This window comes from Chenopodium album, chromosome 22 (assembly GCF_948465745.1).
Source record: "Chenopodium album chromosome 22, dcCheAlbu1.1, whole genome shotgun sequence".
Lineage (NCBI taxonomy): Eukaryota > Viridiplantae > Streptophyta > Magnoliopsida > Caryophyllales > Amaranthaceae > Chenopodium > Chenopodium album.
The window spans coordinates 10676827-10821005 of record NC_137855.1 but is presented as its reverse complement, the minus strand read 5'-3'; the positions used below and the strand labels follow the sequence as shown (position 1 = coordinate 10821005).

General features: G+C 33.8%; 9 protein-coding genes across 14 annotated transcripts in view; 3 read left to right on the top strand and 6 right to left on the bottom strand.

Annotated features, from left to right (window-relative positions):
• LOC145605001 (uncharacterized) overlaps positions 1-3694 on the top strand; it is a 6100-nt gene extending 2406 nt beyond the window's left edge. Inside the window, exons 3-7 of the mRNA XM_081661006.1 lie at positions 1764-1975; positions 2064-2152; positions 2735-2837; positions 2997-3139; positions 3392-3694. Coding sequence (XP_081517132.1) covers positions 1764-1975; positions 2064-2152; positions 2735-2837; positions 2997-3139; positions 3392-3490 — 646 coding nt within the window. The 3' untranslated portion in view covers positions 3491-3694. The remainder of the gene's footprint in view (positions 1-1763; positions 1976-2063; positions 2153-2734; positions 2838-2996; positions 3140-3391) is intronic.
• Positions 3695-9669: 5975 nt separating this feature from the next.
• Positions 9670-10586, top strand: LOC145605578 (AT-hook motif nuclear-localized protein 20-like). Its single transcript, XM_081661649.1, has one exon. The coding sequence runs from the start codon at positions 9696-9698 to the stop codon at positions 10584-10586; it is 891 nt and encodes a 296-aa protein (XP_081517775.1). The 5' UTR covers positions 9670-9695.
• Positions 10587-34919: 24333 nt separating this feature from the next.
• On the bottom strand, positions 34920-40181 carry LOC145605370 (uncharacterized). The gene is made up of 5 exons (XM_081661414.1): positions 39967-40181; positions 38297-38381; positions 35678-35749; positions 35495-35571; positions 34920-35354 (listed from the first exon to the last, which is right to left on the bottom strand). The coding sequence occupies exons 3-5, from the start codon at positions 35744-35746 to the stop codon at positions 35093-35095; spliced, it is 408 nt and encodes a 135-aa protein (XP_081517540.1). The 5' UTR covers positions 35747-35749; positions 38297-38381; positions 39967-40181; the 3' UTR covers positions 34920-35092.
• Positions 40182-50348: 10167 nt separating this feature from the next.
• LOC145605888 (uncharacterized) lies at positions 50349-56476 on the bottom strand. 2 transcript variants are annotated; one of them, XM_081661954.1, is made up of 5 exons: positions 56262-56476; positions 53052-53124; positions 52781-52829; positions 51745-51868; positions 50349-50733 (listed from the first exon to the last, which is right to left on the bottom strand). In XM_081661954.1, the coding sequence occupies exons 1-5, from the start codon at positions 56265-56267 to the stop codon at positions 50629-50631; spliced, it is 357 nt and encodes a 118-aa protein (XP_081518080.1). In that variant the 5' UTR covers positions 56268-56476; the 3' UTR covers positions 50349-50628. The 2 variants fall into 2 exon arrangements, with proteins under 2 accessions (XP_081518080.1, XP_081518081.1); XM_081661955.1 differs by lacking the exon at positions 56262-56476 and having other exon boundaries at positions 53052-53130.
• Positions 56477-59595: 3119 nt separating this feature from the next.
• LOC145605762 (myosin-9-like) lies at positions 59596-81490 on the bottom strand. Its single transcript, XM_081661826.1, has 38 exons — positions 81056-81490; positions 79136-79264; positions 77817-77960; positions 77188-77333; positions 76957-77113; positions 76814-76872; positions 76283-76442; positions 76027-76176; positions 75810-75946; positions 75578-75724; positions 75368-75469; positions 74471-74528; positions 74289-74390; positions 72475-72512; positions 72164-72290; positions 71900-72082; positions 71678-71809; positions 71462-71571; positions 71251-71311; positions 70829-71006; positions 68401-68606; positions 68160-68279; positions 65524-65622; positions 65163-65384; positions 64800-64939; positions 63504-63615; positions 63115-63156; positions 62770-63021; positions 62166-62321; positions 61836-62042; positions 61599-61742; positions 61316-61386; positions 61132-61231; positions 60993-61049; positions 60819-60875; positions 60652-60732; positions 60461-60543; positions 59596-60097 (listed from the first exon to the last, which is right to left on the bottom strand). Exons 1-38 carry the CDS (start codon positions 81056-81058, stop codon positions 59974-59976), a joined length of 4596 nt encoding a protein of 1531 aa, XP_081517952.1. The 5' UTR covers positions 81059-81490; the 3' UTR covers positions 59596-59973.
• Positions 81491-83794: 2304 nt separating this feature from the next.
• On the bottom strand, positions 83795-89502 carry LOC145605483 (GRF1-interacting factor 1-like). Of its 2 annotated transcripts, none has more exons than XM_081661542.1 (4): positions 89274-89502; positions 85342-85418; positions 84722-84806; positions 83795-84462 (listed from the first exon to the last, which is right to left on the bottom strand). In XM_081661542.1, exons 1-4 carry the CDS (start codon positions 89355-89357, stop codon positions 84091-84093), a joined length of 618 nt encoding a protein of 205 aa, XP_081517668.1. In that variant the 5' UTR covers positions 89358-89502; the 3' UTR covers positions 83795-84090. The 2 variants fall into 2 exon arrangements, with proteins under 2 accessions (XP_081517668.1, XP_081517670.1); XM_081661544.1 differs by having other exon boundaries at positions 83795-84459; positions 89274-89479.
• Positions 89503-115515: 26013 nt separating this feature from the next.
• LOC145605126 (uncharacterized) lies at positions 115516-119619 on the bottom strand. The gene is made up of 2 exons (XM_081661150.1): positions 119254-119619; positions 115516-118125 (listed from the first exon to the last, which is right to left on the bottom strand). The coding sequence occupies exon 2, from the start codon at positions 118021-118023 to the stop codon at positions 115777-115779; it is 2247 nt and encodes a 748-aa protein (XP_081517276.1). The 5' UTR covers positions 118024-118125; positions 119254-119619; the 3' UTR covers positions 115516-115776.
• Positions 119620-123273: 3654 nt separating this feature from the next.
• On the top strand, positions 123274-129066 carry LOC145605082 (myosin-binding protein 1-like). Of its 2 annotated transcripts, none has more exons than XM_081661100.1 (4): positions 123274-123532; positions 124064-125280; positions 126160-127684; positions 128628-129066. In XM_081661100.1, exons 2-4 carry the CDS (start codon positions 124179-124181, stop codon positions 128629-128631), a joined length of 2631 nt encoding a protein of 876 aa, XP_081517226.1. In that variant the 5' UTR covers positions 123274-123532; positions 124064-124178; the 3' UTR covers positions 128632-129066. The 2 variants fall into 2 exon arrangements, with proteins under 2 accessions (XP_081517226.1, XP_081517225.1); XM_081661099.1 differs by having other exon boundaries at positions 123274-123579.
• A 6827-nt stretch (positions 129067-135893) lies between these two features.
• LOC145604630 (flowering locus K homology domain-like) overlaps positions 135894-144179 on the bottom strand; it is a 9958-nt gene continuing 1672 nt past the window's right edge. The window contains exons 3-7 of one of the 3 annotated variants that reach the window (XM_081660531.1): positions 140649-140898; positions 138604-138752; positions 138243-138521; positions 136427-136624; positions 135894-136190 (exon numbers count right to left, since the gene is read on the bottom strand). In XM_081660531.1, the coding sequence (XP_081516657.1) occupies positions 135999-136190; positions 136427-136624; positions 138243-138521; positions 138604-138752; positions 140649-140898 (1068 nt within the window). In that variant the 3' untranslated portion in view covers positions 135894-135998. The remainder of the gene's footprint in view (positions 136191-136426; positions 136625-138242; positions 138522-138603; positions 138753-140648; positions 140899-144179) is intronic. The other 2 variants (XM_081660532.1, XM_081660533.1) reach the window with 2 other exon arrangements.

The following is a 144179-nucleotide window of genomic DNA, read 5'->3' as shown; positions in this document are numbered from 1 at the left end:
GCAGGCTAGCTTTTACATGGAAGTGTTGAATTAACAAGCATTACTTTTTCTAACATTTACTAACATGAAATAAAGGGGTATAAAGCAAATTAATTTAAGTGTGCAGCAGTTGGTAGTTTATTGTTTTCTACTTTTCATACAAGAAAATGTATTTTTCTATTCTTCCCATTAGACTTTGTAATTTGAATGTAGAACATTGACCTTTCCTTATGTTTTCTGCAATTGCATACTCATTTTCTCTCTGAAGATTACATTGCAAGTAGGTAGCTTTTTTTGTGATTCACCTTTTAACATACTACCTTCATTTTAGAATGCTCAAAGCCTCAAATAACTTATCGTAGACTCTTGTTTCTAAGATTTATTTTTGAGAAGAAGGGAAAAAAAAAAAAAAAAAAAAAAAAAAAAAAAAAAAAAAAAAAAAAAAAAAAAAACAGTTGGAGTAAATTGGTAGATAAGGTAAGAGCAAATCAGTTGAAAGTTGTAAATATTTAATGAGTTGAACAAATCAGTTGAAAGTTGTAAATATTTAATGAGTTGAACAAATCAGTTGAAAGTTGTAAATATTTAAAGAGTTGGAGTAAATTGGTAGATAAGGTAAGAACAAATCAGTTGAAAGTTGTTTCTGAGATAAATTGGAGTAAATGAGTGGGTGTAACATGAAATTTGAGTAGAGTAATAGAGATGGAGTAAATTGGTAGATAAGGTAAGAACAAATCAGTTGAAGTTGTAAATATTCAATTATAAGAGTGTTGGGGGGGGGGGGGGGGGGGTTAAGATAATATGAGGTTGCCAAATTAGAATAAATTGAAGGTGACTTGAACTTTCTAAAACACCCCTAAACGAAAAGTGAGTTGAACTTTCTGAATTAGATTATATTAGGAGATTGGAGATATATGCCAGTGAGAAAGATTGTATATTTTGCGATTATTTACTTATTTACAACAAAATTGCAGCAGCTTGAGGTGAAAGATATGAATCTTTATTTGTAACAATGACCTCCAGAATAAAGCTTAAAAGGTTGTGGCTGCACATTGTGTGCTTTATTCTTCAAGAACAAAAATGTAACTTCCCACCCTGATGCTGCAAATTTATATTGTTATAAAACAATACTTTCCTTAAGTTAGCCAAACTTATCATTCTATGAATTGCTATTCTGAGACTATGATTTTGCATATCAGTTAAAGCTTTCTGCAAAGTGTTTAAGTAATTAGTTTGGAATCACCAAAGATAGAAAGTACTTCATAACAGTTGAGTTACAAATTGTTCAAGATTATTATCAGTTTAATCAACTAAATCCTCATATATTTTATGCTCAGCAGGTTAAAGTACACCACTCTAATATTCATAGACTGTTGAAATATTTTTTGAGATTTATTTCACTGTCATTTTTTCCCTCTTCTCTAACAATAAACAAGCTAAACTTTATGTCCGGCTGGTGATTGGGAAGATTAGGAAGATTATCTAGACTTTTATTGCACTTTTGCTATTATTAAAGCTAATCATCTTTCTGGAATTATTTAATAATTTTATCCAGGACTCAATGCTATACATTTGCATGAATATAAGTATGTTACCAAGTTCCCTCCTTCCATACATGTTCAATCCCAAGTTCCCAACTCTTTTATGAGAGGGCTTGTAGTTAGTGGAAAATAAAGATGTTCAGTCCCTGCTAATCTGCTGAAGTCTTGATTTGGTTTAATTTTGCAGCATATTGCTCCCTTTAGTTATCTTAAACTCTTATTTGTATCATTTTTTTTCTGTAGAGTAAAGGAGAGGACCAGTGTTTATGCTTGTGATTGTAGTGCTGAGGCGCTTGAGAGAGCTAAGCAAAATTTAGAATGTTCTGGTATTATTCATGTGATGGAGCGTTTCCATCCTTTCTGCTGTGATTTCTCTACAACTTCGGTTCCAAATTGGTTGGCTTGTGATTCATGTCGGAACAAGCAATTAGAAAAGTTGGTACATCGTGATTCTGGTAGAATAATTGATGACCTTTTTTTTTCCATATATTATATATCATCCATAAACTGTTGTCCATTATGTTACTTTTTTTGATATTACAGAAGTCAATGACAATGACAGAAAACTAACTGATCTGCCTTCCGTGCAAAATAGTAGGTGTTGCCTTGGTGGAGTGGACTTTGTCACATTGGTATGTTTTTTAGCCAAGTTTTTTCGAGGGAATTTGCAAACGTTTCCCAATCTCAGATCTCTCTCTCTCTTGAAAGTACTTTATATCAACGCTTGTTGAAACTATGTCGTTAGTTCAAAACTAAGTGCCTCTCTCAGAAAGATATTAGAAGGTGAGGGAAGCTAATTGTTAGGGCATATTTAAATTTATTCTGGGGGTTAGTGCACTAACCTTTACCATACTAAAAGCTGAATAAAATATTCCTTCAGTTAGGTTTCATAGCAAAAATGTGTAAATGCAAACCAAGGTTAGCACATTGACATATATGATATGCAGCACAGGCAATATATCTGGTGTGTGGAAGATATTTTAGGTAAAATGTCCGTCTAGGTAATGAAAGTAAACCAATCAACTTTCATTTGGATATTTGGTCAAAATTCATGTTTTCTGATGTTGGACTTGTATATACACTATCCTATGATAAATTTAAGGGAATACTAAGGTTGAAGTTTCATTATTTGTGCTCTTATTGTCTTAAAATTTTGTTAGAGTAAGATGGTGCCTCTTGGAATTCCAATGATAGTTTGACTGTATGTTGATCAGATTTTTACATTATCTGCCATTCCACCTGAGAGGATGGCAACAGCAATCATGGAATGCTTTTCTGTCTTAAAGCCAGGTGGCCTGCTCTTCTTCAGGGATTACGGTATTACTCCTTTGTAAGATTTCCATATTTAAATGCTTGCTTATTATTTTACCTGTTTTGAGGTTCTTTCTTTAAGAAATTATTAGGCTTGTTAGCTGTTCTATTATTTCAGAGTTTCTAAAGTTCATGTTATAGCTGATGATAGATGATGGTTTGCAGGACTTTATGACATGACCATGCTTAGGTTTGAACCAGATAAACAAGTGGGTTTTAGGCATTACATGCGTTCTGATGGAACGCTCTCTTATTTCTTTGATCTGGATGGTGCGAGGAATCTTTTTGTTGGTGTTGGCTTTAATGAGGTAGCAACATTTCTTTGGGATTCATTGTATATGTCTCATATTACTACTTTGCTATAGTATAAACTTTTCTTTCTCAATGATAGAAACCGTTGATATGTAAACTTAGCATTCAATATTGTGCTGAAGATAGGTGCAGCAATTTATTTCTTGCTTAGGAGAACTTAGTTGTATAATAAAGCTGTAGCTTATTTGTTCCACCATTGCTTATACTTAAATTTTAATCTTCTAGAGAATTATTCACATGCTTTGCAGCTTGAGCTAGAATATTGTTGTGTGAAGTCGGTTAATCGGCAAAAAGGAAAGAGCATGAGAAGAGTTTGGGTTCATGGGAAATTCCAAAAGCCCTTGTGATTCTGCAACTGAAAGGTCCATCCAAAGGTATTAAACTACATGGAGTAATTGGTCCTAACCAATTGTGCAACAGTAATTTGACATAGATGATAGATATCTTGTAAACTTGGGAATTTCATGCATTTTAATTTTAGTTTTGTTCAGAAATATTCCATAGAATATTATAAATTATATTTATTATATTTAAGGAATGGTTATCACTTATCACACCGTGTACTTTTACTGCTGATATATGGCTTGTCGTACAATATACATAACTATCACAAATTCACAATAACCCTTCTCTGTCATTTTAGCTGTGTAGAAGTAGCGAAGCTAATACTTCTGTTAGCCGTGTAATTGCTGGTGTAAATGCCATAATAGGCGTACAATAGTATAATGTGTGGCTGAGTGACTTGTGAAGGAGAAAGTGTTGTCATTGTGATAGGAATCCATTGACCACACCCAACCTTATTTTCAATCATTAAGGACAATCTCTCAAGACAAAGAACGAAAATATAGGAGGAAAGGGGATCACCTTGCCTAATACCTCTTCAAGGAGTAAAACTTTCCGTAATTTGACCATTCCAAAGAATAGAAATAGGAGTAGTGATACAACTCAAGATTAGGCTGATGAGATTCTCCGGGAAATTGAGACCAAGCAAAGTTTCACGGATAAAACCCCATTCCAAACTATCGTAAGCCTTAGAGATATCAATTTTAAAGGCCATAAGATGTTTTTTGCTAGCTTTTTTTGAAGAGGTGAGCTATTTCCTTGATAACAAGAATGTTTTCATCGATAGACCTTCCTTCAATAAATCTAGATGGAACCGGGTTAATCAAATCACCTAGCAACGGTTTGATCCTATTAGCAATAATTTTATTGATGATTATATAAATAATATTACAAAGGCCAATAGGTCTAAAGTCATTCATAGAGGTAAGATTGTAAGATGCTCAATCTTAGGGATAAGAGAAATGTAAGACTCATTGATGACACTAGGTATCTTATCCTTCCTAAAACAATCAGTAACAAGATGAATAATCGAGTCCCCGACTATATTCCAATCACTAAATTTCCTCCGATCCACTCCGGCGTTTTGAGCCCATTTTATTCTTTCCAATTTTAGCACTTCATTAAGTTCAAGCAGCAAGGTTTTTTCCAAATTAATCAAAAAAGGAGAATAACGTTAAGAGCATTTTGTATGCCATGAATCCTAGCAATTAATCTATTTTTGTTATTGATTCCTTCATTGAGCACCTCTTTACTCCAGATTTTGACTCACTAGTAAAATAATTCCTAGCTCTATCAAAATTTATTATCACCCTTTCCCCACGCAGAAGCAAAGAAATCGGCAAAATTAGGGTTAAAAGTCCACATTTCTTTACATCGAATAGTGATAAGAATGAAAATATAGGAGGATTCCCCCTCCAAAAACATCCCTTTCCAGTTTTGCTAAAATCTTCTTTTAGAATTTTATAATATTATTCAAAATTTTAAATACATATCTTTTCAAATAAATATTTTCCTTTATAGTTATTACTTTTTTTTTTTTTGAATGGACTTTATAGTTATTACTTCGTTTCTCGTATCTTTTAATTATAGGACAATATATCCTAATAAAAAATATTAATTTGTATCCTATATCTTTAACACTTCATGTTTTATTCAAAAAAGTTAAATTATTTTGAATAAATTAATTTTGTAACTATATGTAAAATGATGAATATATTAAATAATTAATTCATACTAAATAAATTTTTAAATATTATTATTATTATTATTATTTAATAATCATGTAAGAAAATCTAACTAAATAAAATTAGATTATTTCTTAATCGTATCTCCAATACTTTCACATATTGTCATTTATTATTAGAAAAAAATGACCAAATACCATTAGGTTGAGGTTATTATTCCTATATATTAGGCGTATGTAATACATAATTTTAAAACACTTATATGGTCGGCTAACATGTATAATGTACTCATTTGTCTAATCATCAACTCTTTTGTTATATTTAATGTTTCATTTCATTATATACGCAAAATAAGAAGATGTTAGATTCATTATAATTGTATTTAATCTATATTAATTTTAATATAATTTTTTCTTTTATTGATTAAATATAGTCGAATTACCGTGTATGGCATGGGTCCTAATCTAGTTTACTATATTCTTCACACTAATCCAAAATCTAGCACGAAATTTTTTCTTTTATTAATTAATTGTAGTCGAATTACCGTGTTTGGCATGGGTCCTAATCTAGTTTACTATATTCTTCACACTAATCCAAAATCTAGCACGAAATATTAGCCAAGACAAATATTTTATTGTGATATCATTTACCAAAACTAATAGTTTACTAGTTATGAAGAGATCTGCCATACTCCCTCCATATTTTTTTTAAGTGTTACATTTTGACCAGCTCATAATTTTAGGCAATTTAAGTAACTAAATAAAATAAGAAGTATGTGGGATAGTTGGAGTTTTAAAAAATTGTAAAAGAAAATAGTGGGGTTAATAGTTTAGTGAAAAGTAGTGAATGCATGTGAGAGGAAAGATATAATAAAACACATAGTATTGGGTTTAGGTGGAGACTATGAGAGTTTTTTGCCAAAATAAAAAGCGTAACACTTATTAAAATACGATCGAATTTGGAAAGTGTAACACTTAAAAAAACACGGAGGGAGTAATATATAACAACTACTTTATCAAACATGTCTTATGTTATTTTCATTAGTAGATTGCTAAATACCACCTTTTTTTATCAAACCGCCAAAAAAATAATAAAGGGACAAAATTACCCTTACTCATCTCACTTTGCTTTCTCTCTCCTAAATGCATCAAGCCTCAAATCAATTGTCGACCACTACAAAATTAAAGCAACCACCATTGGCACCACCTCCCACGCCATCACAGCCACGATCAACACCACCCACCATCACTGCCCACACCCACCCATCATCACTGGCCACAACCACCAATTAAGAGGTAGCAGATTTTTTTTTTTTTTTTTTTTGTGTCGAAATCTCAAAAGAACCAACAACATACAATCAACAACCATCGGCAAAACAACCCACCACCTTCCCTTGTCGACGGAAAGGTGGTGGTTTTCTTTTTAATCTAACAACCAGCACAACCGGCGCACAAACACAGTTACCCAGCACGGTAATCAGTTTTCAGTGTCGGTTGACCATGGTAACCGACGTCCAAAACCGGTTACCGTCCCGGATGACCGGTTTTGCACGCCGATTCACCATGGTTGACCGGGGTCCAAAATCGGTTACCGTGATGTTCGATCGGTTTTGCGTACCGGTGATGAGCGTCGGAAATTATTGAAAAAAGATCGAAGCGAGGTGATAAACTGGTTTTCCCGACCACACGTGATGCCAATTCATCACCCCCAATACTTGCCGCCGCTGCCCTTCCGCCGCCGACGTACGACCGCCACTTCTCTTCGCCTCCGGCTAGCTGTTGTTGTTGATGGTGGTTGGGAAGTGGTGGTTATGGCCCTTATGGGTGATGAGAGAGAAATAAATAAAAGAGAAAGATGAAAATGTGGTGGGGGTATAGTAAGGGTATTGATGTCCGTTCACGGTTCACCTTATGTTGGCAGTTTTGATAAAAATTATTGACGGTTTAACACCCCCTTTCATTATACTTTATTTAATCACAAATGAATTTAATAAAGGAATTAAAATAGAAGCACATAATTAAAATCGTCATTTATCATAATGTACATCTATTAATCATTCATCTATCCTAAACCCAAATACTACATAGGATCAATAATTTCCATGTCTTGATCCAAGGGAAATAAATATATAATGAAATACCCTTAATATACAAATAACAGCCAATCAATCATGAGAACAATTTGTTAGTTATTAAACAAGTACAAAAATCAACTTATAATAATAGCATAATATACTCCGAGTATATATCTATAATATAATCCTATTTCCTATGTTTAATTAGAAAAAGCATAAAATTCTCATTTTGTATTACACCAAAAATTAGGCAATTATCCCCATCCGTTGAGATGTCGGGGTGCGAGACAACGACGTGCGCTCCACCTTCTCACGCGCACGCGACCCTATTCTCAAAATTTTGGTCCACCTTTTTTTTTTTTTTTTTTTTTTTTTTTGGGGTATTTAGGCATTGTATCCTTAGGGCTGGAGCTATCAAACTCAAATCGGGTTTTGTCAGAATAACATATTTATTTACACAGGTTAGGTTTTGGTTGGGTCAACTTTGAATAAGGTTTTCTTACATAGTAGTAATGCATCGATCATATCAAGTTTAAGTCGGTTCAATGTAGATTCTGGTGGACTTGACTAGGTTTTGATTTGGGTTTGTATTATGTTATTTTTAGACTATCAAGTTCAAGTCAATTTTGATTTGGGTCGGAACATTGACTGATCGAGTTAAGTTAGAGTTATTTAAGATTAAGTTATTTAGCTAGTACGGTTCGATCGAGTCATTGTTGTGTGATTAATTGTGATCATCTTATTTCCTCACCATGTAATTTTAATTCACATTGGATCGATATTTTACATTTAAAAGTCGCAAAGCCTATCATGCATTATTTCCTCACTGGATAATTGTAAGATTTGCAACTATTTCATGAACAAGTCATGGGTTTGACAAAACTTGTATGTCTTATATCCCATTTACATATTATAGTATAGAGAATTATATCTTCCTAACAAGAAATATTTTGAGAGGAATGTGAATTTGTATGAAGTCAAGGTTGTCTAGGTTAAATTCGAGCCGAGATGATCAATGCGATTGGTTTATTGACAAACTCCAACTCGAATGAAGTCAGATTGAATTAGGGTTGAGTTAGTATGTAACATGTTAGATGGGTTGAATTCAATTTAGGTTTCGATGAAATACATAAGGTTTGGGTGATTCTGGGGTAATGGTTTGGTTTAATTTAAGTGAATTATTTGCGATTATGTTTGGCTATGATTATCTCTAGATCGGCCCATTCATGTCCGTAAATTTTATATGTTAACTTGAGTCGAGTTGATTTCGGGTTAGTTCGAGATTGGAAGTTGGTAACCAAATTCCCAGCTTCAATCAAGTTGGGTCGTGATCGAGCTTGCATTCATTTTTTTACTACTCTACATAGGCTAGCTACAAATAAGTTTATTACGTAAATGAATTAATATTCTAACCATCTTCGCTACTTTGTACTTTTTAGTTATGTTTTATATTCAACTATAATATATAGATACTTTTTATAAGAAATCAATTTGAAAGCACTTATTTAGTTTCATTTATTGTTTATTGTTTTTTTTTTTTAAAAAAAAAAAAAAAAAAACCCTACATAAATTTTGTATTATTATAGATCAAATAACATTTATTGATATTCAAAGTAAAACCGGGTGCATCGATCGAGCCAGCCACACTCTAGTACATATGTTTAAATTATTATTATTACTTTCTTAACTCCTTATTATTAGTAGTACTTAGGGCTTTATATATCATATTTTTCTACCATTCATATAGATTAAAACAATGTTTTTTTTTTTAATTAGGTGGAGGACATGGCAACAATGCAAAAAAGTCACAGAAAAAAACAAAAACAAATTTGTAACATGGAATGACTTAAATTATTGCCTTCATTTTCTAGGTTTCCCATAACCTTGACATAACAAGCAGCATACTTCTTGCTGCTCTTGCTACTACAACTCAATTATTTATCCATTTTCATTATTAGCGCATATTAGATTATTACAAAATATAATTATTTTTATAACAAAAAAGTAGAGAGAGAGAGAGAGAGAGAAAAAAAAAAGAAAAAAAAAAGAAAAAGAAAAAAACTGAAAAGAAACGCCAAAGTATACTTGTTTCCTCTACCACCTGATAAGCAGGAAGACTTTCTAACTGATCCATCCTATGATATATATGTAGTCATCCTATTAGATTTATTTATATGTTTTGAGGGGGTGGCAACTGGCAATAAACAAAGAAAATAGTTATACCTACATCAAAAGACAAAGAAAGAGAGAGAGAGGAAAGAGCTTGAGAGAGAAAGAAATTGATCGTGTGAGTTTTATCTTGATCTTTTTGATGGATTGAGCTCTATTATTACTACAAGGTAATTTTAAGGAAGATCTAAAAAGTGAGAAAAGGAAGAGAAGTTAGCTTGAGTATTGGAAGGGAAGGAAGCTTAGCTTAGTTGAAGGGCTTTGATTTATTTGGTGAGAAAGATGGCGAATCCGTGGTGGACGGGTCAAGTTGGGTTGCAAGGTTTGGAGTCAACTTCATCTGGGATGAAGGGGAAGCCAGATCTAGGGATTTCTATGGGAGCGGATCATCATCACCACCAGGGCGAGGATGAGGATAGAGAAAACAGTGATGAGCCGAGGGAGGGGGCAGTTGAGGCACCGAATAGACGGCCAAGGGGTCGTCCTCCCGGTTCGAAAAACAAGCCTAAGCCACCGATTTTTGTTACCCGGGATAGCCCGAATGCGCTCCGTTCACATGTTATGGAGGTGGCGGGCGGAGCTGACGTTGCAGAAAGCATCGCTAACTTTGCCCGCCGACGCCAGCGAGGTGTCTGCGTGCTTTCGGCTGCTGGCGCCGTCACTGGCGTCACAATCCGCCAGCCCTCGGCGGGGCCGGGCGGGCCTACGGTAGTTGCCCTACATGGCCGGTTTGAGATCTTGTCTCTCACGGGAGCCTTTTTACCAGGGCCTGCCCCGCCTGGCTCCACGGGGCTTACCGTCTACCTGGCTGGTGGCCAAGGTCAGGTAGTTGGTGGGAGTGTTGTGGGACCACTAATTGCCTCCGGACCTGTCATGGTCATCGCCGCCACGTTCTCCAACGCCACATATGAGCGGCTCCCGTTAGAGGAACAGGAAGACGAGCAACCCGGACAACTTACAGGTGGTGCGTCAGGATCCCCTCCTGCAGGACAACATCAACAACAACAACAACAAGGTATGGGAGGAGATCCATCTTCTGGCTTAGGAATGTACAATTTACCTCCTAATCTACTCCAAAACGGCGGAGGAGCAAGCGGTGGTGGCGGTGGTGATGGTGGGCAACTTAACCATGAAGCCTATGGTTGGACTCATGGCGGTCGCCCTCCCTTTTAACAATAATAATGATATTCATCAAGACATAGATTGGTTTATTTCAGGTAAGCTAGTCATGTCAAAGATACATATATATATATATGAAGCACTACTATGATTTGGTGTTAATTAATAGTGAGAGAAAGATAGAAACGAGGAAATGATGAGGAAAGCAAGCAAAGAATTGAAAGGGTTTATTATGCTCTCTTGGTGATGATGATAGTTTTTAATTTTCTTGTAAATTTTAAATGTTTCTCCATATTCTATAGGCTAGGGTTCAGCTTTTACATGTAATCTCTCAAAACAAAAAACATGTTTGTTTTTTTTAATTTTTTTCTTGAAACCCTCTTACCTTAGTTTCTTTTTGAATTGAATAACAAATTTGATTGAAATATTTGAAATAATTAATTAAAATAATTAAGTGTTACTGGTAGGAATCCTTAGCTTCATTGATAGAAGCAATATTAGTGTGGGAGTGCTCAAAATTCTTAAATGCTTGTCTTGCTGTTTTTTCATTAATTTTAGGAATTTGAAATTTCCTTAAAATCTGTATAATTTTGATGATGCCCATAATAATATTTAATTCTTCTGCACTTAATTTCATGCATTCCTTACTTCCTGGTTAATGTTCTTTGAACCATCTTTTTTCTAATATATACGGAGTATTATTTTTTTAATTTATTATATTTTGCTGCTTCTTTGCCTGATTATTCTTTCTTTTTAAATTTTTTTAATTTACTCAATCATATGTCTTATAGATTTATTACCCTAATACAGTAAGAAGATGGTAATTAAATATTAAAAAATTTAACATTCACAATCTTTCTTACTCTTTGTTTTAAATAATTAACAATGCTATGATAATCTTGATTTTAATATACATGACAAACCTAACTCATTTTGTAATCATTTATTTTTTATATAATTAATCTATAAATAATAGCTCCTTAAACCAGATTTAATATGGATTTTTCTACAATATTAATATTTCATACAAGTATTTAATTTATTCAATATATACAATTATATATTAATATTAATAATATATGGACTAACCAGGTAAGTGTTTTCAGCTTGTTTAGTTTTATATTAGCTAAATGCTGTTTTAAGCAAAAGCATATTATTTTTGTAATACTTGATTATTATTTGTCACTTAACTTTGTTTGCGGTTCCCAATTGATTCCTTTCTTACAAAAAACAAACGTATGTTTGTTGTCCTACATTTTTATATGATCACTAATTTTTCTCATTAAATTAAAATTTCAGGATCATTTGATAGATCACAACTAATAACCTCGAGATTAGTCATTTAAAAAATGCATGGACATCTTGTGCTTTGTAATTTTTTTTATTTTATGTTTGCGTTTAATTTAAGTTTTTTTTTTTGTTGGTAACGTTTAATTCAAGTTGTGACCAATGGCAAAGAGATTTGAGACTTTTATAAGCTTTGTAAATGATTGAGCTTATCCCATATTGCTAAATCCAAACTAGTTCACTTACATGATTAAATTTTAATTTAGCAATGGAATGGGCCAAAACATTGCCCTCCTTAATATGAGATTTGGAAATTTTTTTTTTTTATTATTTATTATTTATTTATTTATTTATTTTGGTGCGAATGAATTGAACCACATGGGTAAACTAACAATAAAAAATGAAAGTAACTATAGATGTACTCTATAGTTGCAAAATGTCACCAATTATAAAACCCATCACATTGTTTGCCTCTTTGTCTTTAAACTGTCATGAGAGCTAGCTGATTAAACAATTTATTGTTTATAATCACTCTGTCCTATGATTAGAAATCTAATTAGCAATTCAACATTTGTTCTCAATTCATTTCAAGACATAAACAATATACACTTTCTAAATCCAACATTATTGTATCTCTAAATAAGTATATATAGTCAACATAGATATATAAAAAGTATAAAGACAAGAATAAAAATATTATCAAAGTACTACTACTCTATAATATACAAATAATTACGAATATATCTACATAGTAAATAAAAAATTCTGAGCAAGGATTTATGTTTTTTGTAAATTCGTAATGGAAAATATAATGCTTCTTCGAGCTTGTTCGGTTCACCCTAAGCTATATGAACTTATTACAGGTGTAATAAGCTCATATAAGTTTAATTAAGTTCAGATAAGTTCAGTTAAAAAAAAAATTCTAATAAAGGTTATCAAAGTACAAATTACAACTAAAATAAGTTTAAATAGGTCTTAAAAACTTATATAAGTTCAAATAAGATATGATAAGTTCAGACAAATGAAAATTAGGTGAATAGAACACACCCTCCTAATAAGTATGGAATTAGACCACAATATGAAGGTTACTTAGGGCCTACTCACATTTACTTAATTTCAATTCAGTTCAGTTCAGCTCAGCTCCAATCAGTTTAGTTTAGTTCAACTCCTAATTTCCTTCTCTCATAAAATATTCATTTCAACTCAATTCAGTTCAGTTTAGTTTAGTTCTAATCAGTTCAGTTTAGTTCTAATCAGTTCAGCTAAGTTCGGTAAATGTGAACAGGCCCTTAGTTAACTCAATAGTTAATATCCATCAAATCTTTCAAAGTTGAACCGTGTCAACGTGAGTTGAGAGGCCATATATGGAATTTAGATTTAATTAAATTGATTCTGTATTTGTTCAATTTCTTCTTCTTCTTTTTTTTTTTTTTTTTTTTTTTTTTTATGTGTGTGTGTAAATGCAGTATGCCTTTTTATTAATATATTGTACCCGTCAAAAAAAAAAATTAATGTATTGTATTTACTATAAATAAAACATAAATAATGGGTATTCTATTAAATGTCTACCAATACAAATTGTATATATTGATTATTATTTTATTTATTCTTTAAAGATATTGTATTTTATTAAAGTGAAATTATCATCGCTTAACGTTCTTATTTTTAGTGAATGAAATTTATTTTTTACTAGATACTATTATTTTAATTATGAAGAAGGCATTGTCCTCTTCATCTTAATTTTATTGAATTTAACTCATGTGTTAGTAAATTGAATTAAATTAGTTATATTGAGCACAAATTTATTTTACTGATAAAACTTATTTTTATCAAACCGGAATTTTAAATGCTAAACATAATCGATTTTAACTTCTATAGAATTAAAATTATGTTTAGTGAATTGGAATAATTTTTATAAAATATTATTATTTTAAGGTGAAGATATCGGGGTCTCACAAATTAAAACTCTAGTCACTTTAAGTTTTCATAAGATCTTTTTCTATTCACATTCTTTAATTTTTCATAATATATTTCAAGATTATTAGGTCATATAAAGATGGAAAAATTGCCCGCAATAATCCCACCTTTGGGCCGTCCGCCCAAAATAATCCCACCTTTGGATTATTTTTTAATAATCCGACCTTTATATCCAATCCGCTCAAAATGGTCCCGGGTGACCGATAACCGGTTGAAAAGGTAATTTTTTTTATTATTATTTTATAATATATACGTGTCCTAAGTTGATTCGTCCAAAATAATTAAAAAAAAATAGTAATAATAAAAGTAAAAGCATATACAAAAAAAAATAATAAAAAAAAACAACCACCTAAGCCACACCACATCCACCACCATCCCCACCACCACCCTAACCCAGACCTTAGAACTACCACCCTACCCAGACTGGAAACCACCGCTCCACCCAGACCCGTATCCACCGCTGCCTAGAAACCGACTAATATCCCAACCCAACCCCAAAACCCTTTCGAAAATCAAAACCCACCACACTAGATGAATTGAGGTCGCGCGGCCTGAATTGAGGTCGGGGAGGACGGCGCGACCGTAGAAAGGACAGGGAACGGGGGCGTGGCCGTAAAGACGGGGAATGGGGAGAGCGTTGGTGGTTTAGGAAAATCTCGCCTAGTCACCTATGCCTGGATTTCGTGGGGAAGGGAGGGTGTTGGTGGTTCAGGAGAGGGGTCGTCGCGACGCCAGGGTGTTGGGATTGGAGGCTGGTGCTTTCGTGATGGAGTTTAGTTTCAAACGTGGCGGGGGAAGAGGGAGGGAGGTCGGAATCGGGACGGGGAATGGTTTTGAAGGTGTTTGGTGGTTTAGGGGGAGGTATACGATGGTCGACGCGTTCAGGGGGAGGGGTACGACGGTCGAGGCCTGGGTTTTCGAAAGCGACGTTGCTTGGTTTGGTGAGGGAGGAGGCAGGTTGGTGCTTCAGGTGAGGGGGTCCAGGCCGACGCCGGGGTCAGTGCTGTCGCTAGGGGTCTTGGTGACCGGAGCTATAGGACAGTGGTGTCAGCGGCAACGGGAAAGGCTTGGGGTGGTGGTGGTTTTATAAATAATTATTAATTTTATTAATTTTTTTCTTTTATTTTTTTAGTTTTTTTAATTTTTTTGACAAATCACAGGCCGACACGTGTCAAGTAACTTGTTATAACAAGTTACATGACCAGTTGGGACCATTTAAAGCGGATTAGGGGGTAAAGGTGGGATCATTTAAAAATAATCCAAATATTATTTTTAGCGAACGGCCTAAAGGTGGGATTATTTCGGGCAATTTTTCCTATAAAGATTAATTATTTCAAATTAGTCAGCTTTATATATATAAAAAAAAAAAAAAAGGCCAGGTTAAAAAAAAGTTCAAAAAAGGTCTAATGAGAATTTTTTATTATTCAATTTATAACTAGGTAAGTTCTTGTAATTTAATTAAATTCATATAAGTTAAGGTAAGTTTAGATATATAAGTTTATTTGAATAAGACCAGGCTAATACAAATAAGTTCAAATGAGTTAAAATCAGATGAATAAAGTGTACGTATACCCTAAATTTAAAATGATTTTCTTGTTAGAAAACACGATATAGCTAGTCTTAGGAATTCATTAACGTTTTATAAAGTTTCGTTTTGGATAAGCTAAGACATGATAGAATGCATGAACTAAAAAGAATCTTGTTCAATAAAACAATTGTTTTGAATAATTTTAAGTATGTTAATAATTTAAAATTTTCCCTATTCACTCTCTTCAAACCTAGCCACCATATTAAAACTTAGGGGCTGTCATCGATTTTGATCGATAGTAAGCCCCAAATTCTTCTTTAATTTAATGTTTTTAGTTAATAAAGATCACCATCAGTATGGTAATTATAGTCAGTCCCTCCATGTAGGGTTTAATCAGTCCCTTCATGTAGGGTTTAATATTGTTTGTTTGTTTGTTTTTAGTTTGTGTAGGGATACAAATTTGGAAGATTCGTCTTGCAAATTTGTAGAATTGGGTGTCGGTTGGTATAGGGGTGCAGATTTAGAAGATTCGTCTTGCAAATTTATAGATCTTGATGACCAATCAAGTTTTTTTTCACTTTTGTGACAATTCATCAATGGAGCTCCGTCAAGAATGATGCAAAGAAATCTAACCGGATGAATAATTTAGAATATGTAACCCTGACTGATTGAGTAATTCCCGAATAAGTAACCTGGAAAAACACATTAACCGACTGAGTAACCCCAAAATAAGTAACTCGTGACCAACTGAGTAACTCCTAAATAAGTAATCCATGAATAAGTAACACCTATTAGTAACCTCAACCACATGGTGTGGCCAACCACATGGTGTGGCCAACCACATGATGTGGCCAGCCACACACAAAACACACCCTATTTTATTTTATCTAAAATAATCTATAATATGAAGTATTATTTTTCTAAAACAAGTTAAAATTAAATGAAACAAATAGAGTCTTTATTCCAAGTTTACAGCACTACAATAATTGAGTGGTTTAAAAGCAAAAAAAATATATGTATATGTATTTGTCCCAAGGCAACAAATTTGAGGTATGATTGCCAAGTATTTAGGACAAATGAAATTTCACAAATTTTTTCTATTGTTTGTAAAGGAGGCTTTATCATTGTTTAATCCTTTTTGTCATTTTTACAAGGACATTTTGTGAAAAACTACCTTATAAAGCACTTTTTTTGCGAGAAACTACCTAATAAAAAAAATGTTGTAAGAAACTACCTTATAAAAGGATAAATGTTGTAAGAGACTACCCTTGGTCGAAAAATCATCGTTGACTTTTGTTTTCCGGCGTTGATCACGTCACGTGCCAATTAAGAAAAAGGGGGGAAAGGGTGAAGTAAAAGTCACGTGATTGACACGTGATGTGGTCAACGCCGGAATTTGAAAGTCAACGGTGACTTTCCGATTGGTAGTCTCTTACAACATTTACCCTTTTATAAGGTAGTTTCTTACAACATTTTTTTTATTAGGTAGTTTCTCGTAAAAAAAGTGTTTTATAAGGTAGTTTTTTACAAAATGTCCTTTTTACAAAGAAAAATAAGTTTTCAATCAACAGTTCTCTTACAAAAAACGTTTCATCTTCACTCTTGTTGCTGTAGCTAAAATTGCATCAAATCTACAAATGGAAACGTTTTTTTAAATTAGATTTATAATTAGGTTTTGTTGGTGTCATGTCACTGACCGAGTTTTAGAGCATACGTTGTACACTTGTACCCTCACTGCCTCACATATTAATCTCATCACTCCATCAAAAATTAATCAATAGCTACTGGTTTTTAGTTTTAAAAATATTTTAGGGTAATGCTATAGGAGTATAGGTAGCCCTAATGGTTAAAAATAAATATTTAATATTTTTTTAATTTAGTTATTAATTTAGGAATGCATGACAAAATCATGTGCAGATTAGGCTCTGTTCTTTTGAACTTTTAAGTAGCGCAAATTTCAACAGAGTAGGTGTCACCAGATTATTAAAACTCAGCAAATCAGAGTAAAGCAGATTTTAACATAGACCATAATTGCTCAAAAGAACGGGACCTTAGTGTAATTAATGTTATATATTCATTTGGTTTTTTTTTTTTCCCCAACTTTTAGCTCGCTCTCTGTCGGTAGCCCTAAGGGTCATGTATAGCATTTTTCAATTTTTTTTTTTTACTGGTTTACAACTTTACAGAGTACATGTTTATGAAGTAATTCCTAAATTTTTAACTCTACTTAACAGCTATTTGAATTATACGTGGGGAGTAATTTAGGATTCCAGAATTATGAGGTGATTACATTGATGACACTTTTAAGCCATTAAGCTATTTTGAATTTTGATGAACTCTTTGTATGTTCCTTTTGTTTCCTTCTTTATGTTGAAGAGAAGCTCATAATCCTCTAATTATGTACTGTAGTAGGTTTAACTGATCGAACCACGTAAATTCATGAATTGTTATTGTTTTCTAATATTGTTCCACATTAAATAAACCTTATACATGATATTTCACAATAGTTATACATCACAAAGGCTAGTTAAAGTAGATTTTATAAATAGTGTCAAAATTCAAAATTGTATGAATTAAAAAAAACGCATGAAGTAGTAAATTAAACAAAACAATTGGTACCAATAACTTGGATACTACTCTTTTTTTATCTGCAAACAGGTATTCCAAGTGTTGAATTATTCTTAACAATTTTTCCTTTTATTTATATGTAACGGTAACGATATATCTACCTTACCAGACAAATAACTTAAGTTAGTACACAATGTACAAGTATATCTCGGGTTCAAAAAAAGAAAAAATGTACAAGTATATCTCAGTGGTAATAATAATTATAAAAAAAAAAAAAAAAAAAAAGTGCATAGCTAGATACTTTGTACTGTTGAGTTTGATTTGATTAGTTAATAAAAGCCTCAACTCAAGTTGGATTTGGGTAGAGCCTTGAATGGTTAGACCTTAACATTAGCTAGGGAACACAATGACCATTTTGTCGATCCATACTTTTTTCCCAACAATTCTCTTAATATGTGTGAATTGGCTTTAGAAAAAGTTTATCAAGCTTAATTTGGAATTTTATGTATTGGACTAGCTAGCGGAATCACAGTGAAACAAATTTATCCAATACTTTTATGTTTTAAATCTGCTTAATTACATTATGAGATTTCATATACAACTCATAAATGAGTGAAAAGTGTAATCTTAAATTGGAAATATAAGAGAATTAAAGTGATTTATAAAGAGAGCGAGTACTTCAAATTATCTTAATTATACTACTTAACTTATTCAAAGTATATGTGAAGTATAAAAGAAAACAATTGCTCCTTACAAAGTAGTATTATTTTTACTATTGTATAACATGCCATGTAACAACTAAACAACAAATTCAACTCAATATAATAGTACATGTCCATTTCAAATTATTAGATTAATATGAGTTTGGAAAATTCTTTTCACATTTTCTGAATGCATAATGAATAATGTAAGTTTGAATTAATTATGGAATGTGTTGGATATGCAAATATGAGTATCAGTGCTGATTATGTTTTGTGGAAAATATGTCACTAATGTCAGTAAGTGAGCTTGTTGTTGAAGCTTACAAACCTTTAAAATGCACTTTCCAGCTAGATTTGGTCAACTAAAACTATTTTGAAGTGGTTATCATTATTTTTAACCTATAAAATAAAGTTTATATGTATCAATTTATGTGAGATTTTTCATCAAATTTGCACTGTATTTAATTATGTCAAATGCAACTTAGTACATATGATATAACATTAACGTACAATCATTGAAAAATAATTAATACTCCATAAGGCAATAACATAAACACTCATAATTTAACGTATTTTAATCTTCAAAAGTAAAGTTTATTACCATTGACAAAATTCAATGAATAGTCTTTATAGTAATAACAATCGAGCTTGCGAAGGAGATCAATAAATTGTATATTCATTATTGCCGAATACTTATTAGTCTATCTATCTGATGTTGTTCACCTAGTTTACTTTGTAGTCCGTACAAGGTTGGTTGATTATTTTGGTGCCTATACGGTTTAACTTCGCACATCCTTATTGACAAATGACTCTTGCTAAACCAAAAACAAATACTCAACTAATTCAAACACTTATTAAAAAGATCAACATCATACCATGTTGGAGCAGCTAATCAACAAAAGAAAGCAGTTTACTAACCATAGGATAAAGTTTCAGCTTAACAAATTTACTACTCCTAATTAATATTAGGTATTCATGCATTAATTAATCACTAATCATTCTTTTTGAATTTGACGATAAACTTTTTAAGGCGCCTCATAATACATCATCATATGCACTAAGTGTCAGCTCATTAATCTGATTTGTCTAATCTTGGGACAAACGCTAAAGTTAATTGATATGGTTTGCAACAAATTATAAATAAATACGTCTCTTTTTTCATAGGATAGTTGAATTAGTAATATAATTAGATGTATTAGTTAGCTTTAATATTATAAATATAATTCTTAATTAAAGTATGAAAACTAATCAAGTGTATAACGATATTTGATTTTATATATATGTAGTGATGATTGTTTAGGCAGATCTTGTACTTTTGAACATCAAATAAACTATAGTTGCCAAGTTGTCAAGACCACATTTTTAAGGCAATTAACTGTTCAAAGTACACTTGTATTTCTCTGCCCTAGGATATTATCTTTTACCAATAAAGGAAAATTTTAGTATTGAAATTGAGGAAAATTTAAATACATTACGTACCATAAAGTACAATAGTTCTTATTGGTTAGTGCCAAGATGATCTTCAAAAAAATAACATCCAATATACCAAACTCAATTAGATATGTTGATTGACCATTTATTCTAAGAGTGATTAATTAAATGAAAGCAAGAATTATAGGCAATGCATGTAATCCTAAGAGTCTTTTATTTTCTATCTATTCCCATGGAAAAACTCAAGTATTTTAACTAAAATATTTAAGCCATAAAGATCCAATAATTTGCAATCAGGACATATAAAGAATTCAAACAATTAATTATCCCTATGTTATGTAGTACGGAGTAATTAATTAAAACATAATTAAGCACACTTGAATTTAATATGAAAAAAATAATCTTATAAAGAGCTAGGGTTTGGAAATGAATGTTATGTCAATCATGCATGACTTTGGTATCACTTAACCCTAGATTAAGAAGAGACTACTGACTTATGACTATATAGATAAAGAAAATAATTGGAATAAATTAAAAAATAATCTCATACTTACAATAGAATAAATATAGAGAGAAGAAAAATCCTTAAATTATTATATTGTAGATTTTCGTACAACAATAGAGTACCAAGAACACACTTCAATACATAACAATATAATTTAATTAAATTAACTAGATCGAGTCTTATATAGAAAGTTATAGTATTACATTAAACTAGAAATCAACTTTCTTTTGCTATTGTAAAAAAAAAAAAAAAAAAACAAAAAAAACAAAAAAAAAAACAAAACTTTCGAAAATCGTCCAAGTGAGATGAATGAAAATAAAGTGATATTATTGTTAGACTAAATTTCCTTTTTTGTCTTCTTCATTTTGTATCATTTGCACAATATTAAAGCCCGGTTCATTTGGACTTACTTTCAGCTCAGCTCAATTTAATTTAGCTTATAAAAGAACATGGCTTTATTCTCTTTGTTTAAAGAATATCTATTATACACATGTAGTGGTGTTAGATTATTAATTAGGAGGACATATACGTTGTTAACTTGTGATTGCTTGTTGTATACTTAATGTATGTTTGTAAGAATTTGTGCTTTGCTTGCTTTCTTCTACTTTAGTTCAAGGAATAAGATTTTATCTTGAAATTGATCAAGGATAAGTGATATCCCTAATATGATTGTTTTTATTCTTAACACAAAGTCTTAAGTAAAACAAGAGGGGCCCTCTTCACATGGATTCACGTGTCAATGTTAATTAACCACTAATTAGCATTACCTAATCAAAGTTACATAGTCTTAGCATCCTAATGTTGAAGTTGGACGGAGAAGATTATCATGGTCCACATAATTTTAATTAATCAAATATTAATATGCGTTATGCCTATGACTAAAGAACAAATAAGGTTACACTTTCATGAAAACTATATTTTATATAATTTGTGTGTCATAATTGAAAGGATTGTTGAAAAGGAATCCGTAAAACTAGCATTATGAAAATGTGGACCACACGATAAAAAGCCTAATTATAATAATCACACTAATAAAGTACAATATTAAAGTTTGGTTCTTAATTTAATAATTAATTAAATTAATTAATACACAACTCACACTAGTGGTGGGGGAATAATTTCACCAGCCATGGAAATTTAGAGGTGCATGTTCGCTGTCAAAGTCGCCTTTGAATAGTTGAATTGATGTGGAGGCTTTTTCCAATTGGCTAATCTAAATTTGCCCCGTGAAATTTGAGTTTTTTCAAAAACACGCTGTGGGTGGTTGTTTGGTGGACATGTACTTATATGATATATCTATACAAGTAACTTTTTAGGAAGTAAAAAGATGGGAGTTGTATGATGATCTCGAGTTATCTTTTTATCAACCATAGAAGTTGTTAACCTAGTTTTTCCTCAACAATTGAAGAAGTAAAAGTGAAAGGTGGAAATTATGTGATGGTTGCAAAATTTTTTTGATAGTGTTTCTATTGTGCAACTAAAAGTTGAGTGCTTTGTTTCTCCCTATGGTATATATGTGTTCTATAGTGAAAAGTTAACTAGTTTGAATATTAGTCTATTACTACTGCCTTCGTTTTGATCAAATCATCCAATATGTCCCAATTTTTAACTAAGTGTACAACACCAACTTTACACAAAAACATCATATATTATAATAGTCATTTATATTACGTAGTGTTCACTATCTCTCCCCCGTAGTAAGTAATAAGTAGTTATATACAGGTATTACTTGTATACTGAATCTCTTAGTTGTTGAGAGGGTTGCCCAAAATGGAAAAAAAAAAAAATTTAATGTGAAAACTTTTTTGAGAACTTGACTTATATTTTCGATGTGAAAAATGTTTTGAATAAATGAGAAATGTTTGGCTTGATAAATGAGTTGGATAGAATTATGAGGAAAAGTTTTTTTCATTCAATGTTGGGCTGCTTTTTATAATTGATCCCTCGTCAATTAAGTTACATGTAATTTACAATTTAGGATATTAGAGCTCCAAAAATTAGGAGCAAAGGCAAGCTATACGGTTTACAGTTTCTGGAAACAGATTACTCCTAAAAGATTTGGGGGTACTTCAGGTATATCAAGATGTCATGGATCATATGTCCAATTGTCCAAAAGTCATTGAGCTCCGCCTTGCAAGATTATCTGAGAGCAAGATTGAGAAGGTTAGCTGCCCCAGGGGGTTGACCTAGAAAAGCCCATCCGATGCTTAAATCAGCGAAACGTACTTTTAAAAGAGAGAAAGTAGAGAGAGTACTAGAGAGAGTACTTTCTGAAGAGATTAGAAAAAAGTTACCATCATTAATCATTATATGGCTATTTATAGAAGTACTTTCAGGAGGCAAAGTTGTACTTTATAGGACAGATTAGGGGTAAATGTATACTTTACGATGATAAATGGATAATTAAGGATGTTGGGCTGGATTATGAAGGAGTATTTTCGCCAATTCGATATATTGGGCTTAGGACATGGACTAGACCCAAAAACTTGCAAAACACATACACCGTATAACCATTATATTTCTATTGGACTCAATGTTAGCCACCAACACCTATAAGACACACCTATATAAGTGTTACACACACACAAAAAAAATAAAATAAAATAAATGAATAAAAATAAAAATAAAGTCTTTTTTGGCACTTGAACACAAAGCATTGGCCTACTTTGACAAGATTTTCCTTACTGTTGGACATGCCATACCATGAACCCATTTTGCAATGTTGATGGTGATACTTTCACACTTGGTATCTAGAATGTGTGTTCGGGAAAGTAATTATTTCACCCTATGCATGAGTAAAATAAAACTGTATTATTTATTATAGTAATTGTGTGGTCGGAAAAGTAATTATTTCACTATATGTATGAGTAAAATAAACAACATTATCATAGGAACAATGCCTAAATTAAGTTCATAAAATTGTATCATCATAGTAATAGACTAATAGTGCCTATCTATAATAAGTGTTGCAAATGAGGATCTAGGAGATAGAAGGATAGTTCTTCCCCAAGTGATGGAGGTTCGATTCCTCATCCTCCCATTCCTGTGATAGGGTGAAACTTATGATCTCTAGATTAAATACTATAAACTTAACCTTTAAATTATGTCATAAAATGTACCCTTTATGAAAACAAAATAAATACTGTATATCACAACATAATAAACTAAAACCAATAAATGTAAGATTGTAATATGAATGACAATTATTGTAATACATTGTAATAATTTGGAGCATTATTTGGGCCCAAAAACTAAACTGTATCATCATAGTAATTGTGCCTAAATTTGTTTTAAGAAATGAAAATCAAGCACTCTTAGCATTAACAAGTCTTTTTAAGGCCTCTGAAAATAGTCCACATTGTATAAAACATTTGTCAAAGCAGAGCAAGGGATATTTTGAAGTTCGATCGATATTTAATTAATCCAGTCAATGCGAATATGGTAAGTAGAAATTAAACCAAGAAGGAAATTTGAGTATACTCTCGCCTTAAGTCTCATTTCACCCCAAAAAAACAAGTCTCATTTCACTCCAAAAAATTCTTAATATTATATCAATCACAGCTAATTTTTATTCCATTTTTTAAATTTTTTTTTTTTTTTTTTTGACAAAAGAACTATCAAAGAAAAAAAAAACAAACTGCAACAGAAAGAGACAAAACTAGAAATGAAAAAACAACTGCCGTCGTCGAACACAACCAGCTAACCAATGAGCCGGAGAAACCCAGGACCGAGGAACCTTACGAATTTGGCACACCAAAAACGACTCAACAACCGCCCGCAATTCCAGAATGAGCCACCAAACCGACATGTCCATTGGACCTGAATTTAGAAGCAAAGAAAGGATGGTCGCAAATAAAGTATATGTTTAAGTAAGCAAAATTGCGTTATTTCTTTCTGTTGTCATACTCAACCAAATTTTTATATATACTCATCGTTAAGCAAACCCTGCTATTTTAGTCTTCTTGTTTACTATATGTCTATATTTATAATTTATACAAACCAAAAAAAAAAAATAAAAAAAAAAAAATACAAATGAGACTTTAATTTGGAGAGTTAAGATGACAAATTTACTAATTTCTGTGCAAAGAAAACTTAATGATTTCCAACAAAAAAAAAAAAGAACATTAACCAATATAATTAGCAGTAGAAAAGAAGACTTAATTTTTTCAACGAAAAAGAAGATAAAGCTACTTCAATAAAATTAACACCCTAATGAGGATTGATGAAGTAACTCAAGGGGGTTTGGACTTTGGACATTTGGTGATACACGGTATGTTTTTTTTTTTTTTTTTTTTACACTCTAACGAGTGGAGGAATCAAAACTTCAGTTCAAGTCCAAACTAGAAGATTTGCAAATTAAAGTATGCCTTGGGTAAAAATATGGAGCCAATCCAACAACTGCGGATGGGAGAATCGAAAGGCGCCTGGAAGGGCATATGATCCCTTGGCTAACCAATTAATTCAGTAAGCGGGTCATGGAAGTTGTCGAAAGAATTAGCATTAAAACAAGGATTATCATATGTTGCCCTTGATGTTTTGATGATAACACAAGTCAAACAAGGAAATTGATAAAGGTTGTGAGTCTTGCAGTTTGTATATAAGTCACAGGATTCACTGAAGCCAAGGGAAACAAAGAGCTAAAAGTCCAAGAGGTCAGCTGAAGAGTTCCTGGAAAGGAACTGGAGCTTCGGAGTAGAAGCTAAGGAAAGAAGACTCGGAGAAGAGACTTCTAAGAGAAGCATAAAGTCTGAAGTATTTTTCTATTTTAGATTTTATGTAAGTGAAAATTAATTTGGATTAATGCCTAGTGGAATGCATTTGAAAAAGATAATTATCGACTTGCTAAAAAATAGGAGAATCTGTTTGAGATAATCTTTCATTGGTTTTATCTTTTAAACGCTAAGTTATTTTCTGAAAAGAATATCTTTGCAAAACTGATTTCCTAAACTTGCGCTACTGGGTGTTTGATTAAGTCCTCCCCACTAACAAAGATATTGCTTCCTTAAGTAATAAACGTGCCCTAGTTTGTAGGACACGATTTAGAACTCTGGAAGTGGTATTGCGTAGTGGAGAGGATATGAAACGAAGGTGGTGCAAGTGGTGGAGATTATGGCGTTTTCTCCAAGCAACATTCTTCTATAAATATCGAAGTTATTTTCAGAATAATTATTTTACCCTGGCTCAAATACTTTTATCCATCTTTTCAAAGAGTCAAGTGTCGCATTCCACTAAGTGTTTTTCTTAATTACTTTCATTAGAGTCTGTCATTGAGTTGTAATTTGAGAATTGGGAGTCTGAGTGAACTCTTAGAGAAGTTTGTTGAGAAAGAGAGAGAAGAGTAACAAGTAGTGGGACTTGTTGCTGGGAACTTCGAGTTCATAGAGGAACTTGAAGGTTGATTCTTTAGCTTGTAATAGGTTGTTTGCCCTGTTATAGTGGAGAATATTTCCTAAAATCCCAAGTGGTCGTGGTTTTTCCTCTTGTTAGGGCCAAGAGGTTTTCCACGTAAAATCTCTCTGTGTTCACTTTAAGTTCCTTTGGCTTAATAAGTTTTCGATTCCGCAAAAATTAGCTCAATTCTCTCAAACTACAATTCACCCCCCTCTTGTAGTATTCTTCTAAAGTAACAATTGGTATCAGAGCCTAATCCTCTTGAAATCAGGACACCCTGAAGAGGAGAATCTTGGCAAGATGAATACTCATGAAAAGCTAGAAGAAGGGTACTCTACGCAACGACCTCCTATGTTCAATGGGAAATTCTACACCTATTGGAAAAACAGAATGGAGATCTTCATCAAAGCAGAGAACTACCAAGTCTGGAGAGTTATCGAAGTAGGAGACTTCGAGGTAACTAAAACCAACGCTCAAAATGAGGTAATTCCTAAACCTATGTCTGAGTATGAGAAAGAAGACTTTGATAAAATGGAAATCAATGCAATGGCTGTAAAACTGCTTCACCGTGGACTTGGACCACATGAACACAATCGTGTTATGGGGTGCAAGAACGCAAAGGAAATTTGGGATCTTCTTCAAGTAACTCATGAAGGAACTAATGAAGTGAAACGTTCCAAAATTGATTTACTCATGTCTAAGTATGAACGTTTTGAAATGCAACCCAAAGAATCTATCCAAGAAATGCTTACTAGATTCACTAACATTATTAATGAACTAGTTTCTCTTGGTAGAAAAATTCCTACTGATGAGCAGGTTAGGAAAGTGTTGAGAAGTCTTTCCCAAGACGAGCGCTGGAGAGCTAAGGTGACAGCCCTACAGGAAACAAAGGACTTCACAACGTTCAACATTGAACAACTTGCTGGTTCTCTCATGACACATGAGCTCCATCTAGGAACCAGTAACAGTGAAGGAATCAAGACCAAAGGGCTGGCTCTGAAAGCTGATCAGGAGGAATCTGAAGTAGACGAAGAAGAAGCAGCTATGTTAGTCAGGAGATTCAAGAGAATGTTCAACAGGAACGGAAGGAACTCCAGGAATTTTCAAAAGAAATCGTCTAACTTCAAACCAGACTATGGATGTCACAAGTGTGGATCAACTGACCACTTCATCAGAGATTGTCCTCAATGGGATATTGAGAAAGGAAAAGGGAAATTCAAAGAACAAGGAAAAGAGAAATACAAGTCTCCTTTCTCAAAAACTGATGTCAAGAAAGCCATGATTGCTGCTTGGGGAGACTCTGAAAGTGAGGAAGATGAAGATCAACCTGAAGAGGAAACTGCCAACCTCTGCTTGATGGTAAACTCGGATGACAGGCGAGCATACCTCAAGGAACTTGAAAAGGAGGTAAGTGAAAGTAACTTTGATAATGCAAAACTTAGGTCCTTGTCCAAAGATGCTTTAATTGACCTTATCGTTGAAATGGAAATAAATCTAAATGATGAGTGCATGCAAAGGAAGGAGTGTCAAAAGGTTACTTCAAATCTAGAAAGATCATAGTACCTGGCTGGAAACATCAAGGAATGATATCCAAACCAGATTTGGAGAACTACATGACAAATACCTCTTAATGTCTGAAATGCTTGAAAATGTTAAGAAGGAAAATGTCATGTTAAATGTCGAGCTTTCACAGTACAAACTTGTTAATGCTGATATTAATTCCAGTAGTTCCTCTAATGATTCCATGATGAAATTCAATGCTGATTTTGAAAAACTCAAGCTAGATCTTGAGAATTTAAAAACTGACAAAGATAAACTGGAAAAAGAACTACAAGGTAGAAAGAATAGAAGCATTGATCCAAATGCTACTCCAAAATGGATTAAGGATGCTCAAGTCAAAAGAACTGAGGGACTTGGGTATGAGTTCAAACGGAAAGGAAAACACAAAAAATATGTAGACCTTCCAAGTAGCAAAGTGTGTACTTTTTGTGGAAAGACAGGACACCTACATCCTGACTGTAGAAAGAAAATGGAACATGATAAAAGAAATGTTAAGCAAGTATGGGTAAAGAAAACTGATATTGCGTCAACGTCAAAGGAACCCAAGGATCCCGGGGTTCCTGAAACTAACGCCTAAGTTTTCTTGCAGGTCCTAGTGAGAGGGAACAACCTATGGTACCTCGATAGTGGTTGTTCAAAGCATATGACTGGAGACAAATCAAAATTTCTTTCACTAGAGACCTATCCAGGGGGAACTGTGACTTTCGGAGATAACAAGAAAGGAGAAATCATTGCTAAAGGCAAGATAGGAAAGTCATCCTCCCATGCAATTGAAAATGTGTTCCTGGTCGAGGGCTTGATGCACAATCTACTCAGCATATCACAATTTTGTGATAAAGGAAATTCGGTAAGCTTTACTTCTGATGAATGTCATATCTTCAATAACAGTTCAGGTAAGGTTATTCTAAAAGGAAAGAGAAGAGGAAACACCTATGTGGTTGACCTTGACTCAATCTCAAAGAGTAGCCTCACATGCTTGAGTGTTATCGAAGATGACTCTCTACTTTGGCACAAACGCTTTGGACATGCTAGCTATTCTTTAATTGAGAAACTCAGGTCAAAGGACTTGGTTGTAGGATTACCCTCTATCAAGTTCCTGAATAATAAAATCTGTGATGCCTGTGTAAAAGGAAAGCATGTCCGAAGTTCCTTTAGATCTAAAAGAATGGTCAGTACCACTAAACCATTAGAATTAATTCATATGGATTTGTGTGGTCCCATGAGAGTCCAAAGTAGAAGTGGCAAGAAATATGTGTTAGTTATAGTTGATGATTACTCTAGATTTACTTGGGTGATTTTTCTAACAAGTAAAGATGAGACCTTTGATGAATTTGTAGCATTTGCCAAACATGTGCAGAAAACAAGTGGATTCTCCATAATCCATCTAAGATCTGACCATGGTACAGAGTTCGAAAATTCAAAGTTTGATGAGTTTTGCAGGGAACAAGGGATGAACCATAATTTCTCTGCCCCTAGGACTCCTCAACAGAATGGAGTGGTTGAAAGAAAGAATCGAACGCTGGAAGATATAGCAAGAACAATGTTGATAGCAAGCTCCCTGCCAAGGAACTTCTGGGCTGAAGCTGTCAACACCGTATGCTACATAATCAACAGAGTAACCATCAGAGCCATAACTAACAAGACTCCTTATGAATTATTCAAAGGGAGGAAGCCAAATATCTCTCATCTCAGGCCTTTTGGATGCAAGTGTTTCGTACACAACAATGGAAAAAGGAACTTGGGAAAGTTCGATGAGAGAAGTGAAGAGGCTATATTCCTTGGCTATGCCTCAAACAACAAAGCTTACAGAGTTTATAACAAGAACTCCTTGTGTGTTGAAGAAAGCATTCATATCATATTTGATGAAACTGACTCTCTTATGAATGTGCAGGAACATGAAAATGATGATTTTGAAATTAGATTGGTCAGGAACAGGGATGAAGATGAAGAAGTCTACAAGCAAACCAGAGAAGAGCAAAGAGGTCCAAATGAAGGAAATGCTGAAGATCCTCAGGAAGAAGATCAAGAAGCTCAAGCTATTGGAGAGCAGAATAATGAAGAACAGATTCCTGAAGGACATGAAGCAGAAGAAGAAGATGGAAATGCAAATCAAGAAACTCCTCAAATCGGAGTTCCAGCAAGAGAATTCCATCCTAACCCTTCAAATATCAAGGATCTCATCCCACTGATTTGATAATCAGTGATATAGGCAGAGGAACTCAAACCAGATCTCAAATGAGGAACTTCTGTGCATTCAATGCATTTCTCTCCATTTTGGAACCTCGAAATCATCTGGAAGCCCTAGAAGATGCTGATTGGATTGTAGCAATGCAGGAGGAACTAAACGAGTTTGAAAGTAACAAAGTCTGGCATCTTGAAGTCAAGCCCAAAGAGAAGAAAGTAATTGGTCTCAAATGGGTATTCAGGAACAAGCTAGATGAGTATGGAACTATCGTGAGGAACAAAGCTCGTTTGGTGGTAAAAGGCTACAATCAACAGGAAGGTATTGATTTCGAAGAAACCTTTGCTCCTGTGGCTAGGTTAGAAGCTATTAGAATTCTAATTGCTTTTGCTTCTTACATGGGTTTCAAACTTTACCAAATGGATGTGAAATGTGCTTTTCTTAATGGTTACCTGATGGAGGAAGTATATGTAGAACAACCTCCTGGTTTTGAAAATCCAAAATTTCCAAATCATGTGTTTAAGCTTGACAAAGCCCTTTATGGTCTTAAGCAAGCTCCAAGAGCCTGGTATGAGAGGCTCTCCAAGTTCCTTTTACAAAATGATTTTAAACGAGGAAAAATTGATAAAACTTTGTTTTTGAAATCAAAAGGGACTGATCTTTTGGTTGTACAAATATATGTGGATGATATTATTTTTGGTGCAACTAACAATGTCTTGTGCAAGTACTTCGCTGATCTTATGAGTGGTGAATTTGAAATGAGCATGATGGGAGAATTGAACTTCTTCCTTGGTCTGCAAATCAAGCAGACAGAGAAAGGAATCTCAATTCATCAACAAAAATATATCAAGGAACTCCTGAAAAGGTACAACCTTGATCAAGCAAAAACAAATCACACACCCATGGGAACAGGCACAAGATTGGATGATGATCCATCAAGAACTAGTGTGGATCAAAAGATGTACAGAGGTATGATAGGTTCCTTGCTATATTTAACTGCTAGTAGACCTGACATAGCTTTCAGTGTTGGATTATGTGCCAGGTTTCAATCGAATCCTAAGGAATCTCACCTCACTGCTGTAAAAAGGATTCTGAGATATCTGAAAGGAACTGACGAGTTATGTATCTTTTATCCTAGAAGTGATTCTTTTGAGCTAAAAGGTTTTGCAGATGCAGATTATGCAGGAGACTTAGTCAATTGAAAAAGTACATCAGGTATGGTCCAGTTCCTAGGGCCATGCTTAGTCTCATGGGGCTCTAAGAAACAAAACACTGTAGCTTTATCTACTGCTGAACCAGAATATGTAGCTGCTGCTGCTTGCTGCTCTCAAGTGTTGTGGATAAAACAACAACTCAGAGATTTTGGTATGAAATTCGATTGCATTCCCATTTTCTGTGATAACACAAGTGCAATCTGTATCTCCAAAGATCCAGTACATCACTCTCGTGTTAAGCATATTCATATTAGACATCATTTCTTAAAGGATAATGCTGAGAAAGGCTTAATTAAATTAGAATTTTGTGATACCACTAATCAAATTGTTGATATTTTGACTAAGCCTTTAAACAGAGAAAGACATGAGATGATGAGGATGGAGCTTGGAATGATTAAGTTGTGTTAAAGAAAAAGCCTTGATGTTCCCTCAGGTAAAAAATCTCCAAACTGATGTACATTTTATCTCACACAAATTGGATATGTTTTATTACATAGATATGGCAAATGACTTAAGCATGTATGTTCAAATTTGTGCATAAGAGTATGATATTTCTTGAAATCCTTGACTGATGGCATGAGCTATGTTGACTTGTTCCGTGCATTAATTTGTATATTCACAAGTTTATCCTTTCAACAAATTTAATCGTTTTGATAATTTCCTTCAATCTTTATCTTTATTTATCAAACACGGCTTATCTGATGAATTCAATTAATATTCATCCTCTTCTGTTGAAATAATCCCTTTACATGCAAAATACATTTCATCTTCTAGAGTTATCTTTTATTTACCCAAGGCTATAAATGCAAGTGGCGTATCATCATAATTCACCTCACCTACCCTATAGCCTGAAACGACACCTCACAATTACTCCAGTATAAAGGTGATGGAAGACTCAGAAAAATTTACACCGCTTAAATCAGTCATACTTCTCCCTTTCAAAGAACCTCACTCATATTCACCCATGGACATCTCACCAAAAGACCAAACCCTAACCCTAGAAAAATCCTCTGCTGTCAAAATCCAAGAAATTACCACAGATAAAACCTCAGAAACTCTTCACCAACTTCTTCTTGAATATCCTCCGTTACCAGAAACTACAAAAATGGAAGAGGAACAAATTGAGCAGACCAAAGAGGAAGTGATCGAAGAATTGGGGGTTTCCTACAAGAACAAGACAGCAGCGATCAAGCCTCTTGAGGATAATGCAACTCACTTCATATCAGGTCTGAGCTTGAACCTACCCTGGTGTAAAGCTAGTAAGTTCAATGAATTTCTTGAGTTAATTGAATTTCAGAATTGGACTTTTCTGTTAAGTGAATGCTTTAATAAGCCTTTGTATGCTGATGCTTTGAAAGATTTTCATGGATCTTTTTCGTGTGATAAAGGAAAAATAACATGCACTGTGTTAGGGAAGTCTATTTCGTTTGATTCTGAGTATTTAGGGGAGTTGTTTGAAGTTCCGAATGCTGGGTATGAGCTGTATTTTAAAGGATCTGTGCAGAAACCTCTTCCTAACATATCAATTGAGTCAATTGTTGAGCATTTCCATGGAAACCCTAAAACCACCTATGTCAATCACAATAATTTCTCCCCTCTCCAAAAATTGCTGTTTGAAATTGTACACAATGACATTGTTCCCATAACCCAGAAAAGAGATTCAGCCAACAAGCTTGACTGTATCTTCATGTACTGTCTCGAACACAAAATCCCCATAAACTTTCCTTCAATCATGATCCAGCACCTAGCCCATTGCGTACCTAGAAACTGGAAAATTGGGTATGGTAACCTCCTCACCACTGTTTTTGAAAACTTCAAAATAGACCTCACTGACTGTGAACCCTTGTACCTACAGAACAACCAGTACATTCAAAGCACATTTCTTGACAATAGGGGTTTGCATGTGGTGTATGGGTGTTTAGAAGTACTGCCTGCAGTTTCTGAAGGAGAAGAAGAGGCTAAAATTGAGGGGGAAGTGGAGGTTGAGGAAAGTAAACAAAGGGGAGGAGAAAAGAAAAAGAGAGAGAGGGAGAAGGGACAAAAATCTGGTGTGCAGGAAGAAGAGGGCTTGGAAACAGGGGAAAGGAAGAGAAAGAGTTTAAGGCTGTCAAAGAAGCAGGCTCCTAAGGAAGTAGAACCTGTTATCCTTGATCTAGGGGAACAGGACTTTGTGAAAGAGCCAGCAGTTCCTACTCCTACAAAGTCACCCAAATCAGAACCTAAGGGAACTGGATTTCCTGAGATGAGTTCCCCAGCTATGCTGAATGAAGCTGTCACTCTTGAACTTCAAGAGATTAAGAAGATGCTGAAGGATGTTGTCTCAGAAGTAAAGACACATTCTGAGAAGGTGGAGACTCTAGAGAGAGCTGTTTCAAGCTGTGCTGGTGATGCCAAGTCACTTCTTCTCCAGGTTGCTCAAGCCCGAGATGAAGCAATTAAGCAGGTTGTGGAGAAGATTGCTCTCAAGCTTGATGATCTGACTGCTGAAGAAGTCTGATCCTGTTCTTTGCCCAGTCTTTTATGATGATAATGCTACTGTGTTTCTTTTGCTATGCCTGAACAATTTCCTTTTATTTTGGGTCTGTAACTTAAAACAGGGATTATATTTTTTTTGAGAACTTGTGGATTTGATACACTTTTGGCCGATGTCTTCATTGGTCTTGGATGATGGCTTATCTATATATTTTTGTGCACAATCTCTGCTTTGAATTGCTTATATGATCTCTGCCTTATCATTAGACCATGCTATGGTGCTGTGTTGAGATAATTTGCTATATACATTATGTTTTTGATAATGCCAAAAGGGGGAAATTATACAGGCAAACTACTTACACACTTATCATCCATCTCTGCTTCAAAGTTTTGTGTCTCTCTGGATCTCAGTAAGGTATAAAACTTGTCTTCTTTTAAGTTTTTTTTTTTTCTTTTAGGAAATTTACAGTAGTTTCTCTTATCTCTTGGTTTATTTTTGCTCTAATGTGTTTGTCTTGTTTGTCATCATCAAAAAGGGGGAATATTGTTGCCCTTGATGTTTTGATGATAACACAAGTCAAACAAGGAAATTGATAAAGGTTGTGAGTCTTGCAGTTTGTATATAAGTCACAGGATTCACTGAAGCCAAGGGAAACAAAGAGCTAAAAGTCCAAGAGGTCAGCTGAAGAGTTCCTGGAAAGGAACGGGAGCTTCGGAGTAGAAGCTAAGGAAAGAAGACTCGGAGAAGAGACTTCTAAGAGAAGCATAAAGTCTGAAGTATTTTTCTATTTTAGATTTTATGTAAGTGAAAATTAATTTGGATTAATGCCTAGTGGAATGCGTTTGAAAAAGATAATTATTGACTTGCTAAAAAATAGGAGAATCTGTTTGAGATAATCTTTCATTGGTTTTATCTTTTAAACGCTAAGTTATTTTCTGAAAAGAATATCTTTGCAAAACTGATTTCCTAAACTTGCGCTACTGGGTGTTTGATTAAGTCCTCCCCACTAACAAAGATATTGCTTCCTTAAGTAATAAACGTGCCCTAGTTTGTAGGACACGATTTAGAACTCTGGAAGTGGTATTGCGTAGTGGAGAGGATATGAAACGAAGGTGGTGCAAGTGGTGGAGATTATGGCGTTTTCTCCAAGCAACATTCTTCTATAAATATCGAAGTTATTTTCAGAATAATTTTACCCTGGCTCAAATACTTTTATCCATCTTTTCAAAGAGTCAAGTGTCGCATTCCACTAAGTGTTTTTCTTAATTACTTTCATTAGAGTCTGTCATTGAGTTGTAATTTGAGAATTGGGAGTCTGAGTGAACTCTTAGAGAAGTTTGTTGAGAAAGAGAGAGAAGAGAATAGAGAAGAGAAGAGTAACAAGTAGTGGGACTTGTTGCTGGGAACTTCGAGTTCATAGAGGAACTTGAAGATTGATTCTTTAGCTTCTAATAGGTTGTTTGCCCTGTTATAGTGGAGAATATTTCCTAAAATCCCAAGTGGTCGTGGTTTTTCCTCTTGTTAGGGCCAAGAGGTTTTCCACGTAAAATCTCTCTGTGTTCACTTTAAGTTCCTTTGGCTTAATAAGTTTTCAATTCCGCAAAAATTAGCTCAATTCTCTCAAACTACAATTCACCCCCCCCCCCTCTTGTAGTATTCTTCTAAAGTAAGATCATATATCATTAGAAAAATACATCAGGAAGACTACAGGGCAAAAAATAAGGATACACCTTGTATCACTTGTTACTTATGTTTCTTCTTTGATTGTGGTGTTGTTGGTGGAAAAGCAGGTCTCTTTTTGGCAAAAGAATTAGTTCTACTGTCTAAATTTTCGTCGTCATCTTCATCACCATTATCTATTTCATTCTTTGGAGGTGGAACGGAATCCTCATCACTAGCAGGTTTCTTTCTCCCTGCACCAAACTTCTTATGTAATCTCCTCTCAACAGGGTCATATATAGGTCCAACTTGGGATCTACGAGGAACGTTTGCCCCAAGACCAAGCCTACAAACACACATCAACAAACTAAAATAAGTTTCCAAAACTACCGACCAGTATTTGATTCAACTTTCCTTCTGTAGTATCCTCTTCAATAGGTGATGGTGTAAGAAATGGCTGATGGATTTAGAGGATAACACACTAACCTAGCAGGTCTAGCTTCCACTTCTGTCTCCTCTGCCTCCTCCTCATCTCCAGGCATACTTTTAACCCACTGCTCAGCCTACACATAAGCAGCAAAGTGATAATCTTAAGCAATGTACCAATGTGAAGCCAGTCTTTAATTAGGTTGACACACAATATTAAAAGGAACCAACCACAATACTTACCAATTTAAACCCCCTGTTAAGTGTCATAAGTTTGGGCAATGATGCTGGTGACTCCTCCTTTGTACTCATGATCTGCGGTAATAGAACTCAATTAATTTACTTAAAATGGAGTAAAATGACATTCACAAGTCAAATTGCAAAATTCCAGGAAACAAAGGACAATTAATCACACCAGTCTCTAAGGCAAACACGGCCAGTAACTATTTTAGAATTTCAACTCACAACCACCCCCAACCAAACAGCCCAGCCTCTACCCAGACTATGTCACAAACACAATAGCTCCTTTTTAACTTCTCCAAAACTCAATAACTTGTGTGACTTTGACCTAAATAGATAATACCAGGCATATCCCTCAGAGATAATACCAGATCACCAGGCATATCCTTCAGAAAGCAGAAGCTGAGTGACAGTCGATGATTCACAGTTAAAAGTTGCAGAGAGAAAGAGGATCGTTTTTATTTCAACAAAAATTTTTTACATCAAATTCAAATAACAAGAACTCTACATAAACCAAAAGTAGATCACGGGATTGGATGATTCTACCAGAAATTTAGGCATACACAAGATAATCATATTCCAACATGATAAAGTATTCAATTTTGAAGTTAGAGAGCACTACACATTCTATACTTAGCTATCAAATAGTCCACAAGACATGATTACATCACCCCACAATACATTTTCAAACGAAATTGCACAAATGCACAACAAACTTGAACCATAAAAGACGAAAATAAATTCTGAAACCTCATCAACTCATCTCGAACCTAAAAAAATTGATTTCCCCCACCCCCCAACTATAACAATAGGAAAGAGCCTGTCAAGAAAATGATATGGCTAAACATATAATTATAATAAACAAGAAAATGATATGGCTAATCACAACTCTGTTTTAGAAAATAATCGTGGCAGCTCCCATATTTGAGGTGGTATGCGGCACCGTCAATATCTGCTGTACTGATAACTAATGAGCCACATTGTACAGCCCCTCGTTTTAATACCATCAAATAGCATGTCATCTACTTCTATTGAAAGTATTAAACCCATTCCATCAGGAGAGCAACACATTTACCCTATTAGATACCATCGTAGATCATCAATCTATAAGGTGCATGTCAGCTAATCAAAAAGCTATCTTAGGAGCAAGTGAAAGTGAAGTCCAAAGCAATTCAGATCATTAATCTGTTTCCAAAGCTCCCTCATCATATTTTTTTTTTTAACTCGATTGTACTCTATGGCCTTTCTTCTGGTATATTATTCTTCTTCAGCCCTATCTTATTATTCATAATTTATACGAGTACCTCTTTTGTGACTGGAGTCACTAATTTAGCTTGTACAAGTATTATGATGAAAAGTACATGCACTTAAGAATGTTCGATTAAACTTCAATTGTGATTTGATTTGCTGATTACTGTTACTTAAAGTTACATGAAAAAATTTGTTGCTGTCAATATGTGAATTTATCAGATAAAGAAGGTCACTATAGTTACAGAACAGTAGTACAATATCATATCTCAATTCAAAAAATGACAGCCTCAAGGCTCAACTATTTCTTTCATAAACATCCTATTTTCAGACATTAATACTTGTATGTTGTATGTATAATAATATATCATTGTTCCAACCACAATTTTTGTACCAATTATGAACACAACAGCTCGAAAATTCAAGAAAGACGCCATTCATGTTAAAGATGACTTACTGCACAACTATTCTCTTGAGACAATACCAGCAAAAAACGCAAATTAATCAAACACAATATGTAAGATCATGAAGAGCGACAACCTTAAACATACATAACCAAAATTCAAAAGAATTCGGGCAAAACTTTAAAGTTTACAACCAATATCAGCAGGACTCAATTGATCAGCAAACATTAAACTAAGTTAGGGTTAATCGGATAACCAATTCCGTGTAAATTAGAATTTTGGGGGAGATTAAGGATAGAGATGGGGAAAACTCATGTTCAACCCTTTTTATTATCATCTTAACCATGGGAGGACTAAACAACCAAACAAAACCCATCAATAAATTTCAACAAAAAACATGAATTTTCATAAAAATACTCCCTCCGTCCCTTTATTACATGCCTATTTCTCATTTTGCACGGGAATTAAGAAAGCTAAAGATCCCTTAAAACTAAAAATTGGGAGTACAAATATGCATGTGAGGTTAGAGAGAGATAGAGAGAAAGAAAAAAGTTGTTGAGAATTAGGAGAGAGAAAGTACTCAGAATTGATGTAAAGTACAAAAAAGAAAAAGAAAAATGATGACAAATCATCAAAACAAAAATAATATTGGCAAAAAGTACAACCTATAAATAGAAATAGGCACTTAATTTTGGTCACCCCAAAAAGGAATACAGGCATGTAATAAAGGGATGGAGGGAGTAACATTTACATCGGTTATTAGATTGAATGTGTCAATATGATTACTTGATTTAGGTTTAGCTTGAACTTGTCAAATACAATACGATGTATAAATGTATAATTGATTGGCATTTAGCTCAAATTAGTCAAGTTAGCAACAAACAATATATAATTGTGTATAATTCCCCAAAATTGCAAATTAAATCCAATTTCAGTGAAAAAAAAAAATCAAGAAAAAAAATGCACATACCTGATGAATTGATAAAGAAAATGAATATGCTTGATTTTGTTGAATGTGATTAGCTCGAATTTGATGAAAGATTAATCAAGAGAAACTGCAGAGGTAGAAATAGAAGGTGAGAGTGAGAAGATTAGGACTACAAAACAAGGATCAAGTCAATATTTCAATAACCCTTCACCCTAACCCATTTTTACAAAAATTGCCAGCTTGACCCTTAAAAGACCCGCCCACCATAGAGAATAAATAATATGAACTATACATATCAACAATCACATATTCACCAATAACCTCACCACTCCAAATGCAAATTTCTGCTCTCCTCCTTTATATGTAACATCACCACTATCATCTATAATCATTACTATGTAATGTACCACGACTCTTTGAACATGATTAATTTAAGTAAAACGCAATTAAAGGAAGCTTGGGTAGTTTAATTGATCAACCAAGTGGAAAGTAACAAGATTACACGATAGCTAATGGCTTGAGGCCATCAATCTCAAGGTAGCTTTAGGCTACTACTCTCAAATGTTTCTAACTCAATTTCTGGATGATCTCTTAGTTACTACTAGTACACTACTTATACTCCAAGCATACTAACGATTAAGGATGACCTTAAGGGATACATGTGACTACTTAGCTAATTTAGATAAACCATAAGCAAACACAATTGAAACTAGCTGCCTTCTTTCTTTAATTCTTCTTTGATTAAAATTTGTCTTCTAGCATAGAAATGTTCCTTGGTTGCTACTCTTTGGTGTTGACTTGAACAAGTTGGAGCTGACCCCTTGTTCTCTCCTTTTCCCCGCCTTGAGTAAACCAACAAGGGCGCTTGACCCGGTTGCATTGAGCCATTTAATCAGTCCATCACACACTATCATCTATAATCTCTCCTCCCCAATAACAATAAAGAGGAAAGCTTAGGAACTCCATGTTCTAAGCAATAAACAATTAATCACCAAATGAATCAATGGAATTTATACTATCAACATAATTAATTTTGAACAACTAACTTGGCTATTTCAATAGGGTGTCTCTAATTTCAAAATTATACTTCCTCCGTTTTTTTATAATTGCAACACACACTTTATCACGCTATTTAAGAAAAGTGAAACTCACATGATATAATACACTTAAAATGGGGCTAAAAGGTTGTTAAAAGTGTAACCAAGTGGGCCATGTTCTTTTAATAAAAGTAATAGTATAATTTTCCTATTTATGGTGTGTTGCAACTATTATGACATCTATGACATTTTCATTTTCACGAAGTGTTGCAACTATAAAGAAATGAAGGAAATACATAATAGTGGTGAACAGCAACTAACCCAGGATAAGGGTGTCTACTTTCAAAAGAAATAACAGATCGAAAGATAACTTCGAAAATGTGGGGTTTTTTTTTAAAAAAAAAAAAAAAAAGCATATATACTTTAAACTTGCTTCTTAACATCATCAGGTTCAGTGTTTAAGGTTCAGTCCTTAGCTTCTCCCATTCAATCAACTAACAATGAAAAGGATAAAAGAACAAATTTGAGAAACACCTCCAACTAAAGAAAACAACAAAATCCGAAAATTGAATAACAAAAACAACAAAATCTGAATAATCAAATAATACCAAATAAGCAATCGCAAAATCAAAATAAGAGCAGCCAAATAGAAAAAACGAAGAACAATAAAATTACTAGCTCGAATTTCCCACGGCCGCCTACTGTTCTCCGCAGAAGATCGTCTGATACTCCGACGGCGTCGCCTACTGCTCCGACGGTTTCACGGGGTCGCCTACTACTCGTAATTTATATTTTGTGAACACAAAATTTCCGGCCTCCTTTCCTATCTGTGGTCGGCTTTTTTTTTGAGTATCAGTCTTTCAGTAAAATTTACTCGTATTTACTAAAAAACGGGTGATGGAGACCCGATCCGTCCAACGTTGGAGCACGACCCGATCACTTGACCGGAGAAGCCCAAAACTTTGGCCTGCCCCATCACTCACTTCTTTCAATTTTTCCACTAAGCCTATGCATAGTCTATTCTATTTAACTACTACGTATTACTAAAACTGAAGAGGATGACGTCACCATTGCCCACGTGTCACTCTCTTAATAAAAAATTTCCCGCCTAAATGCAATGATGGTGTCCTTTTTTTTTTTTTTTTTTGTAGAGCTATCATATTTAACATTTTTGAAATTTAAATATTTCTCATTCTACCTTACAACTAAAACCCATCAACTTATCGTAGGAAATTGAAATAATTCTAAATAGCACACTAATAAATGACCTCCTACATTGAACTATGAATTAGACGGCGTTGAACATATAGTATATCATAATTTTGATGAAAATAAAAGATTTTAAATTACAAAATGTTCGTAATTCTTATATATATTAAGGTATAATAATGATTTATTTAAAAAATGTACAAATTAAAAATAGGTTTTATATAAATCGTGCATCGTACGGGTTCTAACCTAATTTGCTTATCTAATCTGATTTGAATTTTGTATCTGCTTTAATTTCAACGCTTGTTTATTTTACTTTATTTTTACTTACCTTTTGAGCTGCTCTGATTTGATTGTCTGATTTGACCAAAATTTTACCTAACGTCTACAATAATCTATAAGGAAAAAATGTATCAAGTGGAGACTTATTAGATTCGTAATAATGTGTACTTTATTAGTATGTAATTTTCATAATTTTTTTCATTACGAAAATAAAGATATATAGCGATGAATAACCGCACATAAATGATATTTCGATATGGACTTATTTTTTCTGATCTAACCTAAAATTATTTTTCTTATTTTTTCTGATATGATGTGAACTTATTTTTTCTGAAATAAGTAAAAAAAAAAAAACTTGAATTAAACTAGCCTTACTAGTATCTAAACTAATCTGATTAAACTTTTACCTTATACATGTACACTTTAGAACAATTCGAAAATTGTAAAACGAAACCATTCAGTTTGAACAACAAAAAGCGATTAATCAAGTCCAACAACGGGTTTTTCAGCAAGCCTTACAAGGAGCTCTAGGGACTCTGACTAGTTTTTTGAACAATGAGTTACATTTACGGACCATCAATGCTAATATTGGCATGTTTGGTGCGATGAACGGAATAACTGATTAGTCCTTCTAGTTAATTGTATGTAGGTATAATTTTTTTGTTTCCAAAAGAAAAACGAATTAAGAAAGAATCATGGCAACCATTCGAGCTAATCTGTAAAGAAAATCTATTAAGTAGGGTATTGCTAGATTGTAATAATGTATATTTTATCTAATTTAATTTTCATAATTTTTTCATTACGAAATTATAGAAATTTAGCAATAAAAAACATCATAAAAATGATAATGTTTGATATATATGAGCTTATTTTTTAATCTAACCTTATTTAAACTTATTAAATTAATCTAATCAAATCATATTTGAACTAAATTTTTCTAATATATTATAAGTACAAATAAGGTGAACTAAAATCTCACGCAAAGTGTAATTGCGATAATACTACTTTACGCAAAGAGAAATTACAATATTTACAATCAATGAGCTATTAGCCTAATGGTTACAAATAAGGATTTAAAGACATACGAAGTATTTCATCTGGAGAATATATTCTTTTAACAAAAGGAGCAATATTTTAGTGTAACTTTAACCCATAAAAATCTAACCTTTATACCCCACCTTCACCAATAGATTCATTTGACCTTTAACCTGTTAAACAAATTTAAAAACTTTTTTTTATTCTCTCAATTTCCCTTCTCACTCCTCTCTCCTTAACAACGAAAACAACCCACCAATTCCTCCACCACAACAACCCACGACCACAAAAACGGAAACAACCACAACAACCAACCACATCAAAAATCGAAGCCCCTGCTCACCTCCCTGCCTGAGACCCCAAGCCACACCCAGCTGCTGCCTTGAAACCCCAAGACCCACCCATCTGCCGCTCCATCCGAAACCCCCAACGCCACCCCCACGCTGCTCTGATACCCAACCCCGACCCCAAAAATACACCCCTAGTGCTTTTTTCACTCCTCTACGTACTACTGTATCAAATTTGTGATTTTTCGATTTTTTTTACGACGATTTTGTGATTTTTTTATTGAATATTGATTGATTGATTTTTGATCATATGAAGTTTGGGCAGAGTTTGAGCAATCAGATTTGAAGAAATGGTTGAAGTTGATCATTTGGGTGGTCATCGGTTTCAAAACCCTCAAAGGTTGTTTCATGGACGGGTATTTTCGTGGAAGTGGGTTTCATGTAGAGCTGTCAAAAATCGACCCAAACTGGTGAATCAGAACCGTTTTCAACTGGTTCGAAAAGGAACCGAACCGATAAGACCTATTATTTTAAAACCGTAACCGACCCGACCCGATTTTTCAAAACTTGAAACTGAACTGATCCGAATATTTGAGAACCGTTAATGAACTGTACCCATTATCAAGCTGAACTGATACAACCCGAAACTGAGAACAACCCGAATCGAGTACTTCCGAACCCGATAGCAACCCAACCCATTGTAAACCGAAACCGTTTAAACCCAACATTAACCCCGATAAACCCAAATCGCTTACAACCTATAACTGGTTAGGACCGAACCGTTTATAACCCGTAATAAGTTATGACCGAACAATTTACAACCCGTAACCGGTTATAACCAAACCATTGATAACCCGCAAGTCCGTTGCTCGTTATGACCGTAGAGTTTGTTTTTATTTATTTATTTTGGTATATTTTATCGATAGTAAAACAAAAGGGTTTAATTTGAAATATGAAGTATTTATATTGAATAGGTTTGGAATTTTGATGTCAATGAGTTGCTGGGTTCTAGTGAGCGGTGGGGATGGGGTGGTGGGAAGGAGGGGGGATGACTTTTCTGTTTTTTTTTTCTTTTAATTAATTTTGTTTTAATAATTTAAAAAATTATTGAATTATTAATAGCTGACACGTGGCATATAACTCACAAAACCCGATCATCGACATGTAATGGATCTTTAGATAAAGAAAGGGTTTAAAGGTTGGATTTTTGTGAGATTAAGGGCCTGTTCACATTTACTGAATTGAGCTGGATTGATTGGAGCTAAACTGATTGGAGCTGAACTGAACTGATTGGAGCTGAACTGAATTGAACTGAACTGAGCTGAGCTGAAATGAATATTTTATGAGAGAGGGAAATTAAGAGCTGAACTGAACTGAACTAAACTGAACTGAACTGAAATTAAGTAAATGTGAACAAGCCCTAAATGAAGGTTGAAGTTTTTAGAGAAAAAAGTGCAAAGGTTGGATTTTTAGTTTTCATTTTTTCTATAAAAAATTTTTGTAAGCTTAATTTCAGTTCAGTTCAGCTTCAATCAATTTAGCTAGCATACGTTCCTAATTTCCCTCTCTCGTAAACAATTCATTTCAGCTTTATTCAATTTAGTTCAGTTCAGCTCCAATTTGTCCAGTTCAATTCAGCTCATTTTAGTAAATCAGAACATGCCCTATATTTAATGTGTCACTTAGTTTCAAACCGAACAATGTATATATGTTGATATTTCAATCTAACCTACGCTATAATATCACGTATTCAATCCAAAATCAAAAGAAATTAGCTCAAAATTACCACACCTATAATAATACTTCGTAATTTCTTTTCATTAAAAAAAAAAAAAAAACAACCTTATCTACTCCAAACAATGACTTAATCCTTGCAAACCTGTCAAACAAAGAATTGCTATTTGCAAGAGGGAGAGAATTTTTTTTACTAGATGGAATTAGGAATTGTAAGTTAGTTAAACTCCACGGAAAATGATTTTGGCACACCCTAAATTAATTTTGGCATACCCTTATGTGAGAGCACAGTTTTCTATGCTCTTCTCACATAGGGGTGTGGCCTAAATCAATTTAGGGTGTGCCAAAATCAATTCCCAAACTCCACTCACTACTTCCCAGTTGGCAAAAGTGACATAAAAAGTAGTACAAGTATTAAGTCTAATGTACATTATTATCATCATAATTTCACTTGTATCTTCATAAACCTGTTAGACAAGGACAACAGGATTTGGATGATGTTAAGCTGATTACTTGATTAGATTTTTTACAATTTCATTTAGACCAGTCCAGAGTGTACTATACAGGATATATCAATTCAGTTTAAATTATAGATTTAAATCAAGAACCTTTCATATATTGATAGATTGTTGCAGCAGCTTATTTGTCTTCCACTTTTTGCGTCCCTTAAGGAGGGAGGATAGCTAAATTCGGGACCAGTTTTTTTGAGTTGCCATCAATTTCTCATCCAATCAAATTAGTCCCATATCTTTCTTCAAATTATGTCACATGAATATAGCAATCCATCTTTAATTTGATGATATCGTTTTATAAAGTACAGGTACTAGATAAGATCAATTTTATCCACATTATTTTCTTTCTTCTTTTCTTTTCTTTTTTTTTTTTCATTTTTTTTTTCAAGAGGAGATTGAAAAATCTGTATGACATGTACTGCATATATATGTACAGATGTACTACTAATACGTACCATTTTTTTTTTTTTTTTTTATGTAACACTAAAATTACTGATTAAAAATTCAATTTAATTTTTACACTCTTAAATGACATTTCATTGAACATAATCTCTCTTTTATTACATGAAATTATTTTTTAAATACGCTAAAAAAAATAGTTGAGGAACTGTGATACTCTGTATAAAAAAGCTTTTGAGTTTTTCACGTAGTATTAATGTTTCACAAAATCACAACTCACAAGTGGTCTTTAGAATAGTTTAGATTGGATATGGACAGACTTTTTTTTTTTAATTATTTTTTTTTTATTTACATGTATGATTTCGTCAAAATAAAATGAATTGAATGTTATTCTAAGCTATTTGATTAAATAAGTGAAGTAAATTAAAAAATCTCATGGGAACACATCCATTTGAGGTCTTCATCATCAACCAAAAGAAATTTTTATTGAACTCCTAGACTTTTTTTTGGTGCACCCAGCCACCTACTAGATGTACAAAATGCTCATGGTTTGCACCTTGTCAAATAAATAAAAATATGGGAATTTATGTATGTATGTTAATTAATGCAAAACTTTCACAGAAAATATCTTTAATTATTACTACCTCTGTCCCCTTTTGATAGTCTCTTATGGATAAATTTTAGTCCAAAAACGTTCACCCCATTTGCTTTTTCCAACAACTATTAACATTAATTTTTTACCAAAATTCCCTCCAATTTGCAATAATATATGTGCAAATTTAACTTTCCCATGAAAATTTTATTTTCCCATGTACTTTTATTACTTTCTCTCTCTATTTTTTTGCATACCCAATGTCAATTTAATTTTTCAATGTATTTTAACTATTCATTTTTGTGTTTATTAATTTCCGTAAAAAATGCCCATAAAGGACTATTAAAAGGGGAAGGAGGGAGTAATAATGAAGTACAATAAACAATATATTAAAACGATTCTAACAAGTATCAAAACTATTTATATTTATGTATAAATCACAAATATTAATTAAAGTGAATTAAATAAATTGCGAAAAAGTCAAAATATTTCATTTACTTTAACTACAGAGGAAGTAATAACCTTAGTAAAAAAAATTACTCCCTCCGTTCCACAATGATGTCCCTGTTTGGAATCTTTGACTTTTTAAAAATAAGGGAGAATCTTCTAAATTTCTCTTAATCAATAAGAACAAATATAGTATCTAGTTTGATTCGTCTTGATGAATAGATTATTAATATCTAACTTTTTAAATTTTTGCTAGTGTGAAATTAAAGATATATACGGTCAAAGATGAGTCAAAACTTGCATTGATTTCCGTAAACGGAAACATCATTTTGTTCCGTAAACGGAAACATCATTTTGAAACGGAGGTAGTAGATTAGCATTAGAGGATTAACATAAAACATAAAAAAGGATTTAAATTATAGGGCCCCAGAAACGTCCAACGCCCACAGAAAAGGTGGCGAGCATCACTGGACGTCCAAATCTAGATAAGTCTAGAGATGGGTGACACTATTTATTTACTACTCCTTCCCACCATTTTCTCTAGAATCCTTACACGTGGGTTTGTGCGCCCACCGCTTTCTTCCAAATCCTACCCATAATCAATCAATGCTTAAACCCCCAGAATCATCTTCCAATTTCTCATTTATATCATCAATCTCCCTTATTTTTATACCATGATCATATTATACACCAACACTATTACTATTTAATTTGTTCAATACATTCAACAAAAGTTTTTGTAGTCGAAAATCGATATCGTAAAGATGATGCTGGTGTCTGTGGTGGCGGAGATGTTGGAGGAGTACACGGCCGTGTTAGCCCGAGTATTGGAACATTTGTTCAACGAAGCACCGTTACCTCGAAGAGTTCGGTTTTTAATCCTTAGGAATCTTCCTTTTGCTTCTTTACCTCTTAACCCTTCTCTTCTTCCTCCTCCTCCTCCTTCGTCTGCGACTTCTTTTCATTGATTTTGCCAGGGGTAATTATGGAATTTCTTATATCATTGCTAACTTCCCTTTGTAATTGTTTTTTCTTTCATCTTGTAGTTTAAATTCTGCTTTTTAATGTTTTTTTTTCATGTACAGTCTTAATTTGCGGGGTTGTAAATACGGAGTTTTCATGTTATGTAATCCAACTTTTAATTTCACATGTCAAATTTTCATCCTTGTGTTGATAATTATTTCTTACATTTGAATTTACCTGAGTATATATATGTCTATACTATGCCTAGCCTAGCCATGATCTTTGACGTAAATCAATACGTCAACCCGGGTTTCGGTGGGCGGTCAAATGATATGATATGATATGATATGATAGGATACGATATAATATGAGTTATTTTTAAACTCTAGTTTTGGTGACAAACACCATTGATGCATTGGTGGATGCTAATTTGCAAAGATCATATAATACAATTGTCTAAAATTTACAAATGAGACTATAAGAGATTTGACAAAATTTTAATCAAACATCAACCAATTGACAAATTGATTAAAAATCAAACAATGGACGAATATTGGTCAATACTAAAGTAGACAATTATACTACATATCATATTACATAAGGGGTATTTAAATTGCCAATTGTAAGAAAGGTATGTATATTGCCAATTGTAAGAAGACCGTTTAAAAGTAGTAATTTATGGTCAATATAATAAATTAATAATACTTGTAGTTGGTACTCACTAATTTATTATTTTAGCCGTGAAGGCACGTCAAGAATTTAAATCCATTTTCAAGGACTAATCTAAATTATTGCTGTGAGCTAGACTAGTAAGTTACATTACTCAATTTTATTAGAAATTTATTCAAGCTATCTTGACAATAATGAAAGTTATCTAAAAATAAAGATGGACGTGGAAGCATTTGAAAAAAAAATTAGGTGAGTTTTCATATTCACAATGTAATAAGTACAAGTTTTAGACATTTTATATATGAAGTACGAAAGTATTAGTTTTTGTACTTACATTTTTATAAAAGTTTATGAAAATGATTGTATGTAAGATTTTTTAAAAATATCTACGTTTGTCAAAAAAAAAACAAAAAACAAAAAAAAAAACAAAAAACAAAAAAACTAAACTAAAATAAAAATAAAAATAAAAATAAAAAGTAAAAATAAAAATAAAAAATATAAAATCTTTCTGAATTTTTTAGAATATCTAATTCCTCCGTTTTTTTTTTTTAGTTGCAACACACACTTTATCATGGTATTTAAGAATAGTGGACTTCACATGATATAATACACTTAAAATGGGGTTAAAAAGATTGTTAAGAACATAATCAAGTGAGCCATGTGCTTTAAATAAAGATAATAGTACAGTATTTTCCATAAAAACCTTCCTTTTATGATGTGTTGCATTATGATATTTCCATTTTAGAGAAGTGTTGCAACTATAAAGAAACGGAGGAAGTATATGAAAAATTTAAGTTGTTTGAAATAATTTTCTTCATACAAGTTTTTGAAAATAATCCTACAAAGATTTTGGATACATTATCAATTTATGGAATTTTGATATAAGCTACTCCGTATTTGATTTCAATAACTCAATCATTATGATGCTTTTAAATGTTGATAACAATATTATAGTAATTAGTAACTCATAAGTATTGATATTTCAATTAGTTGATATAAACTTTTTCAATTGCTGATATTAGTATTTCAACTTGACATGAATACTTTAATTGATATTAACTACTCATGTAAGAGGAATGAAAGTTTCTCTCTTGTAAGTTGTAACCATTTCTTTGGCAAATTAGTCCAAGAACAATCCAGCTCTTGCAGTGCAGTAGGAGGATAACTTCAAACACCTTGTAGCAGAGGATTTCAAACTAAACGAGGGCGATGGGCGAGCTCGATTGATGTGTGCACTGGATCATGGGTGCCTTATCTTGCCATAGTGTTTACATGGGTTGGGACACTTAGAGGAAGGAGACCACAGCGAAAGGGATTGACAGAATAGAGTCACTAGTTGTAACATTATTTGAATATGACCATGTCAATATCTTTTTTAGTACTATTAAAGAATAATTTCAAGAACTTTATTGATCACAGCCTTGAAAGTGTAATGGTATTAAATACTAGCTTAAAGATTAAATAGAACGGAGACAATGACTGCAGGTTAGGAAAGCTGGTGAGAAGAAAGGAATTTTTTTTTTTTTTTTGTGTCAAAAAAAAAATATGGTCAAAGCGTAAAGATTAAAAAGAGACGAAAAGTATTCAGGGGTGATAGAAAGATGGTCAAAGCGTAAAGATTAAATAGAACGGAGATAAAGGCCGCAGGTTAGGGAAGCTGGTGAGAAGAAAGGAATTGAAAGTACTTTTAGAAAATGGCGGAGAGAGGATGAAAGCTAGGTTATTAACGTAACTATGCCTCTTAAGCTAAACTTATTTTGAAATCCTTTTATTCAATAATTAAACTTAATTATTAATCATTTAACCTATGCGCTCTATCGAGTACAACTCCTATGTAACAACAACAGCCAAAAAAAAAATAATAATAATAATAATAATAATGATGGCAAGGCATTTGATTAGATTAAAAAAGATTAGTTCTATCTATATAACTGGTTTTTTTGGACCAACTTTCATAAAATAGAGCATGATCATGACATGGTACCAATAATACAAATACAGAGAGCATATTTTGTTTGGTGATAATCAATAAAGATAAAGTACATCCAAGTAAAATAATGTTTAGACTTATTATACTAGTATTTGTCTGGCCTGATCACTGATTAAGATACTTTGTCTTTCAAGCTAAAAGATAAACAACGTAAATTATTATGCATGGTTCCTAAGAGTATTTACATAATTAAATAAAAGGTTTGGTAACGAGTGACATTAGCATGAAGCTACCATGCAAAGCAATTATGATTTATCTACAATTAATAATAAAAGAACGTGTAAATCGTTTAAGAGAGGAACATCTATTGTTTGGTATAAATAAAATGAGAAAGAAAAGAAGCATTACAGTTAATAATCAAGAAAACGTGGGGACGGTATTGAGGTAAATTAAATTACACTATAGTTAGGGCCTGTTCTCTTTGACTGAACTCCGCTGAACTGAACTGAATTGAATATTTTATAAGAGAAGGAAATTAGGAGCTGAGCTGAACTGAATTGAATATTTTATAAGAGAATGAAGTTAGGAGCTGAGCTGAGCTGAATTGAATTTCAACGTATGTGAACAAGCCCTTAGTACAAATTATTTTCAGCTCCAACCTCAACCCATAACAACCCGACCTTACAACCAATGTTTATAATAGTGATTCTTTTATTTAAATAAGCATATTGGCGATAAAATTCAAAATGATATGACCTAACCTAACATTAAAATCTACCCAAATAAGATTCCCGAAAATGACCTAACCCAAACTCAACCCAAGTAACACCTCTAATAGTCTAATACGATTGACAACACAGAAACTTGCTCAGCACAACAAACCAAGGGAAAGGTAACATAACATCATAAAGATCAAAGGAAGTCTTCAATGAATAGAGAATATATCTACATCGCATCCAAATTCATACAACATCAGTGCAGTATACAAAGCAAATGTATTACAAATCCATACTCCATAAATTTTGTTCTCCAAAGAGGCAAATACAAAGAAGTTCAACTGTTCAAGTATATCTCTTAGACCTTTACAAATAGAAACCCAATTAAATTACCCCTAAAGAGGTAAAAAATAATAAGCCATTACTTTACACAAGAATTCATATTCATTCTAATTACTGCAGATGGTCACACAGCAACAAGAACAAGAATCAAAAAGCTATATCAGCCTTCACTCAAATCCTTTATATCAACAAAAACTTGCTAAGCCTGATTCATCTTAGTCTAGTGTACTGCTTCGTTGTCATCTTCATGATTTACCTTCTGAGACTTATCTTCAAAGGTTTCATCTGAGGTGTTTATAGTGGAAGAAATTTTGTACTGCTCTAACTGAGAAAAATGAAAATTCTCCATCAGAAAATAACCTTCCCTAATATGCTGATAACCTTGTTTGGTTTGAATCAATAGATTGAGGGAAACCTAATAATCCACCCACCATCCGGAAATTAAAGTTGCATGTACTAATTTCAGGTGATGTCCGAAAATTAATCTAGCTATCCCTAAAATGTAATACATCATCCATATGTTTCTACTAATGCTCACACCTCTTTGATGTACATTCAGTCCATTTATAATTTTCTTGTAGTGCGAATAGGTTTAAGAATGTAGTCTGATAAGTAACAAAGTCATAGCTCATAGGCAACTACAAACGAATATAGAAGATGTTCTTACCATTATCACGGGGCATATCAGTCAAACCATTTCATCTCTAAATTCTAATGACCCACTAGATGATTAGTAGTGTACGCCAATATTAGAAATATATTCATTTGCTTTTCTGCAGGGTCAACATTTATCAGGCTGATAATCAGAAATTCAGAATTGTGCCATTTGCGAGTCTCAAAACAGAATCAAATGAACATCTCCTTTTTTTTAAAGTCCCTCAGTATGGCTTGCTACCAAGGGATTAAAGACAGAATTGGTATCACACCTCAAGCTTCTTATCTGGTTTGCTGAATTGAAACATGAACAGAAGCAATTCGATCAAATTCAGGAAAGGTGCCTATTATGCTGTGATGCTGTCATTTTGGCTACTGCTTAAATTATCTGGGGTGTGATAGTCTGATTCCCAATCATAAAGTTCTGACAGCTGATATAGTATAGTATAGTATAAAGAAGTATAGGAAGAGGTGATAGGAAGATGCAGTAGTATAATCCCTACCCCCCCTCACCCCCCCCCCCCCAACACACACACACAGACAGAGTTATCAGGCTGAGGGCTGGAAATGAAAGCAAGCCAGAGTAAACTATGACAGGTCCAGAGCTTGTAAGGCTTACATAGTTACATATATTCTTCATAAGAAAATTATACAATCAATACGATAAAAGGAAAGGGAATACCTGCTTACAAGTCTCTTGATGGGTGGCCAGAAGCTCCTTGTATTTTGCCTGCAGCTCTGACATCTCAGCTTGAAGTTTCTCATATTCAGCAACAGTAGGTCCCCCCAATTTTTGTTGAACAAATCTGTAAAAAAAAAACTATGAAACATTAGGGTAGATGCTTAATGCTAATAAATTAAAATAAGCTGCCACAGCTGAAAATCAACAGTTTTACAGTTGTAGAACTATTTATAAAAGCATAGGACATCTGTTGGGGAGTGGAATGAGCTCCAATCTCATCCAAAAAGATATACAACCACTCCAAAGTTGCCATAAAAATAAGTGTCTATAAACAAGTGATCAATGCAACGTATACTAATATATCCCAAAAGAGAATTTAAACTGTAGGCACCTAGGTGTCTTTTTACACAGCTAAAAAAATAAACCAAAGCCGACAAACCAACAAAAAAAAAAAATTCACTAATGTGGCTACCCTAATGTGGCTATCCTTTTGGCAGAGGATTCATCATCTATGTATCTTCCACATAGGTACAACATACACATAATCTTGTTGATCTGCCTTTGAACTAATCCATGAATTTGATTGACGGAGGTGGGATTCTGGGAATGAACACATTTCCGTGGGACTTTGAACCTAGTTACCTACTAAAGTACAATTGCCAAAGTCATGAAGATGGCAAGCTGTTAGCATTGTATTGCTGGAACAGAGCCAATAACCTAATCAGCTGCTTCTTCTGTTCACTTTTAATTGCAGCACTTTGACCAAAATGCGGTCACATTTTTAGACAATGTGTTGTAATTAAAAGTGAACGCAGGAAGTAGGCGTGTGGAGTTAGGAGAGCAGACCACAATTAAACAACATTAATTTACCATAAGGACTCTGCAACAAAAGTCAAGTTCTAAGTCAATGCAGATATCGCAAAAAAAGGATGAGGAAAAGAAATAGACCCATATGATAATCTCTAGTGTCAACAATAATAATGATACTAGACAAATTCATGAAGAAAACTGAGGGAATAGTGTAAGAGATGCTTACTCTATAGCAGAGGAAGGCTTGTTATCTTGCTCATACAATGCAACAAGAACTACAAAAAAATGCACAAGAAATGGTAAGTATTTTATGCAAGAAAACTGAAAACCAACTTTTTTTTTTTTTTTTTTTTCAAAGATAGAAGTTAACACCTTTAAAGATCTTGTGTTTCTGTGCACATATAGATATATACAGAAGTATGTCTATGTGTACATATACATACATTTATGTGTCTCTTCAAGAGATTATATATTTATAGTTAAATAAAAATGCCAACCTTTAGTTAGAGAATCAATAGCGCCGCTAGACTCTAAATACTTCCTAAAGGCTTCCTTTTTTGCTTCTTTTTCCTGCATAAAGAGGATATGGTAAGAGTCAATAATACTACAGGATGAGTAACCTCAGCTATAGCTTGACATAAATAGAGCCATATTATATATAATAACGAAGATTATAAAGTATAAACCATAAACAGAGCCCTTCAAACAATGTCCACTAAATATTAGCAAACTTAGAGGTAGACAAAACATTTAAAGACGCAATTTTTATCTAGGTTCATAGTAAAATATATCAACACACATGCACATGTGCGAGATTGCAACAAGAAAAAATGGAGCTATCTTGTCCCCTCAGCTTATTGAATGCTAACCTCAAAAAATACACTTCATGTTGTTACCTAGTTTGTGCCACTAGCATATTTGTGCAGTTTCATGTCAGATGCCGGAATTTGAGTCTAGTTAGTACCTACGAAGGAAGAGAGCTATACAGCTTATACCACTTGCAAGTTTATGTGAAGTCTTATCCCATAACCAATTGGTAGTGAGAGGAGTATCTCCCTAGGCTTACAATTATCTCCTACTCTCTAATATAGGACAGCTCACTTGTGCAAACATATAAAAAATAAATTCCTCATAATTTTGAGAGAATAGTGAATAGGGAAGTTAGAACATGTAAAAGTGCAAGTGAAGTTCCATACCAAAATTCATTGGCAGCAGAAGAAATAACACCCAACACTTGTAAAATGTTTTATCTTCTTTCCTATATTGTAGACAACTCGCATAGTCATATGGAACATCTACAAAACCTTTAAGTATTCATCTTTCATGGCTTTCCCTTAATCCATGTGATCAGAATTCTAGAATTTTTTGGGGAGGGGATAATATAGCGAGGTTTTGATAGCATGTTTAGAGAATTAGAGTGCACATAATTTAGGCATATTGGCAGCTGTATGACACGGAAGCAGAGATGTTTTTGGGTTGCATATTTAGGTTATAAAGTAAGACTGAAAGTATAAGCTGGAAAGCATAGAGCTACGAGTTCAATCTAAAGTGAGTTATAGAGCTAATGTAGGAGATAACAGCTTACCAACTAAGACAAGCAAAGAAGAGTTAAACCTCTACAGCCTAATTAGTGCTAACTGTTATCAATTAAGGATGACACTATTAAAGTATTAAGGCAATGGAGTTGCTCAAGCAAAGAATACATTCAAGTATAAGAGTGGCAAGACGATAAAGATCTGCTTTCATATTTAATTTTACAATCGAACCACCATTACTTTGTCCACGTATGCACATATTTAATACTATGACGAAGTTGGAAGCTTATATGCTACAAAGTTCAACATAGTACATTTTCAGTAATCAGCTAATCATATTTATGCAGAACCATCTTCAACTAAAACAAAAACAAGTGAGACTTTAACCCAGGACACATAATCCAAGCTGTTCAGCAATGGCAATTTCCCGTCTATCAAGTTAAAATACTTCCATATCAATTGAAGTATGACATTCTAAATTAAAATTGAGCTCTTCATAGAGTCTTCTCTAACCCCACTAGCCATCTCCTTTCTTCAATACTAAAAGCCAATCAACATACCCTAAAAAAGCCTACAATGATTTTAAACCTGTGATAACATTACTAATTTCCTATTGTAATACCCCTCATCTTGTTTAAACGAATAAAGTGAAACATATTATATGAGATCTAATGTACCCATATCAAAATACCAAAGGTACACTACACTACATTGGCATCATAAAACATGTATTTTCTTAATATAGGGGTGCTTTAATCTCAAGAATTCCCACATAATAAATCTGGCCCTGAAAATTTCCAACTTTTATAATTTTAAGTATAATTTTCGCCAATTTTGGTGGATCAAAGAACTACAAGTATATCATAGAGCTGAAAGTATAAGCTGAAAAGCATAGAGCTGGTAGTTCAATCTAATGTAAGTTATAGAGCTAATGTAAGAGATAACAGCTTACCAACTAAGATTAAGAATGACACTATTAAGGCGAGGGAGTTCAAGCAAAGAATACATTCAAGTATAAGAGTGGCAAGACTGTAAACATCTGCTTTCAAATACAATCGAAGCACTATTATTTTGTCCAAATATACACATATTTAATACCATGACGAAGTTGGAAGCTTATATGCTACAAAGTTCAACATACACTTTCAGTAAATCTTATTTATGTAGAAGCATCTTCAACATAACAAAAACAAGTGAGACTTTAACCCAGGACACATAATCCAAGTGTTCAGCATAGGCAATTTCTCGTCTATCAACTGAAAAAAATTCCCAAATATCAATTGAAGAATGACATATTCTAAATTAAATTTGAGCTCCGAGTAAAGTCTTCTCTAACCCCACTAGCCATCTCCTTTCTTCAATACACAACGCCGATCAACATAACCTTAGAAAATGCCTACTCCGATTATAAACCTATGATAACATTACTAATTTCCTATTGCAAGAACCCTCATCTTGTTTATAATCCGAAGATAGTGAAACATATATGAGATCTAATGTACTCATCAAATATTACTATCAAAATACCAAGATACACTACATTGCCATCATGAAGCATGTATCTTCTTAAAACAGTAGTGCTTTAATCTTGAGAATTCCCACATAATAACTCTTGCCCTGAAAATTTCTAACTTTAAAAAAAAAAAAAAAAAAAAAAAAAAAAAAAAAAAAGGTATAATTTTTGGCAATTTTGGTGGATCAAAGAATTACATCATTAATTCCCAAAATGCAATATGCCCTTTAGCTTATACTTCTCGAAATTACTTTTCAGTGCTAGCATTTTAACAAGGGGCATCAAATAAACTAGTAACTCCTTTGATCTAAAATTGACCCAATCAATTCAAAAAATGCTTAATCATTATGTTCTTTTAAATAAACCCAACTAAATTTAGCAATAATCTCACATCAACCAGCAATTATCAGAATTCAATATGACAGAAGAAGAAATTAGTGCCTGGATATCAATTGTGAAGCAACAAATTCAGAAAGTTAAAGCTACATTGGTAAAGTTACAAGCTTTGCAAAAATGTAACACTATAAAACGCAAAATAATGCATATGGATTTAGTGGGTAGTTTGCAGATTTACAGGAAAATGCATATACAGAAATATGAGAGATTAAAGCTAAACAAAATTAAGAAAATTGCAGATGAAATTGTTTTAGGAGACTTACCATCATTGCTTGGTTTCAGTAATGGAGAAACAAAAAGGAGGAAGGCAAAGAGGGGAGAGAAATCCACTTTTAAAAGTCACTGTTTCGCGTCTAGTATTACAGATTTACAGCACTTTAAAATATTGGAAGATAATTTATCTAAAAAAAAAAAAATTGGAAAATATTTTCTCTAATGACATTTTCGTAAGGGTTTTTCTAAGTTTTGCCCCAAACATTCTAAGCTATGTCCACGTTTTTTCAAATGTCTAAGTTGTACCCTCAACCTTACTAATTTTTATTAACAATAACCTTTAACGTTAATTATAACCTTTTTTTTATTATTTTATTTTCTGATTTTTAATTTTTTTTTAAAGTGTTAAACCAATTAGAACTGGACAAGTGTCAAATTAATAACGCCACGACACCATTGATAAAAATAACTTAACTTTCGTTAATGGATATGGCTGTCAAAGGGTATTGTTGATAAAATATCGTGAGGTTGAAGGCACAACTTATAACTTTTAAAAAGCATGGGTACAGCTTAGAAACCGAAGAACTTGGGGGGCATAGCTTAAAAAAAACCCTTTTCGTAAATGTATCAACAAATCATCTAGTTAGCATAACATTTTCGTAAATAATGAACAACTTTTATTAATATGCGGGACTTATTAACGAAAATGTCATGTTGACTGGGATTTTTTGTTGATTTATTTACGAAAAGGCCATTAGATAAACAAATGTTTATCATCAAGATAATGCTGAGTGGGATTTTATATTGATTTATTTACGAAAAGGTCCTTAGATAAACAAAATTTGTCTATCATCAAGATAAACTTGTATTTTCTCTTATAGCTATGTATAAGAAGCTAAAAAGGAAAATATTAAGGATAAATTAACATTAATTACACCGATCGGCGCATGATTTTGTCATGAATTCCCAGCTTAATTCTATATTAAAAAGTACATTTAATGCTTATAGGGCTATATTAACATCATCCTAAACTTTTTACCGACATTTGCAGGAAGGAATTGTCTATTTTATGTTTGCCGTTTGGCTCAGATTATAGGGTTTTACATCACCCTGTTTTGTTAAAATGAACTACTACGTATATATAGTTCATTTTAACAAAACAGGGTGATGTAAAACCCTATAATATGAGCCAAACGGCAAACATATATATATATATATATATATATATATATATATATATATATATATTAGGAAAACATACTATGGAGTAGTATTTTTTATAAATGTACAGTACGTGAAACTATTTTTGCTAAACTAAATTATTTTAGGTGAATTGTCTATTTCCTTCAAAATAAAAAAGGTGAATTGTCTATTATGTTATATGACTTATACGTTATACCCCTTTTATTTCATCATATTTTTTCAGCTTTTACAAATTCTTTGAACGTTTTGGTACTTTGTAATTTTTTTTTACGAAATTTTACTAATTTTTTATTAGGAAAAATTGCGAAAAATAATACAACCTTTGGCCCGTTCTTTTTTAATAATACAACCTTTTGATTAAGTCTTAATAATAACCTTTTGGGGGTGTATTTTAAACCAGACAAAAAACTTTTAACCTTTAAAACCGGTTACCCATGATACGTGTCATCAGGTAATTGGTCTAAATATTAAATTAAATTTTTATATTTAAATAATTAATTTTAGATTAAAAAGAGAGAGAGAGAGAGAGAGAGAGAGAGAGAAAGAAAGAGGCAACCACCTCTTCCACCACGGCAACCCGCCCTTCCCCGGCGAACAAAAACCACCCTAATCCCAGCAACCACCACGCCACCTCCTCTCCCCTCCCCCTTCTCACGCTGACTCTGTCTCGCCGCACCCCTCCCCCTTTCTCTCTCCTCCATTGCACTCTACTCTCACTCCTCCATTGAAGCATCTTCTTAGCTTCGTCTCCTCCATTAAAGCACCTTCTGAGCTTTCTACCCTCCATTGAACCAGCAACATCCATGACAGCGACCAACTCCTCCGCCGCCGACCGACCCAATTACCCCCTAACCCTGACCTCCCCTTTCCCCTGCCGATTTCCCCTTTCCCAACCACCACCAAAACCACCCTAATTCTCGCAACCAGCCACTACACAACCCGCAGAAACACCACTAAATTAAACTAACTCCTTCCCTTTCTCATACCCCAATATCAACGTCTCACCCCTTTCCTTGCTTGAAAATCGCCCCCTGTTGTGTTGCGTCGCGGTGAGGCTCGCGTGTTAGGGATTAGGGGAAGATCAGGGTTAAGGGGGAAGTGGTTGGCCGATGGTGAGGATGTTGGTCACCGGCCGTACCGTCGCCGTCGAGGCCCGAGGGTGTCGCGCGCGTAAGTTTGGGGGAAGGGAGAGGAGGTGGCTGGGTGGTGGTGGTTGGGTAGTTTTTTTTTTTTTTTTTTAATAATAATAATTCATTAATTCATTAATTATATTGAAAAACCAATAAAACAATGGACACATGTCACGGTAACCTTCAAAAACAGGTTACCAACAGGTAATGTCTTGTTTAAGAATTAAGATTGACACCCCCCAAAGGTTATATTATTAAGACTTAATCAAAATGTTGTATTATTAAAAAAGAACGAGCCAAAGGTGGTATTATTTTCCGCAATTTTTCCCTTTTTTATATGTTTATTCTTGTAAGTTGGGGTACTAATTTTTAATTTTTGCTGAATTAATCATCTAATTTTACTAAAGTTAATCTTTTTTTTTATTTTTTTAGTTATCGTACTTCAATTACTTTTACCCTTTTTATTTATTTATTTATTTTTTTTTTTTGAATAAGTAGAAGAGAACAAAACCTACTATGTAGATTATAATTATAGATAACTAGGCTTTTACGCATCAATTTATGTATACCAAAATTGATATATCAGACCTAATCAAAGTTGACCCCACTCGAATATTGACAGGTTTGGGCTACGTTCTTTTTACTCCGTATAAAATATACCACTTGCATTTGGTCTATTTGGTCCCAGTTGAAGCCTTGTAATTATACTAGTACATTAAATTTATAACTCAAGCTAAAATATTTAGTTTTGATTTTACCTTTGTAAAAAAGAACATGAAATTTGATATGGCCTTGTGTTTTGGTATTTAGTTATTGATCTAAGCTTGAGTGTTTGAATTTGATTGGACAAAAATAATTAAATATATTAATTAATAATATAAGTTGCGCAATAGTAAGTGCGAGATTTCAAATAAACAAGAAAGTGTGAGAGAAAAAAAAAAGGGGGAGGAAATAATCACTGCCGCAAGTAAAAAGATTATGAAATAATATGCATGGACAAAAAGAATAAAATATAATAAATAATAATAGTTGCGCATTGGTAAGTGTGAAATTTCAAATAAACAAGAAAGTTTAAGAGAAAAAGAGGCAAGAACTAATCGGTGCCACGAACAAAAGTTAAATTCTAGATTTCTAGCAGCACGAGACAGCAAAAAACTACATGATTATCGTTTTCGTATTGCTTGTACAACTACAGCCAGGAAGGACTATGTTTTTATGAAATCCCAATGGCTCCAACTGAAGCACTGTAAAACTGAGGAATTATTTATATTCTAGGAATATGGATATTTAACTACACTAGAAACTTAGAAAGCTACAGTTTAAGCAAAAAATAATATGTCAAACCTATCTTCTTTTCAGAAAATTTGTGCTGAGACTCAAAAAGCAGATGACAAAAAAAAATTGTGCTATCTTGAACAGGTGAAAGTAACTAGTCAGAACGAGGCAGCAGGAAGCTGAATCCCGAATTGTCGCGAATAAGAGGAGGAGGTTCAACATCTGAGATATCTGTTTTTTCCATTGATTTTGATATGTCATCAACAGAAAATGGAATACTGCACCAAATAGAAAAAACGTAAAAAAAAAAAAAAAAAAAAAAAAAAAAGTCTCTAACAAGCAGGCATATGATCTTGCCTCAAAAAAAAAAAAAAAGCAGGCATATGATCTAGTTTTGGTTGATCACTTGAAAAACTCTTCATATCCTGAGTATATCAAGATGATAAACTTGGATTTTCTCAGATAGAAACATGTTTGTTGAGGAAGGCATCACTACTAGTTCTTTAAGTATGTAACACATAAACTAGTACAGAAAAGAGTCCCAGAAGAAATGGAGGAATGCAGTTCACACTATGGCAAGACAAAGCGGGATCAATGTAATTCACTATATTCTCTAAGAGAAGTCAGAAATACGAGCAGACCTTGAATCATCATCCAACAGGAAAGAACTGCTAACTGCGCTGTTTGAGTCTTCCGTCATTAGGACCCTCATATTAGATATAACCTGGTTGCAAAGAATAAATTAAGCTAGCAATTGGACACATTAATCTAACAAACTGACTGAAATATTTCTTCCATAATCACGATGGCAAATATTGACCGCTGGGCTTACCTCTGGACTCACGCTATGGGTGCCATACCTGTCATCCCAGTACATTGTGCTAATCCGGTACAACTGTTGTATACTTAGAACCTACCCACAGGCATAAACAGTGGTCAAAACTTTTTGAAGATATTACTATGCTGATCAACTATTGCTCTCAATTATTTTTCACTCACAGGGCAGAGGTGATGACTAATTTCATCCAAGGATTTCTTTGGCTTCTGATGTATGACCTGCGGGAGAAAAAAGTACAAAATCATATTACCACTCAGCTCTCTTGCACATCAGTCGTGAACTCGTGATACTAACTGTGTCTGATTAATCAAAGATGATGAAAGGAGGTATGTTACCAGAAAACCAATAGCCTGCCTAATATGCTTCAGTTCGTCCCAGGCTGAACCTGCATACTGCATCCTTTCCATATTACTTCATATCAAATAGAGGGTTACTGCATATATTCAAAGATCAAGTAAGCTTAAAAACTGATACCTCTTCTGTTGCAAGGTAACACCAATGTTCAAGCTCAGCCAAACCCGCCTTAACATATTCACCATTACTAAATGAACAGCATTCACGCCTTAATAGAAGGCTGCATCAAAAAGTGGAGAAAACTTATGTTATATTTTCTATCAAGAGTAAAAAAAAAAATCACAAAGTATATGAAATACAATACCTGTTGAATAACTGAACATTGATGAATGAGAATATTTGCGTGAATACCTTTCGTGCCAAAAATGGAGGCACCTGAAACAGGGGGAAGAAAGAACAAGCCAAAAAAGCATTAATGGTGCAAAGACTAGCATGAAAAAGCATATAATAGGATGGATGTTCACTTAAGACATCAAAGGGTATATATATATATATATATATATATATATATATATATATATATATATATATATATATATATATATATGAAACCAAAAGAAACATAAGAACAAAGAGATTAAACTAACATGATTTGCTTTTGATGTGTTCAAGAAAGTCCCAAGACTTTTAACAATTGCTTGCCAGTGAGCAATCAGCGCTTGCTGGGCTGCAGTGTTTGCAACTGAACGTGATGAACTCTTGACTAAACTTGCTCTTGATGTTCGTGGAGCCTATTTAAGAAAAAGGGCTAGCTCAGATCAGAGACAACATCCAGGACTAATGACTTGTATTTCAACTCAAGGAATAAAGGCAAATTACAAAACCTGGATGCACAATCCAAGCAGTGGAGAAATTTCTTTCTTAAGATTGTCTCGAATCATTCCATAAATTTTTTCAACGTATGCTGTTAGCTGCTGCTTGAAAAGCAAAGCTGGGTACTTGGCTTCAACTTGGCGCAGAGAATCTGTACCGCCAGTCAAGCCATTATTGGCAAAGGCAAGACTAACTCCATGCGGGATTCCTCGGAAACTCTGTATAGAGGCAAGGAGGATATGGGACAGTTAAATTTGTCACTAAAAAATCAGATCTTTCAAGAAAATGTATCTACTTCAAATGACATAGCTTGGAAAGATAAAACCTTCTCATAAATCTACCTGGCTCATTCTCCCAAAAATAGTAGCTGATGACGTCCTGCGGCGCTGTGGTGCCATTCCAGCTGCAGTGTTTGCCTTCAGTGTGTGTTGCAGCAGCAGGAGAAGAGTTGACGCATTTGACAACCAATAAGCCAGTATATCATTGTTATCCTGTGCCTTTTTTCAAAGAAAACGAGATTTAACTTAACAGGTTTCATTTGAAAGACTAATCCAGAATATTAGCTAATATATGTTACATTATATCTTCCAGACTCTTCATTATATCTACTTTGATTCTCATCCAGAAACCTAAATAATCTCAAACCACTTATTCGTAAATAGAATTTAAAAAGTGAGGGGCAAAAAGAATTTGATGTGATATCTGTCCACAAATGGGGTTGAAATCAAAATATTAACAGCTAGGAAACAAGTCAACTTGAAAAGTGTATATATGTTTGTAATTTGTAACGTAAAAGACCATGAAAAATGGATGCCAAGGACATCCCGCTGGTGTCCAATCGTTGAACAGTGTCCCTGTTTCCAAAATGTGTCTAGTACTTGGATATGTACCCATGTCCAATACATTCACTTATACCTTAGTAACATAGCGGCTCAGATTACAAACCTCAATAGCATGACCAATTGTCTGTATAATTCGGTCAAAAATACCAGTTCGCTCCACTTCAAATGATCTCCAATGAAGAAGGCATTTGTAAATTAAGCAAGCAGCTATAGGTCTGTTCCCTGCAAAACCCAGAGGCTGCACTATACATTGAATAAGCAATTCCTGATTCTCCTGCTGTTTCTCATTAAGAGATTTTTGTGGTTTCTCTTCTATTTCCGTTTCTCTATGATTCATGGAAGGGCTATGCAAATCCTGAAGCATCAAGAGGAAGTAATTTGAGTAAAATAGAAACTGCAGTAGGCATAATGCAAAGTGGTAGAGCAAAAATATTTTAAAGAAAAATACCCGATAATGCGTGTCTACAAATTGGTTACTCTCAGATCCCCTCTGCCAGTCAAACAGGAAAACAAGGAACATTAGAGAACATTTAGATTTCATACTTTGGAGATTATTAATTTGTTATTCCCTCCATACCAAACCAATTTTTCTAAAGTCAGTTACCATTTTAAGGTGTCTCAAAAATATCTTCCTGTCAGTTATAATAAAACAATATTAAAAATGTTGCCTTCTCATGAGCACTTCGGGCCCTTCTCTAATTACCTTTTCAAACTATTACATCAAGTTTTTTCACTTTCCTTGACAAACATTTTCTCTCTCAATTTATTCTCCACGTCCAAAACTAACAGCAAGGCTATTTTCAGAAAGGAGTATTCAGTATTCATCACTGAGTATACCTGAAGAACCGATCTTTGGCGACCTGAGGCGAACTTATTGGATGACATTGAGACAGCTTGTTGGCGAAGAACTTGATTCTCTGATTCCAAATTGGCAATCTTCTCTTCTAGCCTGATCGGAAAGGTCAAAAAAATGTGAAATAAATGGTAGCATCGCCAAAAATTCTATTCATCAGAACTGAGTCAAAAACATTAAAGAATTATATGTACATCTTTTGAACATGCCAAAATAATGTTGATTCAGATCCTCCATGCCTCTCAATTCAGTGAATTCACTATTGAACATCTATATATGCAGTAGTTACTGATTCAAATCTTTAGTGAAAGAAATTACTAGCTGAACATGATATAAGCAAACTAAACACATTACACACACACCCATTCAGGATGGGTATCCAATGTAGGTACTACAGTCTCAAAAAGAAGAGAGAGAAACATGCAAAAGGACAACTTAAAATTAAAATCAAATAAAATGGAGGCATTGCTATAAATAACACACAGCAACTTAATTTTAATGACCTAGCACTACCCCCTCTTCAGGGAAGGTCAAAATGCATGCATTCAAGTTCCAGTCTCATGTTTCAAACTAACTCTCAGTGCTTAAGGCTCACAAGGTCTTAGAAACTATAACAAGGTTATCTTGAATGCAAACTTATCAGCTTGCAGGGCTTTCTCCTTGACAGCAATCTATTTACATTTTCTTTTATAATAACAAATCAACAAGTTTAACACTTGATATCGGGAATTTTCTCCAAGTAAATATGTAAAATACAGGCAACCAAAAAACAAGGCAGTCTCAACATATCATCAGGAGCACTTCTCACATAAAGTTGACAGGATAAAGCATCGAGGATCTTGAGATACCGCAGATTTGACAGCTTCTATCACCATTATCTAAAAGTAATATACAGATAATTAATTAATTATCCAGCTACTTTTCTGTCTCGATAGCACATATCTTCCCAATGAGATGAAAGTAAAGCCTTAGTGTCTGTAATCAAGGAGACAATAACCCATTAATTTACAGTCTTTGTGACTCAGAATCTACACAAATTTGAGCTAGAACCAGCTTCCTTTTCATTAAGTTACCAGAACAAAACCCACAGCAATTCCAAAATTTGGGTTGCTAGTAAGGGAATGCTTCAACAACTTTAAATTATGGATGTGAGAAAACTCTCTTCTACAGCACAACTTGACACATCTATTTAAGCCACTACTATGACACTTAGAGATATAACACCATCTGTATTCAGACATGTAAGAAAGGAGACTTGCATATGCTTGTAATAACATTACCTATTAAGGGATTCTTGGAGCAGCAGAACCTTTCCATCTGAGTCATTTAACTTTTTAAGCCTTGCTTCATTCAATTCATGTGCTTCAACAAGTTTCCGATCAGATTCATCAGCTCTTTGTTTCTCTACTTCAAATAAGACCTGAATATTATAGATCTTAAGAAGTCAATCAAAGTAAACAAAAAAATGAATGTAACAATAATAATAATAGTAATGTTAAAAATTGCACATAAGCTGATCGTGAAATGTGGTATTCATGCAATACCTACAAATATTTCGAATACAATTTCAACTATATTGGAAAGTGTAAAGATATAAATTATTACTAATTTTATGGGACCAAAGATCTATGTCTAAACCTTACTTTAAAACTTTCCACTTCTGCTTTCATAGAATTTAGTTTTTCTGTATCTTCAACAAATACTTGAGTTTCTTTGACAATAGGGGGTGCTTCTTCATGGGCCTGTTTCAGAGCTTCTCGTTCCTTCGCAAGTAACGAATTTGTCTCTTCTATTTTGATTTCCATAGCTTGCACAGTAGTTTGCAGTTTTGCTATTTCCTGGGCTTTTGTTTCCTCTATATCACTCTGCAAGATAGTAGCATATATCTTCTTATTAGAGCATCAAAGGAGGGATAATAATGACTTGAGAGCAGTATTCAGCTAAAACCTAGTTCTTAACAGAATTCACAACTTCATAACTTGCAAATAAGAAAAAATGCAGTACCCGCAACCGTTTTTCCAGCTGTAAACGCAATGAGAGGTCCTCAACTTGCTTCTGAAGCTTGTCCTTTGCTTCCTTGAGAGCCCCTGTTTCTCTTGATGCCTGCCCAATACAAATGGAATCCGTTGATCAAAAGCATGAAAATAACAAGCTGAGGGGAGCATCCATGAAATAATATCATGTTAAATGATGGTTCTTTTGACTGAAATTGACAATGACGGTAACAGGATGTTATATATAGAATGGATAAACAGAAGAAAAAAAAAAAAGAAAGAAAAAAAAGGAAGAAGAAGAAATTTGGGAAATTATTGATAGTTAATTGTTTTTTATGAGACAAAAAAACCAAATAGAGCAAATCAATCCCAGCTTAAGTGGCTGGACACTTTCACTAAGAATTAGCTAACAGAATAGAACTTTAGTCAACATTGATCATATCTCCTATCTCCCTACTGGGCTCTATTACTATCATTCCTTCTCTAACTAGCTCACTTTTCTTGCCCCTCAAGATACTAGTCAGAATGCACTACTTATAATGCCCTTCCCCATCAACCTGATGCAGACCATGCAATACAAATATTGATAAGATGGAAGATTGCATTTAGCTTTAATCATATCCAAACTTCCTTAAATAATGAAAAAACATAACATTGGGGAGGGGATAGGGGAAGCATGCATTTGACTCAATTAGCTCCATCTCCATGCCCAAATGGTGATTAGTTTGGTTCAGAAAATCGAGTATGAAAAGCTTAAATGTTACATGAACTAATCAATTGATTTACTAAATGGATTTTATGCAACAATTTGTGATCTTGTAGTCTCACTTCCTTAAATTATTTAGTTTACAAATTACAATTTGTGATCTTGTAGTCCTATGATTTTGTAGTCCTATTTCCTTAAAATTTAAGATTATAATTTGTGATCTTGTAGTCCTATTTCTTGTATTTGTGATCTTGTAGTCCTATGATCTTGCAGTCCTATTTCTTGTAGTCCTATGATCTTTAATTTCAAGATAACAATTTGTGATCATGTAGTCCTATGATCTTGCAGTCCTATTTCCTAAAATTTTAAGATTACAATTTGTGATCTTGTAGTCCTATGTTTTGCAGTCGTATTTCCTTAAATTTTATCTTGTAGTCCTATTTCTTGTATCTGTGATCTTGTGATCTTGGTAGTCCTATTTCTTGTAGTCCTATGATCTGCAGTCCTATTTCCTTAAACCTCTCTCTCAATCAGCTTTTTAATACAGCCCTTTATATCTACCCCAAAAGCCTACATGCCCTATTAGTTACTCTTAATATGCATGTACAAGCCTAAGAAGACAATTAATTGAAGACGAAAGGAGTATGTACTTATGTATGATATCTACAGAAAAAACAAAGGAAGAGAAAAACAAAATAACAGCATGATCAAAATGACTGTAAACCATAAATTAAATATAAAAAAAAATACCAAAGGCAATCCTAGTTTCAGAAAACGTAGCAAGTAAGATATTGTAAGCAACAAGCAAAGTAACAAAATTTACAATTCTCCAAGATTTGCATAGAGGATAGCCATCTATTGAAAGAAGGAAAAAAAAATGTCCATAACACCAAGAAATTCCCTGCCATATCTCCACAATTAAACAATAAAGGTCTAAGCTGTCCTTGTCTTCAGCCTGTTAGTTTTACTTAATTCTATAATGCTTTCATCCAAATAGAAGGGTACTGCTGCTACTTAGTATGATAAAGGCTAAAGTATGTCCTTATTCTATTCCTAACAGAATCACAAGACAAAAAGCTTTGATTGCTATGTGATTAGCATTCTTAGCATGTATTTGAACAAGAAATTCCATTACCCTGTGCCATCAACACTCAAACCAACCTATATAGGATATCAGAAGATCTATCTTGACTGAAGAACCAGCTGCAGCATTGCACGATATTAAATTTATTTAAACATGAATAACATACAGCTGACTAAATACTAAATGTCAAGAAAACTTTTCTGAAGCACTACCCAGTAGACCTTACCCTATTCCCTTAATACAGTAGCATTAACAGAAAAGGTGTTCAAATCATTAATTTAAATATCTAAATTCCATGTTATGGCCTAAATTTTTGTTTAATCAGCCAAGCTTGGAGCATTTGATTCTTCCTCAGCCATATTCTTCAGATGTATGCTGTTGGTATCAAGAAATAGAATCATAGCCATTAAATATGATATATTATCAAACCATGGATGTCATGTGATGTGAATGAATTTGAATCAGGAGGACAGGGACTTATCCCACAGACCTGTCTCCATAACCTGCCCAAAAGGGATCAGCAAACGCCAATCACATGTCAGTCAGTAAACGCTTAAAAAATCTAAAGATGTACCATGTTGAGCCCCTCACACACTAGTTAACTACTGCAGGGGGGGGGGGGATTGGGTGTATATAATTGTTAAATATCCCTTCCCCATCCTTTGTCAGGGTAAATTTATCTCCTGCCAAGCTTTATAAGAGAAGGGCTAATCCAGTTTATCAAGATACTCATATCCCAGCATTTGAATTTTCTGTTTATGTAGGATGAGGACATAAATGATAAGAAAACTGCCATATTATTATAATATACAGGATGGCACAACAAGCATAATGCAAGCAAAACTGAATAACTGACCATCTTGAGCTTTCTTAGTTCTCGTTTTGCAAGTCTTCCCCTCCATCTACATTGTGTAACTAAGGATGCTTTCCTTAGCTTTTTATAGTATGATGAAGCTCTATGGCAACGCCATCGGCTCTGTTCCAAGTATGACCAGAGTGTCAGAAGTACTATCTTTCAGAGCAGAATAATATGATAAAATGAGCCAATTCTGAAAAAAATAAATAAATAAAATAAATAATAAATAAATAAAATGAACCTGAATAAGAACTGCCACTTTGTTTTGCCTTCTAATGTGGTATTCTTTACGAGCAGCCATTGTCCGTAAAGTCATTTGCAAGGCTAGAACTGAGATACGAAGTTTATTATACTTATTCTTAGCTTGAAATTTACGTGCATTCTTTTGAATTCTGGTAGCGGCTGCTTCCCTTCTCATTTTGTCAAACAGCTTGCAAGCAAGGTTTCCTAAAGCCACATGAAAAATGCATATGAATCAATCATAAGCATAAATTGCATGTTAAAATTCATATAACTAGGGAAAGGAACATTTCCTTGGGCTCTCACACAGAGAGACAGCTCCAAGTCTCCAACTTCCAAGGCCTAGATGCGCCCTACCCTAACCACATCTAAGAGACAAAGAAAAAGAGGAAACAGGGAGAGGGGAGGGTGGGAGAGACTTGTAAGCAAATGTGCAGCAAAATTGTATGATTTATAATCCTTTGATATATTAAGATTATAAAAATAAAAATACACATATACTTATTTTATATGAGACATGAATAAATTAGTTCTCTAATTAGATTAACAGTATGTTTGGGAAGAATGGCAGAGGGAAGGTAAGTGAAAGGGTAATGGATCTTTTACCATCTCATCCCATCCCTTCCTTTCCTGTCACCCGTTCCCATATCCAAACAAGGGAAAATAAAGTTTCACTCTCTGTAACCCTTTAAACTCCCTCATCTTAGAGATTCATACTTTTTTTTTTTTTTTTTTTTGTTTTTTTTGTTTTAGAATGTTGACTCATGTTCAAACTGTTAGGAAAATAATAATGGGTGCATAAATGTATGATTGTATGCGTACAAAAGCTATCTTAAGTCAGCACATAGAAGTGATCAGTTTTATGGCTTATTAAGCATCTAAATTGTTATTGGATAATATGTGTAGAACCTAGTTCCATCTCTTTTGATTTTGATAGAGGGCGGTTGAAGATTGTATGTACCATAAGTTCAATGGGAGTAAACATATTTTCCTGGTCTTATGTTTTGATGACATATTGCTTGCCAGTAACAATATAGAGCTATTGCATGTAACCAAAAGATTTTGTATCAAAGAAATTTGAAATGAAAGATATAGAAGAAACATTCTTTTTCTTAGGATTTGAGATATATCGAGATTTTTCTCGAGAATATAACAAAGAAACTACATTGAAATTTGAGAAGATTCTTGAAAAGTTTGGCATGCAAGATAAGTCATGTGGTACCCCTGTTGCTAAATGAAATAAGTTTTGTCTCGACCAATGCCCTAAAAATAATTTCAAAACATAGAGATGCAAAATGTTCCCTATGCTTCAGCAGTGGGGAATATTTGTACATGTCCGGACATTGTGTAAATTGTTGGCATGTTTGGCAGATATCTAAGCAATATGTGATTGGATCACTGGGAAGCAATCAAAAGACTGAAAGAGTAATGCAACATCTTCAGAGAACAAAACACTACATCCTCACACATAGGAGGTCGGGTCAGTTAAAAAACACTGGATAGTCCGACTCTGATCATGTTGGATGCCAAGGCTATTCTAGATCCACATCAGGCTTTGTTTATCCACTTGCCATAGGATCCATATCCTTGAAGAGAGATTTATAGGAACTTATACAGATTTCCACTTTGAAAGCAGAGTTTATAGCATGTTTCGAGGCATCTAATCATATTTATGGCTGCGAAATTTAGTCACTGGAATGTGAATTGTAGATGGTATTGAAAGACCTCTAAAGATATTGTGTGACATTAGGTCTGTGGTATTGTATTCTAATTAAAACAATAGTAGCTTGAAAGTCAAACATATTGATATTAAGTTCCATGTTGTATAAATAAGGAATTCAGAGTGGAAAGAGTTGATGGAACATATTGAAACAATCTTTATGAATGCGGATCTCCTTACTATACCACCCAAGATCTTTCATGCGCATACAGCTCATATGGGTGCTATGACATTTGGTAATGTTCAGATTTAGTAAGAGTTTGTGTTAGAATGTTCATTTTATTACAGACAATCTTTTTATATAATTCTAGAAGAATCAAGTACATCACTTAGTCAAGTTTTGATACACGTAATCATTGGGGGCTTAGTCATAATATTAAACACAAAGGCTGTTTTGGTCCTGAGTTGGCATGATAATTGATTAATGAACAAAATTTCTAAGTGATACCTTCGTTCATGATAGCAAAGAATTGAGGTCATAAGAAGGTCAAAAGAGTATTCATATTATATGAGGAAATTAGGAAATACATGAGGCCCAAGTGGGAGGTTGTTCATATAATAATAACATAGGCCTACATGTATGATCATATGTGCATTAAAGCCATCTTAAAGTCAGCCCATTGAGGTAATCGGTTTCTATTATTCAGTGTATTGGGAGTGTATTTTGAAGTAATTCTTACAATGACGCAATTTATAATGGAGAATTTACCTCTCAGAGATGCTTGTATGCACTCTGCTGCCTCACGCAATGCAATAAACTGTTTACGGGCATAATAAGTTCGCACACGTCTCTGTACAATCTTTGCTGCATTGCTGAGTACCTCAGCTCTTCGGGCATCCAATTCAGCCATCTGACCAGCTCTCAGGAACACTTTAGTTTTGCCTATCTGCGATAAATCTGTTATGTAAATAACTGAAGACAAAATACAGGAAACCAACCACCAAGTGGACAAATAGTTTGGCTGAACTTAGATAGGATTAAAGCAGAGAAATTCTCTTCAACAATACACTGATGTCCATATCAAACACAATAACTCAATTCCGTTGAAAAATTAGCATCAAGCAGAAACCTTAGAGGCTATAGTGAAGAATCCAATAGTCATCATCTCAAGGATAGGAGTAGAGTAATACCTGATAACCTTTTAGCCCTTTCTTTTCCAATATTTTTTCACATGCAACTTTGTCATCATAACTGCATACGAACTTGGTCAGTTAATACCAGATAAACCATTAGGAGGGGAGAAGAGAAGAGGATGAAGTGAGTTTGTCGTAAAAAATCAACAGAAGCAATAGTTCAACTTCAGTTGTACATTAAAAAAATTTAAAAGAAGATGATACATACTTTCCTTCTAAAGCCTCTGGAGCAAGGAGTCCAAATCTATTGATAAACTCAAAGAAAAGACGACGAGTAGGGTAACCTGCACAACTGATTCTGATTGCCTCTAGGACCCCCTAAATGAACAAGCAAAAGTCAATAAGTCAGATTGAACCAGAACAATATACGTGGTAGAATACATTCTATACATTATAAGTAGACAAATAGATAAGTTGCACTCACGCCACAACGCAATTGTTGTAAGATGTTCACATTCTCAAAAATAGAAGGCTTTAGATGATTATTTGGCTTTATACATCTTATGTAATGAGGTTCTGTGGAGCTTAGTATCTCCATCAGCTGTTGCAGTTGTAACTACAACAAAAAAACCAAATAACAACATTATCAACCTATTCTACAGAAAATGAAGAAAGTTCCTTAAAAGTCAAATATGTCGAAAAGTACCTTAAACCGAGAGCCTATAGAGGAAAACTTAGAAGATTTGTTTGAAGATTTTGTTGTCTCCTCTACCAATGGAGGAAAAAGGCCTGCTACAAATGGACATTTGGAAGATGTTACCAGGTCTTGATGTTCAGGCACCATATAGTCCTTATTTTTGTCCAAAAATTGATCTGATTGATATAGGACCTAAATCAAAATGCAGTGAATGCAAATGAGTATAATTGCACCAATGACAAAGCACAATAAATGACTGAAAGGTCGACATACCTCCCCAGCATAATGAGAAATAATGAAGTCTGTTCGTGAAAGCTTTGGCTTGAGAAGGCGCTTGTGATTTTTATAAGTCTGATAAAGCTTTGATGCAAATGTCTCAGGAGTTGACTTGGGGAACATACTAGAGAAAAAGAAAGTATAACAAAATGCACGTGAGCGCAACTGGGAAAGTATTTAAAACAGCCCGCTTCAAGATAAATCTTGCAAAGGTAAAGCAACCTTAGAAAAGGCGAAGGAACAAGAACTGTGTGCTTTCTTTATTCAATACATGCGTATCTATACATAAGTAAAAAAAGAATGATTACCAAGCCTCATCCAGAAGAGCTATTATTCCACCTGGTTTCTGCAAAGAAACATAGGGAAAGGTCAGGCAAAGCAACTATCCTAATTCTAAATAATAGTTTCATGGAAAAAGAAAAAAAAAAAAAAGTGAGCAAGAAAATTCAACTTAGTAGGTAAAATCCGTATCAGATTAATAAAAGTCAGCTTAGCACAACAGGGCCTTTGACATGAAAGAAAATGATGATTAATGGTTCATGTCTTCTTCAAAAGTTTATTGTTGATTACTTTACTTAGTTTATAAAAGCTAAACCTTAAAAAAGAAAAATAAATGGGAAAAGAAACTAGAAAGAAAAGAATATGCATCTCACAACATTGAGAGAATCAATTTTAAAATAGGTATATATAAAAAATTTGTCTCGGTAATTAGCCCACATTCTCCCAAAAAACATTAAATATTTCACAAATTTACTTGATCAAATCTCTTCCCACTGGGATTGGGCCACCTTGTCTTCCCCTCCCCACTCCCTCCCTTTTTCCTTCATGGCATAACAAGGTTCTCCAAAACAAGGGGAAAAATATTATCAGCACTAAATGGGAAGATAAAGGACAAACGAACACTCAAACTCCAAAGAAAGACACATATATAATTCTAGGGATCATTACCATGGTAAAAGAAAAAAATGAAAAAATAAATTACAGACCAAGAATCCATGTTAAACTAAACTAAGCTAATCACAAGACCAAAAATCCCCCTTAATTTGTTTGAAATGTTCCTCATAATATAATTATATACACTAAAAAAAGCCATATCAAAGATAGGCCATAAGACCTCTTGGTTCTTGCAACTGTGCTAGCTGATAGTAGATTATTCATATGATCATATTTATTGTCATTGACTTGTTATCTAATGACAAAATTACAGATCCTACCCTCTAGTCTTCTACATAGGAGCTTCCTGCACTCAATTTCTAAACTCCTACCTATCGCCCTTAAGTTTGAAGGTGCAAGGTTATTAATTCATAATTCATGACTACAAATGTTGATGTGCTAAACTAATCACTCATAAGCACTGGGAAACTTCAACTCCCATTTATTATAAATCCATAAATAGGAAACAAATTTTCTATCTGGACTACTTGCCGTTAACATGAGATCTTATACCTCAAGTTCTTATCTGTATATCTGCATTCTGTAAATTTCTACCTCTAATATTATTTTGACAATAAGCTCAAGATCCTGCCTTTCATTTCTTGCAAACAAGAATGTAAACAACTAAAAAATCATGCAATCACCAGTCTTAACTTTGTAAACAACGCAATTATTTTATATGGTAGTTATCCTAATCCTTTTAACTTTACATATCAGCACAGCAAATATTAAAAGAGCAGACTATTACCAAAAATTGAGATCACGAGTCTATGGTAACACTTAGAGAATCCCCAAGGTATATGGTTGACATGTTTCATTTAATCTCAACCCACACCCAAAATCTTTGGGATAATGTGTTGAAGACTTGAAGGTGAGTTCATTCATGATTTCCTCACACCTATAATATGACTCATGACATTCATACATGGCACTTCAGTTTATTTCCATTGCCTTTTATTTGGGCTGCAAAAACGGCATAGAGCTACATTGTTCTTCAATTTGTGATAATAAAGCTCAATTGTTTCATTGATTGTCACTTTCTGATCTAGAATCTTAAGATAAACTCTGATCATAGAAATAACTACCCCCAACCTTACAGCATTTGTCTTAAAACCCATATCATTTAGGGCTGAGACTGAGATTCTTGGTCAAACCACAAAATTGAAAGATAACTGAGCAAGAAAATTACCTTTTCTATAAGATCAAGAACATCTTGATTGTCGACAAACTGAATGTAGCTCCAATCAATCTTCTCTTTTGTATACTCCTCTTGCTCCATTTTGAAGACATGCTGCAAGTTCCCACAAACTTTATTAGAGCTGAAAAGGCAAAAGCAGTTGAAAGTGCAAGATTTATACAAAAAAATCTCACCTGGTTAAAATGTTGCTGAAGCTTTTCATTAGTAAAATTAATGCAAAACTGCTCAAAGCTGAACAAGATGATACCAAAATATAAGTTTCTCCTTGCCTTGCAAGACAAAAAGGCTTTCCAAAAATTTAAATAAACATAATCCCTTTGTATAAGAATAACTGTCACATTATCCCAGCCCTGTAAATTTTACAAGTCTCCATGGTTTTACAAAAATAACTTTGTGATACCTAGTGTCCTTAGGAATATACATGACTAAAATTTATGGACAGATGAGAATTGAGAACTATTACAAATGACCAGATAAGAATCAGAAGGACATATCAAAAACAGTACAAATTTAGCAATCAATGTTCCTGAAAAACAAGAGGGAAAAGGCCACATGCACTTAAATTCTGAGTCAAATCCTCAGAACCACTTTTAAGGCCACCAAAATCCAATGAATGTTGATTACCCTTCCAGTAGGAAATAACAACAATGACACATGTCAAATGATATTCCAAAGGACCAAAGGCTCATTTAAGAGGTAACTGCTCCAACCAAAACAGCCCATCAGATTGCCTAACTAAACATGTAAAGGGTCCAACTGGAATCTACACAAATTTGTCATTGTAATGCTTAGAATGCTACTATATAACCAAAACAGTCCCAAATGCCAAGAACTCGGATCTGCTAATTAAATTACAGCTACCATAATAAACAACATATGTATACTAGGTACAAGCAAAATTGGTTGACAGAATTCTATTACCAAGTGAAATAGATTCTCTGCAGATGTCTAACCTCTGATAGACCAGAAATTAGTCAGAATAACAAGAAACTCCTACCCATGTCTTCACTATATTTATATATATGTATATTTACAAACAAATTTTCCTTGTCAACTTTGTTTATTCTTACCTGTTATGCTTAAAACTTTCAAAACCATAGATATCGAGGACGCCAATCAAGGACTTTGAATTTGGATCCTGTCCAATTGATACATTAATTTTATCAACCAGCCTGCAAAAGGAAAGCATAAATCTAAGAGGAGAATGACATCAATATTCAAATTCAAAAATAGATAGGAAGCGGCAGCAATATAAAATTGGTCTAACACTATAATTATACCAGTCAAAGAGACGAGAGTAGATTGTCTTAGCTAAGCCATCCCTGCTAACTGTGGCATTCAGAGGATCAAGACTTCTTTTTATGACTTCCTCAGGGGTAATCATGACACGTTTCAGTAACGCATCTTCCAATGCCTGAGCATCACACCTAACATAAATTAAATAAATGTTCATTTTCCTGTCTGTGTTAATGTTGCTACAAAAAATTGTTGATATGCAGAAGTAGTTTATACATGAGAAGTTCCGAGACAACATTGAGATGAAATCTTGACTTATCATCTTTTATAACAGAGGAATCTATCTCCTTTCCTTTAGCAAAATCAATGTTTCCAAGATGAAGAATTGCAGCAACTACTCTAAAAATTGCTTCCTGAAGGGAAAGAAAGTGAGGAAAACAAAATGCACAGCGCCACAGCTTCATATCCATGCACAGATAAGTAAAATGAATACCTGCTCCTTTTCACTGATTCCAACAACATCCATAGCTCTTCGAGTGGCAAGATAATCTTCTGCATCACTCACGCCAACCAAGTCAATGCACTTTGACTGATTAAGATAATGGAATGTTTTTGGGCTTCCTAGTTTGTATTTCTCTATCTCCTTGAAACCAGAACAGCGTCGCACAAAAAATCCCATTTATGTCAACATTTAAAAGAAATGGAATACACACATACGAGTAATAAGACTTATTTGAACAGATTTATACCTCCTGAGGTGCTGCACAAAGCAGATAAAAACAATGGTAATTACGCTCAGGATCACTGACTTGGCAAACACGAGATCTTTCTAAAAGGTAAGTTCTGATAGCGGCCCCTGATATTCTTCCACGCTTGTCAAACTGGATCTCCACAAATTTACCAAAGCGGCTGCAATAACAAGTAATTTAAAACATCCAAACAAACAAAAAACTTAAGAGCATCAATCATGGATCCCAGGACAAGAATCAATTTCTTATTTTTGTGCAGAAACAAAGAATATCTTTTGTACAATTTTTGCTGCAATATATGCTTAGAGATGGATTAACACTGATCTTTAGCAGCCAAACATCGAGCATCAATCATGGATCCCAGGACAAGAATCAATTTCTTATTTTTATGCAGAAACAAAGAATATCTTTTGTACAATTTTTGCTGCAATATATGCTTAGAGATGGATTAACACTGATCTTTAGCAGCCAAACATCCTAGAAATTAAGTTGCATAAAGATGTTTCATAGAAGTGGGAAGATATTGTTCACCTGGAATTATTATTTCTGACTGTTTTAGCATTCCCAAATGCTTCAAGAACTGGATTTGACTGCATATTAACCATATAGTACATGTAAACTTCATATGACAGAAAAAAATAAAACGTATAGGGAAAAAAACAGAAGAATCATACTTCAAGAACTTGTTGCTCAACCGTGCGTCCCTCAGTTGATGAACGACCCCCCAAATAAGCAAGGTATCGCATCAGCATCTTTGTAGTCTCAGTTTTACCAGCTCCACTTTCACCACTTACAAGAATCGAATTGCTTTTTCCCTCATTTATCATTGCCCTGTCCATCCACAAAAAATTACTCTTGCACAACACTTATATTTTGAAACAAAAAGCAACAGGATCAAATATAACCTGTAAGCAACATCAGCCACTGCAAAAACATGAGGACTTAGCTCACCCAAGGGTGCCCCTTTGTATTGTTGCATCATGTGAGAATCATAAAGATGAGGCAGTCTTTGAAATGGATTTATGGCGATGAGTATATTTCCAGTATAAGTCTATCAACAACGAAAATTATTTGCATAAATTTTGACAGAATTCGGTTAGAATCTTACCTTAAATGATATATATTTTAAAAAATATGGTAAAATATATTGAGGAAAGCAATAGATACACAAATTAAGACCATGGTGTTCTCTGAATTAAACAAAATTTACATGTAATCCTTAGTGCATAACAGCCCCTAAAAAACCCATGCAGCAAAGGCCTGCAAGGCAGGCACCTAAGTAAACCATTCACTCTCAAGAAAGAAGTTACAAAGAGACCAACCAAAAAATCTTATATTACTCCTTCAGTCCTTCCCAACCCTAGGCGCCAAAAGGTAAAGCCGTAAAGGTGGTAACCCTATTCCCAAACCAAAACATAAACAGTAACAGGGCAGAACCAATGGGTATTCTTCTTGTACAATTATCAAAGTCTCTCTCTCTCCCTCTCAATACTGTTTCTTAGAGGGAGGGGGGATGACGCCCAGCAGTACTTACATAGATTTCGTTGAACTCATATCTAGTGCGCAGGTTCTGTAAAACACCTGGCTCATGCAAATAAGACAGCTTTGTCATGTCATCAACCCCAGCTGGAGGAGCTTCCATGTCTTTGGGATATAAGTTTGACAATTTTGCAACAACCTATACAGAATACAGGTAAGACACTTAATAGATTACAAGTCACTAAATTCTTCAATTCTGAACATGAACAGATTAATTATATTAGCCACCAGAATCAATCAATTTGAGATGAATAGATAAATTATACTTCCTCCGTTTTCTTTTAGATGCAACACACACTTTTTCACGGTTTTTAAGAAATGTGGGGTTCACATGATATAATACACTTTAAAATGGGATGAGTGGTTGCTAGGAGTGTAATTTAGTGGGTTATGTGCTTTAAATAAGGGAAATAGTATAAGTTTTCCCTAAAGTAACTTTCCTTTTATAGTGTGTTGCAAGTATTGTGACATTTCCTTTTTAGGAAAGTGTTGCAAGTAAAAGAAAACGGAGGAAGTACTTTTCTACCATAAGAATAAGATTTTATACAATACCCTAGTGTTACAAGATAAATGCTTGAAGTTACAAGTCTGATGTCAAATGCTTACCATAAATAAGCAATGGGAGCAAACAATGCCATGTTCAGAAACACAGTAGATAACAAGCTCTGAGGTTATCAAAATTTTATCGTCTATTCTATATTTCTATGAACATGTGTGAGCCCAAGTCCTTTCAAATGTATGACAAGGTAAAATTGGGTTTTGACAATAGAGAAATTAGAACAGACTCAGTTGCAAACAAGTAATTTTCACAATAATGTTTCAGCCAAAGTCCTTTCCAAGTATGACGGTATACACTTGGGTTTTGACAATAAGGGAATTTACACAATGGTATGTTCCCAAAGCACATCTAACTTAATTGGCACAATGGCATGTTCCCAAAGAAGATCTCTCACCGGAGATATAATCTAGCAAATCTCCACAAAGTTGAGCTTTGTTTGATAACCATCTACGATCATAATTAGCGATGTTAATGACCAGTAGAGAATCATATAAAACGACCTAAATATAGCTCAGTTGTTGGAATTCTTGGAAATACTAAGAAAGAAAGATTAAAGCTACAAGTAAACTTAAGGAGGAATTGAAGACAGACTGACAAAGTAATTGAAATTATCAAGTGACAATCTTGCTAGCCCAAAATTTGTGTACAACCAGCATAACCCCTCTCCTCATGTTAACATCAAAAGGCGCATCAAACCTCCATCACTAGTTTTGAAAGTGTTGATTGACAAGCAAAAGCATAAAATGTCAGGGTACCTTATTTCCATCTGAAGTTTCAATTTCAGCTTCTTGTCCATTAATTTTTATAACTTGTCCATCAATCCAAGCTGATTTAAGGTCCTCAACCCAGACATGAGAGCCTGCTTTTATGTTTACTGGAGTACCCTGTAGCAAATAAAATGAATAATATTACAGATCATCTTTAAACCAAAAAAAGGCACCACAATTAAAAAGTATTTGCATCAGAGAAAATGGGCCATCAAAAGAATTGTCATCAAGAACATTACTTTGTACATGTCTCACTGTACACTTGCAGCTGTACCTGAGACGAAGTGAATAAGCTAAAGTCCAGGACTTAGCAATTAGCACAACTTTATGTCCTGGGATAGAACATTTTCTTTATATTTGGATTCTGTTTACTTATGGTGCATTCCCCATTTGGCAAAGGACTAATCAACATCAGATAGATTTTTGATTGAGATTACAATCAACATAACTCAAGGTTACATGATTACTAGCTTTTGATGCAAAAGATAAAGTTAGAATGCTCCTCACTATGTACATGACATGACCATGGTATCTCCCCACAGCAACATAAGAAGGACACAGACGCAATCAAAACCTTATACAATAGGCATATATATTAGCATGTTACATCATAGATAGTAGAGAAGCACAAGAAAAATCTGCATGACATAAATATTAATTGGATCGTACAAAGTACATGGATTTGAACCCTGGAGCATCTTAGTTGAACTGGTCGAACTTATCACTGAAACTAATTAGCTGACTAATGTGTTTATTACATCTTCACTGCAATGGGCTCTACTATAAACTGGATATCAGCCATTCCACAATATTTTTCTTACCATAGTGAAAACTATTACATATACTTCAATTCAAAAAGCGCCATCAAAGAGTTTCAAATAAGAGCTATGTTAACATAAATCTACCAATACCCTAATCAACTTCAGCTGAACCGGAGCCTCTGTTACTTTGCTCAAAGGATCTAACATGAAACTTCATACACCTTAAGTTCATAGGATGAAAAGACATTTTATTTAGTCCCATCATAAGCCAAAACCAAAACATCGAGGAGACGAGGACAATAGTAAATCTTTACAGCTTGCCTTCTCATAAAGTCTGCTTTCATAAAAGCATATTTCGTTACCATTTTATAAGGACACCTCATAGCAAAGGTAGAAGTTACTTCTACAACTTGCTACTTTATACAATTATACCCCATTCCATAGCATCTCCAATGTCAAATTGTCAAGCTAATTAGCTTGTCATGCCACATAGGATTTCAAGCTATTCCCATTTCTAGCTAGTTTCAATAGTTTGTATCCCAATGAACTAGCAACTTACTTGCTTATTAAACAAATCCTACTTGCCAATAAATGTTGTGCTACCATTCTTCCTCCTTTTTCCAAGTAAATTAGCTTGCCCAAGCTAATTCCATTTCAACTTCAACAATTAGGCAATCAACTGGACCTTCTAAAAGTTGCAAGTTAGTCGCTAGCTACAATCATTGGGGATGCGCTTAACTTAGTAGAGGCTATGCACATAATACTTAATAGTGCACGGTTATTCTAATATGACGTGTTTATGGAATGAAAAAAGTTTGTTACCTCGATAGATAATATGCAACAAAGGAAATATCATATTAGACTTCCACTTCATTAGTATTAATTCGACATTACCCTTTACCAAGCCTTGTTGCATTAATTCTACCAATGGTACTTCCATGACATTCTTCATCATCTAATATATCAAAATCAAACCAAACAATATGAAACTGTCCAACACATTCACCATTATTACAAAATTTGACATCTAAAATCTAGAATCAAATTTGAAACCTAAAATTTACAACATCTCATAACATACAATCATCAATCAAATTCCAGCAATTCAAAATCAAAAACAAAAAATAAATAAATTAAAATCACATACCATTTTTAGGTTTCAAATACTCAGTCAAATATCGCCAAAATTCGCAATCATAATCATCAATTTAACGTTCACTAATCAAAACCCTTGTCCAAATTTCTCCAATTAGGGATATAATCCTCCAAAATCAGAGAAAAATCAATCGATTTTCTTCTTCTTCCTCTTCTTGGTGGTTGGAAATGGAGTTGAGAATGGTGATTTTCTCTCTCCCCGGCAAAGAAGTGGGAGTGACATTCTGCAATTAGCCCTGTAACTTCGCGTTGATGTTCATCAATCATTGCAAATTACGCCCAAATTGTAGGAGATTTTTCATGGTTCTTAATTAATCGAAATTTTGTAGTTTTTCTCGCTCGAAATTGGCGCGTAAATTGTTTCGTTCAATTGTGTGCATTTTAGAGATTGTGAAGTAATTTTGATTTTGGGTGGTAACGGGAAATTTTGTAGGAATTATTAGATTCATCATTCTTACAATACTTCATCTATCTAAACGACAGTTAAAATAAAAAATTAAAAAAAAAAAAAAAAGGAATATTAAGCGTGAAATGGCAAAATACAATTAGTTTTTCCTAAATTGTTATAAAACTTTTGTCAATAAAAAATTGTTACATAAATTTGGTTACTCGGTCGATATTATATGGGTTACTTAGGGCCTAATCTCATACGATTATTTTCAGTACAGTTCAGTTTTGATAAAATAAGTTTAGTTCAGTTCAGTTCAGCTTCTAATTTCCTTCTCTTATAAAATATTCATTTCAGTTCAGCTGTAATCAGTTCTGTTCAGTTCAACTGAGTTCAGTCAATGAGAACAGACCCTTAATCAATGTTATAGGGATTACTTTAAGTGGCCACATGGTGTGGCCGACCGCACACAAAACGGGCTGAATTTAACAAAATTCCACATGCTTTACATCAGATGGATTGTAGTTTTCATTAACTTTTTATAAAATTTAACAAAATTCCGCATGTTCATGAACATATAATATCTAAAGCATGAACATAAAATATCTAAAAGGATATTGAAAATTTTGAAAATTTCTCAAATATGAACATGCCCTACATCTAAAGGATATGGAACAATTAAATATAGAAATCAAATTGTAACTAGGATATGAAGCTATTGTCACTAACCAAGGTTTAATAACAGCTTAAATTGAAAGCCTTCCCGACAAAATAATATACGCAATTCTCTTGCTAAAACAATTCATACAAATTGATCCATTATAACTCAAAACTTCTCTCTATTTAAAACGTTACAAGACTTACATCCTAAAGCCCTTTATATAGGCAAAATAAACTCTTGAATATTCTAAAGGAAAAATTGCCCAGAATAATCCCACCTTTGGGCCGTCCGCTAAAAATAATCCCACCTTTGTATTATTTTTAAATAATCCGACCTTTATACCCACTCCGCTATAAATGGTCCCAACCGGTCATGTAACCTGTTATAACAAGTTACTTGACACGTTTCACCACGTAATTTGCCAAAAAAATAAAATTAAAATAAAATAAATTTTATAAAAAGTTAAATATTTTTTAAGAAAAACTAAATAAAATTAATAAATATATAAAAACCACCACCAGCCCAAACCTTCCCCGTCGCCCCTGACACCTCATCCCCGTGGCTCCGGTCACCCAGACCCCCAACCCCGGCGCCGACGGTGCGCTGAACCCCGTCCCCTGAACACCCCGCCTCCCTCCATCACATAACCACCGTCTCCTTCCCTCACGACAGCACCAACCAACCTCCCTCATGAAAGTACCAGCCCCCAACCCCAACTCCAGCGTCAGCGCCGTCAACCACCAACAACTCTCTCCACCCTCTCCCTCCCCCTAAACCGCCGACTCGGGGTCCCTTCACCCTGAAACCACCAACCACCCTCGAAAACCCCTTCCCCTGTCCCGATCCCAGTCCCCCTTCCCTGCCCCATCCAAATTCCAGTCGTTCCCCCGTCCCGATTCCAGCCCCCTTTCCCGATTTCGGCACTCTCTCCTTCACGTGTTCCGACCACTCTCTTTCCTTCCTCCGTCGCGATTCCGACCTCTCTCCCTCCTTCCTCCGTCGCGATTCCGGCCTCTCTCTCCTTCCCCTTCCTCGATTTTGGCAGCTTGTCTCCGTCTGTTTGAGGTTAAAGGGTTGGGTTAATGGGGTTGGCTTGGTGGGATTCCGATCAGCGCGGTGGTTTCCGATGTGGGTGAGATGGCGGTCCTAGGGTTTAGGTTGGGTGGTGGTGGTTGAATTGGTGTGGCTTAGGGGGTGGTGATTTTTTTACTACTTTTTTATTTTTATTTTTTAGACTAACCAAGAAGTGACACATGTAAATTCTACTTTAAAAAAAAAATTACCTGCTCAATCGGTTCCAAGTAAAATGGGAACATTTATAGCGGAGTGGGTATAAAGTTGGGATTATTTAAAAATAATCCATAAGTGGGACTATTTTCAACGGACGACCAAAAAATCAGATTATTGCGGGCAATTTTTTCCTATTCTAAAATCAAAAGATAAACTAATCTGATCTCTAAACTAAAGCTATCAAAATATAAGATAAATAACATATTCCAATTATGCATCACAATGTGAAGAACATGAGCATTATGCAGATACTATGGTCATTCTTCTTTTGTGGAATAATGTTTACCGTATTTTTATCTCATATCGAATGCAATATACTTAGATATGTAGCATGATTGAGATCAACTTATGAAGATTTGTTGGAGAAGTCAGTCCAAGCAAGACAATGAAGCTAATAAAAAAGGCACACAAAATTTAGGAATATAATCCTACAAATTTACATGATAATTAAACCGCTTTAAAAGATTCCGAGTCTCACCACTTTAAAAGAACCAAGAAGATGGAGACTTTGTGAGTCGCAACTCCACAATGTTTTCCATCAGAGAAAATTTAGCCCTTTAAGTGGTGATCTTTTTTTTTAACCATTCCATGTTTTCTAGTAACTAGTAAGTACTACTTCCTTGACTAATACTAAACTCCTAAAAACCGACTTAACAACTCCGTCTAACTTGCTCAAGCTACTACAATCTTAGTTTCTATCTTCACCAGACTTCAAGTAGAGTGCCTCACCGCCATCACTTGAAGTCCCACCACGCCCTTCAGAGCTACCGATGTCCTGCTTGATACGCCCAAAGTCAGCATACCCAAGCATACCACTGCTGGCTGCACTGTGAGGTTCACCTTGCAGCATGTTGAGTGAGCTACCAGCAGAGCTCATTCCCATTTGGCCGGCATGCAGGGCTTGACTCTGTTGAAGGGTAGGGTATGCTTGCTGGCTATAAAGCATTGAAGAGCGTGCTGCCATCAAAGCCTGTGGCGACATTGATTGAGCTTGCTGCTGCTGTTGCTGCTGCATGTAATGTGCCCCTGACTGCATCATCTGGCTTTGAGCATACTGCTGCTTTTCAAGAAATTTACAATTTCAAAACCATTGATAGTAGTATTTGCTAATCATGAAAAATCAAATAATAGTTTCTTCTAAGCAATGTGTGCTAAATTTGATTCGACGTGCAAGGAACAAGTCTGCAGTCACTATTGCTTTCTAAGAGTGATGATGGATGTGCATTAAAAATAATGTCAAATGTAAAGGAATTTTCGAACTTCCAACAAAATTAGGATGAGCTGTAATCAACAGAAGATCCTTATCATAGCATATATACCTGGGAATGCATAGTAGCAGGTTGGGGCTGGGCATCAGCAATAGCAGCAAGATACATGAGGTTTCGCTGCAGCCTTGCTTGGTTCCTGCAATAGTCGAAACAGCTGAATGATGAATATTTCATGGCGGCAAATACTAATGCTTTCCTCAGCTTTTCCAAATTATAAAGCATATGCCAAATTATAGTGTGATTCTTTAGAAATTACAAATGCATAATGACTTAAAGTTGCACCTTGCATCTTACAATTTCATACTTGCATTAGCATATCTAGTTATTTAAGAAAAAAATATATACTAAGTCCAGCAAATCAACAATTATTTTTCTGATCTAATTGTAACCGATTGCAGTTTTAAACTTCGCTCACTGAACCATCCTAATTCCAATATAACAACTCCAGAATTGCCCACAGCACATGCCAGTAATATGCAAATACGGAGTATGGTGAGATAAACTCTCTAGTTACATTATAAGCCAACAGCAACTGGAGATGTAACATGATAAAGTTACCTCCAGCTTAATATCTATTTTTTTCTGAATTGTTTAGACAACCAAATTACCAAGCAGAGATACATTTATGATTCATGTAAAAATTAGCCAAAAAGTTTGCAAATTAAGCTTACTCAGCACACTCATTAATCTTGCCAGAATTCTGGCTTTCCACAATCTTCAGAATCAAAGACTTGTTCTCATCCAAGTACTGCCAAGATTGAAACCAATAAAAATTTAGAAATCAGTAAGAAAAAATATCTCCAAATGAGAGCTAACCAAACAGTATATATTAATGAAGCAGCTAAAAGACTAGAATCATAAGTGCATTAATGTAACAAAGGATGAAAATATCATGCATAACCAAAGTGTGTTACATATCAATTTTACTTAAGCACAAGGATCAAAATGATCCAAAGTTAGTAATGTATTAGAGTCTAACCCGGTAGCCCTAGACTATGATAAAAAGCAATGCATACAAAATTACAAACACCATTCCACACTTATAACAAGCTCATATAAATTATCAGAGACGGCAGCTAATCTATGCATACATCAATCCGTTATTCATTTTTATCTGTACTAATTGTTTATTGATGATCATGTGCTTCACCATAACTTCCTTTTTATTCAACGATTTACAAGGGAACATACGGATTTTCCATTTTAATAAATCAGAGATGACAATTGTTCATACTTTGAGACTTACAAAATAAATTGAATTTAATAATAATTCTGGGTTTTTTCCTCCAGATTTAGGCCTTTAAAAGTAGCTTAGCAGATAAGAAAATTTGATACTAGGTTTACAAACAAGTTATAAACCATCATCACTAAAAACCACCAGTCCACCAGTTAAAAAGTACATTTACACTATTTTTTCATTATTAGCCAAATAGTCATAACATTAGTTGAGTAAGAAATACTGACATTGCCACCTTTTCAATAAAAGTTTAGACTAAAATTCTAATACCAGCAAAACAAAAAGGTCTTACAGAACTGATGAATATGTGAAAGACCATTACATGAGCCCACACCTAAAGCTTCATTACAGTAATTTTTAAGTTTGCTACACTTCAATGATTACACTGACAATTTATACTTCCATTTATATTTATATTCTTATCTTTATTTTCCATATTAATTCTTGATTTACTTGTTGTGGTCCAAGTTCAAAAAGGTTCAATTTCCAACTGCCGGAAAAGGTAAGTTTGGACCAAAAGGCAGATCTTAGGCCAGGGGTTGAACCATGCTCTTAAGGTATGTTCAACAGCATGCCAGCAATAATCAAGCTGCATGACAGTATGTATGATGGATATCGACTTTTCGATGCTTACGAATGTGAGCACGTAACCTTATTCATCTGTTAGGCTAATTTCATCTGTTAGGCTAATTACCACTAGCATAGACATAACAACTTATCACTCGACTGAAGTGCTCGTTTAGCATATGCTTCAATGACTAAAACTGATATCATAATAAAATTTAGTTGTAATTAAGGCGGTAATAACTTAAATCATCAAGTAATGTACAATTGTACTAAATTAGAGTAGGGCATGTGAATCACATATTCACATACCACCAACCAAGACAAAAGAGTTAAAAACAGGTTCAAGTAATTACACAATAGTTATTCATCTTCATTATTTTCTGTTGGTCAAAAGCATAAACCCTTTCCTTTTGTACCATACAACTACTGAGTTTTCTGACTCAAAACAATCAATTCCATGAAAACTTGTACAGCATAAAACTGTTTATAATCAAAAGCCAACAAAATTTTACCATTTATCAAACACAACAAAAAATGAATACATTTCCATATATGCTTATTCAAGTAAACTTTATGAAAAGTCCAATCTTTTCTTATTTTCCCATGAACCATTGGTCCATATTCTATATAATAACCCATTTATAGCTACAAGTTAGTTAACCATCATTTATAATTTATACAACCAAAGTACTTCCTAGAGTCTAAGACCTTAGGTTGTCTTGGTGCTTGAAAACTACAATAGTCCTGCACACACTATATTCCACCCTCCCCAACCATACACGTGTCATGTACCTGAACCTGTTACTTCAACATCAGATTTTAAATGAAAGTGAGTTGCAATAACAAATTGCATTTACTCATTTTTCATTTTTATTATCTTTTATTTCATGATATACAGCTTGTACTATGACTACTTTACTAGACCTAGTCACTAGAGTCTACTTGCATTAAAATAGAACACATGCTCAGCCAGTATGCAACTAATGACAAAGTCTCCTCTGGTGTTAAGACTCTCACTATTATGCTATACCATTTTAACCCTACACAATTTAATCAACAAATGAGTTGTATCAAAAGGTTAATGTTTTACATGTTACATGTAGCCTGTACAAGTACTCGTATTAGTCGTATACATCAACGGATCTACCCAATGAGTAATCTACTCACGTTAATGTGAATAAGATGTTTTAAATATAAAAAATACTCGTATTTATAGTGTCGCTGAGTTGGATCTCACTATCTCCTTTCACACATGAAATGACAAATGATGCCTAATTTGTGGGCCCTAAATGAAGCTTTCACACAATTTAAGGTTATTAAGGTCATTTTACCAATTAGCTTCAATTCACATATCCAATGGAGGTTGTATAATTAGGAGTGACCCAATGGAATAAGGGTGTGAACATGCTATAATTAAGGAAAGTCAAGGTGCCATTTGAACAACCTACTTGGTCAAACCACTTAAAAAATAATAGTAAAAAAAGTAATCCAAAAGGTATATATTGATTAACAACCAATCAATATGATTAGACATAATTAAATCCATTAACAGCCAAAACCAATATGTTTATTTTTTCCCCTTACTTTGGTTAACCAATATGATTATCTACAAGACCTTTTAACCTGCATAAAGCTAATTACCACCTTGACATGCCATAGGTAGAAAACATAGAGGGTTAATTAACATCGTATGTCTCAATTTATGTCTCAATTTATGTCTCATCTTGTATCTTTTTTTTAATTTGGACACATACGTCACAGACTTTAAAGCACATACTTTTTATCCAATTCAATGTTATAATTATAAGTTAGCGAAGACAACGATGAGGTAAACTCATACATAATCTTGTACCAATATGGTTTATATGATTAGCATAGAATTAGGACCAAAACAATATGATTAAAAAGCTCTATATTATTAGAACAAGCACTGTTTAAGCATGTAAAGAAGACATGTATACATACACATCAAAAGACGCATGCAAAACTAGATTCTTTACCTTTACAAATCTTGTCCTTTCGAAAAAACAAATGAAATGGCAAATATGTCACAAACAATATAAAGAGGAAAAAAATGTCTGAAACTTACTCTTAGCATTAAAATTCATAAAACAAAACATTATAAATTCATACTTATACATGATGATATACTAAGATACAAACCCACATAGAATAATTTTAAAAAACAGAAATTTAAGATCCAAGTCAATAGATTGCTTACTATGAACAAAAATACAGTAAGTTTTTTATACTCACATACACCCAATTGTATAATAGAAATTAACGACTCAATCAAAGGAAAAAAAAAAAAAACAAAAACAATTAACATTGCAATCATGTTGATCTTGTTACTAATAGAGTACATAATATGGACCCCTCATTTTATCAGCACTTCAGCAGAAACAAAAATAAAAAGTAATATCTGACATATTCTCACACACAAATTAAGCATAAATAGGAAAAAAAAAAAAAATCAGTACATACAATACAGAGAAAATTTCTTTTCTTTTCTTTTTTTTTTTTTTACGAAAAAAATTATGAAGAAAGAGAAGTTAAACTTAAAGGGCACTCAAAGAATGATGATTATTAACTACAATAACATAAAGATACATCCTCAATTCAACTAAGTGTAATTTCAACTCCGTCTCTAAAACTTCTTCCACCCCTAACTTATTATTGCGAGAATCACTGTCTGAACATGAAAAACTTTTAGAGACGGCGAAGAAATAAACCCCAGAACACAAAATAAGAAGTAGATATAAAAAAAAAATAAAAAGAGGAGAGAGGAAAAAAAAAAACCTGTTGAATGTGATCAGTAGTGACGTTGTTAGAAGAGTAATAAGCTGCCATCATGGGCTGCATCTGCATCAGGTGCTGCTGCATATCAACCCCCACCAACAAACCAAGGAAAATCTTTTTTTCTTCTTTTTTTTTAAAAAAAATAAAATTGTAAGAGCACAAAATTTAGAAAAATAATTTAGAAATGGAAGGAAATGAGAAAAAGAGTTCTGAAATTGCAGAGGGGGAAAGAGATGGTGCTACTGCTGCTAAAATTATTACTGGATGTTTTCTCTATCTCACTATATAAATAAACAAGAACACAGGGATTCACACTCAGAACTCAGAAGACAGTGAGAGAGGTATATAAAGAGGACAGATTATTTTTTTTTAAATTGTTTTATTTTAGAGAGAGGAAAATGTAGATAGAGAAAGTTGGGGTTGGGTTAGGTTAGGTTGGAATGTTGGATACTTGTATTTGTGTTTGAGTTGGGTTGGGTTGAATTGAGTTGGGTTATTATACTCGATATACGTCTACGAGTAATCTTTCTATATTTTTAATTTTTTTTTTCTAAAAATGGCGAGGAGAAAGACTCTGATTGAAGCTCAACACTCACGATTTTTAGGTTCAGTATTGTGGGTCAAACACTTTGAGGTGGGCGGGGGGGTTAAGGGATCCCCTATCCTCAAAGTACCTCTAGTAGGGATTGAACCCCCAACCTCAAGATTGGAAGGTACAATCATTACCACTAAAACCAAACTTTCTATATTTTTTATTAATACAATGTTTATAAAACATGTTTTTGTTATTTTGAATGGAAAAAAAAAGTATTAGTTGCAAGTCTTTGAAAAAATTTACATACTCTAGGTGTAAGGTGTAGCTAAGGGTTTTATTTTTTTTTTTTTTTTTTTTTGCTCAATGATATTCTTTTGGTCATTAAATTTTTAAATGAGAAAAAAAAAAATTATTAAATGAGCAAAATATGATCTTTGGGTGTACCTACGTCTATGTACATCTGGATGAATATACAAAGTTCTTGCAACTCATGTGATGTTAACCTTTTCACTTATCTTTAATTTCTTTCTTCATCGTACTAAATTTCTTAATATACTTTTTCAAAACAAATAGGACAAGTATTTGAAGACGAACAAAGTATTAATGTATTATATGCACATAAAAGTTTTTGGTTAAGGGAATGCTTGGTTTGGGAGTAATATATTAAGGGGTGATAAAAGTCAAACTTGATAAAACATAAGTAATTAGAAGTATTGTTGTACGGAGTAGGAGACAAGGTGTTAACAAATGAAATAAGATAGTTGTGCCATGAGGAAAAGATAAAGATGAAGGAATTAAATGAGGGTATTAGTTCATCTTTCTTCATCTCATACCACACCATCATTACATAATTTTCCTTACAATCTCCTCCTTCCTATATTCACTTTTATTTTGCTTAGTTTGAATTTTATTACCCTAGTAATACATCTCCCTCAATCTAAGCATACCCTAAGGGCATGCTTGGATTGGGGGTAAAACATTAAGGGGGTAATAAAAGTCAAACTTGAAAAAACAAAAGTAATTAGAGGTGTTGTTGTAGGAGACATGGTGATTCCAAATGAATTAAACTAGTTGTGCCATGAGGAAAAGAGAGAGATGGAGGAATTATTACTCTCATAATGAGGGTAATAGTTACTCACCCTCCCCCTAGTGTAACTATTACCCCCAAAATGAGGGTATTGATTCTTCTTTCTTCACCTCACACCATACCATCACTACATAATTTTCTTACAATCACACCATCACTATCTCCTTCTTCCCTATTTTCACATTCATTTTGCTTAGTTTGACTTTTATTACCCCCTTAATGTATTACCTCCAATCCAAGCATGCCCTAAGGGTTTATTTTTCAATCATTTGATACTTTAATCTCATTTAAGTTTTTCAAGATAAAAAATAAAAAAAAAAAAAAATCAAAAAAGATGCACTTATCTCTATATACACTCGTATGCATATAAAAATCCACGTATTGTACACTCGAATGTATATAAGAATCTATATGGACGGACGGACGTACCCATGGGGTTTGAAAAAGGTGGGACCTGTAATAAAACCTCATCTCATCTCATCTCTTTAACATTACTCAGAGACGGGGTCACGTGATAGGAGAGGTGGGGTGGCGCTTCAGACAAATACCAATAAGGGGGCAAAAAATTATACTCTTTTAATATTATAAAAACTAAATAAAAAATTGATTATAGTATTCAACCTTTTTTGTTCCTCTGTTCACATAGATGGTGTGATTTGTTTTGTTTTGTTTATGGGTTTTTGAACATTGAGCTTTTTTTTTTTTTTTTTTTTTTTTTTTTACGGCTTCATTTTTGAGAACCATTTTGATTGGTGGTGTGTGGTGTATTCTTTGTTTCCTTTCCAACGCGTTTTTAACGGTTTTTACCCTTGCCAATAATTTCACTTGGTAAATTTTTCTCTACCTTTTTTTGAAGAAATTATTCTTCTCTGCTAATTCGAACATATTTTCCCTTTTATTTGACCATATTTTTTTGGTAGGTAAGGACTAAGGGAATGGCACTCTATTAGACCGGAATATCTCATTGATTAATCTAATCCGAATTATTGACAGGCTTTTCATTGAGTTCACGAACAAATATACATGTGAGTAAAAGTGTTGTCCCACATTAAAAGAGTGTTAACGCGAAGATGAGTATTTGCTCATGTGAGTATTGGGATGTATATCCCACATTAAAAAAGGAGATAAAATTGTGTCCACTGTATAAGGCTAAGAAGCTACACCCCTTATTGGCTCATTGCCATATAATTTTGAAATGTTACCTCCTTAAACTCGTAAAGTAGACACTCGTGACGGGTGTGACCTAGTCCGTTTAAATATAAGCTGAGAATCTCTTCCCAAAACATTTACACTGTTTGGTGGCTAAACTTTAAAAGTTTTGATTGTGTTTTTATAGTACAACAAATTAATGTCTTAATTCAAACATCTCCAAATAAAAGTTTCATTTCACCAAAAAAATTCTTCTTAAAGAAAAGTTTATTTTTACCTTTATGTGTTTATTTATTTAGCTTTTAATTAATTAACCAAATCTTTTATCTTCTTTTTAATATATTCATTTTTAATCAATCAAGCTCTAGTTTTTTTTGTATTCACTTTTGATTAAATCAAATTCATTATCTAATAATATCACCTTTTTAAAAACTTGTGTAAAAGGAAATGGAATTTTATTTGCTTACAAAGTACTGTATTTCTAACACTATGCAAGTGAAAATTATATGCCCAAAGTTTATGTTGGAAATTTTGAAAGAGATCCAACAAAGTAACGATTGATTAAGATAGGAGGATATCGAAGAAGTATGACTTAAACTTGAATTGGCTCATTTTTGTCTAGAAATGTAGCTAAGGCCCTGTTCTCTTACGTTGAAATTCAGTTCAGTTCAGCTCCTAATTTCCTTCTCTTATAAAATATTCATTTCAGTTCAGCTGAGTTCAGTCAATGAGAACAAGCCCTAAATATGAATTGACTCGTACTTAACCTAAGCATGTGAGTTTAACCTTAATTGTGTCTTAAGCAACATGATTCAAGTTTGACAAATGTTTAATTTATATTACCGTAATTTAACTTAATTTAAATATCAATGGAGTCAAATATGATCTAAGTTGTAAATAAAGTCTTGGAAAGACTACGAAAGTCGCCATTACACTTAAACCCAAAGCCAATAGCAAACACATTTAGTACTTCATAGTTAGCTAATCTATTATAGGTATTATATTGGTTATTAATGTTCAATCTTTATCGTACCATATTTTCCAAGTGTTCAAGTAATCTAGCGAGATTCCTCCAAAAAAAAAAAAAAAAAAAAAAAAAAGAGTAAGTAATCTAGCGAGGCACTGCCTCTTAATCATGAATACCGAACAAGGGATTACCAATTGGAAAAGTATTGTGTAGAACGGACTCACGTGAGTCCAATCATACAAAAAAAATTTAATCACTAAAGTTGCAAGTTTAGCATAAGGAAAATGGAGGTGGTGTGTTTGAAGGTTATAAACTGGACTCACATGAGTCCGTTCTACGCAAAATCTTCTCTTAACAATTTTACCCATTTAAGGGCATGTTCTCTTCATCTTATTTTCAGTTCAGCTCCAATAAGTTCAGTGGTTCTGATCTTAATTTCCTTCTCTCATAAAATATTTAGTTTAGTTCAGTTTAGCTCCAATAAGTTTAGTTTAGTTCAGCTTCATTCAGTCAATCAGAACATACCTTAAATATCGTAGCGTTTTAAGTATTAACTAGAATGATATATTGATTAATTAATGACATATATCCTAAGAAAAGCATACTTAAAATTTCACGATTTATACATATTCATCCTTACTAGTTTAGATTTGTAAATTAGATCATGAATATATGTGCACGATACTTATTGTTCATCAAAAGAACACAAGTACATTTGTATAAGAACACGCATAAATAAACATGTGATACATTCATACATTATTTTATTTCTAAAGGATAATTAACCATAAATAAAATACATTCATGTTCACATATTTATACTTGTGTTTTTTATTTATATGCATAGTTACTTAGTAAGCATCGTAGGTTCGTGTTTGTAGTACAAGCAATTTTTAATATTAATTTTTTTTTTTTTTTTTTGGTAACATATACTGTATAATTTCTTTCTACGGCTCTCAACACGACTGGTTCTGTTAATTAATACTTCAACTTTTACTATCAGTCCCCTTTTACACTGATTCGTTGAGGTCTAGTCACGTTTTGTTATTGTTTGAAGTTAATGCAAGATAAATTAGGTGAAAATAAGAGTCTAATCTGATTGGATGAATTGAGCTGAACTAAACTGAATTGAATATTTTATGAGAGAAGGAAATTAAGAATTGAACTGAACTCAACTCAACTCAACTCAATTGAACTTATTAGAACTAAACTCAACTGAAAATAATCTAAAGAGAACAGACCTTAAGAATTGAATGTGAAGTTAAATTAATTAATGAAATTATCACGTAGGACAAAGAGATATAATAATCGTAAAATTAATAATTGAAAATAAAAGTATCTTTTTTATCTAATTTACTTATTACTTATTTTAGGGTTAATAAGTAAGGACGTCTCTAAACTCTAACCAAATATTACTCTTCACAGTTTCTTGGTCTGGTATTTTAAGTCACGCACTTAGCTTGAGAGTTGAGGAGAGAGTAATAAAATCCTCAAACACTGATTATTTGACAGGATTCGAAACCTACAGGCCACACCATTAGAATTTGAAGTAAAAACCTTAACTATATAGCAAACTAACACTTTGTTAGATGCATTATATATTCAAGATATTAGAGATATCCGATTTTATCCATCTTTCTTGTTAGTTTTTTTTTTTTAAATGGATAATTTTTTTAGACAAACATATTTTAATCAAACAATATCGGGTGTTCTCAATCTTGTAAACTGTCACCTTTATTGATTAATTGTCTAGCTAATGGCTCAAAATGGTCCATCCTTACACGTATTTAAGTCAATTGAACCTAAATCATTAAGAAGTACGATTATAAGCTTTACGTCACTACCAACTCACTGTATCAAAACATGTGTTCAATTAATTATAATCAATTGGTTCGAATTGTCTAGCTCTCTTAAACTTATTTATTGAATACTGTATAAGAAAAAGGATTTAACTAAAAAGGTAGTTACCAACTTACCATAATGTGCATTGATTATCTATACGTATCATGGAGTAATATATTAATAAGTGTTCCTAAAATGTTTATATGTAACACACTCTTCTCATTTCATAATAACCGATTAATATATAAAGAAAAACATGGTGATCAAACACAAACTTTTGAACAAAAACAAGATTTTTTTTTTTTTTTTTAAAAAGAGGTTAACCATTATTCCAAAATAACTTTAATTTATTGGGTAATGTTTCAAATAAAGATGATAATAATTGTCAAAATATTTATCTTTGTAAGATTCAAACATGCAAGACGTTAGACCACCAAAATAATAATAATAATAATATTAATAAAAACTATACACGGAGTAAATCCATAAGTAATTATTTATCATGTTTCACTTTATAAATCAAGCAATTATTTATCACATCACGGTGTCACTTTTTTCCTCACTAAACAAAAAACATTACGAAGAATACATGCCTGGATATCACCGCCTAGGACAATCATTCGTACTTATTAAATGTTGTGTGTGTGTGTGTGTGATATAGATATAGAAAGTGAACAACTTGGCTTCAATTTGATCATACTATATATGAAATTTTATTTATAACACGAAACATCTTATTGTTTAGATTATACATTAAAGGTAAATTGTAATACACTACGCAAGTGGTAGTGCGTACAACGAATTAGGAAAATCAGATACTAGTTGATTCTAATAATTTTGCATCTTATTCCTGCCAATTTCTATAAATGGTTTCATATCTTAATAACAAATTAACAATAATCATATTTAATTTAATGCATGCATTACTCCGTATTAATATGAGATGTGCATGCATGGCTGCATGCAATTGTCTATTGTCGACAGTCCCTTAATCCCAAGGTAATGTACGGTTTAAACTAATAAACTTTATATTATAAACAATTTTGGGGTTTTTACTACTTTTAGAGCTATTATAAAGAGACAAATAATTGATTCTTATAGGAGGAAGTTGGCACACATACACAATTAAAATTAAATTAAACTTTAATTAATGTATAATGCCAAAAAATTACAGCATATTTCCACGGCTTTTTATGCTTTGCACAAGGTATAAGACATTGATTCTTGTAAGAGAATGGACAATATAACACCTAGAGATTTAATTATATTTTTAATCGAGATTGTACCTCGTCTAATGTAACTAATACGTGGATTCCCCAAAATTATATTATATTTTTATGATATAATAATAATTTTAATACAAAATTAAGTACTCCATCTAGTTTAGATTTGAAGTAGATAAATAAAAAAATAATAAAACTGTCATAAAGCAACGAGATGGATTTATGAATTTCGAGCCAATGTTCTAATTAAATTAATTAATTTTAGCAAATGATCCCCAAATTTGATTCTTTTACCCATCTCCTTCGATTTCATATTTCATGTGGGAAGCAAAGAGATATTCCATCTAGTTGAATGTATTTTTATTAATTATAGATTTAATATTTTGAGAGGCCAATATTATTTACAATATCAACTCTAATCCAATTACATGAATGTTACTAATTTTTAAACAAGAAGCATTGGGGGAAGCAAGATTATGTCAATGCATAAGATTTGTTAGATATTGTTTTAGATTTTTAATAACATGGGTTAAGATTTAAATGCATGGAGTATATAGATGCCTTTTCCAAGCTTTACTTTATACGGAGTATCATTATCTTCAAAAAAAAATTGTACGTATAGTGGAGATGTTTTTCTACTCACATTATAAGTCATATTGTTGATCGATGCATCAATTAAAACTTAATATCTTAATAATAATCTTTGAATTATTCAAAATATCTTCGAGTTTGGGATGAGTGATCTCATGTCCAAGCTAGCATGTTAATACAAAGTATTTCTTTCACAATGTGGTGTCACATTATAATTGGCCTCCAATATAGCTACGATTAATAGATTAAGGGTTTAAGGCCTATAAAATATTTATGATTGAGTGCTTGATTTATAATACATGCAGCTTCTAAATCCCTTTCAATAGTGGATTGTGTCACCCTTTTAATTGCTCCACTTTCATTGTTTCGCCACTTTGTCAGGATCATTTGTTAAGTGTGTGTGTGTGTATGTAGAGATGAGAAAAATTGACCTGCTACTAATAACCTAAACCTAACGAAAAAAGAAGGTTAGAGTTGAGAGTTTGATTTCAACTCATTTAATTAAGTAAATGGTCTGGCATGACAATTTCATTTTATTAAATGCATTGGGTAAGGCCGGCTTACATACTCCATATATTACTTGAGATTAACAGACCATTAACATGCCTTAACCCGTTTAACCGATTTATGTGTATCAAATTGATCACCTAATTTATTTATTTATTTATTATTATTATTATTATTATTATTATTATTATTATTATTTTTGGCATCAGCATAATTAAAAGTTTAAAACAAATAACACAATAAAATTAAAGCTAATTAGACTAGTTCGACTGTTATTGGCTAGGATATGCGCCCGTTGTACCTTGTCTCGGTCCACCTTAAGAATATTGCAACACTAAAAATTCAACCCTATTTGTTTTATATCCCGTATGGTCCAGAAAACGCTTAGGTTGTCAACTTCCTTCTTTCCTAAGAGATTGATCATATTCATTGAATCCGAGTAAAGAAGAACCTTGGGGAACCCCATAGTTGTACACCATTTTAGAGCTTCAAGACACGCTTGTGCCTCCGAATGCAAAGCTGAGGTTGCTAATCCGAAACTTGCTCCCGCATCCAAGAAGTCCCCTTCATTAAGTTTCATTGCCCATCCAAAACCACTTCTTCCGCTATTCGAAAAAGTCTTTTTAGAACATAGGAAAACCATAGAGTTTTCCCCAATTATAATCTAATAGCCCCCATATAGGAAAATTTGGATTACTTTAGGAAACTTTTCATAATACTGCGTACACATTAGGCTTCAAATCGAACTAAAAAATGCCTTACTCGATCAAGCACTTGTGTGCTATGCAGAGCACATTCATGCCCCTTTCAAAAGGCCTAGGCATAGGCTCAAATCTTAAATTTTCCAACCTGGTCGAGCACTTGTCATAATATTATATTTCAGCTTCAGTTCAACAGTTCTTTGTAAAACGGTCATAACTTTCTCCTTGTTAATCGAAATTGGATATGTTACCTGCTGTTAGAAAACTCTTGAATAAACAAGTTATCACTTCCGACTCAAATCACCTCAGGATCACTTATAGATTGAGATCCCTTTGTCATTTCGCTAAATTTCAAGTCATAGATAACAATTATCCTTTGTCAAAAAAAAAAAAAAAAAAAAAAAAAAGAAAAAGAAGAAGATAACAATTATAAATAAATAAATTTTTTTAAAAAAGTATGAAAATGAGCGAAAATTCAAGAAATGCAAAAGGTAAAACATAATTACTTCAAAAAATAAGTCAAACCCAATATATAGTAAGTGGCTGAAAAGATAAACAAGAACAAAGAGAGTATTTGACTTTGACTTGTTCTCCTCATATTTGTTGGATTGAACTTATTGAGATGAAGATAGTCAAAGGGTGTGTTTGGTAAAGAGCTTTTAACTTATTTTGTCCAATTAAAAAAGTTAATATGGGTGTTTGGTAAGTAGCTTATTAAAAGGGTTTTTTGGTCTCAAAAAGCTCTTTTAGCTTTTTAAAATTAGCTTATTGTACAATTAGCTTTTGTCTCTTAAATACACAAAAACAGCTGACAATTAACAGCTATTTACCAAACATTTTTACACAATCAGCTAATCATAATCAGCTAGTCAAACCAATTAATATAACTAGCTAGTCAAATAAGTTAATGCAATCAGTTATATCAATAAGCTACCAGCTAATTACCAAACTGCAGGGCCAAAGCCTAAATTAGAGGTGGTATTATTTTTACCAAATTATACTCTTCTTTGTTTAACTAGATTTGTCTATGCTGAACTTTTGCTAGCTCAACTTGACTTGTATTTTTGCTAGCTCAACTTGACTTGTACAAATTATTTTGTTGAATGTAATTTATTTTTAACAACCATAGTAGTACTACGTATAACATGTGTTTGTTGCTAGACTTGTTGATACCCATAACTTAACAACACAAAGTCTTAATTACAAAGTATAATAATTAAAATTCAAGTACATACTACGATACTACATGTCTACATAGTCCGTATAAGTTTTTGACAAATGCTACTAGTATGTTAAAATAGACCATATGCATGTGTAAATTGAGTAGAATATAATATTTGGATGTACAATTTTTTTAAAGTAGTGACTAGTGAGGTATCATTTGTTGGTTTGACGATAATCATAAGTCAACGTCACTAAAAAAAAAAAAAAATATCATAACCATGTGACAAAAATAGCACAATAATACAAGCATTAGTGCCATACTCCAAAAGTCCAAGAATTGAGGTTCGAATGAAGGAGAAGAAGAAGAAAAAATAGGGGTTGAAACTAACGTTATCTAGTATGGCATGTCAGGAGCAATGTCAGTCCATTGATAATATAGTTGTGGCTTGCAGACTTGCAGTTTGTGTCAAACTAGGCTAACATGACAACCTACCCATACATCTATCTAGCCTCCTAGTACGTACACTTCCTACAATATAGCTAGGTGCTGACCCTATGCTCAAGGTGCTACATACTTTGTTTGAGCCATTATTAACTTTCTTTGGAGCATCCCTCCAAGACACAATATGTCTATCTTTGAAGTTTTATTGTGTCAAATTTTCACATTAAACATGTATGGACTATGAAGTGTTCGATATTGATAAGCTCAACGATTTAAAAAATAAAATTGATCTACTTTGTATTTGATTTTTTCATGTTTGGTATGTTATAAGTGATTTGATTTCATTGTATATGGATTTAGATTGTGCAACTGTGTATCGTCACTCTATTAAGTGTTTTCAGACTTACAATACAATCATTATTGAATACATACAACCACCACCAATAGTTTGCAACAAATATAGTGATCTCTTAGCAATATGTGGTTGTGGTCTCGTGGATGTTAGGTTACAACTTTTGTGTTTTGTTAAATATCTTTCATTTTCTTTAGCTATCCTTATATAATGTGTACAATTTTACAAATAGACAAACCAAATACTATCTCAAGTTCTCTACTCGCACTAAAGATGATTTTAGGTCGTGCTTTGGTCAAAATTGCGTGCCTTGGGTCTGACTAGACTCGACTACTCACTTGCTAAGTAGCTATATATGCATCATATGATGTTGAGTCAAAATTTTCAATAATGATCTATAGAGTGACCTATACACAGCCTAAACCCACATGCCATTGTATTATACTGAATACAATATGCCTACATCACATGAACCCCCGATACACACAGATATATGTGGTGTGTGTGTGGTGGTGGGGGGGGGGGGGTCATGCTACGGGTCAATCTGGCTTAGCATCATCTTTAATCTCCATACAACCAATACGAATACGATACAACATAAACTAGATACATAGAATTTTATTTTTTGAAACAGATCCATAGAATAATTATTTGAAAGAAAAAAAATGCAAAAATGCTAGGTATACACACATCTACATGTAAAATGATATGGATCTCCCAAAGAATGGAAGACAATGGTCAAAATAAGTTCCTGATGATTGGGGTCCGCCCTCTTTAGATCAGAGTTTCCTCCATCAATCAAACCTCAAAAAGGTTGTCACCCTCAAAATTAATTAAAACTTCAAATTTCAATTTCATTTTTTAAAAAAGAAGATCACATGTAAAAGTTCAAGAAAAATAAATGGACATAGTAAGTTGCATACAATATAGTGCTGTCTAATCTGGACAGGCTAAGAGAGTGATGAGTCCTTTGGCCTTTGCAATTTGAGGGGCCTATTTTTTATGGGCCGTACCATTTAAAAGGCTCTTTACTAGGCTTTCATTGATGTACTATTCTCCCTTTTCTCTCTCCTTCTCATCTAGGATATGGACAACTTTTTTACTTATTGAGTCTTTTGACTTTTTGTTTGGTTTCTTCTACATATAGAATTTCACTTGGAATTTTTTCTTATCTTGGGGGTTTCAATGGCTACCATTAGATACTTAGAGGAGGGTATTGGTCTATTACTCTATTGGATTAGATTGGATCTTTTTTTTTGGGTTTGGGTTGAATTGATTCGGTTCAGATCATATTCAAGTACTCGTAATTATTTTGAGTCATGTTCGGTATAAAATTAATTTACTTGTTAGTCACTTTAATTTATAGGTTATGAATTAGGTCATGTAGTCTCATACTTTTTGAGTTTAGAATGGAAATTTGTTGCATGAGGTATCATATGGCATTAGTGTAAAAAAAAAAGGTATCATATGGCATTAAAAAAAAGGAATAAGTACAGAAGATATATGTATATGTGTGTTAGTGTGTATCAGTGTATGGCTATGGATATAATAATTTCCCAATAATTAGCTAAAGGAAGTTACTTTTTACGGGTACAAATGCTGAAACATAATTATTCATAATAAAGTCGAATAAAATTCGGTATTTTAAGGCTATTTGTTCGCCTTATTTCGTAACCTTATTACATATTTCACATCAGATAAGAAAAAATAAATTTTGAACGTACATTATCGTTCTACATGTATTTTTTCATCGCAAAATATCTTTAATTCTGAAATGAAAAAAAAAATTATGAAAATTACATATAAAAAAAAAAAAACCATCAATATAAATCCAATAAGATTTCATTTGATGTATTTTTGCTTATAGCTTAGCGTACATATAAGGTTTAAGTTTACATCAAATCAAATACGGTATACAAAGGTGAGCTAAACATAGCCCAATGAGTCTTCATGAGAACTTATAAGATTACTCCTCATAGGCTCATACTTAGCGAGATTCTCTCCTGATCTGATTACTCTATATTTGATGATACAATAACCAGTATTAAGCTTGGACATATTATTGGCCTAATGCTTATTTATACATACTCCATACTTCGTATAATTTTATTAGAACTTATCATAGTTATAAAATTAATTTAGGCAACACTTTTTCTCGAAAAAAAAAAATAATAATGAAGTTGTTTTTTTTATAATAAGTAGGTGATGAAAAATTCTATTAAAAAAAATAAATAAATAAATAAATAAAATGTAGGTGATGAAAATCGTGGAAAAAAAAGGAGAATAGAACCAAATTAAAGTTGAATTAAGCATATCATAATGACAAGCAAAATTATTGTATATAATTAGCTTTTTTATTAACTCTAATATACTCCTATACGCTTCTTCGACCATCACAATTGTAATAACTTACACATTATGAAAATATTCAAACTGTTTCTTTTTGTTAACATTCGTAAAATCTTTTTGAAAGAAGAAAAAAATGTTAAAGAATGAAAATTAAAACATAAGAAAATAAAGGGAATATCTTGTTATTTAGGGGTTAAAGTAGGATGGATAGAGTACCTTACAAGACTAATCTATTCATTTAACATCTCCATGCATGTACTGTTTTCTTGAGATTCAAACATTACTTTGTTTTAAGTTGATGATTGTGTCTATTTCAAAAGAATTGAAGTTTATGAAGTACTTCAGCCATTTCCCTTGCCCATTCTTTTCATTCTAGTTTATATCATTTTCAATTACCTTGCTTTATTTATGGAGTATTACTTTTCTTATCTGCTTTTAATAAACAATTTTTCAAATACTCTCACCTTATTCAATTCTACGAGTCTGTTCTCTTTTACTGAACAGATAAACTGAGTTGAACTTATTGGAGCTAAACTGAACTGAACTTATTGGAGTTAAACTGAATTGAACTGAAATGAATTGTTTATGAGAGAAGGAAATTAGGAATTGAATAGAACTATACTGAAATTAAGCTGAAGAAATGTAGGGCCTATTCTCTTCAGCTTAATTTTAGTTCACTTCAGTTCCAATCAGTTTAGTTCAGCTCCTAATTTTCCTATATATCTCACAAACAATTCATTTCAGCTCTATTCAGTTCAGTTCAATAAATCATAATATACCCTAAGTATACTATAGAGTACATAATATTACTATACAGAGCCATTTAACTTATAATTGTTACTTTATATGTACATTTCTCAACAAAGTCCCACCATATATATATCTTTCAATCCATTTATTCATGTTCCCTAAATTAATGAGTATAGGGATTGTGGGACAAAGACCTTAATCCCTTGTTTCTCAATTATTAATCTTAACACTAAACAATGTATGAGTAATTGTTTGTCCTATAGAACCTCAATCCCTTGTTTCTCATTGGGTGAGTGGCTTGATTATGATTCACTTAAATGAAATATTAATATTAATAGAAAATCAGCAATCCAATTCAGGTTGAGACAAATCAATTCGAATTGAGACACAAATTCAAATGATTAGTCACTTGATTAACATTTAAATCAAGTAAAGTTATAATGAGAATTAGTTGCCATTAAGTTTATCATGCCAATTGAACGTCAAAATATAATTTTTTTGCCCCATACCTATTGGTATGAGTAATCAAAATTAATTTAGGGCATAAATGGATAATTAGGGTTTTAGATATAAAACACTATAGATAGAGATGTAGCTTCTGATAATAATGATTCAACATTTATAGCTAGCCACACTAAAGATTGAACATTTGAACCAGGATCGCAAAATAAGTCAAATCGAGAAAAGAAATAAGCTAAGTTTGTACAAGCAATACATACTCCATTTGGTAGAGCACATAAAATGTGATGTTCAAAATATAGACATGACATAGTAAGCCTGAAATGGCATAGTAAATTAAAAAAAAATGATGATTTCAAGGGTTAAAGAGTCTATCTTTGAGATGGGGGAAGGTATTGGTCTTTGCTCCCAACTATCCAAACATGATGGGTTGTTGGGTGTCACAATTCATAATACAAATGTTGTCTCTCTCTTTGTTCCCTTATAGTAATACTTTAATTGATTTTGGATGATGCTTATCTTTTCAAACAAATAAAGATACTTGTTATGTACTGCCCCATCAATGCCTTACCATGCGCTCCAAAATATGGGCCAATTATTTTCTGATGTCTTTCCCTAGCCATCAACAGAAAGGTGAATTGTCCTTGTAGTCTCTTGCTTTTTAGGATTGTTTTTTGATTTGCATTTTATGTATATATACACCTTATTTTTAGTATGACCAAATATATATTCTCAAAAACTTTGTGTGTAACTTTTAAAGGAAATAGGAATAATGTTGGTCTTCTTTTTGAGAGTGGGATGGATAGGAATAGGTTCTACCATCTACTTGTGTGATGAGTGATATTGAAGGATTGAGAAAATCGAATTTGGTGCTCTTCACTTAAAATTTTGGTGCTCTAATTTATTTTCATAGAGTTTGATAGGATTTTAATACAAAGAGGTGTCAAGTTCTCTCCAAAAACAATACAATTTCAATACAAATAGGGCACCCTTGTATTTGTATATAATTGGTATGGACAAGTAAAAGTGTATCACGTGTTATTTTGTTAAATTGATATTAAAAAAATATCTTGGTAACTTTGTTGACAGAACTTTCGAAAAGAACAAATGTTGAATCTTGTAAGAGTTAATGGAGTAATAATGTTGTGTTGTATATCCAAACATAAAGTTACATTGCATATAAACCCACCAATGTTTTATACAAGGAAAAAAAAAATACAATTACAATAATTTAAGTGTTTTCTATTGTATGCACAACTACATACACATAATTTATGTATTTTAAGAATTATTCGGAGAAAAATGTTGATAAAGGGATTGTATTTTTAATTAGTTAAGCATGAATGATCGATGGAATTTGGAACAACCAAAATGGAAATAGGTACAATTAAAATACAGTAAATCATCATTCTTTATCAACCCTTTTCACAATCCTTTACTTTATCAACCTTTATTTAGCCTCATATACATTTTAAACCTATAATTATCTCAATCTATCTTACTTTTTAGTTAATTTACTCCCTTTATACTTTAATCACCTTATTCAAACTTTCACAGAATCAAAAACTAACCGTCACTGAGTAGAACATTAAAAAACGAACAAACAAACAAATCAATAGACAGACTATTAATTTTTATAGTGATAGATTGTATATCTAAATCAACAATCTTAAATTATCTATTGTACCATGTACATATCAATAATGAGGGAGCTTCCACGGCAGATCAGAGTGGGGGTGGATGAAGTAGCTAGGCTAGTTGAAAAGGGTGCCAAAAAAAGGTTTAAATTATGACCAAATTAATTGAGCTAATTCCATTGTGACAGCTAAGCCTAAAAGATTTATGGATGTTGCATTAAATGAATAATAATACTTGGTACGACTCTTTTAGGAGGGTAACTCTTCAAGGAACAAAACTGACTTTCAACACTTCCATTTTCATGTAAGATGACCATGGTCTTATGTTTTTCCTTTCCATCTATTTTTTTTTTTTTTTTTCATTATGGTGTACTTTTGTGGTGGAACCACTTACTCTCAGCCGACACCCAAGCTATGTTCAATGGTCATGTGTCAATAATTGTGTCATGTGAATCAACGAAAACAAACCATATTCACCCGAAGACATTATCTTGACCAATAAAGTCTCACTTTGACATAACTGTACGAGTATAAGTTGTACTCAAAATTAGATAATCATGTTTTTATTGTATATCTAACGATGATTAATTTAAAATACAAGACATAATGTTGAAGCATTACTGTGGAATAGCAAAATACCACCGGTGAATTGAACACCATTACACCAAAGATTCATAAATCGATGAATTGAACGACTTGCTGATATATATATATATATTTGACCGAGTCTCTTTCTGTTAGACTCATTTGATTGTAGCTCCAAATGACAATTTTAGAAGCATGTTTAGGGGTGGTTAAGATCATGAGCAATGTGAGCGATTACAGAAGTTCCCGAAAATAAGGGGTGATTATATTCTATCACGATACACAAAGAAATGATATGTGGATCATTTGATAACGTTGTGTTTTATGATTTACTTATAATTCTACTCGTACTAAAATACAAATTTAATCTTTGGTTTTCTCACTAATAAAGACTGATTTATCTATGGAATAATGAATTAAGGGGCCAAATTTATAATGTTGCACATAGTCATTGTCATTGTTTGCATTTTTAGCACCGTTTTTGTGTATGTTTATTAGATATATAAGAAGCATCATTAAATATAATAAGTTGATTAGATATTTATTTTTTGCTTTTTAAAAAAAAAAATATATTAATGAAGGGCCTTATTAGAGCTAAACCTCTCACGAAGTTGATTAGATCAACCTAGCTCAAATTATCAGACTAGACATTTTAGGATTAGGGGGCATGATAAGGAAATTCTCTACACCAAAATGTATTTAGTGGAAAATAAACCCCCAACCTAGAGATCGGAAGGTCCTTCAATTCCTTTCCTAGGCCCAGTTTAGCTTGGCAATAGTAATTCTTTTTTTTTTTTTTTTTTTTTTTTTTGAGGGGAACTTGGCAATAGATTACCCATACTTAGCTTGCATGAGTTGCATCTATTTTTTATTTTGTTTATTTATTCTTTTCTCTTACTACATAGTCTGTTTTAAGTGGTGCATAAATATATGGGCTGCCTTTTCTCACTTTCTTTTCGCAGGCCAATTCTTAGTTACATCATAAGCCTAAATATTAGGCCCATTTCATTATAATTTCACTGGCATAAATTGCTACTCTGTGAGAGTGTACATATAAACTTCGTTTTCCTCAATCAAATGATTCCTACCTTATACCTTTAGAATTTGATCATTGCTCATAAGTTTAAATTTCTATACTCACATGTAAAACATACACAACCATTTTCTTTCTACAAATGGATGTACGTTTATGCATTGCTACAATCAAGATTTTTCATCTCCTCATGTGTATCTAGCTTGAATTTGATTATGCTTCGTGAGATATAAGTCATATAACCGATTGTATGATAAACATTCTCCTAAAACATTGTTATTACTAGTTTTTCCATGAAAATAGTATAGTGCACCCGGGTGCACCATGCGCATGGTGCACCCGGAAAGAACATTAGACATATTTTAAAGAACATGGGTAAAAAAAAAGAAAAGAACATGCTAGTGTTTGAAAAAGAACATACCTGTGTTTGACAAAAGAACATGTTTGTATTTGACAAGAACATGACATTACAAAGAACATAGAGTCTATATAAAAAGAACATGTTATTTTTCATGGTTACTCGGGTGGTTGAACGTGTTTGAAAAAGAACATAATATTTGACAAAAAAAGAACATGGTTGCCGCATTTGACAAAGATAGAGGTAATCATTGGGCGGGCCGGGCCAAAGTTAAAAAATCAGATCACTTCTTATGTCGGGACAAGTTTTGGGCCAAATTTTTTGTGCCAAACCCACCCAAAATAGTCTGGCCATTTTTCCGGTCGAGTAAAAGAATCAACTAAAATGCATAAAAACGCATTCTCAAACCCGCTTAAAACATCAAATTTACGGGTCGGGTCCGACCCGATGTGGGGGCGAAAAAATTCTGCCCAAAACCCGTCCAAAATCGGGCCGGTCTAACTTTGTTCACTTCTAGCCAAAGAACATAAAGTCTTTACAAAAAGAACATGATAATACATTAAAGAACATGTTCTTTTTCCTGGTTACACGGTTTTTTTTTTTTTTTTTTTTAAATACATTAAAGAACATATTGTATATTGTTAAGAACATATATTTCAAACTCAAAGAACATATTAATCAAACTTAAAGAACATATTATGCTCACGTTCTTTATAAATATCTATAATGTTCTTTTTTTTTCCCATGTTCTTTTAAATATACCTAATATTCTTTCCGGGTGCACCATGCGCCCGGGTGCACCAACCATACATTAGTTTTTCCAAAATTGGTATGGCCAAAATGCTGTCAAAACGCGAGGTTAATGATTTGATCGAATAAGTCAAACCTCTTATGTGATCAGGATTGTTAATTATCTGATAATCTCTATGCAAAATATAATATACGATACCAGCAATACTAAAAAGGTATGCGTCATAAGATGTACGTAATACACTAAATGTTTGTTCTCATACGATTATTTTTAGTTCAGTTCAGTTCATTTCATTTCAGTTTAGCTCTAATAAGTTCAGTTCAGTTCAGCTCCTAATTTTCTTTTCTTATAAAATATTCATTTCAGTTCAGTTCAGTTCAGCTCAGATAAGTTCAGTTCAGTTCAGTTTAGCTTAGTCAATATATATATAACTATTGCAACAATACATAGATTATTACATTTCAATATAGTAAATAATAATGTTGCATTATAATAGGCCATGGTAGCCAATTAGCCATACATACTTACATAGTAATAAAATCATAATAAAACATGCTATCACAACAACGATCTAGAGTTTGTATAATTGTATATATATACACTTTGATGTATATTAATCAATGAATGAGCTCCAGAACTTCTTAGAAATCTTGGGCAGAAAAAATATGTTAAGGTTAGAAAAACTCTACACTTCCTCTTGATTGACGTACTCTTGAATCATGTCAACCTAGATTAGCAAAAATATTATTTACGAGCTTGGATTTTGTTTACGATGAGTTTGGTTGATTTTCCTACCCAAAGCCATGCCAAACTTACCAATAACATCAGGGAAAGTAGGTATTGTATAAACATGATCTACATGTGCAACATCGTCGTTGTGCAATTCCATAGCACATCTTCCTCGGCCTTTGTTAGGAATGTACGTGCACGGGGAGGACTTAGATGATCGAACTGGACCCTTAGGAAGAGCATTGAACACGAGACCTTTTTCTATCCAGGGCTCACCCTCTAGGGTTCTTACAGCCATAGTTGTGTATATCAGTTCAGTGGCCACAATAAGATAAAAGGTAACGAATAAGATTCGAAAACACATCATCTTATTATTGATTGCCATTGTATCTAAAATTCGACAGTATTGTACGTACAAAGAGTAAATTATTTATCCCAAAAAGATCAGAGTAATAAAGTGAAAATCTTTAGGAATGAGCTTGGTGAGAGACAAATTAAACGAATACTCAACCAATTACACCAAGGTTCTTATGAAGTAAAATTGAGTGGAAATCGGACTTGTTGATTATATGAGAATAAGACTAGCAAAGTAAATTAGTTTTTAGAGAGATCAAGATTGAAATGGAAGAGGATGCTATTTAGAGTTGCATGGAATGAAGTATATATATAGACGTAGGAGGGTGAAATGTCAAAATGCATGTCCTAAATCTTGACTTGAAAAAATTCTTAAAGAAAAAAAGAAACATATGTTGACTTCAAAAACGCGGTGTTTAATTAAGAGGGCCTTAACTGCGGGCGGGTCTATCGTCAACAAAAATCACACGATATGTGAATGTGACTGCGTAGAATTAGTCTTCCTTAAATAAAGTAAGGTTTTTATAACTATATTTAACGATGAATATAAGGAAAGAACCAGTCAACTAATTGTACGTTGGTTAGTTTAGCTAACTAAATTGTTTGTTATTCGTACATGTTCTAACAAGGTTTTAAGCAACACAATTTCTCAAGTACCCCGATAAGGCAAGCACTATGGACCTATCACACCTATGGTACTCGGCAATACGTACTCGGTACTCCCTCTGTTTTTAAGTGTCTTAATTTGATTAGTATATTTTATCAACGCGACACCCTAACTAATAATATGCATGTTTGATGTTTAATTCGTAGTGAATATAAATTACTCGTATAAAAAGTTGATATTAAGATTTAATAATTATTAGATGATTATAACAAGTATCACGATATGAATAGAGGCCTGTTCATATTTACTGAACTGAGCTTAACTGAACTAAACTAATTGGAACTGAACTGAACTGAATAGAGCTAAAATGAATATTTTATGAGAGAAGGAAATTAGGAGCTGAATTGAACTGAACTGAATTGAGGTGAACAGGCCCTAGGCCTTCTCACATTGACCCAACATATATTAGCACTTCAAATATTTAAGTCTTTGTTTTAGAAACCTTTACAATTTTAACTTATAAAGAATTAAAAAAAATATTGTAGTAACATTCAAAATTGTGTGTCAGAAAGCGGAAAAGACTAAGGGCTTGTTCACTTCAGCTTAATATCAGTTCAGTTCAGCTCCAATCAGTTCAGTTCATTTCAGTTCAGCTCTAATCAGTGATTTCCTTCTCTCATAAAATATTCATTTCAGCTCAGTTCGGTTCAGTTCAGTTCCAATCAGTTTAGCTTAGTTCAGCTCCAATCAGTTCAGTTCAGTAAATGTGAACAGGCCCTAAATGTCAATCATCAATTACTACATACTTCCATCAATAAACATATACTCTGTGCCAGAAATCATCAAACATTTAGTATGTTCTATTTATTTTATTTAACATAGAAATCTCTATTGAATCAATCCATTGATAAATGGGATAGTTTCTTATTTTTGCTGAACTGAAATAAATTATCTTTAATGAAGTGAAATTAATTTGATTTTCTATTAAATTTCCTCTTTAAATTTACTGATTTTTATTATTGAAAATATTTTTATTGAATCAAAATTTATTATTTTATACTGAAATTATACTATTTCAAGGTGAAGAGAACAAGACCTAAGCTTATACATGGAGAAAAATATTATCGATTTCATGGATCATGAAAATGATATAGACAAAAAATAATTGAGAGCAAGCAATAATTTATTATTGATATTTTGATACTACCTCCGTTTCTTTTTAGTTGACACGTATTCTTTTTTAAAAAGTTTCTTTTTAGCTGACACGTTTCCTTTTTAGGGTAAATTTTTTACCTTGAATTTACAAGCTACTCCACTTGCTTTTTCATTCTCTATCACTCTTTCTCCTCTCCTTAATATATGTGCCTAAATCAAACGCGTCAACTAAATAAAAACGGAGGAAGTATATGATAAGCATGGCAAGAAACTTTATACTCTGATTTGTAGAATATTTTATTTGAATAAATAATAAACACTCCGTAATTCAACTAATAAATCTTGTGTGTGATACTAGGCATATGGTTGGTCTACATTTATTTGTTTATAAGAGTAATGTAACCCTTACTATTCATTAACTTAAGCAAGCAACCTCAATTATTCATAAGATAACCTTTATTTTGTTTATAAGGGTAACTCCATTTTTTTTTTTTTTTTTTTTTAATTTTTGTAAAGTGTTACCCTTATTAGTCCATTTGTTCATTTAACTAATCTCTTTCTATAATTTTGGGTATTATAAAATAACTTCATTAATTTGTAGCGATAAACCCATTTTTACATTGCGATGTCCGTAATGTGTGCAAGTAACTCCATTTGATTATCATTGTAAACCCCATCATCCAATTAATTTATTATAAGTAAAGTGACATACTATCAACTAATGGTACTGTACTACTGTTAACCACATGTAAGAATTTACTATATATTATGTAAAGTCTATATATATCTATAACTTAAACTAAGACAAACATAAATATGTTACTCGATAGATATATAGTGCAAAGCCGTCAAAAATCATATTTATTTTATCTTTTCATTTGGGTTTTTTTTTTATTTTTTATTTATTTTTTTATTTTTTATTTTTTATTACTTATTAATTGGTTTTGTGGTATCTTCCTTATACAATTCTAGTCTTTCTTGTAAAAAAAAAATTAAATTAAAAAATAAATAAAAATTAAAAAAAATAAAATAAAATATAGTATTATTGTTGAAGAGTAGACCTCCCAAGTGTCACCACATGTAAGTGTCCCACATTGGTTAAAAAAGAGAGAGTTAATTACATTATAAGGCTAAGAGGGGCTACTCCTCCTTTGATTTTATGAAGTGGACTATCTCTCTCTTGGTTTGCGCGGGTGCAGCCCAAACCCATATTTAACATGATATCTGAGCCAGGTTCACGATATGGGACCCTAAATGGCTAAAGTTCACTGGGCCAAGAGTAGGTCCATGTGAAGGGGAGTGAAGAAGCGCTCTAGCCCGAAAAATCACATGAGTGATGAGTCAAAGTTAAAAAGGGACCTTACATGTGAGAGGGAGTGTTGAAGAATAGATCTCCCAAGTGTCACCAAATGTAAGCGTCCCACATTATCTTAACCTTTATTTTTGTTTTGACGGGATCATTCTCTTAAGTCTTAAGACTCTTAATCTACAATGTACTAATTTATTTGTTTTTATAATATTGTGATATAGCACAATTAGTATTTAGTAGTATTGATCAATTCTTGGTGTTTTATTTTTAATAAAACTGTTGTTTCTCTACTAGGAAGTAGGAACTACTAATAATATATGTGTCTAATACTGTAATTATTAATTTCACTTAATAAGCCTATTGATATTTTTTTTTTTGACAAGAAAGCCTATTGATAATTGGATTCAATAGGACTCACCAACAAAGCTTGATTCAAAATCAATTACACTAAATTAAGATTCATGACCTAATACATACCAAAAGGAATTCTGCTTGAAACCCGTAACTTGAATTTGATGTTAATTTAAGCCAATCAAAAATGTTTGATAATAAATATTCTATCATAATAAGACTATAAATTGGGAATAATGTTGGTAATAAATCGAATATAACTCAACTCGAACTTAACCTAATCGTTCCCTCAAAAAAAAATTAACCTAATCGTTCAAATATGACTTGACTTAAACCTTGATTATTCAAACAACTAGATTGTAAAGCCAAAAATCAAGAATAACAAAAGCCTCATAATTCCTAGAATTCAAAACAGCAAACCAAATACTGTAATAAACTACCGTATGCACCAAGTCATAACTCAAAACTTAGGTTTAATTAATTACAAATTTCTGCTTTTCAAAATATTTTTCTAAGTACACCAACATAATTCTTAAGAAATTGATTTAGAACATTATTGAAACTAATTAATTACACTTAATGACTTAAAGAAAGCCATGCATGCTATGCTAATACACATTATTCAATAGCCGAGAACTAAATTTATGACAATAACACGGCATAACAACTCGAGCAGGGAGATTGGGAGGACACGACGAGTTGTTGCTGCCTTGGTGATTCACCGGAGTTATTGTCACACCACCTTGATTAGCCGCGACACCTTTTGTAGAAGAAGCCGGTGTTGAAGGCGTGGTTTTCTGTTTCTTCTTGATGCTGCTTCTTTCTGATTTCTTAGGATGTGAAGCACAATTTAATGATGCCATTTTGCTCGTAATACTATGAAGAATACTGTTGAGTTTAGCCATTATAACTTCTTTACGTAACAACTCCAAGAAAATAAAGGGATTAACAAAGTATTGTGTATGAAACTCTAGCGCAAATAACCTGGCCTATTTATTTACACACAGATTGAACTCCAATTATTATTAGGAGTACGCGTAACGTATTTATATGGAAAGTTACATTAGTATTTAGGATTTCCTATATAGAGGATAAAGATCGTTAGATTCGTTACATATGTTTTCTATTATATTAAAACTAGTTTTTAGGATAAATTTTTTGTTCTTGTACAACTCTTAACACATACTTCACTATTGCAAATCATATCATATTCTAAAAAAAAAAAAACTATATTCAAACAAATCCTTCCGGTGTTTTCAAAAAATAAATAAATAAAATAAATCCTTCCGGTCATACTAATATTAATTGTCGCCTACGTAGCGCGATACTTGACAAAAAGTTAGAATGTTATGTCTCGTGGTCTGACTAAAAGTTTAGCTTTATATGTTAGTTGTATGATACAAAAACTTTTGCATGTCCCCGGTTTACAATAATTTTATTGTACATCGAACATCTTACAAAAAGTGACATTTTTTCGTACAAAAGTGACCCTTTTTTTACACAAAAGTGACCCTTTTTTCTACAAAAGTGACTTTTTTTTCACAAAAGTGACCCTTTTTTCATAAAAGTGATCCTTTTTTCTCACAAAAGTCACCCTTTTTTTTCACAAAAGTGACCCTTTTTATTTCACAAAAAGACCCTTTTTTCACAAAAATAATTATGTTACATATGCAAATAGATAAACAGAATATCAAAATCAACAAAAATAAACCCAAAATTAAAGATAACAATGTACGAAGTATAGTCTATGTGCAAAGAAAGGGAGTGGCATTTAGAATGCTATGTCTATAAGCAATTGATTCGTTCACATGGATCATCTTGGAAGAAATTCATGCTCGAAAACCATTGGGATGAACTCATGAACATAAAGGATTAGCTAAATTTGAAGCAACCTTGGTGAGAACAGGGATGAAAGCCTGGCATGAGGGGATGAAATCCGCCGGATGGGAGGTTTGGGGGTTATTGAGAGATTGGTGGAAGGTTTTTGGTTGGAGAGGGGGATTTTTTGGTGGTGATGGCGGAGGTAAAGGGGGAGGCGGCGGCGGGGGGTTTAGCTGGAACAGGGGTTGAGGATTCATACTCTCTCTCTCTAGCTCACTCTCTCTCATTTTTCAGGTAAAGGTTGAGCTGATTTACAATAATGATATTGTACATCGGATTTTTTCTAATATTTGATATGATTGTTTTAAACAATGATTAACCGTCATTTGTATTATCTTGCCAATCTTGGTAGATGAGGCTAGTAATATGTTTCCATTTATAATCTTTCTTTTCCTTTGGTCAAAAGAAAGCCATACCAAATAATAATGCAGGAAAATTAATAAGATAGTACTCTCTCTGTCCTATAATACTTGACACAATTCCCATTTTCATTCGTCTCATAAATGTCATAATACTTGACACGTTATAAAACATGGAATGGGACTACTAATATACTCCCTCCGTCCCTAAATTACATTCCTCCTTTCTATTTTTGGTATTCCAAAATTACATTCCTCCTTTCTATTTTTAGTATTCCAAAATTACATTCCTCCTTTCTATTTTTGGTAAGTTTTTTTTAGTAAATCAACTCTCTTTTTCTGTTTTATATTTAATGCTTTATCACTCATCCTTACCTAATCTCAATCATAATTCTTGTGCCAAATTACAATGAATATGATTGGTTAAAAATTTTCAATTAGAAGCATGTGATTGGTCCTTTTTTTTTGCAAAGGATTGATGACATGTCATAAGTAAAAACTAATCTATTTTTGTACTTCCCATCGCATTATCTAATTATTGTTATTTGTCTTATTCTTCCCTCCTTAATTCCCGTGTAAATTTCCAAAGAAGAATGTAATTTAGGGACGGAGGGAGTAAAATATTTTCCTACATTTTCTCTCTCCTCACCCACCCCACTTGTTGTTTTCTTATAATATAAAAATACAAAAAAAAAAAATTATTTATACAATAAACAAATGTTTTAAATAGACCAACTTGTACTTTTCTAAAACTACGTGTCCACCCCAACTATTATGGGATAGAGACTGAGAGAGTAACAACTAACAACTATTTAACAAACACTTTTACCTAACTAAACTAGTTAGTTAGAGTTAAATCAGATAATAAAAGCAGCTCAAATCATTTAGTACAACATCGTTATCAATCCATAACCAGCTAAATTACAATTACCAAACAGGGCCTCATGGAAAGAGCATTCATCAAAGATAGCACGTGACCACATATTTGGAAGTCTATAAAAAGATGTATCTTTATTGTGAAATTAACATGAATAAGCTCTTCCACAGTAACTGTGTTATTCGTTTATGAATAGGTATACAGCAGCTAATGCTTTGTTCACATATTTTCCTAATAATAGGGAAGAGACCAATATAGACAAGCTATTCTAACTAACTAGGAATGTTGCATAATAAAAAAAATACTACCATAAGGCTTACAAGAAACTTGAAGTTTCTATCTATTTAACTAATATAAAGCTTAGATAAATGCCCGATTTGCCAATCATCAGATAATAAATCATATTGGTGCGGCACAAGTAGTTCTGAAATGACCTGTCTGATTGCAACGACTACAGTGCACAATGCGTTTAACACGGCCACGATCTTCAGCTCGAACTCTCTTTTTTCTAGGTCTTCCAGGAGGGCGAAGAGACTTGGGTGGGTTAATGATAGTCCCATCAGATTTGGTAGCAGGGTTAATGATAGGCCCATCAGATCTGGTAGCATCTGAGTCCTCTTCAGACAACTGTTTCCAGACTGACTTGTCTGGAATAGGATGAATAGTTTGTGAGTATGCCTTCCGATAAGTTGCAACGGTGAAACAACTTTCTGTAAAGCGATGTACATTCTGCCTGCAGGAAAGAAGGGCAGACACAGCATGGGCACATGGTAAACCATACAGCTGCCATCCCCTGCAAAGACAGCAACGATTTCGAATATCCACAAAATTTGATCCTTCATTTGTTATAACTTCAAACTCTGCCTCATTTGCACGAAGAACCTGGAAAGCGCGAGCATGCTCAATTGCCTCATCAACACGCCTTTCAGCAGTAGGGACAAGTATCGATGTCCACTGCATGCTGGTCTCACGTCGTTCATTAAACCAAGTCATTAGCTGCCTCCGTATGCACTCCATCATCTGAATGATTGGGAGCCCAGAAGCTTCAAGAAGCCAAATATTTAGAGATTCAACTATATTTGTAGTCAGATGCCCAAATCGTGTCCCCTCAAAATATGCTGTAGCCCACAAGCGGGGTGGAATCCTTCTAATCCAAAATGCAGCATCTTGTGACATCTCCTCTATTTCCAAAACTTTCGCCTCAAATTCAATTATGGTAAGAGCTTGAGCAGCTTCCCATAAAAGGTTGACGAGCATTGTGTTATTAAACTCCTTCCGAAAGCTTTCACTTAAATGACGCATGCAAAATCCATGAAAAGCAGTAGGAAAATTTGCTTCCACTCCATCAACAATACCCTTGTGCCTGTCTGACAAAATGGTAAGCCTTGGCATATTTTCAGTATTAGTCTCAAGCAAATTGTGGAGTTCTGATAGAAACCACATCCAGTTCTCATCATTTTCCTCATCAACTACACCAAATGCCAAAGGAAAGAGAGCACCATCCCCATCAAAACCAGTGGCCAACAACAAAGTTCCCAAGTACTTGCTTTTCAAATAGGTCCTATCAAGCCCAAGAAGTGGTCGACAAGCATTTAGGAAACCATATATAGATGCGTGGAATGATATAAAGAGCCGCTGGAAGCAGCCATCTTCTGGACTAGCGTAAACAGAAGCAATACTGCCAGGATTTGTGCGTTTAATTTGCTCACAATATTGTGGCAGAAGCCGATAACCTTCTTCAAAGGATCCACGCATAGCTGCCATGATACGCTCCTTTCCCCGCCAGGCCTGCTTGTATGACAAGGTGATCCCATGTACCCTATGGATCTCTTCTAGTATCTCCTTAGGCTTGCAGTTAGGATTCTCTCTCAAACGCTGTTCGACAGAATTAGCCACCCACTGAACTGATGCTTGCTGGTGGCCTAGATGACCTATGCCATTGCAGGTATGGAGCTCATAAAGGGTCCTGATTGTGAAAGTAGGTGCCCCAGGAAGCTTTGCAGCATGCACACGCCAGGGGCATCCTTCAGCTGCACATTTGGCAGTAAAGCGAGTTTTATCAGATTTTATGGTTTGCATTTCAAAGTGTAGAGCAATTGCCATGTCCCTTAAAGCTCTGCGACAACTCTTGACATCTGGGAATTCCTGCCCTACACGAATCTCATGGCTAGGGCTAACAACCAAAGAACGGGCCTGAATAACATGACTAAGTACATATTCTGGCTCCTGAACACCCATGTCATCAATAGCTTCGATTCCCATTTCATGGTTTTGATCAATATCTAACTCCAAATCCTCATCAAGGTCTTGATTGCCGGAAACAGTCAGTTCATTGTGCTCTACCATACCTAAATCATTGTTCTGCGAAGAAAATTCATGGCTTTCATTATTAGGTTTATGCTCCACATGCAAGTCATTGCTTTGCTCATAATGATGCCCATCACTCGATTCATGGTCATGGCTCTGTTCCAAAGCCAATTCATCATGGTTGTGGGCATTTCCTAAACCTAGTTCCTGATCATGCCTTTCTCCCAAACCCAGTTCATGTTCATGACCTAGGGAATGATTATGGGCAAGGACCAGCTGCCGGTCATGACCTAAATCCATTCCATGATTTTTTCCAAGGATAACCTCATGATTCGCCATAATTTAATGAAGAATTACAATTTGCAAACTTCACCAATTCAACTATGCAAGCAAGATGCTGGATACTCTCAATAAAGTCCAGTCATCAGTGGCATCAACACCCTATGAGACAAGAAGAATTAACTAATTAAGATTTCTATAACCAAAGAAGCATACAACATAAAAATCTAAAAATAGGCACATAGTCAGGGATCGTAAATTAAGTAAAAGAAATCACAAGTTCACAACTCCAAGATGCACCCTATGTGGAAGAAATCACAACAAACTCTAGCCTCTCCTTTAACCCTCACTCGTAGAAACACAAATCCATAAGCACACTATGTGTGGGTAGAATTAAATGAAAATAGATATTCAACAACTCTTACCGAGTATTACATGAGCATTATTTATAATGCTAATAATAAAAGTAGGGGTGTTTTAGATCTTTTAAGTAAGAAACAAAACTGCTTAAGAGTTGGCTTATGAAATATTATGTCTAAATGCATCCTATGCGTGCTTTACATTTCAAAACACATACTTCGTATACAACAACTCATAGTATTCTACATTGAAAATCTTAACATTTTAAAAGGGTACTCTGTATATTAAAATGTAAAAGGTCTTTTAGATAATTTAGGTGGTCACCAAATTCCTTATAGGATGTAAGATAACAAAGAAAAACTTCCTTTCACCTTACCATACCAATTCACAGTATGAGAAAGAACTCGAGCCATTCTCAACATTCCTTGAACTCGGCGACAAGGTGAGATATTTTGATCTCCAAGGTCCAATTCAGCAACCTCAAAAGAGTAGAGCACTTCTTATTCCAGTCTAATTAGTACTAAAAGTTTTTGGCTCTCTGAGAGTGACAAGCCACAGAACTAAATCACTTCTACTTTAAATATGATATGTTAATATGCTAATTAGGCTTAAAATCGACTGAAAAATGCAGAAGTAAAAAACCAACACATGTTATAATAGTTAATTGGCAAATGGCAATACAGTTACAAATATTAACATTCAGCATAATAAACCCATAATTTGTAATTGATATAACAGCAAAAATTAAAGTGACAAACTTTAAAGCATATGAATCATATAGCTAAGATACCAAAAAACAAGAACAAATAAAACACCTCAAAATTCATTCAATGAGCTTCAGTTAGACAGCAAAATTGCTCAACACAATGAAGTGGGGTTTACCCAAATCAAAGAAAATTAAAGCAAATTGCACGGAATTAACAACAGTACCTCAGAATTGTAGAACCCTAACCCAAGAATTAGGGTTTTGATTCATCAATTGAGCATCAAAAAACAGTGTAAATCATCAAATTCGAACTGGGTATTTCTCAAATCTTGTAAGCCCAATTCATGGAACACAGAAAGAGAACAATCTCGAACAAATCGAGGTAAGAAATCCCCAAAAATAGAAATTGGGATTGATGGAAAGAAGAGGAAGATGTAAAGGGGGAGAATTAACAGAAATTCGAACGAGGGAGGAGAGAGAAAATTGGCGGGTATAGTGATGAAATCGAAGAGAAGAAAGAAAAGGGTAATGAAGGAATTGATGGAAAAATTGGGGGAATTACAAAGGGGCAAACAACAAAGAGGAGATGAGAAGAAGAGATTACACAACGTAGCAGGGTTGTGATGGGAATTGCCACGATGCAATGTAGGGTTGGGAAAGTGATAGAAAGGGCAATTTGGTCATAATGTTAAACTTTATTCATCTACAAATTGGGATTTACACTATTGCCCCTAATTTTAGCACATATACTAGTACTACCTCCGTTACCTATTATTTGCAACGATTAGACATTTTTCCTCTCTACTTTATGTCAAATCGTTGCAAATAATATGTGACAATATATTGATGGAAAATTTTGTTTTACATAATGATATCAACTTTTAATTATTCTAAACTAATTTTAGGGTGCGTTTTTATTTATCATGAACAGTTGGTCATCAACCTCTTATAACAAGTTGTCTGTATGCTTGTCAACACGTGATTGCTTCAAAAAATAAAAGTCAAGTTAGCCTCGACCCTCCCTAAGCTAGCCCCACGACATGCTAGCCACCCGTTCCCTCGCCCTTCCACCCTCCCCCACCTTTCCTCTAGCCGCAATCCCCCCCCCCCCCCTCTTTCAACCACCCACATCCCCTGCAGGTTGCAGCCATTCCAAAACCCACCCTGACATATTGCCTACTTTCATTTATTAGGATCAATTGGTCATCAACCTGTCATAACAAGTTGGTTGTACACTTGTCAGCACGTGATTAATTTAAAAAATTACTCGTAAGCAAATATAGTCAAATCAGCCCCAACCCTCCCTAGCCACACCATTGTCAGACACCCGTTCTCCAGTCCTTCCACCCTCCCCCCACCTGTGCCACCCCTCCCCCTATCTGCGCCCCGGTGCGACCCTTCCCCCTAGCCGCAACACCCCCCCATACCACCCACATCACCTGCAACCATTCCAAAACCCACTCCGACATTGCCCGCCCAAATTCCTCCTTTTTTTTCCCCTTTTTCTTTGCAGTGGTGGAGGATATTTGATGATGGGTAGGTTGTTCATTTTGGGTTTTCAGTCAATGGGGTGCTTTGTTTTGGGGTTTTTCAAGGGGAGTGGGGGTTTCATAGTTGGGATTATTTATTTGGAAAAATTAGAAATAATAATCCCAACTTTCATCGATTTTGTTCAAATAATCCCAACTTTGGATTATTCCTAAATAATCCGAACTTTGGGGGTTCCTCTTTTTCTTCAATCCCAAACCGGCCAACGAAAGTCAATGACCTATTATTTCAAGTCACTTGACACATGTCAAGTCTTGATTGGTCAAAAACTTAAAAAAAAAAAAACAAATACAAAAAAACAAAAAATGAAAAAAAACCAACAGCCTCCCATTCCCCCACCAGCCTATGCCGCCTTCGCCACCACTTCCCCCACCAGTCGTACGCCGTTGCATCTCCCCTCCCACACAGAACCGCCGCATCACCCCCTGCCACCTAGGACCGCCGAATCGACGTTTTCCCCCCTCCCCGAAAACCCCTCCCACACCCCCAAATAACCACCAATGAAACCCTTCCCCACTGCCAAAAATCCCAAATTGCTCCTCCCACCACCTCGAAACCCTAGCGGCTAGAGTTTTCGATGGTGGGGGAAGGGTTTTTGGTGATTTTCGAGGGTAGGGGAGGTGGTTTGAAGGGGTTTTCGAATAGAGGAGGAAGAAATTTAATTTCAAGGGAAAGAGTGGTTGCCGGAAAACGAGAAAGGGAGAAGGAGGGAGGTTGGGGGATCGCAACACCGACTCATAAGGAAGGGAAACCGGCGGAAAGGAAGGAAATCAGCGGCGCAGGGGGGCGGGTAATAGCAGTAGCCGATGGTTTTTGGGGTTTAGCTGGTGGCTGAATCTGGGTTTGGGTTTTATTGGTGGTCGGGGTTGGGTTTTCAGGGAGGAGTTTTATTGGTAGTTGCGTAGGGTTTTGGGGACGGTGGTGTAGAGAGGACGCCGGAGCGGCGACTCTGCTGTTGGGGAGAGACGGCGGTCGGCGAGGGAGGTGGCTGGGTGGGCGGGTTGCCGAACTGGCTGGGTTTCAAAATGGGTGGTTTTTTTTTTTTGTATTTTAATCAATTAAATCGCGACACATGTCACTTAAACACAAAAAAAAAATTCAACTTATTCAACCGGTAACCGGTATTTGGGATTGAAGAAAAAGAAGACACCCCAAAGTTCGAATTATTCCAGAATAATCGAAAGTTGGGATTATTCTTCCAAAATCGATGAAAGTTGGGATTATTATTTCTAATTTTTCCTAGTCATTTTTGGTTTCAAGGGAAGGGTATGGGGGGGGGAGTGGCCAATTTCGAAGGTGATAGTTACGGAGGTGGTTGGGAATGAAAGGGGAAAGGAAAGAGGGGAAGGTGGTAGCTGGTGGCTTGGAGGGAGGTCATAGGGGCGGTGGTTGGAAGTTGACCGAAGTCAAAGGGAAGAAAGACAAACATAATAAAACACTCCCTCCGTGTTTTTTTAAGTATACTGCATGCTAATCCTAGAGGGCAATCGCTTCATGTATACTGCATCGGGATAGAGTGAAATTGTTTATTAGAATAGTGATTCAGTTAATCTCGACAATTGTCATTTTGTTTTTGACTTTTTGGTTCACTACATCAAACTGATATAGTCATTGTAACTTGCAAGGGTAGCTAAAAAAAAAAAAAACCCCAAAACAATAAAATCAAAAAAGTTAAGTTTATTTGAACAAAGACAAGTTGATGTGATATTTTCATATTTCTAATGCATGTGATACTAGTGACATTGGTATATAAATGGAATTATGGAGCTTTCTAAGGAATAACATGGTTTATGTTACTCCCAAATGAAGTTTTTTCATGTGGCTTTAATTAAGCGTAATCGTGAATAGGGCTTGCATTATAACTTCATTGAACAAATAGGCTTGCATGTTAGTCTTACATTAACTAAAAGTAACAATTCAACCAAATTATTTTCAATACTAGGTTAGATTCCGTGCGATGCACGACCTATATAAAGCCTATTTTTAATTTGTATATTTTAAAAACAAATCGCTATTATACATGAATTAAAATAAGAATTGTGTATATTTTGTAATTTTAAAAAATTTTATTTTAATCAAAATTATGATATGGTATATGTTCAACGTTGTCTAATTTATAGTTCAATATAAGAGGTCGTTTATTAGTGTGCTATTTAAAATTGCTTCAATTTACTACGATAAATTGATAGGTTTTAGTTGTAATGTAATTTCTTTCAATATTTAAATTTCAAAAATGTTAAATATGACAGCTCTACAAAAAAAAAAAAAAAAAAAAAAAAAAAAAAAAAAAAAAAAGATGACATCATCATTGCATTTAGGCGGGAAATTTTTTATTGAGAAAGCGACACATGGACAAAGATGACGTCAACAATTTCTATTTTAGTAATAATTAGTAGATTAGTAGATGTGTTGATAATTAGTTAATTACACTTAAATCACATTAAAGTCAATTTTGTAAGTCCCAACGACGCACATAGAATTAATTTCACTAACATTAGTCCATTATTGAACTAATCATGAATTCATGATCTCCACCTAAAAATAGTTACTAGGTTCCAATCCCAAATCTTTCATTTTCATCTGAAAGACAAAAGAAAATCCACAAATTCATGAATGAAAACAATATATTAATGGGACCATTACCATTACCATTTACCAACCAACTAAGCTTTCTGAAGGTGGCTTCATCACTTTCGGTCAGCCGACTTTTTCCTTAGTCGGCATTTTCCATTCATTTCATCTTTTGACCCCATTTTCAATTTTTTGATTTTCATGGCTTCATTTGATCACTACGTGCAGATCTGTCCTCACTAATTATAACCCTTGATCATATTTTAATTGCATTCTCTCTCTTCCAATCTCAAGACTCAAAAAGTGGCAGCCTTTTTGTTCATTCTCCATTGCACTGAAACTGTTTGATGATTTGCTTCTGAGAAAGAGGGTACAAAAACAGAGGTATATGGTTGATTGGTTTCTGGGTTTTTGTTTTCTCCACTGAATTTGTAAGAATTTGCTCCTTTTAATTGTTATTAATTTGTAAATTTGGTAATTTTTCATGGGTTTTGTACTTTTGTTTGGTGGGGTTTAGAATTTGCAGACATATTTGATGATGGATTTTGGAAATTGTGATTTTATTATCATGTTCTTTCTTTTTTTGATTGATCATGTTAGAATTTCCCTTGTTCAGATTGATGTTTGCATGGATCGTAATTGAGGAAGTTTTGTTGCTTTCTAGATTTTGATCCCACATGGGATTTGTGTTTGATTTACTGTTGCATTGACAATTTGACATCATCTTGCATGAAGGATGTTATTTGGTGATTTATATCTTAGTTTATAAGCTATTATATCGTTTATTGTGCAACCATGATCATGTTGTATTTGAAAGGAACTTTATTAACAGCTAGCTTATGTAGATAGTGAGTTTGGGTTTTAAGATTGATGATGTATGATCTGATCTCTGTTATTGTTTTCTTGGTTCATTAGAACATGTGCTTCAGCTTTCCACCGGCGTTACTAAATTCAACTTGGGTCAGTTAGCGTGCTTCAGCTGTTTTTGTTTCTGTTTTGTGCTTTGCATATGATTTTGTAATCTGCTGGGATGGACAGAATATTTAGATTGTCTTCAGAATCACAAAAACATCGTAGGTCATTTAGGACGGTGTTGGCATCAGCTCTACTTGAATGGGTGCTTATTTTTATGCTTCTTGTTTATGGGCTATTTGGTTACTTGATCACAAAATTTGCTCGTTATTGCGAACTGCCTCTCCCTTGTTTGCTATGTTCAAGGATTGATCACTTTTTTGGAAGTGAAAAGGTTGGATTTTATCGGGATATGATATGTGGAAAACACAAGTTGGAGATCTCATCTATGGTCTACTGTCATTTTCATGAGAAGCTTGTTGATGTTCGTGGGATGTGTGAAAGCTGTCTCTTCTCTTTTGCTACAAAAGATAAATCCAATGCTGAAACATACAGGTTATTAGTTGGTAAGTTGGGAGGAGAAGATCTTAGTGGCGTTGATGATGACTCAGTAATTAATGATCAGAAGACAGAGGGCTTGAACATGAAGCATTGTTGCTGTTGCAATGAGCTGTGGACATCAAGAAATCATGCCCAAACATTGATTCAGACTAAATCGCTTGGGTTTGATGACACCGATCCTGACTTGCCTATGAGCAGGGAAATTTGCCAAGATCTTATCGATTTGAAAAAGGAAACTAAGTCACAGCAACGATCTACTGAGAGTGGAAGAAAAACTGAGGTTTTTTTGGATCAATTTGGATACACGGAGCTGAAAGTCACCTCTGATGCTGAATCAGATATTCAGATGTCTGATGCTGAAGACTCAAGACCATTGATGTCTCATGATCCTTTAAGAGACATCATATTAGATTCTACACCAATTGAAACCTTTGTTTCTGTATCCGAAGATGATCTTGTCTGTGCCATGCCAGTTGATTTAAAAATTAAATCACCTGAACGCTCAAAAACATTACATCTGGCGCAATCCAACATCATCGATCTCCATGACGACCCATCAGTAGCACCTGCTTCTGCTATTGGTCATGGATTGGAAGAACTTAATTGGCAAGAGATTCATAATCTTGATACATCTGCAGCAACAGATCCAAAACCTTTGAATGATGTGTTGAAGTCACAAAATGATGGAAATGTCTTTATCAGCACTCCAGTTGATGGATGTAAGTGGAGAAGATTTGTTCCTTGTATTCTCCCTAATTATCCTATTTTAAGTTGTTATCTTTATCGCAGTGCTCTATATAATTACCCCTCCCCCCCCCCCCCCCTTCCTCTGGTGCCTCTTATTGGTCCTTGTGAAATTTTGAGATGAAAGTAATTGGAAAATTAGAAGAGAACTAATACCACTTAGTTAGTTTGTTACTATAGTGTCAGCTCATTGTGACAATGTTTAGTTCATACTCTTCATAGCGTTAATTCACTTGAAATAAATTTGAGTTGCTGTGTTTCATAGGGTTTAACGAATTTTACCATATAATTTCTTTCCACCTGTATCAGTTTTAAGCAGAAGATTTTTAATAAACTGACATTGTTATTATATCAGAGAATAATGAACACGTAATCTGGAAATCTCTGAAGTGAGATATTTTGTGACGGAGGGACTAGGAAGCATATCTTATTGTCTGCTTCTTGCCTTAGGCTTGCCAATATCCACAGGTGTTCCTGGCTTATTAAACCCTGATACCTCTGACTTGCATAAGTGGTGGATGAACTATATAGCGCTAAGGGTAGACACTTGTATACCCTCTGTATAAGGCTCTAGCTTGCTAGCAATTCCTTTGCTCCACACTTAACCTATCTCCGGAAGGTCATGGGGTCTAAGTTCACAATAGACTTAAGTTTTCTGTTTTACTTTTCTAATATTTCCCCTTTTTTAATTTGCTCAGTTTTTTAATACCTTTTTTCTTTTCAAATGGGTATTACTTATGAGCTATACCATTGTTTTAGTTTCAGAGGGCATTTATTAAAACAAAATTGAACTATAATATTTTTATAATTGTGCTCACCCTACTTGACAATCCTGGATCTGCTACTGCTTGCAGCAAATATTGGAGATGGAATTGTGGAGGAAAAGGTGGATGTCAACGACTTAAAGGACTTGGAAATTAAAGAATCTGGCAATGCGGAAGCATTGGGACATGGAACTGACAAAATTAAGGAGTTTGAGAGCTTGCAAAGTGATACATGTCTTAACAGCTCAAAGGCAAGGACTGAACATAAGGATGGTGGCTTGCAAAAGCCTAGTCATCTAGATCTTGGTGATGCATATCAGCTAGCTATTAGCAGCAAGGGTAGGCAGTTGTCTGGTAAGCTGGCCGAGCAGCTGGCTGGAAAGGACTCACCAAGAGTCAGTGCAGATTTAAAAATTTTGCTCTCACAATTGTCTCGAGGATCTGAATTTCTTTACAATGATATATTGAGCCCTGGGGTTTCTAGGAATCTTGATGAGCTCAAGGCTTATGATTCATCTACTTTTGTTGGGATGAAACTTTTGCAGAAGAGGCGCTCACTTGAAAGAAATGATTCTAAGACTTCCCTTGATAGAAATGAATCTGGAGTAGACTCGTTGGACTTTAGTATTGTTAGTGAAATTGAAGGAGAAAGTGAACTTGATCGGTTGAGACGGCAACTTGAGCATGACAGAAAGTTATTGATTGCTTTGCTGAAAGAGTTGGAGGAAGAAAGGAATGCTTCTTCTATTGCTGCAAATGAAACAATGGCAATGATCCAGAGACTACAGGAAGAAAAAGCTGCCTTGCAAATGGAAGCCTCACATGACCTAAGGATGATGGAAGAGCAAGCTGAATATGACATGGAAGCTCTAGATAAGTACAATGACCTTGTAACAGAGAAAGAGAAAGAGATTCAAGATTTAGAAGCAGAGCTTGAGTATTACCGTACCAAATATCCGGATGAGTCACTTTTGGAGAATGTTGGGGATTCGACTTCAAATGCATGTACTACTGACAGTGAGAAAAGTAGAGGCGCTCCTAACAATTGTAATGCCTTGGCTGAAAACACTAAGATTGGTTCACAAGATCAATTGTTAGTAATTGAAGATGAGAGGAAATATATTTCTGAGTGTCTAATTAATCTGGAGAAAAGGCTTAGTGCTTTCTGCTGCAATAAAGCATACTCAGACTTGACGAATTGTGATCAATCAGAAGAACAAGGGAAGGATTCATGTGAACCGAAGCTGTTTGAAAGGAGTCAAGTGAAGATAGAAACTGATGAGGATGGCATAATATCAGAAAATGTTGGCTTCATTCCCACAGGAAGCCATCAGACTCTAGTAAGACGTGCTCATTCATTTAAGAAGTCCAAGTCTGCTGGAGCTGAACAAGGAGCAGTTATGCTTAAGGAAGCTGATATTGTAGCACTTGCTAATGAGGTATCCAGTCTTAGTGAGAGATTACAAGCACTCGAAGCTGACAAATCTTTTATTGAGCGTTCTATCAACACACTTAAAAATGGAGAGGAAGGCCTAATACAGGAGATTGTATCTCACCTCCGAGAATTACGAAAGATTGGGGACAGAAGAAATGTTAAATTTCACCCACTAGAAAGGTTAGTGCTTTATTGACATTCTTCGTGTCATGTTTATGTCTGTTTTCTTGCATGAGAGGATTGGCCCATTAGTAAAAACCTGAAATTGTGTTGGGACCAAATTACCTTTTATGTTGATCTTGAGTTCCACTATAATCTTGAATCTTTCCTTGAAATAGATGTGTTCCCCTATAGCTAGGAATCTATGTAAGTATTTACGTATCGATATTATGTGCTGCTTATCCTCTGCATTTAGCTGAACCCTGTTTCTGTTTTTTAGAGAACTCTGAAATCTGAAAAATGGGGCTTCTTAATGTATCTGCTTTACCTGTACTGAGCTCAAAGATAATTTTTTTAATTGTAAAAATCAAAGTTTTGAACACATCCCTTCAAGCTAAGTCAAATGCCTTGTAATGGCCTGTAGTCTGTGTTTTAAAATTACACCCTCTGTCCCTTTTTCTTTTCTTTTGCTCTTTAACCATAAGGCAGAATACTTGATTATAAAAATTTGAGGAAATGAACTTGATCTTGCATAATGAAGTTCAAGCCATGGGCGCATTCAGTCGTGCTTTGGTGAAATACTTTTTATCACATCTCAAAATTTGGATCTTTGCTGTAAAATTTCTAAACTCACTTCTGGTCCTTTTAAATATAAAATTCAACTGTTTGATTTCTTCCTTGGAAGTAATCAATTGTCAATTTGTATTTCTTCAACGGTGCAACACTGTAACCATCTCCTACTAGCCATTTTGTAAATTTTAATGAAGCTTTGACTCTACAGACTTGTTGTATAGCACATGGTAATAGATTAGCTAGTGCTGAGTGGTTTTGCATTAGTTTATTTAAAAGCATTCTAAGATAGTACCTGTGACTATTAATCCCCGATCAAAAGGAATTTTCTTGACTCAACATATTTTTGCAAGTATTGTTGAAATGGGCACTTAACTTGTCTCTTATCTTTCAGGTAATCATGGCAGAGGTTCTATTATGCTCATCTGACCAGTGACCACTATAAACATTGCAGCGGAAGCGTAAGCCAGTGTCTTTCATATTTTAAAAATCAAAAGAATTGAATCACTTGTTCACCTCTGGGGCGTATATATATCTCAGCTTGAAGAGTTCCATCTTGCAACTAATTTTTTTGTGCATAGTTTTTGTTTTTCCATTATATTAATTTCTTCTTCTCGGTCTTTTTGTTGTTATGATGATAGTGTTGAATGTATGATAACTATGAATCATACTCTTGTTACTAGATTTTAGAAGTAAAAGAGGAGATAGAGAGCTGTTGTATACTTGCATTGTTTAATTTATGGGTGATAAAGTAAGCAGAATACATAAAGGTTGCCTGCTTGCCAACCTTGTATATTAACACTATTACCGAATACACAGAGAGTTTAGTTTTGCACAAATCTGTTAACATTGCATTCATGATGTTAACCTTCCACTGCTCCACGTACAGCCGGCAGGGGAACAGAGGAAGTTTCTGTTGCTCTGAATGTGAAAGATCAGTCTCATTTTGGGACTACAGCGTTGTTGTTGTTTCAGTCTCAGAATTAGCAAAGAACCTTCAAAAGTCCAGCTTTTCTTTCATGAATAACCACAATCCCAAATTCCCAATCACCCTTATCTAGTTAGGTGTCCAATATGAATTGCTATCAAGATATCAGATGTGTAAATCTCAAGATTAGCCTATTTTTCTTTACTGACAGTGTAATATCATATTTTTTTTGTTTTTACACAATTTTGGTTCATATACAGGGTAAGAAGAGATTTTATTAGATAGGTCATTTATTATAATTTTCCGCTGTAAATGAGGAAGATGATAGAGATTTTTTTTTTTTTTTTGATTCATATGAGCCACAAGGACGGGTACAACGGGGGGCGGGGGAAATTCCAGCATATGCTGGGGGCAAGGATCGATCCCGCAACCTCGAGGTTACGAGATGGGAGTGCTATCATCAAGCTAACTCCACATCCTTAGAAAGATGATAGAGATAGGGATATACACTGATATTGCATTAAATTATGACAAAACTCGAATTAAAATGAGCATATTAATATTTGTATGATTGTATTATGATTAATATTAATAACTATCACATATTTGTATTTTTTCTATCTTATGTTGTTATTGTATTAATACGAAATATATTTTATACGGTTTTACTGATCAATAGATTTAGTTCTTTAATATCTATAGTTAGTTAGCATCCATGCATTGCACGGGGTTTAACCTAGTTTACATATTAAATAAAATTCAAACCAACTACAAATTAAAAGTTACCTTTTAAGGGGTTAAAGTTAGCATAAAAATAGGTAAAGCTACCCTTAAATGGATCGTGCGTCTTACAATAAAATTAATGCACATCCGCCTTATACAAGACTTATTGTTGTAAAAATAGTCCCTAATTATCCACTAATAATATAAGTACTTGAGATTATCTTTCTTGTTAAATGATATCATCCACACTCCATACACAGTTCTATACAAATTTCTAAAAAAAAATGATGCAACAAATTAAGAGGATGTTAGAAAACAGAAGCCATGTATGAATTAACTTTTATGTCCTCTCCTCCTCATCTCTCAAGGAAATATCTTTGCTATCATCTTTTTTACCCCAAATCACAAGATAGAATCCTATTATAAATACAATGAATTCAATCATGCTGCAAAAACAAAAACACAATATCAGGAAACATTGCCTACATTTTTATTATTTATTTATTAATCTAAATAATGACAGTATTATTAAAAATGAAGGAGCTAGTTTAAAATGAATGGGCTAAGTATATCAACCATGATGAAGGTGAGTGGGTTAAACATTGTAGTAAAAAAATGAGCTACTTTCGCTTTACACCATATAGTTAAAATCATTGTTTCAAAAAAAAAAAAAATATAGTTAAAATCATCATTAGACTAGAAAAGATAATTGCCTACAATTAAACCAATTAAATCAGATTATTAATCATCAAATAAAACAATTTTTAATAATAATTTAAAATATTATATTGAAAATCTTACTAGATAACACATCATGGTGAAAACAATTCGCCAATATCCCAATTTCTGATCCTTAATTGCGGCAAATATGGCACATTAAATTGTTCTCATTCCCAATATTAGTCCTCTCGATCGGAGAATCTAGGTAGCATTCTAATAACTTGCCCTAAAATGCTAATCAAACCATACACATTGAGTTTTATGAGAAACATGGTACCCAATTATAGAAGAGGTTAAGTTAACAAAATCTAAATAAAAAACACTATTATACCCCAATTTCATTTGACAACGCTGAAAAGAAAGAGCTGCCAATAACTGCAAGATGTCGTAATAATCATGATATTTCAACACATGTAGCTATTGCCCCTTAGGATATACGTGGACAACCTCGGGAACTTATAGCTCATGAGGTGCAAAATTGAGAACAACTCCCTTATAATAGGTAAGAATTATAGCTCCAACAATGGCTATAATCGCACCTAACACTTTAGATCTCCAAAGCCAGCTATGTATGTTAAATTCTCCCTCCTAATCAAAAGAAACTCATTACAATAAATTAACAAGCTTTATATAATAAATTTTTTTTTAAAGTAAATTTCAAATTAATTGCAATTACCTATTAGTCAAAATAACACTTTATCTTAACTCACAAATCATCAACTACAAAATGATACATAATTTTAAATTATATATATTTTTGTACATATATTGTACATGTATATATTTTGAGGGCATTTAAATTATATTATTTTTGTACATGTAAGTAATATATTGTTTGCATCTATTGACTCAGTTTATATAAATTAAATTTTAGACAATGTCGCATATTGTTTCCTTATAATGATTGATGAAGTAATATATCTATATTAGTATATAATCCGTAGTATAGATAGATTATAGATGTGCTCAATCACCATGAGCTTGTAATAAATTTATCACTCTACATTAATTAATTAATTAATTAATTAATTATGATAACTCATTTTTAACTAATAAGCTTGTTTATATACATCCCTTTTCATAATTTAAATTTGATTTATAATATTATTTCTTAATCTACAAGGACATGTTGTTGCAAATGTATCCTAATTATCCAAGATCTAGTAGATTCATAGTAGGCATGGGAGCAATTCAGTGTGTAATATATGCCATAATAATGGACCAGAACGCCTACTGTTGATGGTTTGATTCCACCATCAATGACATCATGATACTTTACATTGTATAAGACTTTCGTACTACAAAAATTAGTAACTTGATTAAGTTTTTAATTGATTAACAAACTTTACTAAGTAAATGATTGGTTAATTTTTAAACTTAATAGACGATTATAGCTTTAGGACTCATGATGGTCCTGACGACTTGGTATATCGCATAAAAGGGGTCTTTTTAGCTCATCTTGTGTGTAGCTGACCACATTGCGTGACCACCTATAAAAGAACAAAGTAACCCTTATAACACTGATTAAGTAACTCTTGTAATACTCTCTAAATAACCCCTATAATACTAACCGAGTTACCCCATAACATTGACAAAGTAACTCCTTTAACACTAACCAAGTAACCAAATTACACTAATAAAGTAACCTGTATAATAGCTGGACACACGGTGTGGCCAGCCACATATAAGAATTTGTGATTTACTTAACTATACTTCCTCTTACAACTTATTACTCTATAATATATGTTATATCCTGTAAAAAATTAAACACACTCAATATTGTAGGGATTGAAAGGGGTCGCAACAACACCAGAAGGCCACAATGTCGTCACACAATCAAGATAATCAACCAAATACTTTTACCAATCAACCCAAACTAATTCATCAAGATCAATTCACCAACCACACCAAGTAATAGCCAATAGCTGCAACAATGCCGTAATAATCATGATATTCAACGTGGCTCTTGCCCTTTAAGATATATGTGGACAACCTCAGGAACTTAGCTCATGAGGTGCAAAATTTAGAACAACTTCCTTATAAAAGGTAAGAATTATAGCTCCAATAATGGCTATAATATCACCTAACACTTTAAATCTCCAAAGTCAATTATGTTGGTTTAAGTTCACCCTCCTAATAAAAAAACAAAAAAACTCATTACAATAAATTAACAAGTTTTATGTAATAAAAAATATTTAAGTAAATTTTAAATTAGTTGCAATTATCCACAAAATTAGTTGAACCTACTTTTTATAAAACATTCTCTTTGAATCTTCTTCATCAATATTGGTATCAAGAGTTGTCTCAGTGATAAGCAACTTGATGTCACTTAAGGGAGGTGTAGGGTTCGAGCCTCACCTTATACAGAAACTCTTGTTAGGAGACTCACCCACCATAAGTTAGGTATGCTACCCGAGTCGAATCCGGATGTAGTCGGAGCTAAGCTCCGGTGAACTAGCTGGGCAACCTTAAAAAAAAAAAATGTTTATTTCAGCCGCCGCAATTGTTATTGAGGTAATAAATTTATCACTTTACTTTATTAATTAATTATGATAACTCATTTTTAACCAATATAAGCTTGTTTATATACATCCCTTTTCATAAATTAAATTTAGTTTATAATATTATTTATCAAAATAAAAGGACATGTTGCTGCAAATGTATTCTAATTCTCCAAGATCTAGTGGATTCATAATAGACATGGGAGCAATTCATTGTGTAATATATGCCGTAATAATGGGCCGGAAAGCCTATTATTGACGGTTTGATATAACCATAATGACATCATGATAATCTACATGGTACAAGATTTTCGTATTACAAAAATTAGTGATTTGATTAGGTTTCTAAGTTATTAACTAACTTTACTAAGTAATTGATTAGTTAATTTTCAACTTAATAGACGATTATAGTTTCGGGACTTATGATGGTCTTGACAACTTGGTGTATTGCAGAAAAAAGGTCTTTTCCGCTCATCTTGTGTTTGGTTGGCCACACCGCGTGACCACTTATAAAATAACAAAGTAATCCTTATTACACCGACCAAGTAACTTCTGTAATACTGTCCAAGTAACCCCTATAATACTAACCGAGTAACCCTATAACACTGACGAAGTAACTCCTTTAACACTAACAAGTAACCATATTACACTAACAAAGTAATTCCTATAATAGCTTGACACACGGTGTGGCCAGCTACATAAAAAAATTTGTGATTTAGTTAACTATATTTCTTCTTACAACTGATTACTCTACAATATACTGTATGCTATATCCTGTAAAAATTAAAGTAATTTCATGCATGCTACACTCTCAATATTGTAGAGATTGAAAGGGGGTCGCAACAACACCACAAGGCCACAATGTCACACAATCAAAATAATCAACCAAATACTCTTACCAATCAACCCAAACTAATTCACCAAGATCAATTCACCAACTAAACCAAGTAATGGCCTGCACAACAACAACAATTCAGCAAAGCACAAACAAGCAGTAATAATTCAATCAATATAGAGAATTATACGAGGAAAACCTCTTCGATGTGATTAACAATGCTATTTATGTAAATTAATCGTAGTCATATCTAAGCCACCAAAAACTAATAATATTCATACTAGGAAAGACCGTCGTGAGGAAGGTTCTTGTATCAAAAAATTTCACTTCGATCTTTTGATATTAATAGATTTTTTTTATATATAATTCATAATCTCTTACAACTTTCATCACATTATATATTTTACTTTGTTTCATAATTTTTAATTACTAAAATTTTCACCATTCTTTATCCTCTTGAAAAATACTCTTTTAGACTTGTATAAGATATAGTGGCAAGGCTACTGTTAGATAATAGATTTATATATTACCTTGTTAATATTCTGTAAATGATATATCTCGTGTAATTAGGATCTCATGATTAGGTTGTACATACCTATATATATTGATTAATGAGAATACTCCAACTAAGGAGAATTACACATTTCTACATGGTAGAATACTCCAACTAAGGAGAATTACACATTTCTACAGCTACAAATGCTAACATTGAAAGTGGCCTGGTCTAATTTTGTTAATTGAGCCCTAAAATCATTTTTTTTGAGAAAAAAATATGTTATTAAATTAAAAAATCAGGGCCCTTTTATAGTAATTTCACTTAAAGGGCATGTACGATCGACCACCCTGCACATGCTCAGAACCAACCCTGATAAAATATGGAATAAATGTTGTTACTAGTAGATTGATTTTGATATGGCTAATTAACTATCTATAATATCACACTTAGTAATAAATATGCCAAAGAGTTTCATAATTCATAAACACAAATCCACAATACTTTGCTTTATTCTTGGAGTTTTTACGTAAAGAACTAATGGCTAAAATCAACAATATATTTTCATAGTATTATGGAATTATTAAGTTGTGAATCTCATCCTAAGAAATCACTATGTGATATCTAAAATCTAAATGTTCAATAAGCTAATTTTAAAAATCTTCTAATTAAATTTTTTTCAAAAAGAGCTTTTTAAGCCCAAAAAGCTCGTTTGATAAGCTATTTACCAAACATTCGAATTAGCTTTTTTATTTGTTCAGACCTCTAACAGGCCTCAATAAGTTCAGAGTTATTTACCAAACAGGGTCTAAATTTTTATGATATGGTACTCTCATAGTCCTATACTCCCATTACACATTTGGCTTGAAGAAGGGTTTTTTTTTATTTCCCATTCATAACTCGTCTTGTTCCCATCAAAATTTAATATTGGAATTGTTGATCTTAATCTGCGATGCACAGAATTTATCTCTTGATTAAAGATTCAAGCAATGCCTAATCGCATGTTGTTGATTAACCTGAAGATTCAAGCAACTCCTAATCCTATGTTTATGCTTCACTGTGAAATAGCATTCCTTACAAATTATCCATACCATATTCGGTAAGCAATTCATTAAGTTTATCAGTAACCTTGTTGTAATTTAGGAAATATCAGGGTTTTTTTTTTTTTTTTTTTTTTGAAGAATGAGCTGATACATATCAGTTCTGAACTATCACAACTCCATCAGATGAGCTAGAGCAATTTCCTAAGACTAAATTCTTCGTATGATTTGGATGGGGCTTATGCACGATTTTTGAGGTATAATCATCTTAATATAACAGGCTATGACACTGAGCAATTTTCTTTAACCCAAATAAAACTGTCATAGAATGGATGACTACGACTGGAGTCGTAGGTTCACACAAAAACCTGAATTACAAGTTAGTATAGCTAATGTTGCAAACACATGGTAACTTGAGCAGTCAAAAACAGTTTATAGTTATAATTGGAATCTAAAATAGTAATACAGCCTTCCTATTTAATTATTCGGTGACACTAAATCTAATAAACAAAGTGACTTGCCAACCTAATAGCCATAATTTCCACCATACACTGATCCATACGCTCCAGGTTGGCTTGCATGTCCAGCACTAGACGGTGCAGCTCCGTACACTGAAGCAGGAGCAGCATAAGAATTATAACCTTGGCTATAACCCTGGTCTGCTGCACCGCCTGCTTGGGATGGTGCTTGGGCTGCTGCTGCCTCTGCCATGAAATTCTGCAAACCGTGCATAGACATTAAACAGCTTTCAAACAAAAAGTTGAGAAAAATGCTGGGAGTAGACCTTTTTTAGTAAGGGCACAAGAATAACTACGTGAAAATAACCAAAAAGAACTTTAAAATGTAGCTTGGATAATTTTACAGACCTAATGATTTTAGTGCAACAAGCTACATTAATAATAAGCTTAAGAGTACACTTAAAACAGACTGTACATAGTCACTACGAACATTACCTGTATGAGCTGCTGAGCTGCTTGAACTTGGGATGCAGTTCCATTTATCTCAACTGTCATTTCTCCAGGAACACCCCTTGTTTCTTGTATGGTGACAGTAGCGCCACTAGCTCGCCGAATGTAGCTTATAGTGGAGCCATTGGTACCGATCACAGCATCCGCGTATAACAAAGGGACCTGCATGTGCTGCGTGATCTGCTTTAAGTGAGAACAGAGTTTATGAGTTGTAGAAACTCATGCTGCAAATGGGCACTTAAAAAAAGGAGACCACTAAAACCATGCCCAATGGGTAATTGGGTATATTCTAGAAAGATCTAACAGCATTAGCATACATCAATAGTATGCTTTAACAGCACTAGCATACATCAATCTCAAGTCATCCACTCAAAGTAGTGCCTTGTTCGATTTAATAGCCTCAATCTAAGCAATCCAGATTTAAGGACCAACTACGTCCTCTGTATAATAAAAACTTCCAATACTTGTTGGCAACTTGGCACATGAAAAAAAAGAATGAGAGAGTTTTTCAACCCTAGATAATAATCCACCCATCCCTAATTATATCTCACTAAGGATGTAGCTACACACCTGCCCAACCACCCGAACCCCACCCCAAATCGGCTTTTCCGACCACCTCTACACTTTCCCCTATTCTGAGGGCATTCAACCCTTCTTCTGTCCTTAACCTTATCCCCTAGCCAAACCCTTTTCCAGTACCTTATTCCTCTCCCCTTTCTCTTACAGACAAATATTCCCTTCTTTTGCACATTTTACAACAGTTGTTGAAGTACATCTAGTGTATAAGAAGAAGAAAAGAAAAGGGAATAAATCTAGATTTTTAGTTGGCATAAGAGAGAGGGTTGTTCTGCTTTCTCTCATCCTCAAGCTATTTCTCCCTCATCAGTTCCAGTGAGGATGAATAATAGGGTAAGAAGAATGACAGCAGGTAGTTTCAGTATTAGTGTGTTTACAAAGTTGGTGAGGGTAAGAGTGTGAAAGCAGTTTTCCGAGCAGATGATGCGGAGGGAGAAGGGAGGTTGTGGGGCTGACAGATTTGAGGGAGAAGGGGATAAGTGGGCTCTGAAGTTAACCTAATACACCCTCCGTTTTAGAATAATTGACGGGTTTGACTAGATAAACATGCCTATGCATAAGTTAGTAAAAATTACAAAATTAAAAATAAAAATAAAAAAAAAAAATAACAAAAAAAAAAGTTGATATTATGAAAATATATATTATTACTAATTTGACAATAATTTCAATCACTTGAGTTTTTGTAATTTTAGTATTAATGCATGGTAAAAGTTGGTAGTAGATGAATATTGCAAAAGGTCAAACAGTTTCAATTATTCTAACATTGAGGAGCTCCAATGTTGTTATAACTTATAAGTTGTCAGTGTTGCAAATTTCAAAATAATAATAAACAAATAAATAAAGAAATAAATAAAAAGATATTTGAAAAAGTGAAACAAAATTGTAAGTATGTTTTCAAAGAGCACAAAATTCTCTCAGCACCATGCATGGAAATGATTGATGTGGCAGCTGCTGATAAATGTCATAAATCGGCGACACTGGCAAGATTTTAGGTTCTTAAGTAAATCCTTTTATAGAGAATCTCACAGCCACACAACTATACTTTGTATTAACTATCAAACACCCCTCACAGAATATTATAATCTAGACAAACTACACAAGCAGTTAAGCATCACAAACTAAGTAACCATTATACATAGTTAGCATTGACATGAGAGTATACCCAACAGCATCTATTCATATAAAAAACAACAAAACAGTACAATCACTTTCTTTTACGACAGACCTGTGTGATCATAGATGGTGTAGACTGAGCATTAGATGCACCATGGACACCCATTTGAGGCTCTCTTCCATATGCTGATATTCCTTGGTGAGGCTGCCTATCAGGAGGGGGTGCCATATCTGTTGGTGGATAATAATTGTCAAGTTGACGTGGTGGCGGCATATATTGCATACCAGAACCATAACCACCGTGTCCACCTCCTCCACTTGGTGGAAGACCATGAGGGGGACCCCAAGGCTGCGGTGGCATATGCTCCATGGGAGCACTTGAAGCTTGCATCTGAATGAAGAAAGGCCCATTCCAAGTGAGTTATACACATTTGAAATTAACATATAAAATGACAATATCTATGAGTGGTTACCTGCTTTTCAAAAACAGGAATTATACTACGATCAACCAAAAACTTCCTCAGGTGTGTTGCAATCAGTTCAATTGCTCTGTGAACATCAACAGCTTCCCCAACTACTTCAACCACTCGATCTTCTTGAAGAGCAAAAACAGGAAGGTCCTCTGCAGCAATACACAGTAAGATTTAGCATAGTTTGCCAAAATAAAATGTTTAAATGAAACCCAAAGACCAAAATCAGATAACACAAGTCTACAAGACTTGCGGAAGGAAACTTTACATAAAAAATACAGTCACACAGGGGGGGGGGGTAGAATGTGTAAATCCAACTATATGAGCACATTTTTTTCATTTATGACAATTATGAGCAAATGATTTTGGGTAAACTGTTACGTGCAAACATTTTGTTTCAATAAAAAATACTTGTTATGGATTGGGTCAAGTGGGGGATACACACCTGTTAGAATATGAGATGAGGATAAGATAGATGCCAAAGGCCAAAATCAGATAATATACGACTTGCAGTAGGGAAAATAATTTTTAGAAAGTGTAAATCAGATAATAAATAAATAAATAAAAATTAATTATAAAATAATAATAATAATAATAATAAAATAAAATAAAATAAAATAAAAAAAAAAAAAAAAAAACATCCTTCATTTTCTTAAAGGCAATGTGGGGGGTCTGGGGGGACACACACCAGTTGAGAGTATGAGAGATAAAATAACATAAAATAAAATAAAGTGTGCCCATAAGTTACGGAGAGAAATAGAGAGAACCTTTGGCCAAACATAGAAATAGTGCAATTATATTTGCAACTAGACAGTTGCAATTAAAGCAGAGTGTAGGAAGCATATACACATTCTAACTAAAAAAATATAATGGGGGATTTGATCCTTCTCATTTTAAGTAATTTTCACTGGATCTCCTCCCTTATACTGACAAGGCCATGAAGAAAATTAAACAGAATATCAATCAATCAATCAATCAAAGCCTTAATCCCAAAAGTGGGGTCGGCTAACATGAACCAAATTTGATTATTCCGTGTAGTCATCAACATAAATCTTTCTCCTCCATCCCTTACGATCCAAAACTTCATCCTCACGTAAATCCATGCACTTCATATCCTTCCTCACTCCTTCCAACCAAGTCATCTTTGGTCTCCCTCTTCCTCGTTTAATCCCTCCATGGTCCCACTCTTCCACTCTTCGCACCGGTGCACCCTCGGGTCTCCGTCTTACATGTCCAAACCAACGCAGACGATTTTCCCTTAATTTATCTACAATGCCCGCCACACCTACTTTCTTGCGAATAACCTCATTTTTGATTCTATCTCTTAAAGTGTTTCCACACATCCACCTTAACATGCGCATTTCCGTAACCTCCATCTTTTTAATATGCTCTTTCTTAGAAGCCCAACATTCTGTACCATAGAGCAACACTGGTCTTATGGCAGTCTTGTAGAATTTTCCCTTCAACTTTAAAGGAATGCTGCGGTCGCATAGCACTCCCGTGGCCGCTCTCCATTTAAGCCACCCTGACTTAATCCTGTGGGTCACGTCTTGATCAATGTCACCATTCTTCTGGATGATCGACCCTAGGTACTTAAAACATTCACTCATGGTCAAATCCTTTCCATCCAAACTCACCACTTCATTGCTTGTCCCCCTCTGAGTGCCAAAACGACATACCAAATATTCAGTCTTACTCCGACTTAGCTTAAACCCTCTAGATTCCAACCTTTGCCTCCATTGCTCCAACTTGACATTAACCCCATCCTTAGTCTCATCCACCAAAACGATATCATCTGCGAACAACATACACCATGGAACCTCATCTTGAATTGGTCTAGTTAATTCGTCTAGAACCGTTGCAAAAAGAAAAGGGCTTAATGCAGACCCTTGATGCAATCCGATTGTAATAGGGAAATCTTTTGTCAACCCTCCGCATGTCCTCACATTTGTTGACACATCCCGATACATATCCTTAACTAGGTCTACATACCTCTGCAAAAAGAAAATTAAACAGAATAGCTTTTAAAAATTTATGTCATATAGTACCTTGTCCAAGAACCCTAACAATACAATTTGCAGTTTCCTGTATCGATTTAACAGTGGCTCCCTGCTTTCCAATCAAACTACCAGCCTGGGTGGCAGGCACTAGCAACCTAGTTGAAACCTTGCTTCCTGCAGGAGGAGCCTGAGAAACATCAGCATCCAATCCATCGACAATACGCCTATGAACCCTCAAAAGTCCATCCATAGCTGGAGGAAGAGAAGCATCAGGATCCTCCTTAGCTGAAACCATCACCTATAAGCAGAAACATAAAAGCATTAAGAAAAAAATTAATAACCCTTTTCAACAACATTTCAGGAACTCAAATTTTAAATCCAGTGGTTTTTCCAACAATAAATTTTCCTGAGGGCGAGTGGGAAAGGTCAACAAAAGAGAGCTAGAATAAAGTAGAAATTATAGGCAACTCCATAGCCTATAAGTTTCAGATCTAGTAACAAATGCCACAATAGGAGTTCCTCACCAGGCCATGGCATAACATCACCAACCCACTTCTGTTATTATCCTAGGCTAGCTAATAACATTTTACTCATTTTAGAAATTCTGATCTTATCAAAAAAAATATCTTATCTCCCAAGAACCCAGAAACCTTAGAAAGGAATATCACAGGAAAAGGGGGAAACAAGAAGACATTGATAAGAATACTGAAACGATTAAAATAAAACAATAACAATAGAACATAGTGATCTAATGTTTTAAAAAAAAACAACCCTCCAAAACTCTCCACAACCACAGGATAAGAAGATTAAATCAAGATTCTGGCAAATCAACACAACCAAAGAGTCCAAGCAAGTACTAAACCTAATTCTTATACATTAAGAGCTTCCATGTAGCATCATAAAACCCATCTTGCTAAACCTAAACATAGAAAATAGCACCTACTTATCAGTTCCACAAAGATGTAAAATACATATTTAATCAAGCACGGTTATACAACCAAGAATATCATCAAAAGTCAAAGCAAACTACTCAAATCACAATGATTGAATGGCTAGCATTTGAAACACAAAAGTACTGTATGGCAGAATATCACAGCTTGCTTAGTTAAGTAATAGCTTGGTCAGTTGGTCTACAAGTTTTTAGTTAGGTAACTTCTCAAATTTTAGCATAGTTGAGATGAGAAATACTGCAACAAGCTACTCGGATTTAAAGCTAGTTTTTGAAATACTTGTTTCCCTCTACATCACTCTACATAATTCAGACAGCTCAACAAGTTTTCCCCAAACTTCCAATAAAATTCAGCTAATTATTACCACACAGTGCCCAAAAAAGCAATTTTAAGCTATTTAAGTATGTTAGTGTTGATTTTATACAATTACTACACACAGTGAAATATAAGCCAAGCATGCATTAGTGCATGGTGCCCCAACAGTGTTACAAAACAGTCACACAATTAGAGCCCACTTCATTGTTACAAGTTTTCCAAAGCAGCAGATTCACATAAACAAGAACCAATTAAGCATTTTTTAAGATATGATCACCAGTGAAAGCAACATTTGCTGTTTACTAGATCCAGCAACAAGTTTTAAGCAGTTAAATGCCCAAGTCATAAGCATATAATCTACCAAAAATGTAATAGACCAAACACCTGAAGTGAATGCACAGGGAAGCATACATACCAATACAAGAACATGACACGACACACAAACACAGGTTTGCAAGCAAGTTCAATACATATAAAGGCAAGAAAACTTGGAACTTAATGCACCACATGAAGCATACAAGTAATCTCAAGCACCTAAACATTGGCTTAGTCACTTGATAATCTTTCCTCCCATGAGTTACTCCAAATTTAAATCTTCCTCCAAAACCCACGTGAAACGAGTTAATCCAGGAATCTTGCTCCTATTCCATTATTACTTTTAGTCAGTTAGAGATGAACCCAATATTCTCCCTTCATATACCAAGTCTTAAACAGTACAACCTAGAATTAGTCTCCTCAACAAAAAGTCATCTATTAGAAGCTTCAACAATAACCAACATTGTTTAATACCAAACCATCATAGTGTTCATCACTAACCATTTAGAGAAGTAATTTTTTTAGATACAACCTATTTTTTTAATACACTCCTCTTCACCACCACTAAAAAGACAAGAGTCCCATACTCTCCCTCGTTTTATACAAAAAGTACCCCACTATGTCCTTGATATCTACCGTATCAATACTAACCAATATCACATCTACCTTTTCACTATAATGACAATAACCAGATAACTTACAATCAAAAACTATGTAGCGATAAGCGCCAAGGCAAATGGGAACGGAGGGATTAGTAATCATATAAGAAAGAATTCATTGGGCCCTTGTCCACCTACCCAACAAAAAGGGCTACCCCCCAACACAGCACACTCCCTTTCCAAATGGAACATAAATATTAACATATCCACACCTAATCCCCCACTACCCCCTCAAACACCAAAAGGAGCTTCTACCACAAAACCATTTCTATACGATGTGCATGAATAAGAATAAAATACCTATTGAAAAGACAATCTTAATAAACACCTAAACAATAAAGCATGTGAACTTAAATACAAGCTTCTTTTGTTGCAAATATTGAGGAAGTAATGAGTTAAAATGTTATAAAGATACATATTCTCATCAGGCTCATTATATATCAATAAAAGATACTGAGGGTGAAATATGATTTACTTCTGGTATTATATATTTAAAATTTAATGAAATAATTGTTTAATTTTAAGTTTGCTTGTCGATAATCAGGCAGTTACATTATTTACTAGCCTAGCTTTAAGATCATACCTTATGATTATTCATTAATAATTTTATTTAACACCAATCACTCTGGCAACTGGCAGTAGTAAACTTAAATTAGTATATTTTCCAGACATTTGTCATAACTAGTTTAGGCATCTTGATTCTAGTGGAGGTTCTTTCAGTTTTTACTTCTTTTACTTTTTATTAAACTTGGTTTAACAATGGGTGAAAGAAGCTCAAAAAGCACCTCTGACTTGGTCATTGACCATAAACATGATAGAGGGAGTTCTTCAACAGAGATGTATAATGCTTGACATGACATCAGCCATCCGGGGCACTGATTTCCAGAAAACAGTGCAGAGCTTCTTACAAAGTACAACTCTTTTTAGCCATATAAAAACTTTTTTCAGCACTTGTAATGCTCATGCTGATCTCTGCAATCTGGACCTTTGATGCTTCATGTTTGGGATGGCATTGGTATCGTAGCCTTATATAATTGCCAACAGAACCTGCACATATTCATTTTTGTTATTGCAAAACATCAACTTTTTTTCACATTTTATGTGTTGATTATTGTGATTCCACTCTATTCTCACATATTTGCATTACATTGCTCATTTTTCAGGCCTCTTGATTCCATCTTCAATTTTTTATGAACTTCTTAGCATGATCTGGTGATTCCAGCATCAAAAAAACTGGTTATTCAGGTACTAAAATCACAATATCTGAGGTAAGCTTCCAGATATGGAACCCAACAAATGTCCTATAACAGCCTTTTTCCCCAGTGATAAGCTTTAAAATC

Coding starts and splice junctions, on each gene's coding strand:
- LOC145605082 (XM_081661100.1), top strand. CDS start 124,179: ATGGACAGAATATTTAGATTGTCTTCAGAATCACAAAAACATCGTAGG. Junction 125,281..126,159: donor CAGCACTCCAGTTGATGGAT/GTAAGTGGAGAA, acceptor TACTGCTTGCAG/CAAATATTGGAGATGGAATT.
- LOC145605762 (XM_081661826.1), bottom strand. Junction 72,513..74,288: donor TTCTTGATCTTATAGAAAAG/GTAATTTTCTTG, acceptor GTTTCTTTGCAG/AAACCAGGTGGAATAATAGC. Junction 63,157..63,503: donor GCCAAAGATCGGTTCTTCAG/GTATACTCAGTG, acceptor TTTGACTGGCAG/AGGGGATCTGAGAGTAACCA.
- LOC145605578 (XM_081661649.1), top strand. CDS start 9,696: ATGGCGAATCCGTGGTGGACGGGTCAAGTTGGGTTGCAAGGTTTGGAG.
- LOC145605888 (XM_081661954.1), bottom strand. Junction 52,830..53,051: donor TATTGATTCTCTAACTAAAG/GTTGGCATTTTT, acceptor ATTTTTTTGTAG/TTCTTGTTGCATTGTATGAG. Junction 51,869..52,780: donor AAGCCTTCCTCTGCTATAGA/GTAAGCATCTCT, acceptor TTTTTTTTACAG/ATTTGTTCAACAAAAATTGG.
- LOC145605126 (XM_081661150.1), bottom strand. CDS start 118,023: ATGGCGAATCATGAGGTTATCCTTGGAAAAAATCATGGAATGGATTTA.
- LOC145605370 (XM_081661414.1), bottom strand. CDS start 35,746: ATGAGTACAAAGGAGGAGTCACCAGCATCATTGCCCAAACTTATGACA. Junction 35,572..35,677: donor TTAACAGGGGGTTTAAATTG/GTAAGTATTGTG, acceptor GCTTATGTGTAG/GCTGAGCAGTGGGTTAAAAG. Junction 35,355..35,494: donor GTGGAAGCTAGACCTGCTAG/GTTAGTGTGTTA, acceptor GTGTGTTTGTAG/GCTTGGTCTTGGGGCAAACG.
- LOC145605483 (XM_081661542.1), bottom strand. CDS start 89,357: ATGCAGCAGCACCTGATGCAGATGCAGCCCATGATGGCAGCTTATTAC. Junction 85,419..89,273: donor CTACTGATCACATTCAACAG/GTTTTTTTTTTT, acceptor CAATCTTGGCAG/TACTTGGATGAGAACAAGTC. Junction 84,807..85,341: donor AAGATTAATGAGTGTGCTGA/GTAAGCTTAATT, acceptor CGACTATTGCAG/GAACCAAGCAAGGCTGCAGC.